The sequence below is a fragment of the Mus caroli genome, unplaced genomic scaffold (genome assembly GCF_978045245.1).
Source record: "Mus caroli unplaced genomic scaffold, Mus_caroli_1 scaffold_18, whole genome shotgun sequence".
Classification (NCBI taxonomy): Eukaryota; Metazoa; Chordata; class Mammalia; order Rodentia; family Muridae; genus Mus; species Mus caroli.
Window position 1 is genome coordinate 6,708,997 of NW_028227273.1, and position 144,179 is coordinate 6,853,175.

At 43.5% G+C, this 144,179-nt stretch overlaps 2 protein-coding genes and 2 pseudogenes across 3 annotated transcripts; 1 reads left to right on the forward strand and 3 right to left on the reverse strand.

Moving 5' to 3' along the window:
- The first annotated feature begins 4,653 nt into the window (after window positions 1–4,653).
- Fbxo11 (F-box protein 11) lies at window positions 4,654–86,007 on the forward strand. 2 transcript variants are annotated; one of them, XM_021150053.3, is made up of 23 exons: window positions 4,654–5,704; window positions 59,871–59,995; window positions 60,102–60,183; window positions 61,040–61,184; window positions 62,884–63,013; window positions 64,024–64,107; window positions 64,346–64,478; window positions 66,140–66,246; window positions 66,329–66,440; window positions 66,524–66,630; window positions 66,715–66,852; window positions 71,634–71,851; window positions 75,615–75,700; window positions 76,895–76,989; window positions 78,955–79,077; window positions 79,172–79,257; window positions 80,261–80,337; window positions 80,424–80,567; window positions 83,108–83,218; window positions 83,699–83,806; window positions 84,022–84,130; window positions 84,571–84,669; window positions 84,752–86,007. In XM_021150053.3, the coding sequence occupies exons 1-23, from the start codon at window positions 5,461–5,463 to the stop codon at window positions 84,879–84,881; spliced, it is 2,793 nt and encodes a 930-aa protein (XP_021005712.1). In that variant the 5' UTR covers window positions 4,654–5,460; the 3' UTR covers window positions 84,882–86,007. The 2 variants fall into 2 exon arrangements, with proteins under 2 accessions (XP_021005712.1, XP_021005714.1); XM_021150055.2 differs by lacking the exon at window positions 4,654–5,704 and adding an exon at window positions 5,845–6,089.
- Window positions 86,008–86,028: 21 nt separating this feature from the next.
- Msh6 (mutS homolog 6) lies at window positions 86,029–103,784 on the reverse strand. Its single transcript, XM_021150052.2, has 10 exons — window positions 103,434–103,784; window positions 96,164–96,363; window positions 93,235–93,407; window positions 89,914–92,452; window positions 88,453–88,721; window positions 87,674–87,791; window positions 87,421–87,510; window positions 86,575–86,729; window positions 86,290–86,489; window positions 86,029–86,197 (listed from the first exon to the last, which is right to left on the reverse strand). The coding sequence occupies exons 1-10, from the start codon at window positions 103,688–103,690 to the stop codon at window positions 86,116–86,118; spliced, it is 4,083 nt and encodes a 1,360-aa protein (XP_021005711.1). The 5' UTR covers window positions 103,691–103,784; the 3' UTR covers window positions 86,029–86,115.
- Window positions 103,785–118,753: 14,969 nt separating this feature from the next.
- On the reverse strand, window positions 118,754–119,258 carry LOC110312207 (large ribosomal subunit protein eL29 pseudogene; annotated as a pseudogene).
- An 18,782-nt stretch (window positions 119,259–138,040) lies between these two features.
- Window positions 138,041–138,358, reverse strand: LOC147000348 (large ribosomal subunit protein eL36 pseudogene; annotated as a pseudogene).
- Window positions 138,359–144,179: the final 5,821 nt, after the last annotated feature.

A 144,179-nucleotide genomic window follows, 5' to 3' on the forward strand; every position in this document is an offset into this window, starting at 1 on the left:
GGTCTAGTGAGGTCAAAGCGAGCCCCCCCCCCCGACCCCCACCCCAGGCCTACGTGGGGTATTCAGGAAGCTCAGAAGAGAGGGTGCACTTCCGAGAGAAGACAAAACACTGAGGAGGACCTGACCCGCGGTGACCCGAGTTCAGTTCAAAGACACTGTACTGTGTGGGAGGGGAGGAAGGTGACAAATACCTCAAAATGATTGACAATGAAAGGAAATTACACAGTCTCTCAAAAGGATAGAAACGAGGCGGGTGTGGTCGCACACTCCTTTAATCCGGGCACTTGGGAGGCAGAGGCAGGCGGATTTCTGAGTTCCAGGCCAGCCTGGTCTACAAAGTGAGTTCCAGGACAGGCGGATTTCTGAGTTCCAGGCCAGCCTGGTCTACAGAGTGAGTTCCAGGACAGGCGGATTTCTGAGTTCCAGGCCAGCCTGGTCTACAAAGTGAGTTCCAGGACAGCCAGGGCTACACAGAGAAACCCTGTCTCAGAAAAACCAATAATAATAATAATAATAATAATAATAATAAAAGATAGAAATGACTAGGGCTGGTGAGATGGCTCGGTGGGTGAGAGCACCCAACTGCTCTTCCGAAGGTCCGGAGTTCAAATCCCAGCAACCACATGGTGGCTCACAACCATCCGTAACGAGATCTGACTCCCTCTTCTGGAGTGTCTGAAGACAGCTAGCTACAGTGTACTTACATATAATAAATAAGTAAATAAATCTTTAAAAAAAAAAAAGATAGAAATGAGTAGTTTTACCTTTGCGGTTAGCACTCCTGAGCTATGGCCCTGAGAGGACCATACTAGAGAAGACCGCAAGGAAGGCATTTGTGGCTTAGGCTCCTTTAGTCCTGACATGTAAACCCTATTCCTCCGTCACCATGTTTATTAGAAAAGAGAGTTCCTCAGCTGCCTTTGCCTTTAATATCTGGGCGACAGAAGTCGATGGATGTTTGCGAGTTCAAAGGCAGCCTGGTCTATAGAGTGAAGTCTAAGTCATCCCAAGACCACACAGTAGACCCTGACTAGAAGGAAGGAGAGGTGTTTCGTTTTTTCTTTTCTTCTTTCTTTCTCTCTTTCTCTTTCTTCCTTCCTTCCTTTCTTTAGATTTATTTATTATATGCACTGTAGCTGTCATCTGACACTCCAGAAGAGGGCATCAGATCTCACTAAGGATGGTTGTGAGCCACCATGTGGTTGCTGGGATTTGAACTCAGGACCTTCGGAAGAGCAGTTAGTGCTCTTAACCACTGAGCCATCTCTCCAGCCCGGGTGTTTTGTTCCTTAAGACACTTTATTTTTATGGATTAGGAAAATGTTATAAAACAATAAATGCTATGTTATACATATGGCATGTTACCCTTATTGGTCAGATAATGTTATAGTTGGTTCAGAAATCTAGGCTACGCAAAAAGGCATTCTCTATAACTTACACAAACCCTTTACCCCTAAACATACTTTGAAATAAGCAAATTGTGAAACAAAATTTGAAAAACGGTAGTTATGTAGAAGACTGAGGCATGTGGTCCTGGGGCTAAAAACTATGGAAAATAGAGATGAATTTGGCCTCCAGAACCCACATAGCAGGAAACATCCCACTCTTCCTGGAAGCTGTCCTTTGACCTCCAGAGCCATGCCACTGCACACATGTGTCCACACAATACACAAGTACACACACACACACAAATAAAAATGTTATAAGAAAATTAGGGAAAAATAAGCTACTGTTTCTTCTTACATTTGAATTAATATGAATAAATCTTCAATTCTACCACACCAAAATTCAAACTCATGGCTACATCAAAAGAACCAATATGTATTGGTTGAGTAGAATTTTTTTTTCCTTTTTTCTTTTTTTTTTTTTTAAAGATTTATTTATTTTATTTATATGAGACACTGTTGCTGTCTTCAGACACACCAGAAGAAGGCATCAGGTTCAATTACAGATGGTTATAAGTCACCATGTGGTTGCTGGGAACTGAACTCAGGAAGAGTAGCAAGTGCTCTTTAACCACTAAGCCATCACTCCAGCCCGTTTCTTTGCTTTTCAAGATATAGTTTTTTTTTTTTTTTGTATAACCTTGGCTGTCCTAGAACTACCTCTGTATACCAGGCTGGCCTCGAACTCAGAGAGAACCATCCGCCTCTGCCTCCTATGTGCTGAGATTAAAGGCATACGCCACCATTACCCAGCTACAAATGTTTAATGCAATTAGAATTATGGACACAATTATAATATGCTATTTTTCCAGATTTTTAAAACTCTTCCCTTAATGTTTATTAAATCCAACCATAAATGTTCATTTTCACCCAGTTAACAACCATAATTTATTTATTTATTTTGGTTTTTTTTTAAAGATTTATTTATTTATTATATGTAAGTACACTGTAGCTGTCTTCAGACACTCCAGAAGAGGGCGCCAGATCTTGTTACAGATGGTTGTGAGCCACCATGTGGTTGCTGGGACTTGAACTCTGGACCTTCGGAAGAGCAGTCGGGTGCTCTTACCCACTGAGCCATCTCACCAGCCCTATTTTGGTTTTTTTGAGACAGGATTTCTCTGTATAGCCCTGGCTGTCCTGGAACTCACTCTGTACAGCAGGCTGGCCTCAAACTCAGAAATCCACCTGTTTAATGTAATTAGAATTATGGACACAATTATGCTATTTTAAGATTTTTAAAACTCTTCCCTCAATGTTTATTAAATCCAATCATAAATGTTCATTTTTACCCAGTTAACAACCATAACATTTTCAATACTGTTTATGTATTTAGTCAGAGATGGGATCTTGTTTCGCAGTTTGGGATAGCCTAGAACTTGCTATCCCTTCTGCTCCAGCCTTCAGAATTCTGTGAATATAGGCATGAGCTACTCATGCATGACTCAAACTGTTGGATTTTTTTAAATAAAATAATTTCTTAAGGTTTATATGTGAGTTCTGCCTGCATGCAAGTCTGTACACCAAGTGCATGCCTGGTGCTTGCAGAGGCCAGAAGAGGGTGACAGATGCCCCAGAATTGGAGTTGCATATAGTTGGAGCTACCATGTGGTTGCTGGGACTGAAGTGAGACCTTCAGTCTGGAAGAAAAGCCAGAGGTCCTTAAGGGATGAGCCATCTTACTAGCCCCTCAAGATATTTTTCAAATAGCTGTCTTCACATACAGGTTTTGAAAAGATTGTCAGTCTTTGAAAAATCACATGACCAAAAAAAGAAGTAAAAACCCCAGCAATTGTATATCATATGATAGGTTATTATTTAAATGGCAGGAGATGTCTGACATCTAGAAGGGTGATTTGCCAACAGTGGTGGCGCATGCCTTTAATCCCGTGGGAGGCAGAGGCAGGCGGATTTCTGAGTTAGAGGCCAGCCTGGTCTACAGAATGAGTTCCAGGACAGCCAGGGCTAAACAGAGAAATTCTGTCTCAAAAAACCAAGAGAGAAAAAAAAAAAAAGAAAAAAAAGAAAAGAAAAAAAATCTGGTGTTCACATAGCACAATACTGACTTACCTCTCCTGTGCGTCTCTTGGAATTCACTTTTCTCCCTCCCTTTCTGAAGCTTTGTAATGTTTTATCTATCTTAAGCCTAGAAAGCAATCAATGAAATTCAAGTAGAAAATCACTGACAGCTCCGAAATGAGGGAATCCATAGATAAACCACTAGCTATGCAATAAGGAATAGTGAGCGGAGTACATTTTCAGTCTTCATAACGGCGGCCAGGGGATAGAAACACATTTTCCTTGGGGAGAGATTGTGCTAAGGGGACCAGATACAGATACAAAAGATTATTCCTCTTGGGGGTTTATCTTTCTTGACCTCGTGGGACCTAAAACAAAACCAATATAGTCCATCACAACCTCCACCCGTTTTATTTTACTTCTTCCGGAACACCATGTAGACCACTTGCCCCCCCCCCCCAAACTAAAGCAAACTAACTTGGTTAAAGATCTAAAACATTCTGAAAGTTTGGGCGACAAAAGCTGGAGCCGACTCCAGACTCTCTTTTTAAGTTCTCAGCTGAGCCGAAACAAGATTTCTTAAGGTTTGCAAATAAATCCCTTCAGCTGGACTAAAAGCGCACAGAGCCTGGAGCGCTCCCTACAGCTGAGAGCTTGAACCTACCGAGCCCAGAAATCCGGAGTTACCCAAGACGGAGTCCCTCACTCCTTGTGGCGTTTAAGAGAACCAGGTGAAGGTTGGGGTGGAGGGAGGCTGAACCGGCCAAAGGCAGGATTAATCACTTCTCCCAATTGCATCAGCAGCCCCCGCCCTTCCTTCAGAGCACCTCCTCTCCTAGAACCTTCGCTACGTACTGCCGCTCCTTCGCCCACCCCCGGCTCCATTATATGCCCTGATACCTCCCCATTATCACCCGCCCTGCCACACTCCCCCCTTTCCTCTTCCTCCTCCTCCTCCGCCGGGGAAGGAGGAAACCCGAGAGAGGAAACAGGGTGTTGGAGGAAGGGGGCTCCGCGATAAGAGAGGAGGCTCCATTGGCTCCGACACCGTACGGACGCTTGCCATTGGTCAGGCCCCGCCGGAATCCACGCCCCTCTGTCCCCGCCCCCCCGCCCCTCCCCCGCCGGCCCGCGGCCCTCCCCCCGCGCCCCCCGGCCAGCCCCGCGGCGGGGAGGGACCGACAGGGCTTGAGCGGAGAGGCTCCGGCGGTGTCAATGGCTCCTCCTGCCACGGAGCAGCAGCAGCAGCGGCAGCGGCAGCAGCAGCAGCAGCAGCGGCAGCGGCGGCGGCGGCGCTGGGGCTGAGGAGGGAAGGTTCCTTTAAGGAGGAGGAACGACGACGCCTCTTTTGCCCCTATCTCCTCCCTTTTACACTCATTTCCCCTTCGCCGAGGGTGGGGGTGGGGGGGCGGAGGAGAGAGAAGAGGCCGAAGAAAGAGAAAATTCCTCGCAGGGCGCTCTTTCAGGGGGTGTGGGGGGAGGACGAGGAACGGAGGAGCCGGGCGCCCCCCGCGCGCTCCCGCCCCGCTCGGCTCGCCCTCTCCGAGATCGCCCGTCCGCCCACTCCCCCCGCCGCCGCCGCTGCCGGAGACGCCGCTCGGGAGTCGGCGGGCCCGGCTCGTCTGCTCGGCCGCCGCCGCCGCTGCCGCCGCCGCGCTTCGCCTCGGGCTCCCCAGGCGGACGGACGCCCTTTCTTTCTTTCTCTTGCCCGGCCCGTCTCTCTGTCTGCGTCCCTCGCGGCCGCCCCGCCCGGCGGCCTCGGCCTTGCCCGTGCGCCAGGCCCGGCCGGCGGGCCTCGCTCAAGCTCCGGTGGTGCCCCCAGCCTCCTCGCGGAGCCGGGGGAAGCTCACGCCCGGTGGCCCCCCGGTCCCCGCGTCCCCGGCCGCCCCGCTCCTTCCCGCTCCCCACCCCCTTCCTCCCCGGCCCCGGAGCTCGCGGTGCGTGTGCGCGTGAGTGTGTGTGTCCCTCCGCCAACGCCGCCACCTCAGCCCGGCAAATGAACTCCGTCCGAGCCGCCAACCGGAGACCCAGGCGAGTGTCGCGGCCGCGCCCGGTGCAACAGCAGCAGCAGCAGCCCCCGCAGCAGCCGCCGCCGCAGCCGCCTCAGCAACAGCCGCCGCCTCAGCCGCCCCAGCAGCCGCCGCAGCAGCAGCCCCCGCCGCCGCCGCAGCAGCAGCCCCCGCCGCCGCCCCCGCCGCCTCCGCCGCCGCCTCAGGATCGGAACAACGCCGGCGAGAGGGGTAAGGCCGCGCTCGGGGCCTGGCTGGGCGGGCGGGCGGGCGGGAGGCCGGGCGGGGGCGGCGGCGGCGGCGGCGGCGGCGCGCCCGGGGTGGGAGACGGAGGCCGAGCGGAGGCGGGTCCCACTGTGCCGCAGTGTTCGCCTGGGCCCGGCCCGGCCGGGCCTGGCCGGCAGGAAAAGCCGCGGCTGCGCGATCCGCCCGGGCTGCGGCTCAGGCCGCGCTTTGTTTGGTTTCGGGGCTGGCACCCTCCGTCCCCACCCCTCCTTGGGGCTTCCCGGCTGGCTCGCCCACCCCACGGGAGTCTGTTCGCGGCCGGGGGCGGGCAAGAGGGTGGGATTTCCCCCCTTTCTGCGCCTGGCTCGATCTGGGCTCCCCCTTTCTCGTGGTAGGTGGGGGGACGGCTGGCTGCGTAGGGCGGTGAGGCTGGCCGGGGAACTTGTTTTCCCCTTCTCTGTGGGCTCCCCCTTGCCCTGGAGGAGGGGGAGAGGAGCGCCGGAGTGGTCCGCCGCGCTGGCTAGGGAACTTGCGTGTGCCCCCTTCCAGGTCGCAGGGCAGGCAGGGGGAGCCTCGGCCCCTCTCTCGACCTCAACATCTTTGCTGCGCAGTTTGCCTTTAGTTACAGAACCCCGGGGAAGAACCCGTTAAATCAATACCTTTAAATAAATAAATATAGAAGCTATCGGCCATTTCCAGCCCCCTCCCTCGTGTGCAGTGCAGTTACCCTTCCGCTGTGTCGTCCCCCTTTCCTCTCCAACCCACTACGCCACGGTGCTCCCCTCGGTCTCCGGGTGGGTTTGAGCACCCTCGCCGTAGAACGGGCCCCTTGGGATCGTGTGTGTATCTGTATGTAGGCGAGCGCGCGCCCGCGCGCGTGTTGTGACCAAGGCCTAGTGAAATGTGTCATTTGGACCCAACTGTGCTGCGCTGTCTGGTAACCACCATTGTCTAAGGGCTGAGGCTCCCTGGGGTTGGATTCTTGCTTTAGCAAAAATAATGTTCCGTTTTGCTTGAATGATGTGGTTACGTGGAGAGGTTTGTGAGATGAGAGTGTTGCACCTTGATCTCCAAACATAACTAGTCTCTTTATTAATGAGCTGCTTGCAGCGGGGTGTAAGTCAGCACGGTATTTTGTGTATGGTTGTTTTAAAGAGGAGAATTGTTAGGAGACATTTTGCGTGTTTTGGTTGGCGGATTAAGGGTAATTTTTACATGCGTTGGTTGTCACACCTCCTTTGATTGAGACTCCGTTTAAATATAATTTTAAAAATTGTACATTCTTTAACTGCTTCATTGTATTTGATCAAAATATTTATCAGATGAAGGAAATTGCTAGAAAAACAGTTTAAAAGGTTTGCCTTAGTCACCGTTACAATAGTCTTTGAGAAAGCAGCTGGCTGTATGTTATTTGAGAGAAGATGTTTCAAACCGGCTAGGAGTCTTTTGCAATATGGTTGGTAAAACTGTTTTAATGATTCTTTGATACATTCACTAATTTTGGACAAATTAAAAAAAATTCTCATGATACCTTTCACTTACATGGACCGGAGTTGTCTGGTGTTCCGTTCAGATTACCAGGTCTTGTAGAGTTGACACGAGGGGAAAGAAACAACACTGAAATGTTACTGACGTGGTCTCAGAGTAAGCTTTGTAAAGATGCTCTAATCTACTAGAAGCACATCACCCAAGGTGTCAGCCAAACTCGATTCACTCCCATCGTGTATTTTTAAATGTTTAGTTTGCATTCCTGTTTCATCACTTGCTATAATTCCCACTCTACTTGAGATAGACCCTGGGCATTTTCTTCATTTATTCTAAATTATTAGTTACCAGAGTCTGTTTCTGCTTGCATCTTGGTCATTGATAGTCACATGCCAGAGTGTCAGTTTTCTTTTTATTGTTGTTCAAAAGCTGACAAAGATGTTCTTGAATTGTGGTTTCATTGCGTACTTAACCATTGGTAAGTAATGTGCACTCCAGGGTTGTTGCGCTATAGCAGCTAGTAGGAACTGTTCTGAAGATTCAGTGTTGGCACAGAGGGGATAAAAACTTGCTGATTAGCCTTCAGGGAGAATAGTGTGAGTCTTTCCAAGGGCAACTAAATGGTCTTAAAAATGAATAAACATTAAGATGAATTAAGATTAAAATAATGAAGGTTTTGCTAGGCTTGTGGAAAAATAACCTTCTTTAAAAGGTTAGCATTCTTATTATATTTTTAATGTATATTTCATATATTGATTGGAGCCACTTAGAAGTAGCTTTTCTCTCAAAAGTTTTAGAGGTATACAGAGTATTTTTAGTTTGAGAAAATTCTATTATTGATACTTGTTTATAGGTATACTGCAGTAACCTCACAAGGGGGCAGCAGGCTAGGTCAGTGGGTAAAAGCCCATGTCACCGAACCTAATGACCTGTCTCAGTGTTCTATCCCTGAGACCCATGTGATGGAAAGAGAGGACCAACCCCTTAGGTGATTTTCTGACCCTCTTATATATATACCACCATACACATACACACATCAAATAAATGAATAATAAAAATTTAAATGATTTTATAAGGGAATTAAGGAACTAAAACTAATGTGTTTGTAGTTATTTTTTCTTTAAGTCTTGATGAGTATGCAATTCCTATATTTGTCTTGGTTAGAGTTATATAATAGTGGTTTAGACAACTGTTCAGGTAGTATATCAAAGTGAGAATCACAATTTTTAGACAAATTAGTTCAATCTGTGTATAAAATTGACTTATATGAAGATGTACTTTAAGCTTTTTTTCAAACAAAAATTCTTACAGATTATTTTTTTAGTTGTCTCTTTATCCATATGTTAACTAGAATAAAAGAATGCTTGGCAATGGTATTGAATGTATATCTACAAGTAATGAATTTCTCTGTCTGTACACGTATATACGTTTTCTCTTCTAGGTAGTGACCAGGGTTTGAAGTGTAGTAGAAACTTGGGGATCTTAGCAGAATTGTATGCGACTTACCTAGATGGTTTCTATTAGGCTACACTGGGAGAGGGTGCCCAAGTGCTTCTGGGAAGTTATCATGCGATCTGAGATGGTTTAGAACTGCACACTAACACGGGACTTTTGGTTTAGTCTGAAAGTTTTAACTTTGAGATTTCACATTCTACTAAAACTAAAAGAAAAAAAAAATTGTGTTTTATGTTGTCACAATTGGATAATAGATTCCATGATTTAATGAAGTTAGAAAATATTTGGGGTTGGATTTTGTTTTGTTCATATATTATTTAGAGACAGGGTCTCATTTTGTAGCTCTGACTGGCATGGAACTTACTACGTAGACCAGGCTGGCCTCTTACTTACAGAGACCCACTTGCTGCTGCCTCTGGAGTGTTGGGATTAAAGACACGCACTGCCATGTCTGGTTCTCTCTCACACTCACACTCACACACACACACTCTCTCTCTCTTTCTCTCTCTCTCTCTATATATATACACACACACACACATATATATATATATATATATTATATATAAAATCTTATATTTTTAATTTATATTTTTATGGGAACTTTGTTTTAGTACATGGATATATCATGCCTAAAGTTCAGATCAGGATAAGTATCAAATAAGCAAGTCTCTCCTTGAATATTTATAATTTGTTTTTTATTACAAACATGCAGAATCCTTTATTCTAGCTTTTTGACGTATGTAATAATTATTGTTTTCTGGCGTCTATACCCTACTATAACAGAACACTAGTGTTTAGTTCTTTTCTTTAAACTGTAACAGCCTGCTGACCCACTTTCCTCATCCTTACTCCAACTTCCCTCAACATCTGGTATCACTAATTGTGTTCCTGGCATCAATGAGATTAACTTTTGAAGTTCCACATATCCGTCTGTCTTTCTGTGCTTGGCTTATTTCAGTTAACATCATAAAATTGACAGAATTCTTTTCTTTTTCTGCCTAAAAAATGTGTGTGTGTGTGTGTGTGTGTGTGTAGAGAGAGACACAGACAGACAGACAGACACTACCCTTTCCTTCAGCAATTGATAGGTTTTTGAGTTGTTTCCATTTCCTAAGTGTTAAGAACAGTAAACAAGGCAGTGTAGGTTTCACATACTGAATTCATTTCCTTTGGTTATACATGGATATTTGTTTTAAGTTCTAAAAGGATTTAGCTTTTGTAACCTGTCCCACAGAATTCAGTCTTTTTATTCTTAGAACTTAGGTTTTTACTTTTTTTCTAGAAATATAGGGGAAACAGATCTGCAGATATGCTATAGATATTCTAATCAGTAGGGTTTCTTTCTTTTTTTTAAAGATTGTTTTAATTACCCCCTTCTCTTTCTGTCTGTCTCTCTGTGTATGTGTGCGTGTGTGCGTGAGTTAGAGAGAGAGAGAGAGAGGATGTATATTATTTGTCTGTATATGGGTTATGAGCATGCATGAGTGCAGAAGAGGGTGTCAGATCCTTAGGAGTAGGTACAGGTAGTTAGGAGTCCCTTGACATGGGTGCTGGGAATAGAACTTGGGTCCTGAAGAGTAACAAGCACTCTTAAGGGCTGAGCCATCTCCCTTGGCCTTATTTTTTTAGAAACAAAATGCCACTGCATAGACCTGGCAGGTCTGGAACTCACAGATATCTGCTGCCCTGCTCCCAAGCACTGGGACCAAGTGTGAATACTGCCATCCCTGGTTTCTTAGTTACTTTTCTGTTGTGATAAGGCATGATGGCCAAGGCAACTTATAAAAGAAAGAGTTTATTTGGGGCTTACAGTTGCAGAGTGTTAGAGTCCATGACAGTCATGGTGGGCAACATTGCAGCTGGCAAGTATGATACTGGGACAGTAAGTAGCTGAGTGCTTACATCTTCAACAAACACAGGCGGAAAGGGCCAATTGGACATGGTGTGGGCTTTTCAAACCTCAAAGCTGGGGCCCATGACATATTTCCTCCAACAAGGCCCCACCTCCTAACCCCACAGTTTCACCAACAAAGAACAAGCATTCAAAATTGAGCCTATGGGAGAATTTCTAACTCAAACCAACATACCTGATTAACCAGTAATAATTTTATTTTATTGTATTTTACTGGATATGATTGACCTTTATATTCCCAGCTGTAGGGAGGCAGACATAGGATCATGATTTGTAGGCTAGCCTGGGCTACAAAGCAAGACCCCCCCCCCAAAAAAAAATAGTTAATACATATGCACAGTTCGAAACAAATTCCTTTTTTTATTAAATATTTTTATTTATTTGGGTGTTCATGTGTCTGTGGTGTCTGAGGCCAGAGAGGTGTCATGTCATCTGAAGTTAGAAAAACAGGCAGTTGTGAACTGCCTGATGCTGGGATTGATCTCAGGTCTTCTGCCAGAAGAACATGTGTTCTTGCCGTGCCACTGAGTCATCCACCCAGCTCTCAGTGTCTCTTTTTTGGATGTGCTATCACTAAAGTCTGCTTGGAATCCATCACTCTTCATAGCTTCTCCATCACGATGTTGTAATAAGAGAATTTGAGTTAGGTAAATAAAAACATAGAAGTTTTTGAAAGTAAGGAGAATTTCTTATATGTGAGAAAGGAACATGACTGTTCTAGGTGCTGAATATTGTTTGTTTGTTTGTTTGTTTTCTGAGGCATGGTTTCTAACTGTGTAGCCCTGGTCTGGAACTCTGCAGACCAAGCTGGCCTCAAACTCAGCCTACCTCCAGAGTGCTGGACTCAAACCACCACTCCTAGGTCCTGAACTTTAACTATGAAGTATTTAAATGTTCTAATGCCATATACTAATTAATAGAGGTTGCTATTTATGATCTGAAATGATTTCATAGTACAAAAATTTAGTCTTTATTCTCATATTTGTAGAATGAAAAGTCCATGTGACTGTAGGCTTAAGGCATTTTAAAAATTTAACTTGTTGGAATAATTTAGTACATACAGTATTACCTAACATGTCTCTAATAGTGCGACTCTGTTATGTAGTGTAAGTGCTGCTGGTAGTGCCTCAAGACTCATTGTGTGTGTTCCCTCCCCTCCCCTCCCCTCTCCTTCCTCTCTTCCTCTTTCCCTCCCTCTCTCCTTCTTTTCTTTCTTATGACACTCCTTGAAATTTTGGGAAAGCCAAGGGAAGGCAAGAACCACCATCAGATGTTCTCTTAATAATGAGAGTCTGTCTGCCTTCCATACCTTAGATTTGGCAGAGTTCAGGTCTCATCTTGGAGTGTCCTGTGGAGGGGGCTACCTCTAAGACCCCTGTACCAAAGTTTGAGTCCTGACAGTGCAGAATCTGCATGTAAATTGTATATATCCTGCCGTAGACAGTGGATGGTCTCTGGACTATTCATAACAATGCAAGTCTGTGAAGCTTGTAAACACCGTCTTATGGGCATAGTAAGGAAAGGGCTCATATGCATGAATCAGTCTGTCTGCCCTGTTTTTGAGATAGGGTCTCTATTATGTAGCTTTGGCTAACATGATACTTACTATGTAGGCTAGTCATTTGGGGACTTAATTTTTTTTTTCTTAATGCTGGAAATATCTTACTTAAGACCTTGCATGGTAGTGTATGCCTTTAATGTTCAGGAAGCAGAGGCAGGGTGATCTCGGGGTTCCAGGACAGCCAGGGTTATAATGAAACTGTGTCTTTAAAAATAAAAAAAGAAGGAAGGAAAATAACCAGCCACTGGGTTATTTCAGTGTAAGAGTCTTGACTTCCTGTTTCTCTGTTACTAATAAGGGACTCTTATTTTGTATAGATCCTGTTGTACCTATCTCTGAAGCATTCTGATTTTCACTTATTTTTTAACTTGAATATATTCTTCTAAATGATGCAGATTAGGATGTGCGGTTGGTGGCAGGTGGTCCTCCCCAAATTGCTTTTGTTGTCCACTGGAAACAAAATCATGAACACACAAATATAAGGATGTGGCAGATAGGTGGTTACTGTGAAGAACATAGCTGTTACAAGGCAAGTGGCACAGTATGATGGAGTACTAATAAAGTCTTAGAGTCTTTGAAGAGAGATGAGCACTTAGACTACAGAAGTGTAAGAATAGAAAGATGCAGACTGCCTAGCATCCAGTAATTGTTCAGTAATGACAGGTCTTGGAAATTAAAAAAAAAAAAAAGATAAAAAAAAAGAGAGGGGGTTCTGATCAATTGTGCCCAAAATTAAACCTATCAGTGTCCATGAGACCTTAAAGACTTTGGAAGATCCAAATGTTTTGATCTAGATTACTTGGTGTTAGCAGAACAACATTCCCTACCTGTATGTGTGTATGTGCATGCTTGGTGCCCATGAAGATCAAAAGAGGGCATTGGCTCTCCTGGAATTGAAGTTAAAAATAGCTGTGGATCATAATGTGGCTGTTGGGAATCGAACCTGGGTCCTATGCGAGAGCAAGAAGTGCTCTTACCCACTGAGCCATCTGTCCAGCCCCAGAAACGCTGATTTTTAATTGTAAATAAGTAATCTTAAATAGTGAATTGAATTAGTTTTTAGCTGGTATTATTGTTGTTATTATTCTATGTGTATCTGCATGTAGGTGTATGCACATGACTGCAAGTTCTCACTGAGCCCTAAGGTTCAGGCCCCTTTGAGGTGGATTTAACAGCCAGTTGTAAGCCTCCTGATGTGAGTGCTGGAAATAGAACTTGAGTTCTCAGAGAGAGCAGCTAGTGCTCCTAACCACGGAGTTGTCTCTCCAGGTCCTGGTTAGCTTTGTTTGTTTTGTTGTTTATTGTTTTTAGTAGGAAACAAGAAATAGGTATTGATCAACAAACATTACCTCCCTGCTGTGTACTAACCTATGGCAGCCACTTCCATAATGCTATCTATCATTTAATCATTCGCAAGCTGGAAAAGGACATTTTATTATTCGTTTTCAACAAGACACCGAAGGGTCATGATTTCTATGCATAAAAAGTAGCAAAAAGAGAATATCTAAATGGATTTATGTGACTGACTCCATATAAAGGGAGGGAGGTGCCAGAACCTGTTGGTTGGGTGTCTTCATCTTGTTCAGAGTTGAGATCAGCCTAGCCCATGCAGCAGATTTGACCTTTACCCAAGCTACTCTGCTTTTGGAGATGGGTACATTAGTTGGTACCATTAATGAGTCGTGTGGCTTCACATTTTCCAAATAACCTGACGTAGTTTCACCTCACTTGTGACTTTTTAGGAAGGCTCTACTCTGATTGACCACCACGGTGGTTTTGTTTTTTCCTAGGATGTTGATAACAGCACTGGCAGTTACCGTGCACAGAAGGGTAGATTTACTCTTAACAAGTAAAGGGTGGTACGCCATTTTAGTTCATGGTTGTAGGTGGGAAATAATATTTATTTAATTTCTTTCTTTTGTTTTATAACAATATTACAGTTTTTTCTTTTTGTATGTGTGTGAAGCTTTGCTGCATGCATGCATCCACACCTTGTGTGTGCTTATGGATGCTTTTGAGCTTGTCTCAAGCTCTTAACTGCTGAGCCATCATCTCACCAGCTCCAGAGTATAGATTCTTAAAAACAACATGTTCCTATATGTAATATGTTATATATTATGGATACAAGACATAAAATCAACTCTTAGGCATAAAAATAATTTTCACAGCTTCTGAAAACCAAGCAAGCATCTCCACCCAAGCAGAGCTGGCAAACCAGCAAAGACAAACACAATCCCATCAGACTGTTGTGTAAAATGCTAAACAAGTAACACCCAGGGGCAGAACACAATTGGTGGCCGGTTAATTCCAGATCAAAGAAAAAACGTTCAACATAGATTCTACCACACTCCAACTAGAGCATCTGGAAAACAGTGTTGGCTCCATCAGGAGAAAGTGAGACTAAGATTAACATTATTACTGAAAAAGAATTTAAAGCACACATTCTTAACTTCAGTTCTACTCCTCATATGTTTACACTTGGAAAAAACCAACTGTAATCTCGGCCAGAGAGGTGGCTCCATAGCTAAGATAGCGTGCTGCTCTAACAGAAGACCCGAGTTAGATTTCCACAAGCTCAAAAGGTGAAACTACGTCAGGTTATTTGGAAAATGTGAGTCCCAGCACTCGGGAGGCAGAGGCAGGCGGATTTCTGAGTTCGAGGCCAGCCTGGTCTACAAAGTGAGTTCCAGGACAGCCAGGGTTACACAGAGAAACCCTGTCTCGAAAAACCAGTAAGTTAATAAAAGGGTTTTATATTCTTCCTTTTCTCCAGTTACTTTCTTTTAAGAATTAATTTTTCTTTTATTATTATTATTTTATGTGTCTTGGTGTTTTGCCTGCATGTATGTTTCTATACTACATGCATGTGTGATGGCCTCAAAGACTGAAAGGACCTGAGTTCAGTTCCCAATGTGCACACACAGATACACAGAGACACATGCACATTGGCTCACAACTGTCTGGAACTCATGTTCCAGGGTATCCAGTACCTTCTTTCAGTCTGGAACTCACTTTGTAGACCAGGCTGGCCTCGAACTCAGAATCCACCTGCCTCTGCCTCCCGAGTGCTGGGATTAAAGGCGTGCGCCACCATGGCCTGGCTTTATTCACTTTTTTAAAGTTTATTTTTATTTTTTATGTGCGAGGGTTTACCTGCTTGTATGTGTGTGTACCATCTGCATACATGTTTCCCAAGGAGGCTGAAGAGGGTGTTGGATCACCTGAAACTGGAGTTGTGAGCTGTCATGTGGTACTGGGAAGTGAACCCTGATCCTTTAAAAGAACAACAAATGCTCAAAACAGCTGAGCCATCTCTCCGGCCCCTCACTTGCTATGTTTTGATGTGGGCAGAACTAGTATTTCAGTGTCACTAGTAATTTTTTTCTTCCCACATAACTGGTCACATACTTTTTTGAAAACAAGAGAGAGAGAAAACAAAACATAAGGTAGTCAGGTTAAGCCGAGTGTGGTGACACAGGAGCCCAGCGCTGGGACAGTTGGACCGTCTACAGAGTGACTTTTAGGACAGCCAGAGCTACACAGAGAAACCCTGCCTCGCAAACATGGGACAAAGGAGGAAGGATGAGGTCACTCTTCCTATGAATGAGTAGTGGAGTCTTCCGAGCTTGTGCCTTCCAGCTAAGAAAGTTCAGAGACTTTTTTGAATGAGGTGGAAGTAAAAGACTTCTTTTTTTTTTTTTTTTGAAATGTTTTAACAAAGTGATTTATAGTATAAGAAATTGTGTAAACATTTATTTTTCTTCTTTTTACAAGATTAGGTGTATGTTAACATAGCTACTAAATTACAATTCACAGTTGTGTGTGGATGACTGATAGTGCTCTGCAGGCATTTACATCTTTAAGAATATTGAGTACTGGGTACTTTAAACTTTAGGCCCAGGTTAAAGCAGAAAGTGGAATTTGGTGATTTGGGGGAGGGGAAAGCAGAAAGGTTTTTTGCAAGCAGCACATTTCACACACGGCTTTTCCTAATGTACTCCTGACTTCGATTTCCTCAGGGTTTCCCGCTCTGACTTTGGTTTGAGGATTAGGATGGAAGTAGATTTGGAATGGGTTGAAGTGTAGTGCATGAGTCCTTGGAATCAGTAAAGGAGATTTGGATCATAAAGTCTGTTTTACACACACAGTATGTGTATCAATGGATTTGCAATCAAAGTACGCATGGAACAGTGTAACCGACACATAGACCAAGACATATATTGTTGGCAACCTGGAGACCCTTGAGACCCTGTCACTGTTCTCAACTCTTCCCTTCAGTCCCTTGCATTAGTTGCACGTTTGTAACTTTATGTAAATAAAATCAGCCGTGTTCGTTCCTCTGTTCCTATCTACTTACCTTTAGTGTGTGTGGCCTTCCTTCATCCATGGTAGTGGCTTATAACATGAGCTTGTTCGTGCCTTTTTATTTTTTTTTTTTTATTTTTTTTTTTTGGTTTTTCGAGACAGGGTTTCTCTGTGTAGCCTTGGCTGTCCTGGAACTCACTTTGTAGACCAGGCTGGCCTCGAACTCAGAAATCCGCCTGCCTCTGCCTCCCGAGTGCTGGGATTAAAGGCGTGCGCCACCACGCCCGGCTTGTTCGTGCCTTTTTAAAAAAAGATTTATTGTATGTATGTATTTATTTAATGTGTACGCCATAGCTGTCTTCAGACACTCCAGAAGAGGGCATCAGATTTTTGTTACGAATGGTTGTGAGCCACCATGTGGTTGCTGGGATTTTAACTCAGGACCTTCAGAAGAGCAGTCGGCGCTCTTAACCGCTGAGCCATTTCACCAGCCCTTAAAGATTGATTTATTTTATGTATATGAGTACACTGTAGCTGTCCTCAGACACACCAGAAGAGGGCATCAGATCCCGTTACAGATGGTTGTGAGCCACCATGTGGTTGCTGGGAACTGAACTCAAGACCTTCGGAAGAGCAGTCAGAGCTCTTAACCGCTGAGCCATCTCTCCAGCCCTGATAGAAGTTCATTCTTATATAATATTACATTGTTTAAATATGCTATAACTTATCCGTAAGTTTTACAACTGAACCTCGAGACATACATAGAAATTGTTTTTCTGTTTAGATGTCATTGAGCACTATATGTGTGTAGTTTAGTACACACACGCCCAAGATCCTTTTGAGTTTTTTTTTTTTTGTTTTTCGAGACAGGGTTTCTCTGTATAGCCCTGGCTGTCCTGGAACTCACTTTGTAGACCAGGCTGGCCTCGAACTCAGAAATCCGCCTGCCTCTGCCTCCCGAGTGCTGGGATTAAAGGCGTGCGCCACCACGCCCGGCTCCTTTTGAGTTTTATATCAACATATATTACTGTATTTACCCAGAGAAATTCACAAGAAATGGAAGAAAGGACAGTTTCCGGTTTCTCATGATTATGTCATGATTACTTTGACATTTCAATTTGGGGCTAACAGTCCCCAAAAAGAGTGGAAGAAACTACTATGTCCTCTGTTTTCATTTTTACAGACAGTCATATTATTATGCCTGGGTTATGCCATAGACATTTTTATAAACATTTGTGCTTGTTTCCCACGGCCTGTTTCTCCCCCTCCTCCTCCTCCATTACCATCACCACCACCACCACCACCACCACCACCACCACCACCACCATCGAGGGTCAGGGATAACTATGAACCTGGTTTGACCATGACCTCTTGGGCTCAAGCAGCCCTACTTCAGTGGCTGGGATTTAACATGTGCACCACTGTCTGCTTTGTAAGTGTCTCCATGCATGAGGACTTTTGTGTGTGAGTGTGGGTGGGTGCATGCTATAGCATATGTGTGGAGGTCATGCATGCTATAGCACATGTGTGGAGGTCATGCATGCTATAGCACATGTGTGGAGGTCATGCATGCTATAGCACATGTGTGGAGGTCATGCATGCTATAGCACATGTGTGGAGGTCATGCATGCTATAGCACATGTGTGGAGGTCATGCATGCTATAGCACATGTGTGGAGGTCAGGAATATCCCTGGGTGTCAGTCCTCACCTCCCACCTTGTCTGAGGCAGTGTCTTTCGTCTTGTGGGTTCCCCCATTTGTCCGTACTAGGCAGCCTGCAAGCTTTGGGGGCTGACTTGTCCCCACCTCCATTTTCCTGCAGGAATGCTGGGATTACAGATGCTCTGGGTGTTTGTCCAGCTTTCACATGGATTCTGGGCATTGAAATTCAGTCCTTCACACTGGTGTAGCAAGTGCTTTTACCCACTAAGCTATCTTGTAGCCCATAAGAAGTAATATTATCACTACTTCAAAGTTTACCTATCAGTTCCTGAAATCTCATCTACTCAGGGGGCTGAGACAGGAGGATTATACAGTCAAGGTCAGCCTGGGAAATCTAGAGAGTTTCTGTCTAAAAATAAAAACTTTGAAAAGAGAATTGGAGATGTATCTCATTAGTCTTGAGTTCAATTTTACCCATGAAAGTACACTTAATGCCCCCCCTCCCTCATCAACTGCAGGTTAACTGAGTTCAAGGAGGACAGCTTTTGATATTTAGGAATTTTTAAATATTTCAGACTTGGACATGTGATTTTTGAGCATTCAAGAACTAATGCTACTGAAGTGGTCCTAAGTATTTTTCTTTCTACATTTAAGCTTCTGAGTGCCCCCCCCATAGATTTATTTATTTATTTTATGTATATGAGTACACTGTAGCTGTCCTCAGACACACCAGAAGATCCTATTACAGATGGTTGTGAGCCACCATGTGGTTGCTGGGAATTGAACTCAAGACGTCTGGAAGATCAGTTGGTGCTGCTCTTAACTGCTGAACCATCTCTCCAGCCCAGCTTCTAAGTCTGTTTAAGCTTATCCTTTTTAACGGCTTTAGATTATCTTGCACTGGACAGGTGCCACATGTAGAGAAGGATTATGAGTTCAAGATCAGCCTGAGCACAGAAGAATTGAGTTCCTGGCCAACATGGACTATAAAGTGAGACCATATCCTTTTTAAAAAATCAAACAAGGTACTCACTCCTAAGAGGCCCGGGTTGACCTGGAATTCCCTATGTAAATAACACTGATTGGCCTCACAGAGATCTGCCTGCTTTCCTAGTTAGTGCTGGGATTAAAGGTGTGCTTCGTCAACACCTAGCAAAAAAACAATTCTCCTATTCCCTGGCTTCCTGCTCATTCTTTCTCTCTCTCTCTTTCTTTTTGTTTTTTTTGTTTGTTTGTTTGTTTTGTTTTTGTTTTTTGTTTTTTCAAGACAGGGTTTCGCTGTAGCCTTGGCTGTCCTGGAACTCACTCTGTAGACCAGGCTGGCCTCGAACTCAGAGATCCACCTGCCTCTGCCTCCCGAGTGCTGGGATTAAAGGCGTGTGCCACCACACCCAGCTTTCCTGCTCATTCTTAATTGCTCATTATTGTCTCACAGTCGTCAGTGTATACTCATTATAAAAACGTGGGGCTGGAGTCATGGCTCAGCGATTAGGAACACTGTTTTTCCAGAGGTGCCCTGGATTTGATTCCCTGCACTCACACAGTGGCTCCCAACCTTGTGCAACTCCAATTCTAGGGGATCAGATACCTACTCTGGCCTCTGGGCACCGACAAGCACAATGTGAAAAGACTTACATGCAAGCCAAGGACCCATATATATGAAATATATAAATGTTTAATTTTTTTTTATAGAATTGTAAACATTGACAGAGAACATGAGGCATAGTTTGCTATTTGTTTTCTACTCTTTAACCATATCATTCCTGACATATAGAAAAAGTTGAAAGTTAGCGTCCTTGGTAAGTTCTCAAGTAAAAGCTTATGTTAAAGTAACTTCTAAGCTTGTGTCCCCTAGAATACAGATGTCCCCTGAGAATGACAGGCCAGGCTCTTTTAAGGAAGTCCTTGCTTGAAATGGATGATATGTAGCCTTAGATACTGAAGGAGGAGGAGGAGTTTGTTGTTATTTGGCAGGCTATGCTGAAGTTGTCTTTCCTGTCCACAAAAGCGGGTTAGAGAAGATTCCTTTCCTTATCATTGGTTTTGTTTGTTTGTTTGAGACAGAGTTTCTGTGTTTGTCCTAGAAATCTGTAGATGAGGCTGAACTTTAACTCAGAGATCGGCCTGCCTCTGCCTCACCAGTGCTGGGATCAAAGATGTTCACCACCACCTCCACCCACCACCACCACAGTGTAACCTGACAATTAAATTTCAGGTTTGGTTTTTTGTTTGTTTGTTTGTTTGTTTTTTGTACATTGTTTTTAAAAGTTACTGCCTTGAGGACACAACTACAGAGTTGGGGCCCTCGCTCGGTTCATTTTCATGGCGACATCCTTTTTTATTGCATCTTTTTTGCCCTTATCTAGGAACCAAAGGTAGGAAGATGGGTTTACATTAGATTGTATGTTGCAAGAGTCTAAATTCAATCTCTCAGCTGCAGAGATAGAGCAGCAGTAGAGGTGTCTCACAGATGAAGGAGCAGTTAATTTCCGGGTGCTTTATGGAGCTTTCTGATTTCAGGAGACCTGTACTCTACTCCTGAGTTATTGATTTGAAACCTTATCTGGAATCTCTGAGAGCTGACAAACTAAGCTGGGAAAAACTGGATGTTAGAAGCTTGAATGAAACTTCCTACATTAAAAGTCTGATTTTAGGTGACTAGAAAAATTGACATACCTATTATATGCATGTTTTAACAAAGAAACAAACTGGAAGCATGTCTTTCCGAGTTGGTAACTGTCTGAACGGTTTAGGTGTGAAACTAGGTAAGAAGTTAGGATGGTAGAGGTGAAATGATTTCTGTTATTCTTTTTATTTATTTTTCAAGTAGTGTGTACATCTGGCAGTGGTTTTGCCATCAGATATGATGGCAAGAACAGTGGACATGTATGTAGTGCTGCATCAGACTTAACAACTGTACACAGCACAAACACTGAAAGGGTAGCCTATGGAACGTGCGAACATGCCTGCTTATCATTTATCTGATAGGCAGTTAATGTCCAAAATATATATTCCTACAGCTTGATAGCAGAAAAACTAATAACACTATTAAAAGTGGGCAAAGACTTGAGAGATTTCTCCAGAGAAGACAAGTCAGCAAGCCAATGTGTGAAAAAAAAGATTTGGTGTCTCTTACCATCAGGGAAACTCAAGGGAAACTTAAGATGTTTTCTCACCTCCCCTATAGTATGTACTATTTAAAACAACAGCAACAAAATATGATGGGGCGGGAGCAGTGGTGCCATGGCTAAGAGAGCTTACTCTTGTGAAGGACCCAGCCCAACTTTCCTTCACTCACGTGGCAGCTGACAACCTACTCCAATCCCAGCTCATCTGATGCTCTTCTGGTCCTTGGGGACTCCTGCATGCATGTGTGCACATAAACTCATGCAAGCTTACCTTTAAAGAGACAGTAAGACAAGGCTAGGGATGTGGCTCAGTGTTAGAGCACTTGCTGGCCTGTGCAAGGTCCAGTGTTCAGTCCTTAGCCCCTTGCTTCCTAAAAGACAAGTATTGGAGGTTGGAGGTAATGGAGGATGGGAGCCTCTGTAACTGCTTTTCTTAGAATGCAAACAGTAGAAGTCCTATAGAAAACAGACTGGAGGTGTGGGAAGCCGCAAACGCCATTACAAGATGGCGCTGGCTACCACTGGCCACCACCCGTGATTGTGGGTAAACAACCAATGTGCTCTTGTGCAGTAGAGTTTTTTTTTTTTGCCGAGTCACTGCCTGGCCCGAGGCATATTAAATGAGGTAATGGTAGCATAACCAATCAAGTATGGTCACGTCACTCCTAGGCCTATATAAGCAGCTCCATTTCTGGAGCTGGGGTCTTTCTCGCCTACTCAGTCCATTCTCTCCCAATAAACGTGTTGCAGAAGGATCCTGTTGTGGCGTCTTACTTGCTGGCGAGTGGGCGTCCACATGGAGGTTTCTAAAAAGTAGACCAGTATATTACCCAGAAATTCTACTTCCAGTTATTGACCCAAAAGAGAGTTGAAATCAATACTTCCCCTCCTACTGGAAGTCAAACGTAGAGCCTCTTGCATAGCAGTTGACCCTCTCCAGCTGAGCTATATTCTTAAACACAGAAAGTTGTATGTTGAAAAGATGCTGTAACTATTATAGTAAGTAAGGCATAAAAATCATCCACCTTTATTGATAGGTGAATGGATAAACATGTGTACACACTTACACAAGAATGTTATTCAACCTTTAAAAAGGATATTACAGTATGCAATGACATTGATGTACTGTGAGAACATTATATTAAGTAAAATAATCCAGTCAATGAAAGATAAGTACTGTCTAATTTCATTTATATGAAGTATATAAAATATTTTCCCAGATTCAAAGAGTCTTGGCTGGACTTGCCAGAGAATGGAGGGTCTGTGGAGTTCGTATCAACAGATGTGAAGTTTCATGGAGATCGGTAAATCCTCAGCACAGGTCAAAACAACAAAGCTCACCTTAAGTGATTTTGACCAAATAAAAGGAACTAGTTAGAAAGTTGTGGTTTGGGCTGGAGAGATTGCTCAGTGGTTAAGAGCACTGACTTGCTCTTCCAAAGGTCCTGAGTTCAATTCCCAGCAACCACATGGTGGCTCATGGCCATCTGTAACAAGATCTAATGCCCTCTTCTCAGGTGTCTGAAGACAGCTACAGTGTACTCACATAAAAGAAATAAATCTTTAAAAAAGAAAGAAAGAAAGTAAGTAAGTTGTGGTTTAGTAGGTTTTGTTTTGTTTTGTTTTTGACATAGGCTCTCTCTATATAGCTGGGTTTGACCGTGAAACTCCCTTTGTAGACCAGGCTGGTCTAGAACTCAAAAAGACCCTTCTGCCTTTATGCCTTTTGAGCGCTGAGATTAAAGGTGTGTACCATTGCATTTGGTCAGTGCTTTTGATTATGAAATGAAGTCACACTCCCTTGTTAATGATGTAATCCTCAATGTAATCCTTTTTAAATTAGAAAAACGTTTAAAACTTTATTTTTCAGTATACTTAAATATTTATTAATTGTCAACAGTTTGGGTATAACCACAGTAACTTTACAGTGACAATTGGCTAAAGATATTGTGATTAGGAACTGAATAGAATTTCGAATTGAATAAATTCTGAACTAGTTCAGAATTTAAAAATTAAAACCTGGACCATTAAACAGGCAACTCTTTACAGAGTAAGCCAGAACGTAGCATAGAAATCTTCATGTATCAATTAGATTATGATAGTAAATAGGCAGACACTTAGTGTCTAAGTAAACAGAAGGGTTTGAAAGGAAAATTTGTTTTTGTTACAATAACTGGCTCTTCTTTTAAATACCAGTGATACAGATTGAAGGCTTTTTGGTGCTTTTCATAAAACTGGGGTTGGCCCTAGAGAAAATAATGACTACTGATTCATGAGGTGTTGAAAGAAATTGACAAGAGAAATTGTTCCATCATCAGTTTTAAAACAATTTGTATATATGGTGTGCATGTATATATGATCTGTGCATGAAGGCAGGAATGTGTGAGATGGTTAGAGAAAAACAATCGTGGATGTTGCTTTTTGCCACCTTCTACCTCATTTGAGTCAGGGTTTCTTGTTCATCTTTTGCAGGGTATTTGATCACACTGAACGCTGAGATTTTTTTTTTTTTTTTTTTGTTTTTTTGTTTTTTTTTTGTTTTTTCGAGACAGGGTTTCTCTGATAGCCCTGGCTGTCCTGGAACTCACTTTGTAGACCAGGCTGGCCTCGAACTCAGAAATCCGCCTGCCTCTGCCTCCCGAGTGCTGGGATTAAAGGCGTGCGCCACCACGCCCGGCTGAACGCTGAGATTATTATTTAACTGAAAAAAATCTGGTGTGGCTCAGCCCTTAGTACACACCTTTAATCCCTAACAATGAAGGTAAAGTTAGTTTGTAGAAGGAAGCACCCATGTTTGAAAGTGATGTCTAATTGAGTGTCAGGCAAAGTGACAAATCAGAGAACGATTTGACAGAATAGAATATGCCCTCTCATGAGGAGAGAAAATGGAAGCTACTTGAGTGGCAGTAAGAGAGAGGAGACAGTTTTACCAGACAGTTGTACAGAGACAGATTGAAGAGAGAACAAGTTAGACACAGGAGAAGACAGAACGAGCCAGAGAATGATGAGAAGGAGCCAGAAGATTAAAACATTTCAGGAGCGGCCCAAAGAAAAGCCAGATTGAATCACTCAGCTTGGAGAGAAGTTTGAGCCACAACAGCTGAGTTAAACCAGCCTGTCAGAGCTCAGGAAAAAGAAAGAAAGAAGAAAGGAAGGAAGGAAGGGAGAAAGGATGAGCTTATTTAGCAGCAAGTCTCAGAGGCTGAAAACATTCTGGGCCTAGATTAGATACAGAGACTGGAAGCCTCCAGGACTAGGCCTAGGTGTTTTCTGTGGGTTTTGGAAATAACAAAATGGAGGTCCTCATTCTTGCTGCATAGAAAGGACTTCTACCTATTGAGCTGCCTTCCCCCACCCTCTTACTCTTGGTTTGTGTTTGGGAGTAACTTTTCAAAATAGTTAGAGCCTTTGAAGTACACTTAGTCACTAGATTGTTAATTGATTTGTCTATTCAATTATCTGACCATCTTAGAGGATTCTTAAACCTAGACCAAGAGAAAACAAGCACTTACCTGTTTACGCCTATCAGACACCTATCAGAAGAAGAGAAAAATGTTTGTCTTGAAGGTTAATGAACTGGCATGTAGCTTAGTGATAGACTTCTTAGCCTGCTCAAGTACTAGCTTTGATAATTAATACCATTTAAAAACTTAAGTAACAGAACATGGTGGCTGTCACCAGACAGAGGCGGTTGGAGTCGGATCTCTTAAGTTCAAGGCCAGGCTGGTCTAACAAGTTCCAGGACAGCTAGAGATACACAGAGAAACCCTGTCTTTTTTTTTTTTTTTTTTTTTAAGTTATGTTTAAGGGTCTGGCAGACTGGGAGGTGAATGTGATTGGGACATGCATATGTGAAATTTCCAAATAATCAAAAAAAAATTAAGTTAAAAAACAATCACAAAACAAGCCTTAAGTAGTTGGACATGGTGGAGCACACATCCGGCCTCATCTCTGAGCTCCAGGCTAGCCAGGTCTATGCTAGGATACCCTGTCAGTAGTAAAGGCTACTGATTGGCTTAAGAATTGATGGGGCTCCCTCCCTCCCTCCCTCCCTCCCTTCCTTCTTTCTGTAGCAAAGGAGTAAGGAAAATAAATTTACATAACGTGTTTACGGACAGTTATGCTCTGTGTCTGATCAGTTGTAGGAACTTCGAAAAGTAGTCTTAGCTGTAAGCTTACAAAAATAACGCCAGCCTTTGCAGTAGATACTTAGATTGTATTCCTTTTATTTTTCTCTGGACCCAGCTTTGTTGTTACATTTACTGATTTACACTACTAAACATTTTTAGTAGGTTTATAGATAACAAATTTGAAAAAACAAATCAAAGTAGCTTGTTTTTTAATTCTTTATTTTTCGTGTATGACCATTAGTGTCTTGCTTGCGTGTATGTCTGCATGAGGGTGGAATGGGTATTATGGGCAGTTGTGAGTTGCCGTGTGGGCGCGAGGCATTGAACTGGGTTCTGTGGAAGAGTAGCCAGTGCTCTTAACCATTGACCCATCTATCCAGCCCGTTTGTTTTTGTTAAGACAGATATTCTTTGATGTATACAAGCAAAGAAAGTAGACTCTTAGAAAACCTATCTAGAGAGAACTAAGTATAACAGATATGGGCTATAGCAAGGCTCGAGCAAACACCAACAAGCAAGCACACACATGATGTCAGCTTGCAGAGTTATTTAAATAGCTTGGGCTAAGTTTTAGCTCTGTTACAGAGTATCTGCCTGCCTAGCACTTGACCAGCAGTTGCTATCCAGCATCACAGAAAGGAGGCATGGTGATACACACCTTAACACCAGGGAGGAAGAGCAGGAGGACCCAAAGCTGAAACCATCCTCGGCTACATACTGGGGTCAAGGAGACCTGTCTCAAAGAACGAGACTAATAAAAGTAAGTGATAACAATATAAAGGCAGTGCCAGGGGGTGCAGTGGGGCATGCTTCTGCTCCCAGCACTCAGGAGGCTTCATGGAGGAGTCTACTTTTTGATTTGAATGTGTATAATCACCCTTTTATTGCACACCATATACCAGAATTAGTTTGTGATTTAAGTTTTGTTTTCTAGTTAAAATACTCCAAATATTTGTCTATATCCATCATTCATGATTTTTTATAGTTGCTATGTAAACACACTTTATTTATTGGAGTATTTTTCTTTTGATTAATACTTATATTTTTAAGTTTTGTCTTTATTGAACTGTAGCAATTAACCTTATGCTGGTATCTTTGCATGTTTATATTACAATTTCAGGAAATAGATTCATAAATTCATGTCATTGGGTCAAAAGGATAATTCTTTTTTCTCTCCATTTATTAGGTTTTCTTGAGGTGTAGTTGATAAGCAAAAGTGTACATTTGATGACTATGTTTGAATGAGTTTGGAGGGATTTGCATTTTTAAAGTTTGGTAAAAATGCCAGATTTGTTTATTGTGCAATTTATAATACCCATTAATGGGAAGATGAAATGTTATTGAATGAATGAGTACATGAAATGTGTATGGAACAGCTGGGGTTGACGTGATTTACAGAGATGCTCAGAGAGAGTGGATAGGTTTGTTTGTTGTAGGTAGGTTTAGGTTGGCACTGGGCTTAGAGTGATCCTTGGTCTCTGCTTCCCAAATCCTGGGGTGATTGATAGGCCACCACTTCTGTCAAGTAACTTTTTGTTTAGTTTTGTTTTCCAAGGTAGTGTTTTTCTGTGTAGCCCCCGCTGTCCTGGAACTTACTCTGTATAGACCAGGGTGGCCTCGAGCTCACAGAAATCCTTTTGCCTCTGCATCCTGAGTGCTGAGATTAAAAGGTGTGTCCCACCACACTTGGCTTCCTATGCCACCTTAGTAGCTATATCACAGCCTCGGGTACTCACTACCACCGTTATTGGAAAGGCCAAATTATGGAGCCATAATGAGTGTTGACTTATCAGTAAATATTTTACAGTGTTTTATATAATAATACTGTTTTATTTACGGTCTTACATGATCTTAAATGCTAAAAATCCAGAATGCTCTGAACTCCAACCTTTTGATATAGCATATGTTGGTACTCATAATTTTCAACTTCTGGACATTTTGAATTGTGGGGTTTGGTTTAGCAATGTTGAGTAGGTAATCCAGGCAGATAGATGCCAGAAGTACCTGGTGATTGTAGTGGGGCAGGCTTGTAATCCCAGACCTTGGTACGTGAAGGCAGGAGAAGCTGGCATTCAGAACCATCCTAAAGGCCAGCCTCTACCTCTAGTGGATTTGATGCCAGCTATATTGAGACCATTGTCTCAAGAGAATTGAGACGGGAGGAGACATATGCCTATCCCCAGCATTCCAGACAAAGGTTTCCAAGCAGTAATGCTGCTTGACAGTTAAATTAGCTAAATATTTAACTGGAGCATATTTGTCTTATTTAAAAGTGTATGATATCAATCCATACACTTTTAGACTTGTAATACACAATAGAAACTGTAATTTATTTTAAGCGTGACAAGATTTTTTTGGAAGCATTTATTATGTTCCAGTTATTTAACTTGACACATGGGAAACAATGTTGACTATTTCTAATAATAGTTACAAATACAATTTAGAGCATAATAATAATCATTATTTGTTGGTCACTGTCCTAGGAAAACACTAAATGCCCTTTAGTCTTAATGCCCTTAGTAATATCCCTCATTAAACAGATAATTTATATAGTTTGCATACAACAGAACAGAAGTTTAGGAAATGTTAGTAGATTAGAAACCATTTCTTTTTGATTAAACAGCCTGGATGAAGTTTTAATTAACTATATTATACTATACTGGTAATGATTGTCTCTCATATAAAAGGTTTTACAATGTTTCTAAGAAGCACAGCCTTTTTTGTTAGTCACCAAGTGTGCTGCAGTTACCTGTCTTTTTCTGAAAGAGAAAATAAGTAATAAGTTACAGTCTTACTTTTTTTTTAAATTCAGGATGTTTAAAAGTTAAAAATAGCAATTTAAAAAATGTAAGAAGGCTATATTTCTTTTCATTTGGTGAAAGTAAATATCTAAAACATAGAACTATGTAAAAATTGTGTGTATTAGACATTATATTGTAATATGTACTTTTATATTGTTGTTTATCCACTAGAAATATACAAACATACATTTATTTGAAAATGCTTCTTAATGGATGCATAATACTTCACGTGTATATTGAAGTCTACTTAATCACTACTAGACATGTGAGTCACCATTACTTCTCATGTGTTTTAAAGTTGTGTCATAGAGAAAAACCAAAAGAATGGTGCTGAGAATTTCAGTATTGAGAGTCTCGTCTCTCCAAAAGCAGCATTGACAACCGAAACACTCACAGGCAGTAAACCGTCTTTTGGAACAAATAGCAGCTGCCTTTGCCTGTGTCTTTTTATTCCTCTATAAACTATAAAAAAGAAAGAAGAATAAGGGGGGGAAAAACCCTTAACCTTCATTTTCACTGAAATGAAAGACTATGGTTAGTTACAGCTGTCAGAAGCATCTGAGGAGCGCAGACAGCATGTGCTTACTGCGGGAGGGAGGGAGGGGCCCATGGTGAAGTCATCTGTAATGAGAGAGTCCATGGCACAAGTATCTAGTTTGATCTAAGAAGGAAGAGAAAGTAAAGCAGTGCAGAAGCATACACAGTCACGTGCTCAGAAACAGCTGGTCTCTGGCATTGGGAGGTCTTAGCCCTCTGACACCTGCCCTGCCCAATCACTTGGAACCAGTGTATTCTGTTTTGTTTTTGTTTGTTTGTTTGTTTGTTTGTTTTTTAAAAGCAGTCATGGTAGCAAAAACTTAACCAAAGTACAAAAGGACACATTAGAAAGGGCGGGGTGCGGGGGCCAAAATGCATGAGATTGAAGGTCTCACTTTACAGCCCAGGCTAGCCTAGAATTTGTGGTGGTCCTCATGCCTTGACCTCTCAATTAGATGTGTAAGCTGCCTACCATGTGTTGTTTCTCCTCCACTACCCCCCCCCCATTTGAGTTTTGAGACAGTCTCTTACTGTATACCTTAGATGTCTTAGAGCTCACTCAATATAAACCAGAATATCCTCAAACTTGAAGTGGTCCCTCTCTGTCTCTGTCTGACAAGAGCTAGGCTTAGAGGCATACACAGCTGTACCGGGAGTTGGAAAAAACTGTAAATGTTTCTGTAAAAGATGATCCAAAATTAGGAATAGAGGAACTCAGGAAAAATATGGTAAACTAACAGGAGATGGAATATGAATTGTGAAAATTTAGAAAAGAACTTGAAAAGGCAAAAAAATCTAGAAGTTCACATGAAATTAGAAGGAAGATAGATGTGAGAATAGGTAAGAACTGAGAAGCCAGGCTTGGTGACACATACCTGTAATTCTAGGATTTGGGAGGTGAAAGCCAGGAGGATTTTGAGTTCAGCACCATTCTTAGTTTCACAGTGAGTTTAAGTTCAGACCAGCTTGAGGTCTAAGAGACCATGTCTCAGAGGAGAGAGAGAGTTAATAGAAGGAAGAAGAGATGGATTCAGTGTATCTGTTTTCTCTATTAGGTTATAAAGAAGGAAGGTTGGAAGTTTGAGGCCAGTTTCAACTGTTACGTGAATTCCAGGACAGCACTGGCTGTGAGACAGAACAGTAGAGAAAAAAGATGTGGCAGTGGTAAAAGATGATCAGAAGCTCCGTTTGGAGCCGTGCTCCCTGCAATCCCAGCGCGTGAGATCTCAGCAGGATCTGAGGCCATCTTGGGGTGCATGCAACCTGTCTCAAAAAGCAAAACAAAACAGAAAATAAAAGTGATAGAAACTTCAGTAGATGAAGTACTTACAATTAGAATCTCTGTGGATAAAAGCAAGACAGAACAGCAAGATGACTGGTAAGAGAAGCTAACTGACTGAAATGTATACATTAAAGACTGTCTGTACAAAGAAAAAACTGACCATCTTATGACAGGTGAACAGCCACATCCCCATAGTCTGTCCATGTCATTTATATGGTATTGAAATCAGTCTACATAGTAGCACTACATTTATTACAGGAGTAGTGTAGGAGCTAAAGTTTTCTCATGTCCAGCCACACTGTTCTTGAAATCACACATGGAACTTGGAGAACACTGTTTGTATGAGGAAGTGCAAGACAAACCAATCAGCAGACATCTGTAGAGAAGCTTTGGTGGTGAATGTAGATACATCCTAAGGACTCAAAGAAATGCAGAGGCCATGATAGTAGAAAGTGGTACCCACAGCCCTGTGATTCTGAAGGTCCCTAATCTCGTCAGGACATGTTGATGGATGTAACTCAGTAACACAGAAATGGTAAGAATAGTAAAACACAGGCCTGTAGTCCAGTTCTGGAGTCTAGTGTAAGAGGGTCACAAGTTCAAGGCCTGCCTACACTACAGAGAAAGAATGCAGAATATTCTCATTGCCTCTTCAGAGTAACAAATAACCAAAAGGATAAAGACACAGTCAAGAAATAAATTTGGGTCAGTGGGTGAATAAACATATAAAAGAAACTTTAAAGATACCACAATTAAATGCTGTTAAACCGGTGGGTGGATGGGGAACATTCTACTTTTAACATTGTTGTTGTAAAATAATTGGCGAATAAAGAAATAGGTAAATTAATCAACCATGTGCCATATAAGGCACTGCACATGGCTAACGATTTCCATGATATGTGTGCAGAACTGGTTTTGCTTGGAAAAATAACCTCACAATATTTCTCTTAAGGTGAATCAAGGCCGGTATTTGTTCTGTTTTAGTTTTTCAGTGAGAGGACTGAATTTAGGCCTTCCAGCATACTAAGCAGTGTTCTACCAGTGTGCTACCCTCAGATTAGGCTCTTTTATTTTTCTTCTTTCTTAATGATGAGGCATGTTTGTTTGATCTTAAGATTGCTGTGTTTTGTGGATCTAGGTACCATTGCATGTAAATTTTCTTTCAGTAGATTTTAATGGGTTTTAGTTTTTGCAGTATTAAAGAAAACGTATGCCAGGCAGTGGTGTCGAACACCTTTAATCCCAGCACTAGGGAGGCAGAGGCAGGCGGATTTCCAAGAAATGTGTTATTAGTCAGTTTTGGTGCTTGAACAAATGAGAAAGCATGCTGTTTTATGGTTTTGGTTTTTGGTATGGCAAAGTAACATTGAAAATAGCAGTTCTCAGTGAGGAAATTTATAAATTAAATTTAAATACTAAACATGCGGGTTCCAAAGTGTATAAGAAAAAAGCGGTGTGTAAGTGGTAGGGCGGCGTTGGGCCTTTCAGCCCTTACGAAGCATGTGATGCACTGTAAGTGAGGCTTGAAAGGTTATGCTGAGGAAACAAGCCACTCACAAAGGGCAGGCACAGTTGAGCATCGTGGTATAAGAGAAGAAAGAGCTCACAGTGCTGTGAGTTCCAGGCCAGCCTGGTTTACAAAGCAAGGCACCAACTCCAAATTTAAAAACAAAAACAAAACCCCCAATTATTGGGCAGATGTTAATTTGTCAGTTGAAGGCTTGCCTAGTGTATGCAGTTGGTGTATGAATGCATAGATACTGAGCATCTCAATTACATGTGTAAAAAGCAGAATGGCTATTGTTGGCTTGTTCAGTATGTTTGGATTTGTAGCAGATATATATTTACATCCTAAAACTAGGATTAAAAAAAATGAATAAAACATAGGTAAAATGTATATCATAGTCTTTGTAGCACAGCACCTCTCCAGAAGTGGGTAATAATTCAAATAGGCAGTTGTAAGCCGGGCGTGGTGGCGCACGCCTTTAATCCCAGCACTCGGGAGGCAGAGGCAGGCGGATTTCTGAGTTCGAGGCCAGCCTGGTCTACAAAGTGAGTTCCAGGACAGCCAGGGCTATACAGAGAAACCCTGTCTCGAAAAACCAAAATAGGCAGTTGTTAGACTTAAACCACCTCGATGTAATTTTCTATGACAAGTTGCCAGTTTTATTCACAGAAGAGGAAATTAAAGTTACAGTGTTACAGTTTGCTTATTAGAAACATAAAGGCCGGATGCAGTGCTCTGCTGGTTGTGTTGGGAATTGGATGCACAATATGGTGTGAACATAAAGAGCATGTCACACACCACGAATAAAGCTTGAAGATGTTTCTAAGTGAAACAAGCCACCCATAAAAAGGCAAACCCTGCTGAGCTTCATGTTGTAGTGAGGCTGTATGTGATATATTCCTATGAGAGTATAACTTGTAGTGCCTGTGGACATCATTGAACAATAGTTTCTACTGGTAAGAATATATTCAATACTTGACCCAGCAGATAATCTTTCCTAAAACTTAACTTAAATACCTGCCGCATGACATATATAACCAGATTATTTGTAGTATGGCTTGTAGTAGTAAAAGGTTAGAAACACCCCCAAGTGCCCTGTCATTAGGGGATAATTCTAAGAAACTTTCTTGCTCAAAACTTGGAAGAACAAATCAAAAGTGTAAGCCGCCATTTTGGGTTTAAAAGAAGAACAAAGCACTTATGTGCTTAGTAATATGGCTTGTAATTGGCTACTGGAATATGGCTTGGAAATAAGATGTCGCTAAGGGTATTTTCCTGTATAGTAGAAACCCAAACTGTATTTATGGACATTTGGGAGGGCACAAAATTAGTATTTGCCACCCAAGAAACTAGAGTGTAGAGTCAAAGAAGAGTTTAAAAGAGGATACCCTTCGGGATGTGGCATTTATAAGTTACATGTCATGGTAGTTTTTTTAAAAAGTAGCTAAAGTCTTCTGGCTCTAAGTTGTGCTAACCTGCTGGTGATAAGGAGGAGTTACCTATAGTACTTAAAGACCTCACTTCTGGGATGGAAAGTGAGTTTAGAGGGGCAGCAATGAAAAGTTGTTACAGTAGGGTAGACACACCTTCCATCTCAGAAACTTTGTTGCAGTTAATTTACAAACCATTAAAAGTTAGCACAGGAAACACTAACCTTACCTTTATTGAATGTTACTGAAACCTTCTCTCTTGAATGAGAATCTAAGTCTTGTGTCCAAGTATTTTTAAAGATTCGTAGAGAAACAGTATCCAATGAGATGATGATTAAGAGGTTTTTTTTTATTCAGAGGAGATACCGTTCAGTGGTTAGGAACACTGCTGGTCTTGCAGAGAACCCGGGTTCTGTTTCCATAACTCACAACTGTCTCTGACTTCAGTTCCAAGGAATCTGATGCCCTTTTCTGCCCCCTCAGGTGCCAGGCCATGTACATGGTACACATATACATGTGCAGGCAAAATACTTGTATAAATATTTTTAAGTTTTCTCCCCAGAAGTAAAGTAAGTAAATTTGACCGAGTTTCAAATTGAAATTGCAGATCATGTAACAATTGCTTCTCGAATAGAATAAAATCCAAATTTTACTTCTAGAAGTTCAATAATGAAAATGAAAAGTAGAAAACAAAATAGGGTAGACACCATCCTTACTTTCAGAAGGTAATAAGGATGCTTTTTGAAATATAATGTAGTTATTTACGTCGACTTCTGTACCTCCTTAAACTTTTAGCAATCAAGATGAGGCTCAAAATAAGGATGCACACAAAACTAAAAATTAGTTACTTAAGGAAAGCTTGATGCAAGAAGCAGAGGATGGATTTCTGCAGAATAATAAACCAGATGAAAAGAAATAAGCCATATAGTGACTAGCACAAAATTGTTAAATATATTGATAGATCAAGTTGGTGTCTCTGTCCCCCCCCCACCCCATCACCCCTTATTTTAAAAATAGAACCAAAGTTTCAGACTGCAACAAATATGGAAGAGAGAGGAGTTTATTATGTCAAAAATGCTATTTTGTTTTGCTCTATTGCCCAGGCTAGTCTCAAACTTGTAATACTTGTGTCTCTGCATTCCTGAATGCTAGAGTTATAGGCATGAGCCACCATGTCCAGCTTAAGAATGCTATTTTCCTTGTTTACAAGTATATCAGCTACACTTGTAACTATGACATACTAACCATCTTTAAGCCCTCTTGAAGAAATATCCTGTGGCTCTACACCCAAGCTGCCTGAGTGAATTGTACCTTAGAGACAGAGCCACCAGGTCAAGGCCAACATAGGCAAAAAAAAAAAAAAAAAAAAAAAGGTGGGGGGGGGTGGTGTATGGGAAGGTGGAGAAGGCACCCTGGCTTGTCCCTTACTAATCACCTCACCTGGCTACATTTTCTTCTGTATAAATGGAATTATGACACCCTCTGTAAGTACTGGGCTATTGTTGCTACTTTTCTTAAATAATATCCTCAAAAAAGAATAGAAATCATGGACATTGATATTTTCTTGGTCAAAATAACTAGTTTAAAGGAATAAAGAAAGCTTAATCTTTTTTTTTTTTCTCAACTCTTCCCTCCAAACCCCTTCCCTTCTCCCTCTTGCTCCAGCCCCACTCACTCCGACCCATAGGTTTTTTTTTTGTTGTTGTTGTTGTTGTTTTGTTTTTTGTTTTTTATTTGTTTCTCATTACGGATGGTTGTGAGCCACCATGTGGTTGCTGGGATTTGAACTCGTGACCTCCAGAAGAGCAGTCAGTGTTCTTAACCACTGAGCCATCTCACTAGTTCAAGAAAGGTTAATCTTTTAAAAATGTTTTTACTTTATTATTTTCTGTGTATGAGAATTTTCTCTGCATGTGTCTGTACCACATGTACACCGCCTATTGAGGCCAGAAACAGGCATCAGGAAAAGGGAGTGGAGGGAGCTACAGTTGGTTGAGAGCCACCATATGGGTGCTGGGAAATGATCTGGGGTCTACTGCAAGAGCAGCCAGTGCTCTTGAAAGTTGTCTACCGCCCCGAAAGCTCAGCCTCTAACACACTATCTGAAGTTATGTGATTTTACTTTTTTTTTTATAAAGATTTATTTATTGTTATACACTGTACCTGTACACTGTAGCTGTCTTCAGACACACCAGAAGAGGGCATCAGATCTCATTACAGTTGGTTGTGAGCCACCATGTAGTTGCTGGGATTTGAACTCAGGACCTTTGTTTGAAAATTGATATGTATTTAATGTATTAGATGACAACATACATAACACATAGGAGTGCATGTTGATTCTTTGCGCATCCAGTACTTTTCTGACACACCCCAGGAATCCTGCACTTGGCTTTCCCACTCTCCCTAGGAACCCCAACATTCCTCTCCTGGGCTAGAAATGTTTTGTTTTGTTTTTTGAGACAGGGTTTCTCTGTAGTCTCACTGTTCTGGACCAGGCTGACCACAGACTCAGAGACCCACCTGTCTTTGCCCCGAGTGTTGGGACTAAAGGTCCATTCCTCTGTGCCTGCTTTGTGAGTCTTTGTGTTGTAATATATCCTATATGAGTTTTCTCAAGAGACCTCATCAGTGGGCAGGATTTTTCTGATGAATGAATATACTTTTTTTCTTTCTTTAAAGACAGAGTCTCATTGTCAACTCAGATCTGGAATTTAATTCTAGAATTAAAGGCTTGCACCACCACAGCCAGTCCATACGATATGTTTCTAAGAATAAAAATAATCTAGTTAGTCATTCAGAAATATTTGGGACATAAAAAATGAAAAAGCATAAATCACATCTTTTTATAAAAACATAGAAAAGGTGTTCTTTCACTTTTTATGTTTATGTGAAAAGCTTTACTTAGTACAAGAGACTTTCTGTGCTTAAATCCTTCCTACTAATTTTCTTACAGCCAAGCATGGTGACACATAGCTTATAATCTCAATCTCCAGAAGGACGAGGCAGCTAGACTGAGTTTGAGGCCAGTCTGGACTACAGAGCTGGGATCTTGTTTCAGAAAAGATAAAAAGGGGAAAAATTCAAGATTGTGTTATTGTCTATAGAATGATAGAAAGCTTTGCCCGAGGAGGTTCGTTTGCTCATAGGTAGGTAGGTAGGTAGGTATACCAGGAAGGGGAACAGTAGGAAGGTGACCAGTTGTACTAACAAGGTGGTAGAAGTATAGTCAGGCACAATAAGTGTACTAGCAATATGCAGAAGAATTCCAGAAAGGGTCCTAGATAACAAATACAAGTTGCAAGTTGTGGTTGGAAAATTGGCTCAGTGAGTAAGAGTACTGGCTGCTCTGCCAGAGGACCTGGGTTCCGTTCTCAGCACCACACAACTCCAGATCCAGGAGTGTATGTCTTTTGTTTCCTCCTGCTATATTACACTTACATGCACACACACATACACACATACACACACCTTACTATATTAAAACAATTTTCTACATGTCTGAACTCAAAAACAGAAAGGGAAAATATCACACACGCACACACACAAAATCTCTTTGGAAATCAGAAAGTACGGTGTAACAAATTTAGTGTGCCCAAAGTAAGCCTGTGTGGAACCCACAAGGAGCAATAAGTGTGTCAGAGAGTTCCAGAAGGATGGTCTAGAGAGACGAGTTCCTCTCCAGTGTGGGTGTAGAGCAGAAGTAGACCTGCAGTAGGATAGGTAAGACCTGGATAACCCAGCTAGACATCCAGCCCCTCCTGGGTCTGCAGGTAGCCACAGACCTGTTTAACTGGGGACAGATTACCAAAAGATACAGATCAGGGTCTTCAAACCTAACATGATGTTTTAAGTGAGAAGTCTGTGTATGGCAAGGTGAAAGCTCTACTACCTTAATCTTTGCCTGTTTAAAAACTAGTTTCTAGAAGTATCTTCCTAAGGGTGACATGCCTTCCCAGCATGGCATTAAAGGGGATAAGTGACCTATCTAGACACAGAGTGAGAACTGAGGGTGTGGCTCAGTGTTAGCATTTGCCATCATACCCACAGCCCTAGAGTCAGTGTGCTCCCAGGAGTAAAGCCTACAAGGAAAGTGGTAAACTTGCTAGTGGTTTATACTGAAACCTAATTATAGCCCTGTTTATTACTCTATGGTAGCAAGCTTTTTTTAATTTCTTTTTTTTTTTTTTTTTTTTTTTTTTTTTTTGGTTTTTTCGAGACAGGGTTTCTCTGTGTAGCCCTGGCTGTCCTGGCACTCACTTTGTAGACCAGGCTGGCCTCGAACTCAGAAATCCGCCTGCCTCTGCCTCCCAAGTGCTGGGATTAAAGGCGTGCGCCACCACGCCCGGCTACTTTTTTTAATTTCAAGACTTATAATTGTTTCAGAGTTATCAAGGTACCCCTAGTCACATTAAAGGGGGTTATAGCTATTAATACAGTAGCTGTGCCATAAAACAAGGGTAAGCAAGATGGCTCAGCTGCCAAGCCCCTAGGTCCCACATGGTAGGAGAGAAGGGATTCTTGCAGATTATCCACTGACTTCCTCACAAAAATGTATACACACAAATACAAAACTAGAGAAAAATGTAAAAATAAAAATAGTCCTTTAGAAACTCTAGCACTAAACTCACATGTCAATATGGCACACTTTTTTGTGAAAAGTAATGCCTTGAATCTGAAATTTCTCCTACAGGCTTGTGTGTGTGTTAGATGTTCAGTTCTCAGCCTGTGGTACTATTTTGGAAAGGTGTGGAGCCTTTTGGAAGTGGAACTGGGCTGTTTGAAGGTATAGCCTAGCTAGCCCTAGTTTTGGTCTAGCTTTTTTTTTTTTTTTTTTTTGCTTTTCGAGACAGGGTTTCTCTGTGTAGCCCTGGCTGTCCTGGAGCTCACTTTGTAGATCAGGCTGGCCTCGAACTCAGAAATCCGCCTGCCTCTGCCTCCCAAGTGCTGGGATTAAAGGCGTGCGCCACCACGCCCGGCGGTCTAGCTTTTATCTAAGACACAGCAAGCATCTGCCACAGAGATGTTTCAGCATAGTTTCCCTGCCATTATGGATTATAACCTCTGAACTCAAAAGCTAAAACAAATCTTTTTCCCCATAAGGGTTTTTTTTGGTTGTTGTTGTTGTTTTTAATTTTGGTTTGGTCATGGTAATGAGAAAGATAAGTAATAGGCTAACTTCTCCATTAACACATTCATAGGAACATTGTTTTATAATCTTGTGAATCCCTGTCCAACCTAACAAATATCTATCTGCTTCTGTACTTTTGTTTATTTTATTATCAAGGATGTATGTATTTATACATGTATTTATTACTAAGTTACTGTCTTGTGTAGTTATGTGGTCTATGGCATTGAAAATCTGTGTGTGGTCTAGCAGGCTTGAGACCCAGAAAAGTTGATGGTACAGATAAAGTTTGGAGGCTGTAGATCTTTTGGTTCCATTCAAATCTTTAGCTACTTTGATGAGATCCATTCAGCACTGTGGAGAGCTATTTATTTACTCAATAGTTGGCTGGTTTAAATTTTCATCTTATCCCAAGACACTCTCCAAATTGATACATAAAATTAACAACTCTACCCCTTCCAACTTGGTACCCAAATTTATTTTCTTAAGTCATATATATAGTCTCTGGCTGTCTTCCAGTTCACAGAAATCCACCTGCCTCTGCTTCCTGAGTGCTGGGATTAAAGGCATACACCACCATACTTGGCATAATCTCATTAGAGATAATTTTTGTAAATAAATCTTTTTCTTTAAGAGTTAAGACGTGCAGGTGGTGTGGTGCACATCTTTAATCCCAGCACTAGGGAGCAGAAGCATTTGGCTCTCTGGGTTCCTGGACAGCCAGAACTACATAGGAGAGAGACCCTGTCTTTAAAGCCACTTAAAGCAGTGGCTTCAATCCCAGCACTCGGGAGGCAGAGGCAGGCAGATCTGAGTTCGAGGCCAGCCTGGTTTAAGGAGTGAGTTCCAGGACAGCCAGAGCTGTGAGAAACCCTGTCTCGAAAACAAAACAAACAAACAAGAAAAGAAGAAGAAGAAGAAAAGATAGCAGGGAATGAGGTATAGCTCAGTGATAGTGCGGTCATCTTGCATGTCCTGACTGCAGTCTACTTACACCATCGCCAAAGGACCACAAACGAAGAAACATTTCCTTGTTTCTGTACTACTTAGATGATTATAGCTGCTGTTCATAACAGTTTCCTTTTGCTGCCTATTCTGTATTCTTTTGCCATTAGCAAGTACCTCAGCTAGTTGCAATTCTTTCTGATTTATGAAGGTCATGATAACTGAGTTGTAATTTTCTGTTGACTTTCATTACATAAGCAGTGATGCTATGATATGACCTGGAGAATCTCCTGTATTTCAGACATGCTTTTTCTTTTCCCTTGCAGAGTTACTAGTGACAGACCAGTGTCCTCTTAGTGATCCAGATAAAATACTAGCCTAATAACTCCTACTGCTTTTTGACTCAGATACTGAGTGTTGAAGGCCACAGGCCGGTGTTAGGCTGCATCTCAGAGGGTCTACAGGCAAGTGTTAGGCTGCATCTCAGAGGGTCCACAGGCCGGTGTTAGGCGGCATCTCAGAGGGTGGAGTCACTTCCTTTCCTGATGGAAGCATCCGTCCTTCCTTGGAGCTGAGATCCTGGTCAGAAGAGTGTGTGCTCAACATGACACAGCATTGGGTTTGTGGGCCACTAAAAGCAAAGAGCATTCTCGTTCATATCTGAGTCTTAGGCCTGTGGCCCCGGCTCCTGAAGAAACAGTACATACATTAAATACTAATTCAGAGAATACATCGTTGCTTGTGCATCCTTTCCCCGTCCCTACAAAGTATTGACAATCTTCAAAGACTGTTATTCTTTTTCTTCTTAGAGTTATATGTTTTATTGTATGTGCATTGCTGTTTTGCCTGAATGTATGTCTGAAAAGGTGTCAGATCCTCTAGAACTGGAGTTACAAACATTTGTGAGCTGCCATGTGGGTGCTGGGACTTGAACTCAAGTCCTGTGGAAGAGCAACCAGTGCTTTTAACCTGAACTATTTCCCCAGCCCTGAAAGACTATTATTTTATGAAGCCGAGCTGTTTTCGGAAGATGGTATTCAGTGAAGTTGACGAGCATTTGCTAGGCTGTGTCTATGGCGATAAGATGTTGCTCCTCCATTATCAAAGTGTTCCGTCCTGGGAACAGTGCTATGTCTCCACTGCTGACATTCACAGCGCCCATAGCGAAGCTAGCATTCCTTCTCCCCTCCAAGCCCTTTATGCTTGCTACTTGCTTTTGGGTACTTTATTCATGAGTCTATTGATCACTTCCAGGGAAGGCCATTTTAGTATTTACTAAAATCCTTCTCTGTTGATGCCACCTTTGGTGGGCATTTATTTACATGTTAACACAAACATCTTGGAGCTTGCTCATTCAGGTTTAATCATATACCCCTTCTCCAGATTTCTTCATCCCCATTGAGTTGCGGATCAAAGCCACAGTTTTTGGATTGGTATATAGCTGTATGACTGGCTGTGTTCCTTATCACTGCCCTTCAGTGGTGCCTAGAATGGAGTTGCAATACTAATCTATCCTTTGGAAGTGGTTCCTATATATTATACAGAAACAGCCTGTAAAGTGGGCCTAGTTTACCGCTGTCAACTGAAGAGAATTCCCCATTGAGTCACATGGGCAGGTGGGGATGGGGGAGATGGCAGGAGTGAGGATTGTCAGGAGACACTTCATCTAAGTTGCTTGTGCCTTAGGGCTGCCTTGGCACATGTGGCAGTATCATTGTTGTTGTTGCCCTTTCACCTACCACTGTCATTGTCCCACATAAGTATATCTGACCAAAGAGCTATAAGTAAATATGTGTTTGTCATTTCCAGTATAGTGGTTAAGAATTCCGTAGGAGGCTTTCAGAGGTCTCTTCTTGTTTTGTCCCTTCAGCTAGTAATCAGCAGTGTTAATGGCATGTGCTTGTCCATATGTGTGTGCATCATCCACAGAGGCCAGAGGAATCCCCTGGAAGTGCAGTTACAGATGGGTGTCTTAGTCAGGGTTTCGTTTCCTGCACAAACATCAGGACCAAGAAGCAAGTTGGGGAGGAAAGGGTTTATTCAGCTTCATCACTGAAGGAAGTCAGGACTGGAACTCAGGCAGGTCAGAAAGCAGGAGCTGATGCAGAAGCCATGGAGGGATGTTCTTTACTGGCTTGCTTCCTGTGGCTTGCTCAGCCTGCTCTCTTATAGAATCCAAGACTGCCAGCCCAGAGATGGCACCACCCACAAGGGGCCTTTTCCCCCTCGATCACTAATTGAGAAAATACCTTACAGTTGGATTTCATGGAGGCATTTCCCCAACTGAAGCTCCTTTCTCTGTGATAACTCCAGCTGTGTCAAGTTGACACAAAACCAGCCAGTACAATGGGTGTGGGCTGCCTTGGGCGCTGGGAGCTAAACTTGGGTTCTTGCAAGAGTAGCAAGTTTTTTTTACCACTGACCCATCTTTCCAGGTCATGTTTATAGCTTTTAAAATGATCATTTTCATTTGTTTACCAGTTAATATTTTTAAACCTTTGCCTCTTTTCTCTTTTATATTTAATCTTCAAGGTAATAAGTGGTTATTTTTCTGCAATCTTACAGTTGTGAGAGGGAGGCTCAGGGAGGTTACAGATTAGTCCCACTTACATTTCTTAAGTAAAGTGTGAACACTTTGTGTTGGTTGGAATAGCCATGCTGTTTTCACCAGTCAGTGTCTTAAGTTTGTTGAAGATTTTATATGCACATAGTGAACTCTGACTCTGTGTAACTATTAGTTAGAATTAATTTGGGGCTGAAGTGGCTCATCGGTTTACTGCTCTTGCAGAGGACGTGAGTTTGACTCCCAGGACCCACATAAGGTGACTCAAGTAGGTGCCTTTATCTTCAGCCCCCAGAGATATGATTTTTGAACTCTGCAAAAACTGTACACTTACATGCACATAGACTCTCACACACATAGACATGTTTATATAATTTAAAACTACCTTTAAAATGGTAATGACCCCCCCCCCAACAAGTTTTGAAAATATTTAGGGACTTGAAAGAGTAGTTTGTGAGTCCCAGTGTGCACTTAGAAAGCCTGTCATGACACCTGGAGGGACAGAGATGGGGAATCCCTGGGTCTGTTGGTGACCTCTAGATTCAGTGAGAGTCCGAGCTACAGAGAAGCTCAGCAGTTAGGAGTACTTGCTGCTCTTTCAGAAGTCTGAAGTTTGGGTCTCTGCAGACAGCTCACAGCTCTCTGTAGCTCCAGCTCCAGGGAATCCAGTGTCCTCTCTGCTCGCCTCCACAGGCACCTCCCACATATGCGCCCACCCGCAAGCACATGCACATGAAAAAGACTCCAAAAATAAGATGGAGAACCATAGAGCAGGACACCCAGCCTCGACCCTCTGGACTCTGTGTACACATGCAGGCATCGTCACCTACACAGAAGGCAGGGAGAGCTGAGAGATGAGGCTACTGTCCACTCCACTCTCTTAAATAGCAAATTATCTATACATGCTTCAGCTCTCCATCTAGCAAGAAATGGTAGGAAGGGCATTTTTTTTTTTTTTTTTGTCTTAAGAATGTGTCGGGCTGGTGAGATGGCTCAGTGGGTAAGAGCACCCTACTGCTCTTCCAAAGGTCCGGAGGAGTTCAAATCCCAGCAACCACATGGTGGCTCACAACCATCCGTAACAAGATCTGACGCCCTCTTCTGGTGTGTCTGAAGACAGCTACAGTGTACTTACATATAATAAATAAATCTTAAAAAAAAAAAAAAAAAAAGAATGTGTCCTAGAGGGCACAGCACCGAGTCTATTCAGTAGCGTGTAGGTCTTCTAGATGCTCATCGCCTCCATCACCTGTGGTTGGTCACAGATGGAACCACAGCAGCTGCTGCTACACACATGCGTGCTTTGTTTTCAGATTTCTTACTGATAGTGTGGCGGTTCATGTGTACAGCGAAGGCTATACTCCTGTGCTCAGTTACAGTGTAGGAGATCGAGATGAAACCGTAAAGTACACGGGTGTTTTTATTTACTTAGACATCTCAGCATATGTTACTTAACGAAAACACTTTAAAAGGCCAGGCGTGGTGGCGTACGCCTTTAATCCCAACACTTGGGAGGCAGAGGCAGGCAGATTTCTAAGTTTGAGGTCAGCCTGGTCTACAGAGTGAGTTCCAGGACAATCAGGGCTACACAGAGAAACCCTGTCTTGGAAAAACAACAAAAACACTTTGCAGAAACAGGCAGAAAGTGTGTTCTGGTTTCTCCATTCTTTTGTGTTAAAATCCCTAATGTATATATCTGCCATTGACCCACTGAATAAACTAGTTATTTACCTAACTTTTATGGGTTTATACTCAATCTTGACAGAAGCCACTATTGTTTATAAACAACACGTTAATTTTTTGTGCATTGATTTTGTTTTTGAAAAAGGGTCTCACTATCATGGCCTGGTGGATAATAGGTTGGCCTCAAACTCATAGTGATTTGCCTGCCTGCCTGCCTGCCTGGGCCTCAAGTGCTGGGATTATAAGCATTTGCCACCATACCTAGCATACAGCTAACTTATTTAATGAATAGAAATACTTTTTGATTCTATTTACTATAATTAACTTGGTATTACAAACTGAATATCAGTGAAGTTTTATTCACATGCTTTGTAAACATGATCAAATTGATAACTTTTTAACTGAGGTAAGCTTAAGATTCCAGCAAATAGACCATTTTTGTTAATTAATTGTTTAATAATAGCAAACAAAAACATAAATCTTGTTTTAGATTTACCTTTGTGTGGAGGATGCTGTATTTTCCTCTTTTTTTAGATTTATTTATTATTATACATAAGTATACTGTAGCTGTCTTCAGACATCAGAAGAGAGAATCAGATTTCATTATGGATGGTTGTGAGCCATGTGGTTGCTGGGATTTGAACTCAGGACCTTTGGAAGAGCAGTCAGTGCTCTTACCTGCTGAGCCATCTCGCCAGCCCAGATGCTGTATTTCTTAAAAAATTAATCTATACTTTTGAACAATTTTGTACTATAACCCCAGTTAGGTTTTTTTTGTTGTTGTTTTTTCCAAGACAGGGTTTCTCTGTGTAGCCCTGGCTGTCCTGGAGCTCACTTTGTAGATCAGGCTGGCCTCGAACTCAGAAATCCGCCTGCCTCTGCCTCCCAAGTGCTGGGATTAAAGGCATGCACCACCATTCCCGGCAGTCCTGGGCTCTATAAGAAAGCAAGCTGAGCAAGCCAGGGTAAGCAAACCAGTAAAGAACATCCCTCCATGGCCTCTGCATCAGCTCCTGCTCCCTGACCTGCTTGAGTTCCAGTCCTGACTTCCTTTGGTGATCAACAGCAATGTGGAAGTGTAAGCTGAATAAACCCTTTCTTCCCCAGCTTGCTTCTTGGTCATGATGTTTGTGCAAGAATAGAAACCCTAACTAAGACAGTTCCTATATTAGAAGCCACTTATAAATCATTTTTAGGACATCCTACTAAATTGATGCCTTCATTATCGGAATATATAGAGTGCACTGAAGGTTTCTATAACTGAGTTGTTTCAGACCCACTAAATGAGCTACTTAACTAAAAATTAAAATATATTTTTATTTGCTGTGTTATCTGCCAACCCTAAATTAGAACATCTTCTATAAAACCAGTGACTGATTATTTCAGGACATTCCCCCCCATCCCACCCCCAAAAAGGAGGCTTAAATAGTTTTTTGTTTGTTGGTTGGTTGGTTGGTTTTTTGGTTTCTTAGAGACAGGGTTTCTCTATATTTTTTTTTTGGTTTTTCAAGACAGGGTTTCTCTGTGTAGCCCTGGCTGTCCTGGAACTCACTCTGTAGACCAGGCTCGCCTTGAACTCAGAAATTCTCCTGCCTCTGCCTCCCAGGTGCTGGGATTAAAGGCATGCACCACCACTGCCCGTAGAATTCTTATTTAATAATTAGGTTATTGAGGAAAGTTTTTATTTTGTTTTGTTTTTATGATGAGGCTTTCCCTGTGTTGTAGCCCAGGCTAGCCTTGAAACCTTGGTTGTCTTCTGCCTCAGCCTCTGACTAGGGATGTTCTTGGGGTTACAGGCGTGCCTCTGCTTGCCTGGCCATTGCTCTATAGTTTGACAGTTTAGATTTTATTTCCTACATTGACACAGACTCTAATGCAGGAAAACATCTTCTATTCGAAACTAACGTTAGTGTTAAGTCTTCTGAACAAGGTTGTCCTCGCCGCATGCCTGGGGCTGTGGTGGTCACTGTGAAGGGAGGATCCAAAGACAGAAGTAGACATTGTGCATGTTTCAAGGCTTGAATTTGAGTTGCTATTCTCTGCCCTGTGGGGAGGTTTGATTCTCACTCATCCTCTCAGCTCTCCACATCTCTCCACGTTGCCTAATTTCATTAATACCACCAGTCTGTGTTATTACTCCTGGTTTTCTGTCTTAAGCAGTGGAGCTTTTTCAAAATTCAAAGTACTTTCGGGTGTAAATTAAATCTGATCCAGCATTTAAACATAAAAAACCTTATCAAGTTAGTGTTCTTTCTGATTCTCCACAGCTGCAGTGTGTCAGCATGGCAGTCTGGTTTTCCTCCCTACAGTACGGCACAGGACAGTGCTCACCTGGGTCTGATCTGCCATCTCACACCCTCCATGTTCTCCCCTCCATAAAATGAAATGCTGCCTGAGATTGGCTCGGGCTTACCTGTTCGGCCATGGTAGTCAGTGTGTGAGATCAGTTGCAGCGGCTGATCAGAGGTTTTGTGGTCTGCAGGCCACTCAGTATGCAGCTGAGCTTGAGACCATAAGTCTCAGGCTTAAAAATGGGGTGGGGAGCCCCTCATTTTTCCAGTGGAGCAAAGTAACTGTGTGATTATGGTTTGCCATATCTTTTTTTTTTTTTGGTTTTTTGAGACAGGGTTTCTCTGTGTGGCCCTGGCTGTCCTGGCACTCACTTTGTAGACCAGGCTGGCCTCGAACTCAGAAATCCGCCTGCCTCTGCCTCCCAAGTGCTGGGATTAAAGGCGTGCGCCACCATGCCCGGCTTGTCATATCTTTTTATCTTTTTCTGAAGTGTTTGTGGTGCTGTGGTACCATGAAGGCCAGAGAACAACTTTCTGAAGCTGGCTCTCTCCTGCCACCTTTATTGGATTCCAGGGAGCAAGAGATCTCTAGGCTTGTGCTGTGTTTTATCCACTGACGTTGTCTTGCTGACCCCAAGGCTAAATTTTTGATTAATGTTGGTCGGATTCCAGGGTAAAATTTTTAATTAAGATAGGAATTAAAATCTTATATTCATAATTGACATTTACATTTGCTAGCCATCAGTGTAAAATAGTCAATTTTTTTTTTTGTTTTTGTTTTTGTTTTCGAGACAGGGTTTCTCTGTGTAGTCGTGGCTGTCCTGGAACTCACTTTGTAGCCTGAACTCAGAAATCCACCTGCCTCTGCCTCCCAAGTGCTGGGATTAAAGGCGTGCGCCACCACACCCGGCTGAAATAGTCAATTTTTAATATCCTGGTTATATGACTTCTGGCAAGAGCTAACCAATTGGAACAGTGGTAGAAGTTTTTAAATGTGTATGTGTATGTGTGTGTGGAGGGGGCTAGTGTGTGGGTTTGTGTGCATGTGTGCATAAAATCGGGATCAAACTGAGGAGATGTAAGTTTGCCAGCCTTGCCCAGCAAGTGCCTTTAGCACTAAGCCTATTGCCTACCCAGGGAATATTGTAAATATTGTAATTATTTGGAATTAAGTGCTCAGAAATCCGGTAACACCAAGAGACAGAAACAATATTGGCTTCTGTGCAACCTAACATAGTTTAAAGCCCTATATACTTTATTGTTGGGGGGGAGGGGGGCGACAACACAAAGTCTTCCATTAAGTGTCTGTTTACTTTAAAAATAGATATAGATGTTTTGTTTTGTCGATTTATTAAAAAAAGGGATTCTGTACTGTTGGTGGACAGATAGAAAAATTGACAGACAGCAAGAAAAAGAGAATCCCAGCACTCAAGAGTCAGGCAGACTGTCTCATGTGGCCCTCTCTTAAGATAACGGCCACATAAAAGTTAATATCTTATTATTCTGACTTATAGTCTTCCATTTTACTATGATGGGTCCCACCTTCAGTTTCAATTAATTGTATTCATTTATAGTAACCCAAAAGAAGTATTTTAAGTGACATTTTGGCGCCATCTGCTGTTCTGTAATGTGATGTTCCATTTACATTCATAAAACTTGTAAGAAGGAGATTAAAATACGTTTATTTCATATTTTTGCCCATATAAGCACAAAATTGAATTTCTCTGCCTTGATCTCTGCATCTGGCAGAGACTATAGACTTGCATACAAATACTTTTGTACTCCTGCTTTTGCTGGCTTTGAATATTCGCCCAGTGCCTGTAAGTTTCTAAAGACTTCGCTTTTGGAGTCTCCATGAAAACGGCTCCTGAGGGAAAGACCCACTCGTCTCACACCTCCAGTCATGTTTTATGCCTATTCTTGACTTTGAACACCTATTTTTTCATCTTACATAGGTTTGTTTCTTACCTATATAGTTTCACTGCTGTCCATTCAAATGAACACTCACCCCATAACTCTAAACTGCATGTGTTTCTTAACACCTATCCCTCAGCCCCAAAACAGGGTTGTTGTTTTGTTGTTGTTTGTTTAATTTTTAAAATTGATTTAATTATGATTATTTTTATGTGTGTGTTGTGTAAATGTATGTATGTGCACCATGTGCTTGGTTAATGCCCAAAGAGAACAGAGAAGTGCACTGGGACTTGCGTTACAGATGGTTGTCAACCACCTTGTAGCTTCTGAGAATTGAACCCGCGTAGTCTGGGGGGCCAACGAGTGTTCTTAACTTAGCTGAGTCATCTCTCCAGAGCTTGCTTTGTTTTAAAGTAAATTATTTACTTACTTTATGTTTATGCCTACACTGTCGCTGTCTTCAGACCCACAAAGAGGGCATCAGATCCCATTGCAGATGGTTGTGAGCCACCACGTGGTTGCTGGGAATTGAACTCAGGACCTCTCAAGAGCAGTCATTGCTCTTAACCACTGAGCCATCTCTCCAGCCGCTCTCCAGAGCTTTGAAACAGGGTTTTCATTTACCTCAGGCTACGGCTCAACTCCAACTCTGTAGCTTATACTAGCTTTAACTTCTAATCACCCTTGCATCTCTTTGTGATATACACATGTACATATACATATGCCTATGTATAGCTTCTTTTTATATAAATCATTTCCACTACAAATACAGCATTGAATTTTATAGTCATAGTCTTTAAGGTTTTTTTTTTTTTTTTTGGTCTTTTCGAGACAGGGTTTCTCTGTGTAGCCCTGGCTGTCCTGGAACTCACTTTGTAGACCAGGCTGGCCTCGAACTCAGAAATCCGCCTGCCTCTGCCTCCCAAGTGCTGGGATTAAAGGTGTGCACCACCACCGCCCGGCACATGGTAGGTTTTGAGTAAAGCAGATGAATCTGGCCACTCAGAGCTTTTCCAGTCAAGTCTGTGTTACTGTTAGATACTGTCTTCTGAGTTCTACCTTGCTGAGTAACTTAATTTTAATTTCCTTAAACCTTTTTGGGTGATAGCTGTAGACACTTTCTTTAGCATAATGATGACATTATGTTTCTTGCTTTTCACTGAAACACTGACCTGGATTAAGTTCTGCATTTGCAGTATCAAGGTTAAGGATGTCCATATTGGTGACGTGTGCAAACTGTACAGGTTGTTCAGTGATTTGGGTGCGCATTGAGCGTATTAGTTGAAAATATACCAGTGTTCACCATAAGAATGTGAATGTGTGTAACAACTCTGTAATGACAGAAGCTCAGAATCCTTCTTAGAAGGGGGAACAAAATACCCGTGGAAGGAGTAAAGTTCAGAGCAAAGACTGAAAGAACGGCCATCCAGACTGCCCCACTTGGGGATCCATCCCATAAACAACCACCAAACCCAGACAATATGGCAGATGCCAACAAGAGCCTGCGGACAGGAGCCTGAGATAGCTGTCTCCTGAGGACCTTTGTCAGTGCCTGGCAAATACAGAAGTGGATGCTCACAATCATCCATTGGATGGAACACAGGGTCCCCTCAATGAAGGAGCTAGAGAAAGGACCCAGGGAGCTGAAGGGGTCTGAAGCCCCATAGGAGGAACATCAATATGAACTAAATAGTACCTCCAGAGCTGTTTGGAACTAAACCACCAGTCAAAGAAAACATATGGTGGGGCTTGTGGCTCTAGCTGTATATGTAGTCGGTCATCAATGGGAGGAGAGGCCCTAGGTCCTGTGAAGGTACTATATAGGGGAATGCCAGGACTGGGAATGGGAGTGGGTGAGTTGGGGCGCAGGGGGAGGGGATAGGGGATTTCTGGAGGGAAAACTAGGAAGGGGGATAACTTGAAATGTAAATAAAGAAAATATCTAATAAAAATAATTAAAGAATAACTCTGTAATGCTTACTGTGTACCAGAAGTGTATTTCCTTCTCTAGTACAAAGTTTTCCTCTGCTCTGGGCCTCTCAAGAGATTCTTCTTAGTTATTTCGATGGACTGTTTGTTGTTGACTTTATTTTAATGCGTATGGGTGTTTTGCCTGCATGTCTATCTTTGCACTACTGGCTTGCCTGGTAACATCAGAGGCCAGTACAAGATCCTCTGGGACCAGAGTTATGTCATTTATGAGCCACTATGTGGGTGCTGGAAGTCAAACCCAGGTCCTGGAAGAACAGCCTGTGTGTTTGACCTATGAGCCCTTTTCAGGTCCAGTGGATTGTTCTTAGATACTGTGTGCTGCTTTTATCCTTCTATTACTCTTAGGAAAAATTGTCTGAGTCTTCTTCAAAGATAGAGTGGCTACTCTTTTTCTTGGGGCTTCTTTCTTCCTTCCTTCTTTAAGCCGACTGCATTAGTTGATCGATTCCATCTTCATCTTACTTCTGTATTTATTAGTTAGTTTGGCTGAGTCTGTACGTCTATACGTCTGCAGTGTTTTTTATTCTACCTTCCTTGTGTTTGATAGTTCAGTGGAGAGCCTTACTTCCTCTGTGACCAGTAGTGAGAGCCGTTGTTTTGACATCCACAGTGACAGTTGTTCTATGTTGTATTTGTACTTTTATAGTTTTTTTTTTTTTTTTTAAATCACACTAACTGGCTCCATTGCTGACCTTTTTACAGCTTTAATAAGTGCCTTACATTATTGGCCATTTCACAGCCTTACAAGGAGACTACCTGTAGCTACAGGATACAGTGTTTGTTTTACCCGCAGTCAGTCAGCCCTTGTCATTTATGAATTTAATTCTGTAATTTTTGCTCTTTGAGACCTATCATGAAATTTTTGCCCCATAGGATTTTCTAGATATTAGATGGGGTAATATTAAAGTTTTTTTTTTTTTTTTTGGTTTTTCGAGACAGGGTTTCTCTGTGTAGCCCTGGCTGTCCTGGCACTCACTTTGTAGACCAGGCTGGCCTCGAACTCAGAAATCCGCCTGCCTCTGCCTCCCGAGTGCTGGGATTAAAGGCGTGCGCCACCGTGCCCGGCTTAAAGAATTTTTTTTACCTGGGATTTGTAATAAATTTTGTATTTATTTTCTTAGTTTTCAGTGTCCCACCTCAGTTATGTAAATAGCTAGTATTGAGATGTTGTTTTTACCAGGCACTATTATCAGCTAGATAATAATTACTAAGATATCTAACCATGACATATTTCAAACATTTTTTAAAGTTTTATTTGTGTACAGATTTCTGCTTGCATGTATGCCTTCATACTAGAAGAAGGCACTGAATCTCATTATAGATGGTTATGAGCCACCATGTGGGTGCTGGGAATTGAAGTCAGGACCTCTGGAAGAGTAGCCAGCACTCTTAACTTCTGAGCCATCTCTCCAGCCCTGACACATTTCCATTTTAAAAATGGTGTGTGTGTGTATGTGTGTAAGAGGTCAGGACATCTTTCCATAGTTGTTCTACCATGGGCTCTGGGCATTAAAAGTTCAGATTGTCATCCTGTAAGCACTGTCACCTACTGAGCCAACTTGTGGCCTGCTTAGTTATTTCCATTTTGTAGACAAAGGGAAAAATGGAGTTCAAGTTTAAGAATGAGAAACTGAGCCGAGCATGGTGGCGCATGCCTTTAATCCCAGCACTCGGGAGGCAGAGGTAGGCAGATTTCTGAGTTCTAGGCCAGCCTGGTCTACAGAGTGAGTTCTAGGACAACCAGAGCTGTATGGAGAAACCCTGTCTCGAAAAACCAACAACAACAACAAAAACCACACACACATACACACACACACACACAACAAAATAAAGGATTGAGAAACTGAGGTCAGGAGATGCCTCAGTTAGTTGGTAAAATACTTTACTGTGTAAGCATGAAGACCTAATTCAGATCTTCAGTAACCATAGAATACAGGCCCAGCAGCATGGGTCTGTAATTCCAGTATTGGAGAGGCAGAGACAGAGACCCCAGGAGCTTACTGGCCAGCGAGTGAGCTCCAAAGTCAGAGAGACACTGTCAAAATACTTTAAACAATTTGAAAAAGAGTATAAAGGCCATTACCGTATATCTTCCATATGGGTGCACACACACAAACACACAAATTTCTGAACAGAGCAGGACTAATACCAGATTCTAAACAAAGGCCAGTCTTTCTAGAACTTGTATCTTTCCATTGTACTGAAGAGTCTCCAGTTAATACTGATTTTCTTTTGTGCCCCATTGCATTGTAGTTTTTCTACAAGCCTCTAAAATACTACTGGCAGTAAGTGTAGTTCATAATACTTCATACAGTTTGTATTTAGATAGTGCTTTAGTTAGCAATTTAACGAATAAAACCGTAGCTGGTCATTAACTGCTTATCCTTCTGCCGTAGCCATTGAAGATTTGTACAGTCATGACTGCCTTGTTAGGTGATACTGGTATTTTGGGGTTTTGGTTTTGGTTTGGTTTGGTTTGGCTCTTTAGAAACATTACTAGAATTGTACTGTGGTTATAGTTAACTATAGACAACTATGCAGAGCTGGTACCATCTAAGACAACTACTTATCGGAAGAAAGAGAGCAGACGGGACGCAGAGGCATTGGCAGTTACCTTTTCTCATGTATGTAGTTTAGGTGATGCTCCTGCGTGTATTTCTGTACATCAGTTGTGTGTCTGGTCCTGAGGAGGCCAGAGGGAGGAATTGGGGTTAGATGCGTGTGAGTTGCTGTGTGGGTGCTGGGAATTGGATTTGGGTTCGCTGCATGAACAAGTACTCTTAACTGCTGAGCCGTCTCCAGCCTCAGTTGAATACTCAATGGTTGTAAGAATAAAATGGGAGCCAGCGGATGGCTCAGCAGTCATTGCTGCTTGTGCAGAGGATCTGAGTTCTGTTCCTCACATCCACGTCCCCCACCCCCACCCCCGTAACCACCTGCACCTCCAGCCTTAGGGCATCCACCACCTTTTCTGACCCACGCCAAACACACACCCTTACCTATGCTGAATAATCATTCATATATATATATATATATATATATATATATATACACACACACACACACTCACACACACTACATCACTGCAGGGCACTATGTAGCACTGTACTTACTGAATGGTGAGGTTTTGAAATTTTGTAACATAAATATAACCAGAATGGTCTGACTGCACATTGTATGGCAGGGCAAGCCTGCTTTTCAAAAGCAGATGTACAATACTTACCTTTGGATTCTCTATCTTAAATGCCTCTGCTTTAGGTTAAAAAAATAAAGTTTAAAATAAATGTCTTTATTTCAGTTTATTTGGCTGTGTTAGAAACAGTTGTCAAGTGCAGGTTCTTTGCACTGTGGCTCTTGGAGCTGTGTCTAAACACACGGTTGTTACCGGCACAGATATGACTATTTCCAGTCTGATTTATGTCTCAGGTAAGGAATTTGGAATATAGATAGATGGTCTTTATGTGTGTGGAGGGGATAACTACTGTAAATTTCCATAAACTATATTCTGTAAACCCTTGATATGGCAAGAGAGAGGAGAGGGAGAGGGGGAGAGAGAGAGATACACACACACACACACACTCAAAGATATTTTAGCCTTATGCTAAATAGATACCAGATTATTGTTACTTGTGTCCTAGTACATTTTCATTGCTACTTAATTATAAAGTCTTTTAATATTTACTTTTAAATTTAGAAACCTGTTTCTTTTCTTTAGGCCCTCCTTATCCCAGTGGTCCCAATTTATTATGAAAATTGTAGTGTGTGTGTGTGTGTGTGTGTGTGTGTGTGTGTGTGTGTGTAGGTTACATAGCAAAGCCCTAATTGGCTTAGTCAGTTAGTATTTGGAAGCTACCATGGACCATTGTCTTTATTTATATAATAAATCATATTTTTATTGCATCTTGAATGCCAGATCTGTCTTGGGAAATACTTCTATAATTTCAGGGGGAACAAAAAACAATGTTAAAAAATTAAGAATTTGAAGGTAGGAAAAGTTAGATCAGCTCTTTTTTTTTTTTTTTTTCTTTTCTTTTTTTTTGGTTCTTCAAGACAGGGTTTCTCTGTGTAGCCCTGGCTGGCCTCGAACTCAGAAATCCGCCTGCCTCTGCCTCCCAAGTGCTGGGATTAAAGGTGTGTGCCACCACCGCCCGGCTAGGTCAGTTCCTTTTATTTCTTTTTAGTTTATATCATTTTATTTCTTCAGTAAACATCATAGTTCTCATTAGTTATGGAAATTAAGCAAGTCTTTCTAGAGAGGAATCAACATTTGCTGAGTCTTTAATAGGCACTGAGCTGAAACAGTGAAACAAAGCTCTTGCCTTCAGGGGTTATAATTCTGTTAAAGCGTGACACAGCAAAAGTAAAAACAGTTAAGGCAATTGTCTTAGTCACTGTTCTATTCTGTGAAGAAAGCCAAGACCAAGACAGCTCTCAGGGAAAAAAAAAAGTAATTATGGTGGCTGGCTATGGTTTCAGGCTTAACCCAGTGTAGTGGTGGAGAGCATGGTGGCAGCAAGTGTTGTGCTGGAGAAACACCTGAGAGCTACATCCTGATCTACAGAGAGAGTCACTGGGCGTGGCCTCTGCTTTTGAATCCTCAAAGCCCACCCCCAGTGACAGACTTCTTCCAACAAGGCCTCACCTCCTGATCCTAATTCTATCAGTTTCTCTTCCTGAGCACTCAAATACCTGTGAGCCTATGGTGGGCATCTTACTCCCACCAGCACAGCAGCAGCTCTGCCACAGTAAGAAAGATATGCTCCCTCGTTTGCTTCTTGTTAGTCTTCAATGCTTCCTGTGCTGACAGTGAGGGTGAACTCTGGGTCAATGGGTGGCTGTCTGCCTCATTAACAGGTAAGGTGCAGGAAGGGGAGGTTTGAATAACACATCTAATACTATATGTTGGAGTGTTAAGAAAATTACTGTAAGCACAGCTAATCTAAAACAGTCCAATGTGTGCACACGCTGCTAACATACTATAATGAAACAGCAGAATTGTAGCTAAACCCTAAGGAATAAAGAAGTAAGTCAGGGGTGCTAGAAATCAGAGAAACAAAATCAGTGAGTAGACAGTGCTGCATGGTTGCACAAGGGCTTTTTTGGCCCTGGTTATATGTGATATGAGTCTCAGGCTGGGCCTTAGCACACACAAGGGGACAAGAAGTGTGGCAATGAGGCTTGAAGAGATGGCTCAGTGGTTACATACTTGTTTCTCTTGGAGAGGACCTGGGTTCAATTCCAAGCTCACAGCCTTCTCTGCACAGCTCCAAAGCCCACTTCTGACCCCCATGTGTGTCTGCATATGGTGCACATACATTTATACAGGAAAAACATTCATACACATAGAGTTATTTTTAGAAAAGTGTGACATTGGGACTTTTTAAGAACAACTTAGATAAAAATTAAAACATCCCTAATTATACATAGTGACTAGAAAAAGAACCCATGAGTCAAATATTCATGAAAAACACTTCACTGATAGAAAGAAATCTCTACAGTAATAGGATGGGTGAGGCAGCCCGTGGGTAAAGGACTTGATGCACAAACCTGATTTGAGTTCAGTCCTGGGAACTCAGGGCAGAAGAGAGAACTCTGAAAAGTTGGCCTGCGAATCCATACACAATAAGAAACAAAATTAAATTAAAAATACTTTAAGAGATTAAAGAAGGAATAAAACATGACGAAGTGTTAACAGGTGAGTGTAAAAGCTAGGCCAGATCAACTTCCAAAATAAAGGGTGGTAACACATCCTCAACCACAGGAGGCACGGGGGGGGGGGGGGGGCATCACTAGTTTGAGGCCAGCTTGGTCTATATCACTGTTCCAAGGATATTATATATATAATCAATCACACAGCCCTGTCTCAGAAGGGAGTGATGGTGCTGCTGCTTAAGATGACATTAGAATGCTTGTCTATATTTTTATGAAAAGAACTAAGAAACCTATTACATAATGATAAACTGAATAATTCACCAGGAATTAATAACCTTGATCTGTATCTATTTAAAATTTCACAGTATATAAAATAAAGGTTTGCTGGGCGGTGGTGGCGCACCCCTTTAATCCCAGCACTGGGGAGGCAGAGGCAGGTGCATCTCTGAGTTCAAGGCCTTACTGGGCTACAGAGTGAGTTCCAGGACAGCCAGGGCTACACAGAGAAGCCCTGCCTTGAAAAAAAAAACAAAATAAGTAAGTAAGTAAGTAAATAAATAAATAAATAAATAAATACATACAGGTTTATAGGCTAAATAAATGACCTAGAGACACAGTGGGAAAGTTTTAGTGTATTTCTTTCAGAAGCCAATAGATAACCACACTACCTCCATTCACAAGAAAAGACAGACTATTTCAACTACACTTTGAAAAGCTTGCTTTTTAGAGATTTTTAAATTGGACTCTGAAGTGTAGACGGAGGTATACCTCAGTTGGCAGATATACAGCCTGGTTTTATGTCAACTTGATATAAGCTAGAGTCATCGGAGAAGAAGAAGCCTCAGTTGAGGAAATGCCTCCATAAGATTGGGCTGTAGGATGTTTTCTTAATTACTGATTGATGAGGAAGGGCCCAGCCCATTGTGGGTGGTGCCATCCCTGGGCTGGTGGTCCTGGGTTCTATAAGAAAGCAAGCTGAGCAAACCAGGGGAAGCAAGCCAGTAAGCAGCACTCTCTATGGCCTCTGCATCAGCTCCTGCCTCCAGGTTCCTGTCCTGACTTACTTCAATGACAGACTATGATGTGGAAGTGCAAGCCAAGTAAACCCTTTCCTCTCCAACTTGCTGTTTGGTCATGGTGCTTCAATGTACAATAGAAACCCTAACTAAGACAGTGCATAGACTTCTTGCCTAATGCACGACGCCTTGTTGCAGAGACAAAAGACCTATCATGCTCATTCTAGACAGAAACATTTGTAAAAATTAACCATGTATTAAAGCACAAGTGGGATGACTCCACAAATAACCTGTTACATGGGCTGACTAGTTTCTAACTACAGTGCAAAACAGTTTTCAAGGGTTTACTTGAAAATGATATAAAAAGAAAGGTTTTTATGATGCATCCCAGAATAGCCTCAAACTCTTGGTCCTCCAGCTGTAGCATAGCTTCTTGCATGCTAGGGTTAATAAGCATGTGCCCGGACACCTTGCTAAGAACAGTGTTTAAGTGAAATAACAGCTAAACTTTCAGCTAATTATGCTGTTGTGCCTCAGGCTTCTATTCTTTCTTGAGGAAATATAAAGTCTTGTGGTTTTTCTTTTAGTTATACTGGGGATGATTGCTATTCAGTGGCTAAGTCTATTCATTAAGCAATTGCAAAGGCGTGATTCGGCAGTTTTATTCTTTTCCTCTGGAGTGTTTGTCTGTAGGGAGCTGCTTTCTGTCCACTGTTAGATGATGGTTCCGTTGAAGTCGGGAAGAACATTTTTTTCCTTATTTTATGAATTTGAGTACTTTGCCTGAATGTATGTCTGTCTGTATAACACATGCTTGCCTGGTACCTGGAGAGGTCAGAAGATGTTAGGTCACTTGGAGCTGGAGTTGTGAGCCATCATGTGGACGCTAGGAATTGACCCTGGTCCTCTGGAAGAGCAGGGTCTGAGCCATCTCTCCAGTGATCCCATCTTTTTGTTAGCCAATAAGACTGTAATGGTTGATATAAGCTTGGCCCAGGGAAAGGCACTATTAGGAGGTTGGAGTAGGTGTGTCACAGTGGCTGTGGGTCTTCAGACCCTAGTCCTAGCTGCCTGGAAGTTGTGTTCTCCTGTTTGCCTTTGGAACAAGATGTAGAACTCTCAGCTTCTCCTGCACCATTCCTGCCTGGGCACTGCCATTCTCCCACCTTGATGATAATGGACTGAACCACTGAACCTGTAAGCCAGTCCCAGTTAAATGTTGTCTCTATAAGACTTGCCTTGGTCATGGTATCTGTTCACAGCAGTAAAACCCTAACTAGGACAAAGAGCCTCTTCAAATCGACTCCCTAAACTATGGGAAGTGTGTGTGTGTCCCCTAAACAAGTTCCATATATAGATACGTGTGTAGGGTTTTTATCTGTTTGATTGATTGTTTTGTCCGTTTTGCAGTTTGAGCCTTATACATAATAGGCACTCTTACTAAGCTAGAATTCTCAGCCCTGATTTGTTTACTAACCTGTGTATTAGAAGTAGTTCTTCATCACACTATACAGAATTGCTTTATACTTTGTAACAGCCACACAATAGTTCCTTTGTGTAGCTGGTTGACCGTTATTTTGGTGGTGGTTCTGTAGTTGTAGAGCTACTGCAGTGAATGTCTTGGTATGCACTACTGATTTTCCACATGTGTGAGCATGGGTGCAGGGTCAGTTGTCAGAAATGGAACAGCTGAGTGACAACTTGCCACACAGCCTTCCAAAGAGCAATGAACTGTCTGTCTCTCTTTTTCTTTTTCCTCTCCCTTTGTTTCTTTGTTTTTGTGGTTTTTTTCCCCTCTGGTTTTTCGAGACAGGGTTTTTCTGGGTAGCCCTAGCTGTCCTGGAACTTGCTGTGTAGACCAGGGTGGCCTGCACTCACAGTGATCCGCTGACTCTGCCTCCCAAGTGTTGGGATCAAAGGCGTGCGCCACCACTACCTGGCATTTTTTTCTCCTATTTGTGATGGCACTAGTGTGTAAAGAATCCTTTGGATCTTGGATAATGTGGTAGATAAAAATGATCACACTGTAGTTTTTATTTGCATTTCCTTAGTTTGGAACTGTCTTTCCACTTCTTATGTACCAGTACAATTAGCCCATTGATCATATATTGATTTGTGGATACATTGCCCCTTTGTAATGTATTGCAGTCATTTTTTTTTCCCTAGCCATCTTTTTCTTTTGTCTGGTAGTGTTTATGTTTCCAGAATTTATACTATCAAGATTTTCAAGATTTTTTAAATCCAAGCTACAGAGGCCCGCAGCTCTTTAAGGGCTGAGTTGTCTTTTTATTCCCTAGTGTGTGAGTGTGTGTAACCTACAAACAGAAGTATCCCCTAAAGAGTCATGAGGTTAACACTGACACATCCTGCCTTCTACTCTAGGTTTCCAGATTTCACGGACCGGGGTGGAAGTGTTCTTTTTACAAGAGCCACCACAAGTTGCATTTAGCCTCACCCTAGCTCTTCAAACCCTGTAGCAGAGTGTGCTCTGACAGCTTTGCTTGATCTTCATAATTGATTCATGGTGTCAATCTTTGTTAGGAATTTCGTAGAAATTCTGTGCTGTCAGGTGGTACCGTTTCAGTTTGTCTATTAGAGCTTCTAACATGATTGGCATTAATTCTGTTTCTCTTCCTAACCTGTGGGCAGGTGACTCTGCGCCTTACTTGCCATCCTTGTCAGTGGACTCACACTGGATTCACTGGCTTATGGGTTAAACCTTCATTTGGGATATTATTTGATGCTCTAGCATGACTTTGCCTTTTTAAGCTGACTTCCACATTTTATTTATTTATTTAGAGCGTTTTCTTTCTGCCACAAGATATTCTAGGCTTATTTTGTACTTTCTTGCCCTACCGCCCTGAGATCTACCATTATCCCAACAAGTATGAAACTTTCCTTTTATAGAAAATTATTCAGACGCCGTGCTCCTTGTTTTGGGCAGCTTTGTGTGCTTAGCTGTGGAGAGAGCATCGCTGCCATGCGCAGATTTACATCTGCAGCTCTCCGTCTGCCTGGGAATCAGTGACTTCACACGTTCTACCTTCAATTCCAGGCTCCACAGCACAAGGTTTACTGCTGCTTTCTGGGTTTTTGCTTGTTTGATTTTGGTTTTTGTTTTTATATGTATATGTGTATATTTATAGCTGTTTTCTTGAGCAGAAATCAGGCTTCTATTATCCTGTGTGTTTACTTGGCCTCATATTTTTTGTTTTGTTTTTGTTTTTGTTTTTTTCCCCGAGACAGGGTTTCCCTGTGTAGCCCTGGCTGTCCTGGAACTCACTCTGTAGACCAGGCTGGCCTCCAACTCAGAAATCCACCTGCCTCTGCCTCCCGAGTGCTGGGATTAAAGGCGTGTCACCACTGCCCGGCCCTTGACCTTGATCTCATTTCACTCTGTGAGGTGTCTGCTATCACCTCACCTCGGTGAGGCTGTCTTCCTGCTCTGCCTGAGGCCACTCCCTTTCCCTCCCTGTTCGTGCTCTTAGTTTGTAGCTTTCCTTAGCTGGCGTCTAGGACACAGAAGGTGGCCCCTCCACTGGCTTTGCAGTGGCCCAGCTTGCCTGTCTGCTCACTTCACTCTGCTCTGTCCTGCTCTTCTTCGTATCGAGACATCTCTTCACCCCTCCCCCCCCTTTTTTTCTTAAAGTTTTTCCAAGTTCTATAAGATGTGGAATATCTACCAGATAATCATCCAGTTGGCTGGAATTCCATACAAAATTCTGTTCTTCCCTTCTCTTGCCAAATTTGAAATTTTAGTAAAAGGATGTATCCCATTTTTCTTTTCTGTTTTACAGATGATGTTCCTGCAGATATGGTTGCAGAAGAATCAGGTCCTGGTGCACAAAATAGTCCATACCAACTTCGCAGAAAAACTCTTTTGCCAAAAAGAACAGCGTGTCCTACAAAGAGCAGTATGGAGGTTAGTTCATTGTAATTGTTTTTGTAATGAAAAAATGGGTCACAGTTTTTGAGAATTATGTACAGTAGAAATACTTCATTGATAAGTTTTCTTCTTGGTTTTGAAGGGTGCCTCTACTTCAACTACAGAAAACTTTGGTCATCGAGCAAAGCGTGCAAGAGTGTCTGGGAAGTCACAAGATCTTTCAGGTATTTTGAATGGGAAGTGAAGTTTTAAAAGTTTATATTTGAGCCTAGGTGTAGTGACACATGATTTTAATCCTAGCATTTAGGAGTCAGAGGCAGGGGATCTCTGAATTCAAGACCATACTGGAGAGTTTAGAGAGTCCAGAGAGTTTCAGGACAGTTAGGGCCATAGAGAGAGTCTATCGATGACGGTGATGATGATGGTGGTGGTGGTGGTGGTGATGATATGGTAAGTGAAACTGAAAACTAAATATTATCTGAAGATATTGAGTAGTTACTGTTTTAAAATACTTAGAGCTCTAATCTTTCCCTCTTTAACTTATTTTAAAATTTATTTTTATTTTTAATTATGTGTGCTTCTGTGGCTAAATAAGCTGGAAGGAGGGCATTAGGTTTCCTGGAGCTGGATCTACAGGCTGTTGTGAGCTTCAGGTTATAGGTGCTGAGAACCAAAAGGGTCCTCTGCACGACCCGTACAAATTTAAATGATGAGCTGTCTTTCTAGCCCGTCTTATTTTTATATAAAAGCTTTTGGGTTTTGTTTTTTGTTTTTTAATAGCCACACTAAATGGTATAGCCATAACCACTTGGGAGGCTAACGGGCTGGAAAAGGAAGTTAGAGTGAGTTCAAGACCAGCCTAGGAAGCTTTTCAAGACTGCCTTAAACACCAAACAGACAAACAAACTAGATAACACATTGTGTGTGTGTGTGTGTGTGTGTGTGTGTGTGTGTGTGTGTGTAAGATAAAGGGAAAATATATCAGTAAAGGCACAAGCTGTTTGTTAGATAAAATAATTTCTTTAGTGAGGAAGTCATTCCTGTTAAATGACTCATATTCTGTCTGTTAATCTCTTTTAGCAGCACCTGCTGAACAGTATCTTCAGGAGAAGCTACCAGATGAAGTAGTTTTAAAAATATTTTCTTATTTGCTGGAACAAGACCTTTGTAGAGCTGCTTGCGTGTGTAAACGCTTCAGTGAGCTTGCTAATGATCCAATTTTGTGGTGAGTGATAGCTCCTGTTGCCTTGAAAGACAGTGTGTGACACCAAAGCTGCAGGGAAGGGAGGTGGAAGGGTGGGCTTCTCGTTACAACTGAGTCATTAAAAGAAAATGACAATGGTTATCATAAATGTGGAGAACTTGTTAATCCAAGAAGTACTATAAACAAGAAGTTATCCCTATCATTTACATTTCATAACAACCGAGCAATTTGTGAGGGAATCTTTTATTTATGGAGTCAAGTAGCATATTGAAGACAGAATCTTCTATAGCACACACAGGCTGGCCTCAAAGTGACTATGTAGCTGAGGCTGCCCTTAAACTACCGATCCTCCTGTTTTCAGCCAACACTCCCAACTCATTTTGTTTTTACATTTGTTTGTTTGTTTTTATGAAGCAGAGTTGGGGTTTAACAAAGATATTTCAGTATAGACTGTGTCTGTGTGAAGAAAGAGATGCTCAGAAGAAAGTAGGACATGCCAGGAGCATGGGTGTGGCCTTACCAAAGAAAAGTCAGGTGAAGTAAGATATACCCAAGTGCTAATACAGGCTTCTCCAAGGAGTGCTGCCTCATTTTTTAAAAGCAGAGTTAGTTGGGTGTGGTAGCACACACCTTTAATCCATCCCCAGCAGAGGCTTGCAGAGTTCAAGGCCAGCGTGGCCTACAAAGAGAGTTGCAGGCAAGACTAGGCTACATAGTGAGACTACACACCGTGTATGGCGGGACTGTGCTTTCTGGGCTGGAGAGACTCACTCTTAGGCTCACCCCTACAACCAGTTGTAGGGGTCCAGTATCTTTTCAAGTCTCTGCAGGCACAGCACATATGTGGTGCATACATATATGCAGGCAAAACACACATACATTTTTTTGATTTATTAATTTATTAATATGTAAGTACACTGTAGCTGACTTCAGACACTCCAGAAAAGGGCATCGCGTCATATCTCGTTACGGATGATTGTGAGCCACCATGTGGTTGCTGGGATTTGAACTCATGACCTTTGGAAGAGCAGTCAGTGCTCTTACCTGCTGAGCCATCTCACCAGCCCCATATTTTTTTAACTTTTAAATTTTGTTTGTTTGTTTAAAGCAGGGTTTTCCTGTGTGTAGCCCGGGCTGTCCTGAAACTTCACTCTGTAGACCTAGCTGGCCTTGCGTCTGGATCTGCCTGCCTCTGCCTTCCGAGTGCTGAGATTAAAGACATGCCACTACTGCTGCCCATCTTTTTAAAATTAGTAATTTAAAACAATATTTCTTCAGCTGGGAATAGTACCACACACCTTTACTCCCGGTGCTTGGGAGGCGCAGGCAGACAGGGGTGGATCTTTGTTATCTCAAAGCTAACTTGGTCTACAGAATGACTTCCAGGATAGCCAAGACTACATAGTGAGCGCCTGTCTGCAAGGGGAAAAAGGAAGGTATGTTGTCTGCCTACTGGAACATGTCTGTGGTCTCAGCTACTCAGAAGGGTGAGGCAGGAGGCTCTCTTGGGTCTAGGAGTTTAGAGCCAGCCTGGACGACAGAGACGACCCTACACCACAGCACCATCTCAGAAGCCAGTGCATTAATTACTTTCTATATTATGGTATTTAATTTGGCTATCCTTATTGAAATTTTGGTCATTCATCTAACTTATATTTAATATTTTATTAATCTAGAGGATATTTTATAAGGATATCTTTAATTCCCTTTTTCCCCTCAGGAAACGATTATATATGGAAGTATTTGAATATACCCGGCCGATGATGCATCCTGAACCTGGTAAATTCTACCAGATTAATCCAGAAGAATATGAACATCCAAATCCATGGAAAGAAAGTTTTCAACAGTTGGTATGAAATATAGAAAATACAGACTTATTTGTAGATGCATTTCTTTACAAGAATAAAGTCATCCAGAAAGAGATGGCTCAGTGGTTAAGAGCATGCGCTGTTCTTCTAAGGGACCTGAGTTTAGATCCCAGCACCCACACGGCAGCTCTAGACCAGGGCATCCAGTGTCCTCCCTCTTCTGTCCAGCTGCACTCACATGCACATCCCACACACAACTGTACATAATATAAAGCTTTTAATAAGTGTATCCAAGACTAGAGAGAGTATTAACTGCAGGCACAATGCCACACACCTGCAGTCCAGCACGCAGGACATAGGCAGGAAGGTCCCAAGCTGAAGACCAGCCTCGGTCACGTTGTCAAACTGTCTTAAAGGAAAGAAAGATGTCGGAAGCCTCAGTAACACAAGTGTTAGGATTCCAGTGGATCTGTTTAAATTTGTACATAAATTAGTAGGTGTTAGTAACTTAAAAGTTCCACGTATAGCTTCCTTCTTTTTTAAAAAACAAGGTCTCACTGTGTAGTTCTGGCTAGCCTACAGCTCAAAGTCCCACCTGTCTCTCCCTCCACTTGTGCTGGGATTGTAGACATACACCACTCCCTTCCTAGTTGAACTTTCTTCTAGTTCATCAGTTTGAGTTCTCAGCTGGGGTTGGTTTTGCTTCTCAAATGTCAGAGCATTTGACAGTCTGGAGATAATTTTCTGTTTGTCAACAGAAGAGGGCACTTCCCTTTAGTGTTAAGCACAGTATTAAGAGGCCACAGATACCACTGAACCCCTCCACTTCTTGGGGCAGCTCCCATGTCAAAGAATTATGTAGCCTAAACTAATAGTAGTGGTAGAATTGAAGTCTGCCCCTGTCTTACTGTATAGTAATGAATCGATTTCTTCCTTGTACTGTATGACTGGAAATTAGTCGGGATAGTTGTGAATTGTTTTATATTTAATAAATGTTATACTTTTGGACATTGATTTAAATACAATGTTTTGTCTTGTTTCTGACATCTTAGTATAAAGGTGCTCATGTAAAGCCAGGATTTGCGGAACATTTCTATAGTAATCCTGCAAGATACAAAGGAAGAGAAAACATGTTGGTATGTTTGGTTTTATTTTGTAATTGGCATATTGGGTTTTGTTGCACTGTTTTCAAATAGAACGTGTCTTTGACCTCTCCTTCCTTGTTTCCCTTGTCATTGCTATGTGACATTTGTTCTGTACTTCTGTGAACACGTCTAGCCTTGTCATCTGTATTTTTATGAAATTACATAGTAATTTTGTTCTGTGTCATAGTAACTCTTCCACACTTACATTTTTATTTTTATTTTTTTCTAGTATTATGATACTATTGAAGATGCCCTTGGAGGAGTACAAGAAGCACATTTTGATGGACTTATCTTTGTTCATTCTGGAATTTATACTGATGAATGGATATATATTGAATCTCCAATCACTATGATTGGTGCAGGTATTTTGAAACTCATTATTGTTAGAATTTTAGCACTTTTCATATTAGTTCCTTTACATATTGGGTCTTTTTTTAGTGTTAGTGTCTTAAAATCTGGTTGGAGTTGCTAATACCTTAATAGGAAAGCATAGCAGCAAAGATTCTTTGACTACTTCACGTAAGCGAAGTGAAAGCAGAAAAGGTTAGAGCTATAGGTGCATGTGGTTTTCATGTCACTGGTTTCTCCAGCTGCCTTCAGTTACTCATTTCAAGAGAAGGATAGGCATGTTATTTTTGTTTTGAAAACAAGCATGCTGGGCTCTTTGGTTTTGTTTTTTGTGTTGTTGGAGCTCAAACCTAGGACCTTGTATGTACTTACTGTACGAGCGTTCCACCATGGAAGGATCTCCCTACCACTGATGCTTATGTTTCCAGTGCTGTGATGTATTGCTTTTGCTTTTTAGATTTGTTTATTTTATTTCACGTGTTCCTGTATATTTGTATATATGTGCACCATGTGCTTGCCTAGTGCCTGCACAGGTCAGAAGAGGGAGTAAGATCCTCTGGAACTGGAGTTAGAAATGGTTGTGAGCCTCTATGTGAGTGCTGGGACCTGGCCCCAGGTCCTCTATAAGAGCTCTTCATCATCGAGCCAGCTCTTTATCTTTAGCCTCTATTGCTGTGGGGTTTTTTTTGTTTGTTTGTTTGGTTGGGGTTTTTTTTGGATTTTTTCAAGACAGGGTTTCTCTGTGTAGCCCTGGGTGTCCTGGAACTCACTCTGTAGACCAGGCTGGCCTCGAACTCAGAAATCCGCCTGCCTCTGCCTCCCAAGTGCTGGGATTAAAGGCGTGTGCCACAACACCCGGCAATTGCTGTGTTTTTAAAGAAAGAAATGATAACTTCTAAGTGCTTTTTTACAAAGTCAAGTCTCTAACACTAAATACAATGAGATATTTATTAAACATTGATAGTTATCTTAAGAGTTGACGCAGTCTTTGGTTTCTTTTTGAGAATACATTAAATCGACCACTTTAAAGGCAGCTAGCAGTGTTATCCACTGAAGAGCTCTGCATTACTGCTGCTTTGCTGCCCTTCCCACCTCTGTCATAAAGAGGAGAGGGCTTGAGAGTGCTCTGTTAGTCCGGCATGTCTAAGACTTGTTCAAGCCCAAGGCCCATCATTCCCTAAAAACAAGAGAAAAGTTTGCTGCTTTTAGTTTTAAACTCACAACTTTAAAAATGAATGTCATATTGAAAATTAATATAAAGATATCACTCCCCGTGGGCTGATGTCTTTTGTTGTTTTTTTGTTTTTTATGTATATGAGTGGTCTGTTTGCATGTACATCCATGTGCCAGCAGAGGGCATCAGATCCCATCACAGATGGCTGTGAGCCACTGTGTGGTTGCTTGGAATTGAACTCAGGTCCTCTGGAAGAGCAGGAAGCACTCTTATGTCCTGAGCTGCCTCCAGCCCAGTATTCACTACTGCTTTAAACATGGCGATGTGGGCCTGTCACCCCAGCACTGGGGGAGAGGAATTGGGAGGATCCCAAGTTTGATGCCATCCTGAGCCCTGCCTTTTGCAGGGTAGGGAGGAGGGTGGGATGGTGGAAATTTTCTCTTTACAAATTCCTCACTGACTGAATAGATGAAGGTGATTTGTTTAAACCTTCTTCCACAGCACCCGGGAAGGTTGCAGACAAGGTCATCATTGAGAACACTAGAGACTCGACCTTCGTGTTCATGGAAGGCTCTGAAGACGCGTATGTTGGATACATGACGATAAGAGTGAGAACATTTTCATTTTGAAATACTTTTTGAATTGGGTAATTTAGTAGTTGTTATTTCAAATAAAATTTCTACTTTTCAGTTCAACCCTGATGACAAATCTGCTCAGCATCACAACGCACACCACTGCTTAGAGATCACAGTCAACTGCAGCCCTATTATTGACCACTGTATAATCCGCAGCACATGCACAGGTCGGTGCTTCCTCTGTGTCTGTGTAGCGTGGACCCACGGCATTATTCCTTAGTAAGCTCTGTAATGAATATTTCTCTTACAGTTGGTTCTGCAGTGTGTGTCAGTGGCCAGGGGGCGTGTCCCACTATCAAGCATTGTAACATCAGTGACTGTGAAAACGTCGGACTTTATATAACAGATCATGCACAGGTACTTAATTTGGACTTTTGTTTTAACTATTTTTTTCATTAATATATTTGAAACTGCAATAATGTTTATTTCTCATTTTTGTAGGGAATATATGAAGATAATGAAATTTCTAATAATGCGTTAGCTGGGATTTGGGTTAAAAATCATGGAAATCCAATTATTAGACGGAATCACATTCATCATGGACGTGATGTTGGTGTGTTCACATTTGATCATGGCATGGTAAGATTTATTCTGATAAAACCTTACTCTGCCAATTAACATTTCGTACTTCAGTGTTATTTTGTATCAGATTATCTGAATTGAAGAGTTACTACTATATTTTTAAGTCATACAATATTCATTCTATGAATTCACATGCCCAAAGCATCATATCCAGTATAATCATCGAGTTGATAATGATCTTTGAAGCCTCACCCAATCGTTCTCATGGCTGAATGTCAGTAGAAATATCATGGAGTCCAGTGGGGAAAGAGTCTGTGTCTGTGTGTCTATTTCTAGTTCCATATCTGATACAATAAGAATTTCTAAAAAGGCCGTGTTATGGTGGCGCACGCCTTTAATCCCAGCACTCGGGAGGCAGAGGCAGGTGGATTTCTGAGTTCGAGGCCAGGCTGGTCTACAGAGTGAGTTCCAGGACAGCCAGGGCTACACAGAGAACCCCTCCCCCCCCAAAAAAGAATTTCCAAACATGAGCCCCCACTCCCCCCCCCAAAAAAGAAAAGAAACAAACATTTTTACTTGGAACTACAGTGAGTCTAATACAGCTTCTCTATAGTGTTTACACTTTGCACTACAGTGAGTCTAATACAGCTTCTCTGTAGTGTTTACACTTTGCACTACAGTGAGTCTAATACAGCTTCTCTGTAGTGTTTACACTTTGCACTACAGTGAGTCTAATACAGCTTCTCTGTAGTGTTTACACTTTGCACTACAGTGAGTCTAATACAGCTTCTCTGTAGTGTTTACACTTTGCACTACAGTGAGTCTAATACAGCTTCTCTGTAGTGTTTACACTTTGCACTACAGTGAGTCTAATACAGCTTCTCTGTAGTGTTTACACTTTGCACTACAGTGAGTCTAATACAGCTTCTCTGTAGTGTTTACACTTTGCACTACAGTGAGTCTAATACAGCTTCTCTGTAGTGTTTACACTTTGAACTACAGTGAGTCTAATACAGCTTCTCTGTAGTGTTTACACTTTGCACTACAGTGAGTCTAATACAGCTTCTCTGTAGTGTTTACACTTTGAACTACAGTGAGTCTAATACAGCTTCTCTGTAGTGTTTACACTTTGCACTACAGTGAGTCTAATACAGCTTCTCTGTAGTGTTTACACTTTGAACTACAGTGAGTCTAATACAGCTTCTCTGTAGTGTTTACACTTTGCACTACAGTGAGTCTAATACAGCTTCTCTGTAGTGTTTACACTTTGCACTACAGTGAGTCTAATACAGCTTCTCTGTAGTGTTTACACTTTGAACTACAGTGAGTCTAATACAGCTTCTCTGTAGTGTTTACACTTTGCACTACAGTGAGTCTAATACAGCTTCTCTGTAGTGTTTACACTTTGCACTACAGTGAGTCTAATACAGCTTCTCTGTAGTGTTTACACTTTGAACTACAGTGAGTCTAATACAGCTTCTCTGTAGTGTTTACACTTTGCACTACAGTGAGTCTAATACAGCTTCTCTGTAGTGTTTACACTTTGAACTACAGTGAGTCTAATACAGCTTCTCTGTAGTGTTTACACTTTGCAAATAATGGTCTCACTTGTTAGGGGGGTTGTTTGTTGTTTTGTTTTGTCTTGTTTTGTTTTCTCTTGTTTTGTCTTGTCTTGTTTTGTTTTGTTTTGGTAGGGAGCAGTGTTGAGAAGTCAAGCCTCATATCTGGAGAACAGTAGGCAAGTGTTCTATCCAGCCTCTCATTGTTAATTTGGTTTCTGTTTTATTTTTCCTTAAAAAAAAAAGTATATGGCCATATACCAATACCCTATAACCCCAGCCTTGCTCACTAGAGTCGGGAAATCCAGAATCAAGGCCAACCTTGGATAAATTAAAACAGTGCTTGGGGAAAAACAACAAAACTACCAAGCCATCCTTTTTAACAGGCAGAAATGATTGAGCATCTAAATTTGACTGTTTATTTTACATAATTTTCTAGACTTGACTTTAGAGTTCTCCAAGGTCATTATCCAAAATAGTGTTAATAGTGATAAATAGAATGGCACACACCTGAAGTCCCAACGCAGTGGAGGCGAGAGTATCACCACAGGTTTGAGACTAAGTCTGCGCCATATATACATACATACATAGCAAGTTCCAGGCAGGTCAGGCCTGCACAAAAGACTCGGCTTTGATACTGTGTAGATGTTCTTTTTTGATTTAGTGTCTTGGTAATTTTCTGTTCCTCACACAGCATTTGAAAACATTCTGACACACACACACACACACATACACACACACACACACACACGCACCCGAGACATGGGAAAAAGCAGTGACACACAGACCTGCCGGGGCCCTGGCTGATGTGCTGTATGAGCACAGTGGGCCAGCCCATGGCAAAGCACAGGCCAGATCCCAGGCTTAGTATAGGTCAGAAGCCGAGTTTCTCTATTAGCTCAGCCAGTGTCAGCCCCGGAACCTGAGAAACCAGTCCACCTAGCGATTCGTCTGTGTGGACGAGCAGAAGGAAGGGTCAGTCAGTGCTGACCCCTGCCATGTCAGCACGCAGGAAGAAGAAGCCTTCCAGACTACAAACTCAAGACCAGCCTCCATGGCTGAGGGAGAGCTGGGGACATATTTATTGAATAATAGAGCTCTTTTGCTGATAGATGAGAGAGGGAGTCTGGATAAGTATTAGAAGCGTATTGAAATAAGATTGTTAAGAAGTTGTTCTTGGGGTTGTTTTGTTAAGACTGCTCTTCCAGAGGTCTTGAATTCAATTCCCAGCAACCACATGGTAGCTCACAACCATCTGATATAGGATCCCATCCCTGTTCTGGTGTGTCTGAAGACAGCTACAGTGTGCTCACATGTATAAGACAAAATCGTCTCCAGCATCCTCCCAGCTTGTCCTGGGCTGGCCTTCACTTCTGGAAGGCATGTCCTTCACTCAGGATTACCTATCTTGTTTGTTTGTTTGTTTGTTTGTTTTTAACTTCAATAGAAGATCCTCTACTTGGCTTAGTAGCATTTGTTATTTGAGAACTCTACTCTGAGGACATTCTGTGGTAACATTAATTTAGTGTTCTCTTTATTCAGATTATACAAGACAGGCGGATTTCTGAGTTCAAGGCCAGCCTGGTCTACAAAGTGAGTTCCAGGACAGCCAGGGCTTTACAGAGAAACCCTGTCCTGAAAAACAAAACAAACAAACAAACAAACAAAAGCCAAAACAAAAAACAAACAGAGTATACAATATTTGGCAGATGTTTTATAAATTTAGTTTATAATTTGGGTTATGGACACTGATTTAATGAAAATAGCCATTTTCTTTTTTCTTCCTCCAATTTATTTAATTTTATTTATTTACTTAAAGTCGAGGTTCTACTATGGAGCATAGGCTGGCTTTGAACTTAAGATCCCTCCCTGTCTCTGAGGTCTGGAATATAAACATACACCACCATATTTGGGCTCTTTTTTTAATTTGGAGAGGTTTGTTTCATGGTGAGTCTCTTGCACTTCCTACGTTGTGGTAATTAATAAAGATGGCTCCATAAAATTATAAGAGCTTTTATAGTTTTATATTATAAAGCAATATACAATGAATATAAATTCACATTACAGTTTGGGCTTTACTGAACCATTTTACATTTATATTGGAGTAATATCTTAAAATAGATGTAGTTCTTTATGCTATATTTTAAAGCAAAATGTGGCTAGTTTCTTGGGTTTAGGATGAATGAACCTTGATTTCTTTCTTTCTTTCTTTCTTTCTTTCTTTCTTTCTTTCTTTCTTTCTTTCTTTCTTTCTGCCCTTCTTTCTGCCTTTCTTTCTGCCTTTCTTTCTTTCTGCCTTTCTTGCTTGCTTGCTTGCTTGCTTGCCTTGAACTCTCCAGCCTCCTGCCTTTGCCTCTCCTTCCAGGTGCTAGTTATCATCATAGGCCACCATACTTGGCGGTTGTTTGTAGGGTCAATGTCTTATTCATTAATGCTGGTTTTGGAACTAAGCCTCTGTGGTCCGAGCCAGCTGGAACAGCTGGGGTGATGCAGTCCTCCTCCATCAGCCTGCAGAGCATCTAGACCTGTGTGCTGTCAATTTGTAGGTCATCTTCTACAAGTTGATTTATTGGAACTATTTTTATTTTTCTGTTTTTTCTCTTGAGGATCAAACAGAGTAGGCATTTTATTTTTCCCACCCTCCAACCTATCTGTTGGTCGTGTAAGTGTTTTGTTTGTTTGTTTGTATACATGTATGTACCAGATGCATGCTTGGTGCCCACAGAGGCCAGAACACATTATTGGCTCTCCTGGAACTTGAGTTAAAGACATGATTGTGAGCTACTGAGTAGGCGCTGGGAGCCAAGCCTGTTCTCTGCAAGAACAGCAAGCGCTGTTAGCTATTAAGCCATCTCTTCAGCCACAGTTTATTGGTATTTATAAAGATAATCAACATGTATTTTTTTTTAATGACTTCAGCCCTTTGGTAAAGGATAATACATTTTACGTACATAATTATATTTATTGAATACAACTTTACATGTTTTTCTTTCCTACCTTTGAATGCATTTATAGGAACTAGAAAATTTGCTGGGCAATGGTGGCACATGCCTTTAATCCCAGCAGAGGCAAGCTGATCTCTGAGGTCCAGGCCAGCCTGGTCTGCAGAGTAAGACCTAGAACAACCTACACAGAGAAACCCGGTCTCGAGAGAGAGAGAGAGAGAGAGAGAGAGATTTGTATTGTTTCTGTATTATCATTTGAACTTTAATGTCAGTTTTTCATTTTTTGTTTCTGTTTAGAAAGTAGCCTTTACAGACAGGTCTTAACTTTTTTCAGGGCTACTTTGAAAGTTGCAACATACACAGAAACAGGATAGCAGGCTTTGAGGTAAAAGCCTATGCCAATCCCACAGTGGTTCGATGTGAGATTCACCACGGGCAGACTGGAGGAATATACGTCCACGAGAAAGGAAGAGGACAGTTCATAGAGAACAAAATCTATGCAAACAACTTCGCAGGCGTGTGGATTACCTCAAATAGTGACCCGACAATAAGGTAATTGCATAATTATAGGGACAGGGTGGTGTTGGTTTCGGTTTTTCACTTCCAAGAAAGGTAAAGATACTGAACATTAGCTCTTAAAGTGTTTCTCTGTGTGAGGCTGGAGAAATGGCAGGTGAGACCACTAGCTGCTCTTTCAGAGGACCCAGATTTGAGTCCCAGCACCCATGTGGCAGCTCACACTGTCTATAACTCTACCACCAGGGGATTCAACACCTCACACAGACATAAAAGCAGGCAAAACACATATAAAGTTTTAAAAAATAATAATAATAAAGCAATTGCACAACACACACACACACAGATGCTAACCATCTGACTGCAGTACACACACACATAGATGCTAACCATCTGACTGCAGTACACACACACACATAGATGCTAACCATCTGACTGCAGTACACACACACACACAGATGCTAACCATCTGACTGCAGTACACACACACATAGATGCTAACCATCTGACTGCAGTACACACACACACATAGATGCTAACCATCTGACTGCAGTACACACACACACACAGATGCTAACCATCTGACTGCAGTACACACACACACACACAGGTGCTAACCATCTGACTGCAGTACACACACACATAGATGCTAACCATCTGACTGCAGTACACACACACACACAGATGCTAACCATCTGACTGCAGTACACACACACATAGATGCTAACCATCTGACTGCAGTACACACACACACATAGATGCTAACCATCTGACTGCAGTACACACACACACACAGATGCTAACCATCTGACTGCAGTACACACACACACACATAGATGCTAACCATCTGACTGCAGTACACACACACATAGATGCTAACCATCTGACTGCAGTACACACACACACACAGATGCTAACCATCTGACTGCAGTACACACAGATGCTAACCATCTGACTGTGTACACACAGATGCTAACCATCTGACTGCAGTACACACACACATAGATGCTAACCATCTGACTGCAGTACACACACACACATAGATGCTAACCATCTGACTGCAGTACACACACACACATAGATGCTAACCATCTGACTGCAGTACACACACACACATAGATGCTAACCATCTGACTGCAGTACACACACACACACAGATGCTAACCATCTGACTGCAGTACACACACACACACACAGATGCTAACCATCTGACTGCAGTACACACACACACATAGATGCTAACCATCTGACTGCAGTACACACACACATAGATGCTAACCATCTGACTGCAGTACACACACACACATAGATGCTAACCATCTGACTGCAGTACACACACACACACAGATGCTAACCATCTGACTGCAGTACACACACACACACAGGTGCTAACCATCTGACTGCAGTACACACACACACACAGATGCTAACCATCTGACTGCAGTACACACACACATAGATGCTAACCATCTGACTGCAGTACACACACAGACACACATAGATGCTAACCATCTGACTGCAGTACACACACACATAGATGCTAACCATCTGACTGCAGTACACACACACACACAGATGCTAACCATCTGACTGCAGTACACACACACACATAGATGCTAACCATCTGACTGCAGTACACACACACACACAGATGCTAACCATCTGACTGCAGTACACACACACACACAGATGCTAACCATCTGACTGTGTACACACAGATGCTAACCATCTGACTGCAGTACACACACACATAGATGCTAACCATCTGACTGCAGTACACACACACACATAGATGCTAACCATCTGACTGCAGTACACACACACACATAGATGCTAACCATCTGACTGCAGTACACACACACACATAGATGCTAACCATCTGACTGCAGTACACACACACACACAGATGCTAACCATCTGACTGCAGTACACACACACATAGATGCTAACCATCTGACTGCAGTACACACACACACATAGATGCTAACCATCTGACTGCAGTACACACACACATAGATGCTAACCATCTGACTGCAGTACACACACACACATAGATGCTAACCATCTGACTGCAGTACACACACACACACAGATGCTAACCATCTGACTGCAGTACACACACACACACAGGTGCTAACCATCTGACTGCAGTACACACACACACACAGATGCTAACCATCTGACTGCAGTACACACACACATAGATGCTAACCATCTGACTGCAGTACACACACAGACACACATAGATGCTAACCATCTGACTGCAGTACACACACACATAGATGCTAACCATCTGACTGCAGTACACACACACACACAGATGCTAACCATCTGACTGCAGTACACACACACACATAGATGCTAACCATCTGACTGCAGTACACACACACACACAGATGCTAACCATCTGACTGCAGTACACACACACACACAGATGCTAACCATCTGACTGCAGTACACACACACACACATAGATGCTAACCATCTGACTGCAGTACACACACACATAGATGCTAACCATCTGACTGCAGTACACACACACACATAGATGCTAACCATCTGACTGCAGTACACACACACACATAGATGCTAACCATCTGACTGCAGTACACACACACACATAGATGCTAACCATCTGACTGCAGTAAAATGGGTTGTTCTGAATGCATCTACATGAGTATAATTATTTACATTTTTACGTTCTATTCTTTTATGAGCAGTTGAAAATGCTGTGTTGCTCATTGTTTTGTTTTAATGAGGTACCTGGTTGGCCTTGAACTCAGAGTTCCACCCACCTGTGCATCCTGAGTGCTGGGACTAAAGGCAGACAGTACCATGCTCAGCTGGTTTAGTTTTAACTGTTATTAGCTTTATGAAAATGTATTTCAAACTTTCATTATATATTCCTAAGCCAACTAAAGAACTTGTTTTAAGTGTTTGAAGGTTAATGTTTGGAATACTCTTTTGGAGCTGGGCGTGATAGCAGATACCTGCATTCCTGTCACTTGGGACTCAGAAGGTGGAGGAACCCCACAAGTCTGAGGCCAGCCAGCCTGCTCTGTATAGTGAGCCTCTTACACTAAAACCAAATCAAAATAGCAAAAAGAGCCGGGCACGGTGGCGCACGCACGCCTTTACTCCCAGCACTCGGGAGGCAGAGGCAGGCGGATTTCTGAGTTGGAGGCCAGCCTGGTCTACAAAGTGAGTTCCAGGACAGCCAGAGCTACCCAGAGAAACCCTGTCTCGAAAAAAAAAAAAAAAATGAAAAATGAAAAAAAAAGAAGAAAAAAAACAGCAAAAAGAATATGATCTAGGATCTGAAGACGTAGCTCAGAGCTTGCCCAGTAATAGCCAAGTCTCTGTATTAGTTCAGTATTGCAAAAGTAGACATAAGTAAATGCTTTTTCATTTTAGATAACAGGTGCTTTTTTTTTTTTTTTTTTTTTTTTTCTATTTTCAAAGCCCTTAGTACTAGAAGGAACTAAAAGAGAATTTAGAAATATCTAATCAGGCAACCATATTTTGCAAATTAAGAAACTTTTAGCCAGGCGTGGTGGCGCACGCCTTTAATCCCAGCACTCGGGAGGCAGAGGCAGGTGGATTTCTGAGTTCGAGGCCAGCCTAGTCTACAAAGTTGAGTTCCAGGACAGCCAGAGCTACACAGAGAACCCCCCCCCCCCAAAAAAAAAAAAAGAAGGAAACTTTTAAGCCCAAAGGTAAATGATTTTCACATTACCACAGATTGTAAAATAAGCTTTATTAAGTATATGATTTTCTTAAAAATCATTTCACATTATAGGGGGAATTCTATATTTAATGGAAATCAAGGAGGAGTTTACATCTTTGGTGACGGACGAGGCCTTATAGAAGGAAATGACATTTATGGTAAGCATATGATTTTGTTGTGTAAAACTTACACATTAGCCTGGTTTTTTCCCTGTGTGTGCGTGTGCGCGCACGCGAGTGCACGTGCCTGCATATAAATGAAACACATAGATTACTGAATGAGGAGACAAGTGGGGCAGGCTCAGTGCTTGGCCTCTGCTTTGCTCACAGCTGCCTGTCCATGATGTCCCCTCCCCCGCCTGTTGATGAACTGAGGCCCGGCTGATTCTTGGAGACCGTGAACAGTTCTGTAGAACACTGGGGGTGAAATCACTACCTCTTGGGTCATATGTCACATAGACGTGGCATGTTTGCTGAGGTGCCTCTGTTTGTTCACACACTGTCACTTTGTGGCCTACACACAGCCCTGGGAGAGTGCAGATCTGTGGCTCTTGCTTTTGGGGGGACAGAGGGAGCATAAGAGTAAGACTGGCCTGATTTCTTGATGTTAACAGTAGACCGTTTTGAAATTATCTAAGTGAGAGAAGTGATCTAGTTCTTTTAAAGTCTCAATAAAGGAGTAGAAGATGGCTTAGCAGTTGAGAGACCCAGGTTCAAGTCCCAGCACCCACAATCATCTGTAACTCCTGTTCCAGAGTATCCATGAGTTCCTGATCCACAGATATTCATGAGAACATAATACACAAAACAGTTATCAAACTTCAGAATACAAAGTGTCAAAGGTTACTCTCTGATACTTAAGCACTTACTCAATGCTGTGTACACAAGGTACCATCCCAAATACCTCAGGAAATGTAAATGACACCCTAAACCTAACGACTGTGTTTGATTTTCTTGCATTCACTAAATATTTAATAATGTTGAAATTTAATCTACTTTGAGCTCAGAAGATATGCTTTAATTCAGCAAACTGATGTGCCAGACACATGGTATTCACTCAATTCTATGAGATAGACACTAATATCTCTAATTGTTAATCAGAAAACAAGCATGAAGTGGCTAAAACACTGCCTCTAAGTCATTAGGAACTTAGAATATTTGACAGCCTGGCTTTATCTCTACTATTAATCTGCCCACAACATTTCTGCATTTCCTTATACTCTAGTCCTCTTAGCTTTGTCTCATAATGCTCACTAAATTCTAGCACATGAATTGCTACTATTGCCTGATGTAAAAATTACTCCACACTACTAGGCTCTAAACACTGACTTTGTAAACGATATTTTTAAACAGGTAATGCATTAGCAGGAATTCAGATCAGGACAAACAGTTGTCCTATTGTTCGACATAACAAAATTCATGATGGACAGCATGGTGGGATTTATGTGGTAAGTTAATGAATGTAGTTACTTAAGCTCGTGCATGAAAATCAAGGCCCAAAGCTGGGGATGTGCCTGATCCCTAGGGAGTGCTTACCTGGAGCAGGTCCAGTTCCACCACCTCTGAAACCAGGCCTGGTGGTCTACGCCTATCATCCCAGGATTGGGAAGAGGCAGGAGGGTCAGAAGTTCCAAGTGTCCTTGTAGGCTGTACAAGCAGGTTCAAGGTTACCCAGAACAACATGAGATCCTTCAAGAAATGGGAGGGAAGGAAAAACTATAAAAGGTGAATTATTGAGAAACGTATCTGCATGATCTTGGAGACATCTTTCTAAGTATCTCTGTTTCTCTTAATTCTCATGTTCAAGCCTTACAGTAAATTAAAGTATCTGTTAGACTCCTGACTCTTGTTTCATTAGAAAAAAGGTAGGGTAGTAGATAGGAAGACCCATAATCCCAGCATGGCCTGGGGCTCTGTGGTGGCTTCATGGGTACTGTGCTTGCCATACAGGCATGATAACTCGAGAACCCACTTAAAAAAAAAGAGAGAGAGAGAGAGAGAGAGAAGAAGTGGCTGTGGATGTACTAGGAAGGTCCCTGCAGGGAGCAGGGGATAAATTACCACAGTGAGAGAAACAGACTTGAGTACAGCCTGGCTAAATAGTGAGCTTGACTTGAGAAAACAGAAAAACACATGACAGGGTTATATTATAAACTTCTGGATTGTGAATTTGTATCTTTAGTATGTAGACTAAATACTAGTCTTAGTCTTCCTTTGAATACATAAATGATTTCTAGTTCTGATATGTACGTAGCTGGGTACTTTGAGGCATAAGTGATAGAACCTCTTTAAATGTGTGTGTTTGTGAGTAGGGGAATGCACATCACTTCTCAGCGGGGAGGCCAGAAAACTTGAGGGAATCAGTTCTTTCCTTCTACCATGTGGGTCTCAGGTATCACAGTCAAGTCCTGAAGCTCAGAACCAAGCCTGTACCCTTAAAGGCATACTTACAGGACGTGGCATCTGCTTTGTAGTCGCACTGGAAATTTGTCAGTGTGACTACTTTGTGAATCTGAAATTCTATAAAAGCAGTTTATAAACTATAACCACCACTGCCACCCCCAAAAGAGAGAACCGTAAAATGAAACAGCAGCCTTGATCTTAAATTTTTTTTCTAAAGGTGGTAAAAAATTCTGATAACGTCGAGACCTTATTATTTTGGAGTAAGTTTCACAGCCAAAGTTGTAATACCTTTGCTAAATGAAACATTTTTGATATGTTTATACATTTAAGTGTTCATTAGCTTTAAAAAAATGCTTCTCCTCTTGGTGTGATGTGTTTAAAGTACAAAACTATACAATGGGTATTTTTAAAACTTTGGAACACTAAACTCAAGTAGAAGCTAACTTTAAAAAAATGTTATGACAGTGTATTACCCCAAGTTAGGAAGAGGCAGGAAGATCAGAAGTTGGAGACCAGCTTATCTAAAAAAAAATGAAAGATCTAAGGAAACTGAATATCAGCGTTGGCCTGGGTGTGTCAGCGCACACCTCTGGTCCAGCACTCAAAGACAGGCAGGCAGATCTCTGAGATCAGCCTGCTGTACTTAACTTGTTCTAACCTGCCCAGACTACACTGCGAGGCCCTGTCTTAATGGCAGAAGGACGTTTGGGGCCCAGTGAAATAGTGCAGCCAGTAAAGGCGCTTGCTGCACCAGCCTGGCAACCTTAGTAAAGAGCAGAGAAGGTCTGCACAGTGTTATATGCTTAATAGTTGAGCATATTCCTAATTCACAAGTCCTAGGTTCAGTTACCAATACTAGAAAAGAAGAAAGCTGTTGTCATTTCCTTACCTAGCTAAGGAAAAAAACCTAAACAGTACAACTGTTGGCAGAACTGTTTGAGCAAGGAATACACTTAAAAGACTGTTTGCTGTGACAACATGTACAGTAACCAGTTTAACTTGTATTACAGCATGAAAAGGGACAAGGAGTAATAGAAGAGAATGAAGTTTACAGCAACACTCTGGCTGGCGTCTGGGTGACAACTGGCAGCACACCAGTACTAAGAAGAAACCGGATACACAGTGGCAAGCAGGCAAGAGTGCTTACTTGCTCTTCTTTGGATCAGTAATGCTTTATTTTAAAAAAAGTATGACATGAAAGAGTTGTTCTCTTTCCCTCACATTTAGGTTGGTGTTTATTTCTATGACAATGGGCATGGTGTTCTAGAAGATAATGACATCTACAATCACATGTACTCAGGGGTTCAGATAAGGTAAACACTTTCTTACCTGGCTTTCTTTTGGGAAGGGACTGGCAGGAATATGTAGACTATAAAAATTGTGTGTTTAATGGGCAGTCATCCTGTTGTGTGTATTCCTTTCTCGTTGCACGTGTAGCTTTTCTTATTTAAGAGTTAACGATATATGCCAGAACTCATTTCACTCTTGTGCAGTCCAGCGTGGTTCAGCTGCTACCTACCCTTGCCCTATCCCTGGCATGGCATTGGCATTCCATAAAATGGAAACTTCTGTTTTTATGCTATATAACTTTTTAAGTTACTATGTAGACCAGGCTGGCTGGGGACTCAGATCTGACTTAGACTTTGCTTCCACAGTTCTAATGCTCCGACTCAGCATGTGCACCAGCCGTGTCTAGCATGAAGGGCCGTGTCTGTCCACTCTTTAGTAGTTCATGGAATTCTAAGTTTGGGGGCAGAGGGGTGTTTGACTTTTGTTCTTTGAGCCAGGATCTCTATTTAGAGTATGTTGGTTTCAAATCCAGAGATCTGCATCCCGGATTTTGGAATTAAAGGCGGCGTATACCTTTAAGGCACTCATCACACCAGGTCCAGGAATCCTAAGAGTCTTAATGATTATAAATTCAACATTTAACTTCCTATATGAGAAGAGATGGAAAGTTGTTTACCTTAGTTATGGAGGCTCAATAGCCGTAATCTATAGTAAAATGTGGTTCTATGGGAAAAACAGGATTAATCAAACTTTTAAGTACTCGCTAATTTATAAAGACTTTTTATCTTGTGTATGCATGTGGGCAGGTATGTGTACAAAGGTACAGATGTCAAGTTCACAGAACAGCTTTCAACTCAATTCTCCTTCCACCATGTGAGTGGGTTCAGGTCATCAGCCATGTTGTCAAGTGCTGAGACATCTCACTGGCCTATATAGTTCTTGCCACGATGAGTGTGGCTTGTTGTTGTAAAAGATGATCTACAAACGGAAATGACTGAAATGGTATTTTTTTTTCCTCACCCATAGAACTGGAAGCAACCCCAAAATTAGACGCAACAAAATTTGGGGAGGACAAAATGGTGGAATTCTAGTTTATAATTCTGGTATGTTAAACCCATCATTTTTTTCTACATTAATAAACTTTAGGAATATGCCTTCTAAATAATGTACCTAAATTTTACATTTATAGGTCTAGGCTGTATAGAAGACAATGAAATATTTGACAATGCGATGGCTGGAGTCTGGATTAAAACAGATAGTAATCCTACGCTAAGAAGAAATAAAATCCATGATGGGAGAGATGGCGGCATCTGTATATTTAATGGGGGTCGAGGTATTGTTAATTTTGCATTAGTGAAAAACCCAGTTTTGTGTTGTTCTGTATCTTTAATGTTCAGTGAGATCACCAGCTAAAACTTAGACATGAATGAAGCTTTCTCCGTGTCGCATCCTTGGGCGGTTTAGGAAATCAGTACCTAGAATTAGACCAATGAATGTTTATAGTGTTTCCACCTTAACTCTGCCAATTGTCAGTAAAGCATTTTGAAGGTAGAGCTGTAACTCTGGTCCTTTTACTAATTAACATTAAAGTCGACTTACAGAAGATGTGACAAATTCATGAGTGTGAAGACACATGCAACTCTGTAGCAGATGCGTGTGTTGATTCTGTGACGGTTAGAGAACTTGATCCCGGTCCATAAAGCCAACTCAGTCTCTTTCATGGATTGGGAGACAGTGCTTAGACCACAGCACCGCTGCTCCAGTGCCAGCAGCCTAGAGACTCTATATTATCACACATCAATATTTGAAGTAATTTACTGCAGCAGAACAGTGGTGATCCCATCAATGATAGAAACTCAAGGAGGTTAGATTTTTAATAACCCAATAGCTAAGTAACATAGCTCATAGTCTTTACAAAACATAGTGAGGATAACTCAACTGTAGTGGCTCACACCTAATGTCAGTACCTCCAAGTTTGAAGTTGGAGAAGTGGCACAGGTCTAAGCCAATCTGGGCTCAGTGTGAGACTGCCCTCCCCCATACCCACAAGACTAAGTACAGAGGGCTTAGTTCTCATTGCAGGGTGTTGGAGTGTCTACAATAAAATAACTTGAGCTATGTCCCTAGATAGTCAACTGGTAGAGGGCTTTCCAAGTATAATTATTTGCCTATTATTTATTTTTTTAATACCTGATGGAACATCTCTGTACCAAACACTATGGTAGAGGTAACTAAACACATAAAATTCATAAAATCTACGGATAAATGGAGTGGCACATTGTTAACATTAGAATGAATGCATAAGAAGTTAACAAAGCTCAAGTTGGTAAGGTTTTCTATGTGCAGTCAGGGGTTTTAACTGTCTTCATCACATTAGAGATAGATCAGTGTGTAGAGGTGCTTGTGCGTAGTCCCCATATCCCACAAAGTAGCCAGAGACCTCTCCACACATGCACATCTGAATTCATGTACATATTCAATAAATGAGAAAGACAAGCAAGCAAGCTGGTTAGAAGCAGGGACTTGGTATAAGGTAGGCAAGAAGTTATTTATAAAGTTATAAGGAAATGGTTGAATGCCTAAGAGTGTAGGGGTGGGGCAGGAGAATCTGTTCATGCAGAGGACCTGAGTTCAAGTCATAGCATCTACATGGTAGCTTACAGTCTTAGCTAACTCCAGTCCCAGGGGATTTTAATGCCCTCTTGGACTCTTTGGCTTGCCCGTGGTGCACAAACATGCATGGAAAGGAAATAGACGGCGAATGTGTTGTGGCTGGTGCTGTTGTCTATTGGTTCTTACCATGCAAGGGGGAGGATAAGAGAACATTGCAGTGAGCAATGCCCAGAAATACCTGAGGTCAGATGTTTACTGAAATAAAATGTCTACACCCATATAGAATGTTTACTGTATTAAAAACAGGCAATGGTGGTTTTATTCATTATTGTTGTTGTTATTAAAGTCTGTGTAACACTTTACATGCCTGATACCTACAGAGGCCAGAGGAGAGCTTTGATCCCCTAAAACTGGTGTTAAACATGGTTGTAAGCTACCATGTAGTGCTGGGAATCAAATCCCTGGAAAAAAGCAGCCAGTGCTGTAACCACTGAGCCATGTCTTCAGCACTAAAAACAGGTTGTCTATAAAGTAGAAAATACTTTTTTTTTTTTTTTTTTGGTTTTTCGAGACAGGGTTCCTCTGTGTAGCCCTGGCTGTCCTGGAACTCACTTTGTAGACCAGGATGGCCTCGAACTCAGAAATCCGCCTGCCTCTGCCTCCCAAGTGCTGGGATTAAAGGCGTGCGCCACCACACCTGGCTAGAAAATACTCTTAAGACTTCATATGCAAATTGATGTTTAAAACCCTCAAAAACTGAATATAAGAGTATCGGGTGGGGGCTGGTGAGATGGCTCAGTGGGTAAGAGCACCCGACTGCTCTTCCGAAGGTCCAGAGTTCAAATCCCAGCAACCACATGGTGGCTCACAACCATCCGTAACAAGATCTGGCGCCCTCTTCTGGAGTGTCTGAAGACAGCTACAGTGTACTTACATATAATAAATAAATAAATCTTAAAAAAAAAAAAAGACATAACTTTAAAAAAAAAAAAAAAGAAGAAAAAAAAAAGAGTATCGGGTGAAGAGACAGGAATAAGGAAAATGGTCATAATTCTGCAAATTACTAAAACCTTTTGAACTAAAGAATGGCTAAATTATGTTGCAGTGAGAAAGGAAGCCAAGTTAAGAGGGGTTAGCAGAGCTTGCTGCATGCACTAGGCATGGCAAAGCATCCTACAACCAAGGGATGGCCACCCTAGGCCCGAAAACCTGGTTCAGCCATATCTGAGATCGATTAAAGCGTGTCTGTTTTAATTGTAGGTCTCCTTGAAGAAAATGATATTTTCAGGAACGCTCAAGCAGGTGTCCTCATCAGCACTAACAGTCATCCAGTCTTAAGAAAAAACAGAATATTTGATGGATTTGCTGCAGGTTTGTATTTTCTCTATCTGTGGCTTGTTTTACAACCTGTAATTATAAAGGCTCTTGAAGAGAAGATGTATGTTACTTGTTACTAGGAGAGAACCTATTTGAAGTCTATTCTATGCCAACTTTTTAAAGTACTCTTTTATGTTTGAACATGAACTCTACAGTAAGTTTGTGGTTGGATGGAAAGAGAGATAAATGAGTCCTCTGACCACTTCTAGATATTAAAAGGGAAAAAGAATTGGTGACTTTCATTACTTCAAGTAACCATTTAGAATTGTACTATTTCAGCATATAGTGTCTGTCCCCTTTATTCTTAGCTTTATCCCTCATTCCAATCTCCTTCCGTCTGTTGCACTTCCTTAGTTTACTTGTACTGTCTGACTGTGTAGTTGTCAGCAGTTTGTCCTTTAGCACCAGTTTACCCTTTCCCAGCTTGGAGCCTCAAAGTGACGCGCATCTGCTTGTTTGTGAATCTCACCTTAGGTATTGAAATTACAAACCATGCAACCGCGACACTCGAAGGCAATCAGATCTTTAACAACCGATTTGGAGGCTTGTTTTTAGCATCTGGTGTTAATGTGACAATGAAAGGTATGTTGTTCTTTTAAGTTCTTTAATGACCACAAAGCACTGTTGATTCCTTCTGTCACTCTACAACTTAGAAGCAGCTTTAAACAACCAGTGTGGAGTCAGGCTTAATCTTATTCTAGGAATTGGAATGTTGTATACAAGGAAAATCTATTTCTATTCTTATATATATAAAATTGTATCCTTGGCTAGCTATTGAAAACGTTTTGTTTTTACAGATAACAAAATAATGAACAATCAAGATGCCATAGAAAAGGCTGTTAGTAGAGGACAATGTCTATATAAAATATCAAGTTATACCAGCTACCCCATGCATGACTTCTACAGGTACATTTCTAAGTTACTAAGTTGAATACGGAGAAGTGCAAGTTAGTGATTCCTTTAATGCCTAACATCTTTGGTTCTATTGTCTGCACTGAGCTCTAGAATCAAAGACTATATACCGGGGATGGAGGGGATGTAAACTGATTGCTTACAAGTTTATATATGTGTGTGTGTGTGTGTGTTTTCCAAGCCCTTTAGAAAGGGTAGGAACTATTTAGGTCTCCCTGGGTAGTCCTGTAACTTGCTATAACAACCAGGCTGGCCTTGAACTCAAGTGCAGGACTAAAGGCATGGCTGCCTGTATTTACAACCCAGTTTTCCTGAGCAGATACAATATATTTCCGTTTCACAGCCACAAAAAAATAATAATAATAATAAAGAATAATAAAATGCAGTGTTGTGAATTCCTGACAAGTTCAATAATACAAGATTTTGCTTTTTAGATGTCATACTTGTAACACCACAGATCGAAATGCCATATGTGTGAACTGCATTAAGAAGTGCCATCAGGGACATGATGTAGAGTTCATTAGACATGATAGGTATGTAGCAGTCTGCATGTTGCTATGGTACCCAGTTACTTCCCTTCACTTTGCTAATTCTTGGACTTTGATTTTGCTTTAGGTTCTTCTGTGACTGTGGTGCTGGAACACTGTCTAATCCTTGTACGTTAGCTGGTGAGCCTACACACGATACAGATACACTATATGACTCTGCTCCACCTATAGAATCTAATACGTTGCAGCACAACTGAATTCCTTCCCTAAAGAAAAAAGTCCTGCCATTCTAACATAACTTAAAACATCTTTTGGAAGATAAAATACTTGCCCATGCTACAGAAAGAGACTGTACTGAAAAAATGGACACACAAGGTCAGTTGACACTAGGAAGCTCAAGCTACCAAAAAGGAAGTGGCAATAGATTGACTCAGGATGTCAGAGCTCGGTATTTTAGCATTACTGCGTAAAGACTTTTGAAGGGACAGAAGTGAAGAAATAAGCTGCAACTTTGTACAGATACCAACTTCTGAAAAAGCTGGTGTTTTTACAACGAGCATTGAATGCAGTCTGATTTGCAGTAGTCATCTTCCACAGACAAGCAGCTTTGTTGCTGCCTTTATGGACATGGGTACCAATTGCTTTTTGTAATATGGTAAAAATGTGAGCTAGCACTTCTGCATTGATTTTTTTGTTTAACATGTATTCAGATTGAGAATATGATTTTAATGCTTTAATCTCATGTAGTTCGTTTTTAATTTCAAGCAAATCTTATTGTACTTGAATGTGCCCTGTTTTGTTAGCACACCTAGACTTGCTGTAACTGTACTCATGTCCCAGTATGTACCTTCTTTCTATGAAAGAGAAAACACTAACCTTAAGTTATATCCAGCAATGTTTCTGGTATCCTTTAAGAAAAGTTAAGACTATTATCTCCTTCCCTTTCCTGTGCAGCATTCAAAAATCACCCCTAGAAAAAGTGAGTGTTTTAATGAGACTTCCTAGGAAGGGATGCACTGTAAAACAAAAGTATTCTTGTATCTCAGTTTTGTGAAAGGTAAAAACTACTATGTTTTAAAGTACACTTTAGAAAGTCTCTTCAAAACAGTCCTGTATTTGAACTCTGTTCATAGTTTTTATTTGAACAGTTAAGACAAAACAGCTGGAAATTACAGCAATTTCCTGCATTAAGCTGAGACCAGTATATATACAGCTCTATACAGTTTCATAGCGCCCCCCCCCCATTTATGTGTATTGGTGACAGTGGGTATAAACAGCCTGAAAGTGTATGCATGTACCATAACATCTAGACTTAATATATTGTGGAGTATTCAATAACCATTATGTAGAAGGTAGATAAGAATTAAAAGGGTTTAATTTCCTAGAAAGAAAATGGAAAAATGGTCATTTTTTAAAAATAAAGTTTATTAGATCATAATGTTGTCTGAATTTACCACCTTTTTCAAAAGTCAACTCAGCTTCCAATGTGGTCTACAATCCGTTAATCAAGGCCAGCAACCTATGGATAGCTTCACCGTTTATAGTCGGCTTTTCAGTAGCCAGACAAACTTCCCTTTAAAAAAAAAAAAAGGAAAAAAAAATATTTCATTTTGTCTCTGTACCAAGTCTTTACAATCAGCTATAGGAAGATTATGATATAATTACCGAAACAGTTGTAATGACTGATTCATCCTCTCAAATTCTCTTGCTTTTTTGTGTCCCTTCTGAATAACCTCCTCCGGAAGATTCGCAAGCCGTGCTGCATTAAAGCCGTAGCTCTTAGGACAAGCTCCCTTGATGAATTTATAGAGGAAAGTAATAGTCTCCTGGCTGGGGTCCTCACATTCATTTTCTACCATGCATGCCTTCAAGAAAGAAGAGTTCATTTTATCACAGTTCTACTGTTTACTTTATGCCAATAGAAAAAAATGTCTGGTTGATTCCACATACCATATGTCCTAGGCGTACACACACACTTTTAGAGTAATCTTCTACTAATGAATGATAGTGTGTAGAAAACAGTGTTCGACACTTTATGGTTTCAGCAAGTTCTTTAACAACAGCATTGGCTATCGCTGTCCCATCAAAAGTTGCGGTGCCTCTTCCTGTGGAAGTGGAATTACTGTACATTACCTTGTGACAATAATAAACACCTACAATTCAGGTACAGAGAGAATGCAGAATGGGAAGAGGGAACAGCTATCTTCCAGTCACTCAGAGGCATCATGCTGCAACAGGGCCCCAGTGCATGGGGAAAGAGCTATCTCTGTTTCAAGGCCAACCTTGTCTACTTCGTGAGACCCTGTCAGAAGTGAGCAATAAGCAGGGAGCAGGAGCGGTGGCCTGGATACGACATACAATGCATGAGCTGTCTGCTGACCCCCATATGCCTCCACACCAGAAATGTGTAAATACTCAGCAGTTAAAAAGCAATGAATCCAGCCAGGCACTGCCTGAGGCAGAGAAAGGTGGATCTCGGAGTTCATAGCAGCCCACTCTACATTAAAGTGAGCTCTAGAGCTCACAACCAAAAGGGAGGAAAAAAAAAAAAAAAAAGGAAAAGGCAGGACATCCAAGTGTCTCCTCCGCGCCCCCCCCCCCCCCCCCGGCACTGCATGTGCATGGTACAGAGATGCATGCATGCTCTTGACTGGAGACTGCATCTCAGCAGTATAGCTCTTGCCTACCAGACAAGACAGGAAATCCCAGGGCAGCCAGAGAGGGGGAAACAGTCTTAGTAGCTATTGGGGACATGGGTTTTCCACCCTAATGGCATTCAAACAAAATCTGTCTTACCTAATTCATCCACAAGTACCAAAGAATGTGCTGTTGCATGCCTAAGTATGCTAGCAGTTTCGCTCAACTCAACAAAAAATGTACTTTCCCCTAAAAAAAAAGAAACAACTGAGTTAAGAGCAGGTTATATCTTGTTTGAATATGACGAGCAAGAATTGTACCTTGTGATTTTTTAAATAACATCCAGTTTAAAACAAAAGGCAGGTTATCCTTGCCAACGGAATTGTAATTGTGCGGAGGGAAAGCCACTCACCTGCCATGATTCTGTCTGAGGCACCAAGCCTAGTGAACACTCTGTCAACTGGTGTGAGCCTGCACTTCTCAGCAGGTACGTAACAACCCAGCTGGGCCATTACAGCCAACAGACCAGCCTGGGAAGATGGGAGGAAAGGAATTGGTATTTAAAAACCTATCTGTACACAATACCCATTTGATTCAAGAACCTTTAAGTAGGAATCTGGTATTCCATACCTAGCTAACAAAGACGTCTGGGCTCTAACGACTACGAACACCTGGATCCAGCAAGTTTATCTCAGACAATAACCTCCTATGCTTGTTTTAAAGTTGAAAGATAACGTACAATACAGCCAATTTTGTTAGCAAATTATTACAAAGATATGACTAGTTTCCTCTAAAGTGACCACATCAGGGAGCCCAAACAAGTCTAAATATGTTCACGTTTATAATTTAAAAAAAAAATGTCCTGGGCTCCCCTAGGATCAAGATGAGTCAGTACCATTATTTTCATTATATCACCTCTGTAATTTTATTCACCGTGAATGTACTTTTCAAGTTCATGAGAATCCCAGGGTCCCGCACATGATAATCATGTGTTTTCTACCATTGAGCAGTTTTCTTTAACATTAGCTAAGAGCCAAGGCTGACGAAACAGCTTTATACGAGGAGGTTCCCTTTATGTGACTTTGCTCTCTGGAAAATGGATTAGATTATATAGTAGACTGGATTATATATAGCATTTGCCCTTCATCTTACAATTGCTTTCTACTTAATAGAACATGAAGAACAAATTACCTGTCTTATGAGTGTAGATTTGCCCCCCATATTTGGTCCAGTCACAAGCACACAATAGGCTTTGCCACGTTCTTCTGCTTCTTCCTCGCAGCCTATTAGAATGTCGTTAGGAATAAAATCGTCTCCAAAAAACGTCTTTGTAATGCAGGGATGTCGTGACCCTTTAAACTCTAAGAAGGGATGTGTGTCTTCTCCGGGTAACAGAACTTCTGGGCGACACATAGGACCATCTCCTCCTTGACTGTAGTTAGCCAGGCACAGTAAGACATCTGTCAGGAGGATACGAGTAAGACTTCATCATTTTGTTAATTTCTTGCTGGGTAAACTTATACCCACTAGATAGTACCTGTGCTGCTTCTATTATGTCTTTTTAAAAATTGACCAGCAAGATGATTCAGCAGATCAAAGCCCAGTGACCACCCAAGTTCAATCCCCCGGTGCGTGCCCAAACTCCCAACACACAAATAAGTAAAGTATTGTACTTCTCAGTAAAAGCAACATTTTCTGTTTTGGCCACGGCAGGCATCTGTGTGAGCTCCAGGCCAGCTTAGGCCAGAATAAAAGTTTTCCATTTCTTCACTGTAATCTTTCAAAGCAGTTCTCACAGGGTGGGAGGTGGAAATGAGGGAGGAGGACACAGGGTGTGCTGGACTTTACAGCTAGTGCTGGGGGGCGGACATTAAAAGGAGCTAGGGAGCCCGTGCTGAGGGAGGATTCTACCTCTGCAGTGCATCTGCTCACTGCTTAGATGAGAGATGCTGTTACAGAGCTCCGTGTGATAGTGCAGCCTGTGCTTACAGCACTGCATTTACACCCAACACTGCTCAATCCCCCACACCAACAAAGCTGATGCCCAGAGAGCTCCAGATGATAACCAAAGGGCTCACAAAAAGCCTGGATTCAGCTCTAGTCTTATTTCCATGCAAATTTGACTAAATACAAAAGGAAGAACCACAAAGAATAAAGCCAAATTTACTCTTCCTTCCCTCTGCTTTTTTAAAACAAAGAAAAACCTTTCAATTATAAAAGCATTTGGGGCTCAAGATTTTGGCTTGGTGGCCAAAATGTTTAAACAGCCTTGCATGCACAAAGGTCTAGATCTGATGCCCAGCATGACAAAATAAAATTGTAAAAGCTGGGAAATAGTGGCCCAGACCTCTAATCCTAGCACTTGGGGATCTGAGGCAGGAGGATTGCCAGGAGTTCAACATCAGCTTGGGCTACAGATCCTTAAACAAATCAGGAAATTACCTAGTCCCAGTAAATGTTTTTAAAAAGAAACTTGAAAATAAATCTTCCCTCAATGATAAAATTCGAAACTATTCCAAGACTAGGAAAAATTGTCATAAGGCTATTAATAGTGAAATCTAAGTTGTAGTTATTTAACCATCCATGCACACACCCATATAGTTAGGTTTAGAGATGGATAGCTGGGACACAGAGGGTTAACTAAAGCCTTACCCAACACTGCAATGCACTCTACAGCAGCCTGCCAGTCCTTGTAGTTTTTATCGAAGTTATAGAACAGGCGCCGCATGCAGTCCTTTAAAGATGTGTCCCTGCGCTCTTCAGCATTTATAAGATTAGCTAATTTCTTCTCAATTGTTTTGGTCCAGTATCGTTTACAGCCTTTTTTAGTAGATTTCAACTCATATTCTTCAGGTAGATTACGGGTAGCAAAATTCTCTGGAATCTCTAACTGGTAACGGTTCCTACCGATTCCCCAGTAGACTATGCTCTTACAGCCGATCCGACTACGCTGTTTGTCTAAGTACTCCAGGAGGCTCTGTTCATTCTCTCTTATATCAGCAAGTGCTTGGTCATAATCGGAGTCAAACCCTGCTTTTGGAGTAATGAGCCCTGTCTTTCGAGCTTTCTCATGGTCAAAGGCTGTGTCCCATCGGTTCAGTTCTGCAGTCAGATCAGGAAAGCGGCCTTTAGGACTTTTTGTCTGTAGAGTAACAACCTGCTTGAGGGTTTTAGACGTAAAACCACCCGCAACCTCCTCCAGAAGCCCCGAGACTTTACACATTACTTTGAATCCTTCTAGAGCAGAGAGAAAATCAATGATCTTCTTTTTGCTGTATGTCGTTTCCTCGTACATTATAGCCCTGCTGTCTGGATGGTTCTGGCTCTTTAGGGGAGACCCAACATTGTGAATCTTACTCAGCAGCCGCTCAAGATCTGGCAGCTTCTTTAAGAGGTCTGCAACTTCAGTGACCTTGTCAGGCACGGCCATCAGATCTTCCACAGCATCTAAACGGTCACTGATGGCAGAAGGGCTGCAGAGGGGGGCACAAAGCCACTGTTTTAAGAGCCGCTTGCCAAAGGGGGTATGGCAAGTATCCAGTCTCTCTAGCAGGGTCCCTTCAGTAGAGCCATTTGTCCCATTCAGGAAAATCTCCAGGTTGTTTAACGTCACTGCGTCTAGCACCATTCGCTGACTGGCTTTAGTAAAGACAGCACCAGGTTTTACTGTGCTGACTGTGTCAGAATCCAAAGGGAAATACTCTTCAAAATTAGCCATTGACAGAAGCTCCTGATCAATCAGGCATTTTTTGAGGTAGAAAACAATACCGCCTAGAGCAGAGAGCGCCAATTCACTCTCCTCGCCTGGGGTCAACCCTACAGAATCTGACTCCGAGGTCATTCCTTTAAGGACCAGAGGCAGCACTGTACTACTGCCTCCATCTCCAGTGAAGTACCCTCCTTCAAGGAGTGTTCGCAAAGTCTTAGTGGCATCCCAAAATTGGGAACCTGGTATGAGACCTTCCTGAAGACAAGATGACAGTGAACTCTTTAGGACAGTTTTGGTCTCTGTTGAGAGATTTCCTTTCTCAAACAAAATTTGTACTGGAGGATGGTGTGCCACTAGAGTCCTAAATCTGGAACAGTGGCGGTCATCCGAAAACTGGCCTATGAAAAACTTGCCCAGTGACGTGTCCACAAAGCAAACACCATACACACGAGTGTGACCAGAAGTCTCTTCCTCCTTCTCCTTGAGGCTAAGAAGATACCTACTGTAGTTCTCAGAGGGATCGCCATCCAGCACACTGTAGGTCTGCGTGCCCTTAGTAATGATCCTGCAAATCTCCCGTCTCACCACTCTATCAAACTTGGACACGTGAGCCATCTTCCGGCATCGTGCCTCCATCATTTCTGGAGTCTCGGTCTGTTCCACCCGTGCTACCTTATAGCCCTTCTGCACCAAGGAATCCGAGAATCGGCCAAATGCAATCTCTGGAAAACCAGAATGGGCCCAGTTGCCCTTCATGAATATCAGCCCCAGCTCACTGACTCCAATAACAGCATCCATGTGATACAATTCATAAAACTTCCCCACCTTATAAAAGATGACAAGATCAAAGTTCTGAGACTTGAACTGCCACCACTTCCTCATCCCTGGAGTACAAGAATTGAGGAAGTCTTCAGGCACATACAGTGTGGTGGGATTAAATTCAGGGTGATCGGGGCGTCTCCTGTGCTCATCTCTTCTTTTTTCTGGCTTAAGCCATTCTAAAGTTTCGTGATACCAAATAGTGGGTCCACTACTGTCGTTACCTCCTCCACTGACGTGGGTCTGGGATTCAGAATTTTGAGGGGCAGAAAAAGCACTCAAGGTACTCTTGGTTTCTGACAGAATGCGAGTTGCTCGTTTGGCTGAGCCTGTTTCCTTCTTCAGACTTTTCCTTCTAAGTCCACCCTGAGCAACCATGGCTCTCTTCCGCTTTGGAGCGCCTTTGCCGAAGGTGCCCAGGTCCTCACTATCGCTGTCCCCAACTCCACTGCTTGCGTCATCACTGCTTCCTTCCTGCCTAGTGTCTGGCTTGAATTCTACATCAGAGCCACCAACGTCACTCTCCGAGTCTGAGATGACCCGTCGCTTCTTGACTTGCCGGCTGCTTCGCCTAGGCCCCTGAACACTGGGCTGTGCTTCTTCTTCTTCACTCCCGTTGTAATTATCCTCTTCACTCTTATCAGATAAATAAGCCTCACGCACCTGCCAGACAAAGAAAGGGGTTTGTAAATATAAAACGGGCCCTTAGTTCAATCTCTGGTGCCACCAATCAATCAATCAAATTTGGTAACTACATCTATGGAACCCAGATGTTGTGACTCATGCCTATAACCCCAGCACTTGAAAACCTGAGGCAAAGACCACTGTAGTATTTAGGCCAGCATGGTGCAGAGACGAAGCTCAGTTGATCCTAGGTTTGATCCTCAGCAGTTCGTAAACCAGGCATGTTGCCGGGCAGCCCTCGGGAGGCAGAGGCAGGCGGATTTCTGAGTTCGAGGACAGCCTGGTCTACAAAGTGAGTTCCAGGACAGCCAGGGCTATACAGAAAAACCCCCAGGTATGTTGCCGTGCACCTCTAACTCCAGCACTCACTCGGGAAGCAGGAGAATTGCTAGTTATTTCCCACTGTTGAATTCAAAGCCAGCTTTTTCCTAAGGGATGGGTGGGCCAAGTGGAAGAACATTTGCCTAACACATTTGAGACCATAAATTCAATCCCTGGACTGGGAGACCATTTGAAAAGCAGAAAGCAAGAAGATTCTGAGCTTGAGGCCAGCTTCAAGTACAAAACAGAGAGAGAGAGAGACACAGAGACAGACAGACAGACTGTTGAAATTCTAAATAAGCTAAATCCAGGGAGGGCAGATGTCTGCATGTACAAATGAAATGGTGCATTCACATACAATTACTATATTTTTTATTATTTCTCACTTCATCACATACACATCATACCCCCTTCCCCCCTAAGAGAATGGAGTGACTGACCTCTGTCTCCTCCTCCTCCTCCTCCGGCTCTGAAGGCTCATCACACACTGCCAGCTGCAGCCTCTCAGCCGTGTCTTTACTTAAGGCCTCGTCTGCACGTTGCATTGCTCTGAGTATCTCAGACTTTGAACTGTAGAAATGACCTCCCTTTTGGGCTTCCTTTGCCTTTGAACCTAGAAATATACTTATAAATAAGAACCAGGTGGCTGAAGAGTTGGCCAATTTATAACACAAACAGGAAGTTACAATCAGTTATACTTTTTAATGCCCCATTTTTCATATGCATAGATCAAAAGCTGATGGGGGAAAGGTAGCAATGGCATTGGAATCCCCAGTTTTACTTGTTTGAATCAACTGTGTAGTCATCCAAGGCTGCTTACTTGAGTCTTTCTTCTAATGTCAGAACCCTGGGTCAAGGTATGAAAAACCTCAGAGCAGACACAAGTGTAGTTTGTTTAGGAACTCTTTCTAAAATTGTCCCAACTGAATAACCAGGCTAGGGCTGTCACTCAGTTTTTTCCTCCTAATAACACCAAAATGCAACATTTCAAAGACCCCTGCTTTAAAATAAAACTCGTTTTCATTTAAGAATTATCTTGTGTGGATGTAATGTAGTAACTGGGGCTGGCCCCACCACTTGCTTTTCACCATTACTGTAAGCAAGAACACTTCTTTCTAGTCAACAAAAGCAGAGCATCACAAACTTAATGTTAGTTTCTTGGGGCTGGAGAGATGGCTCAGCAGTTAAAAGCATTAACTGCTTTTCCAGAGGTCCTGAGTTCAATTCTCAGCAACTTCATGGTGGCTCACAACCATCCGTAATGAGTTGGGTTTTTTTAAAAAGATTTTTATTATTATTATCATCATCATCATCTAAGTACACTGTAGCTGCCTTCAGACGCACCAGAAGAGGCCATCAGATCTCACTACAGATGGCTGTGAGCCACCATGTGGTTTCTGGGATTTGAACTCAGGACTTTCGGAAAAGCAGTCAGTGCTCTAAACCACTGAGCCATCTCTCCAGCCCCCATAATGAGTTGTGATGCCCTCTGCTGGAAAGCAGGTGTACATGCAGATAGTGCACTCATACATTAAATAAATAATTAAACTAACAGGACTACCTAAATTTCAGTGAAACTAACTACTTTTATGGACTAAGACAAACTGAAGGTACAAATTCTCATCTCTCTGAAGCACTATCAATTGGCAGACAGCTCTGAACCTTTCCCAAAGTCCCTACCCTAGCTTTATTGCACAGCACAGCACACCACACTCACACTCCCCAGAAACACTTGGCCCCGTAACTACAAGACAGAATTTGAACAAAAGCAGCCTTTGCCTCCATCCATTTTTCTCAGCTAATGCATTAAAACATGCATTGTTTCAACTTTCACCAGAGCTACATGAACACGCTGACTCAAAAACAAGACAGCAAAACCTGTTGTCTTGTAAATATAAAACGGGCCCTGCCCTTAGTTCAATCTGTAGTGCTACCAGCTAAGTAAGCAAGTAAACCAAATAAATAAACAACAAAGCAAAATTTGGTAACTACATCCGTGGAACCCAGATGTTGTGACGCAGGCCGATTCCCCCAGCACTGAGAAGCTGAGGCATAAAGACCACTGTAGTATTAAGGCCAGCATGGGACAGAGATGAAGCCAGCCTAGGCCACAAAGTGAATTCAAGGTAGCCTATACAATTTAGTCTCAAAAAGTAAAAAGAGGGCCCACCCTTTAATCTCAGCACTGGATCCGTAAGCAGAGGCAAGTGACTCTTTTGTGAGTTTGAAACTAGCCTAGTCAACATAACAATATCCAAGACGGGCTGGCCAGGGCTAACCATGGGGAGTGTGTCCTGTCCTGTCCTCTCTCCCCAACTCCCCCACCCCCACACTCTGCACTGAAAGGGAAAAAACAAGGTCTTGCGCATGTGTACATCTAGGCAAGGGCTCTACCACCCAACTATTCCCTAAGCCCAACAAAGGGGAACTTTAAAGAACAGAGGATAGAATTTTAAAGACCAAGGCACAACATTTCACAATAATACATACACAATAATACAAACATTTTCCTGATCTATTATTTTGCCCAGGCAGTTTTAAAATGTTAAAATTAATCCCAAAGAACTCATTTATCGTCTGATGCCATACAAGGCCACTTTCTGTATGAGTAGCAGTGTCATCCACCAAGGGTAAACCGCCGCTAAGTGAAGAGTAGAAACAGCATCACGATGCTCTCCAGTGAATGTGCCCTTTGCAGGACAAGCACACTCACTAAGAGGTAGGTTCTTAAGGAGAGCTCTGGGAAACTGACCTGACCCTGGTACGTTCCATACCACGGAGTTCAACAGCCTGGGCTGTCTGGGAATAAAGGGCGTGGCCTTGCTTACACCTGCAATTGCAGTGTGCACACACTGCAGTAACAGGGGAGACAAGGGGTGCCCCCGGCTAACAGGAGGCTAAATATGCAGCACTGCCGGTGGCCGTGCAAATAAAGCTGGGCTTATAGAAAGCATTAAAGCACGAGTGTTCTGATGTGAAACACAACTCAAATATATTCATAGGTTACAATTCTGGAGGCTATGAGATATGTATCTGTTATAGAGAATGTCACTAATTCATGCTACTTATCCTGCTTACATTACCTACATATATACTTCAAAATAGAGCTATTAACTCTACACTTCTCATGTCTCACTGTCATAGCACAGTTACCTAACTCCCAATCAAGAGACCACTTTTTCTTAAAGGGCTTTAACTGCTGTAAGTCAAAGGACAAAAATAAAATTTCCACAAAGTAGCTAAAACCAGCTGTATCTTGCCTCTTTAGCATGTGAGAACTTTTACAACTGCTATTCCTGCAATTTGCTAAGGAAACACACACACACCCCACAATATCATGAATCACCCCCATCCCCATTTATCTCTTACCTGTATATGGCTTTAACATCCTTTTGCTAACCCAGCCCCTTGTTGGGCTGTCGTCAAAGAACTGTACGTGAACACGGACAGATTTCCCTTTCTTCCGGATGAACGTTCCATCAAAGGGATGATTATAAACTAGGCAAGGCCACCAGGGGTAACCTTCCATCTTAGCCCAAACCAAGTCGCCTGGTGAAAAGTCACAAGAACTGTTGCAAAAGAAAAATCAAAAGACAAAAACATATATATATAAGCCACTTAGTATTTGGCTACCTTACCTCAATGGTAATTACCCACAAATAAACAGTTTTAACAAAGTCATTAAGACTCCTTTGGAGGCCTCTGGCAAGTCAGGAGAAGGTTCAAGGAACTTTTCTAGTAATACAAGGAAGCTAAGCCAATGCTTATTTAACAAAGAAGCCAATAATAAACTGGTACTCAATGAACATCTGCTTCTTGGTCTGAAAATGATGACAAAATTCAGACTGTATCGTGTCAGTCGCAAAAGACTTACAGGATGAGTCATATGCTTAGTCAGGGTTTCTATTCCTGAACAAACAAACACCATGACCAAGAAGCAAGTTGGGGAGGAAAGGGTTTATTCGGCTTACACTTCCATACTGCTGTTCATCACCAAAGGAAGTCAGGACTGGAACTCAAGCAGGTCAGAAAGCAGGGGCTGATGCAGAGGCCATGGAGGGATGTTCTTTACTGGCTTGCCTCCCCTGGCTTGCTCAGCCTGTTCTGTTATAGAACCAAGACTACCAGCCCAGAGATGGCACCACCCACAAGGGACCTTCCCCCTTGATCACTAATTGAGAAAATGCCTTACAGCTGGATCTCATGGAGGCATTTCCTCAACTAAAGCTCCTTTCTCTGTGATAACTCCAGCTGTGTCAAGTTGACACAAAACCAGCCAGTACAGTCATACCTATACTGTAATTCAGCACATTATCAGAGTCCACAAGACCTGAAGTCATGATTATTAGCTTGCTAATTATATTATCTAATTTATTCAATTTAGCCTGGAATTGCTCCAGCTGAGCTACTAAGTATTCTCAACATCCAAAGGTGTCTCGCCTCACCAAACTAGTTTTGTTAGCAAGTGCCTAACACTTGAGGACGCATGCCTATGAAAATTTTTTTCAAAGGCTCATTCGTCCCAAAACTTGATTCAGTTCTTGTGGGTTGTCTCTGAGGAAAGGAAGAGCCAGAGAAAGGAAACAGAACTCAGAACCAACAAGAACCCTGTCCATAATACAAAGACCACTAACAACTACTGCCGCCCACGTGTATTAAATCGCAATGTTCTCTGGGCGCACTCAGAAGTTTTTCTCAGCACCTAGCAACAATATTTCCCCAGCGCTCAAATGGGGAAACGCTGTATAGACAACTGTGATATGAGCACCTCTAGAAGGGCCAGCTCCCAACCTCAGGCCCTATAGTGACAAGTACAACAGTTTATGACCATCCCCTCAGGCTCACTTCATGGTCACCATTAAGACGCTGCACCTGCACAATTCAGACAGTTGTTTCCTGACCTGGCCTGGTCCAGCAAGTTTTTCTTTACTGACACATTCCTGAGGACAAACCAGGGGATGGAAAAAGTAAAGATAATCGAGCCGGGGTCAGCAGGTCTTTCTGTGCTATGCCTAAGCCAAGCACGCTTATTGTACAGCATCTAACAGTCAGCCTGGAAGGGGAAAACTGGACAAAGTCAGCAGGAACCTAACCAGGCAAAGTTGTACAAAGGGAGTCCCAGGGTACTCTGGGACTGAGTACCGTAGCCCTTAGCCACTGGCCTCCGGGAGGAGGTCGGGTGTTTCCAGGATCCTGAAACTTCCCCAAAGCCCGGTCCCTAGGCTATTACTGGCCTTGCCAAACACCAGTTTTTAGATGAGAAGCCTAGTAAGTCCCTTCTCCATACATTAGGGCCTCAGGGAAAAACCTAGTCCTTAACACTGATAGGGTCAAGGGTCAACTACAGGGTCAACTAGAGACTGACCTTCAATCTTACCAGACCTTCCTCTCACCTAAGAGATTTATCCACTGGGAAGACAAGTTCTCTACATCCCCTTTTGTTTTGTTTTGTTTTGTTTGAGGGTTTTTGTTTTTTTCTTAGAGACAGTTTCTCTGTGTGGTCCTGGCTATCCTGGAACTCACAAGGATGGCATCAAACAAGAGATGCCTGCCTCAGCCTTCCAGTGCTAGGATTAAAGGCAAGTGCCACCAACAAAGTTTTCTAAATCTTTAAGAGGGAAGAGAACACAAACTTTCTAAGCATCCCTTTATTTATGCAGTTAAATGTCAATAGATTTCCCCACATGGAGGAATTTTCAGGGTTTAACCTCTGTCTGTATCAGCCAAAACAGACTTTTCTGCTGCATGGAAAATGGGGTCACGGCTGGCTGGTGTTGTCAAAGAGTGGTACAATAAAGCAGACATTTGATACATGCAAGTATCAGGCTCCTTTCTACTTCTTCCTCAGTGTGTGCTCGTGTGTGGGTACAGAAGTACTATGGCAGGCATGCGTGTGCATGTGCGGGTACAAAAGTGCTATGGCAGGCATGTGGAGACAGAGGCTTCACACTCAGGTTAGCAGGCTTGGCAGCAGTCACTCTACCTAATAAGCCATCTTGCCAGTCTCAGATTTTTCTCACAATGCTAAAAGCTTAGCTTTGTGTGTGTGCAGGTGTGCAAATTATATATACACAAGGATATGGGGACCAGAGGTCAACCTCAGGTGTCATTCCTCGGTTACTAGCCACCTTTTTTGTCTTGAGACATAATCTCTCACTGGCCTAGAACTTGCCAAATAGGGATCTGCCTCCCCAGTGCCACCGATATCTGCCACTATGTCCAGCTTATTTTCTAGGTGGCTTCCTTCTGTGCATTTAACTAAAATCCTCATCCTTGTAATCCATCCAATCTCCCCAGCTTCGATTCCAGCACTTAGAAGACACAGGCAGGGCTGGAGAGACAGCTCAGCAGTTAAGACTGCTCTTCCAGAGGTCTAGAGTTCAATTCCCAGTAACCACATGGTGGCTCAAAACCATCGGTAATGGACCTGGATGCCCTCTTCTGGTGGTGTGTCTGAATAGAGCAATGGTGTACTCGGATACATAAAATAGATTTAAAAAAAAAAAAAAAAAAGACAGGGATAGATTTCTGTGAGTTCACAGCCAGCCTGAGATACATATAGCCTAGGTTTAAGAAAGAAAGAAACCGGGCGTGGCTGAGCACGCCTTTAATCCCAAAACCCTGTCTAAAAAAAATACCAGTCAAGATATGGCCTAGGAGATATCGCAAAGGATGGCCTGAGTTTTATCCCCAGGACGGTTGGTGGAAGAACCAACTCTTAAGTTGTCCTCTGATTTCCACAACCTACTCTAGCATGCATACACACATATACACAGTAACAGGTAATTTTTAAAAATATAGAAATAATGGGGCTGGAGAGATGCTCAGCAGTTAAGAGCACTGGCATTCTTCCATAGGAACCAGGTTCAATTCCCTGCACCCACCTGGTAGCTCACAATCTGTACCTACAGAGGCTGAGGTCCTCCTCTGGCCTCTCTCAGGCAGCGTGTATGCACATGGGCACACATACATACACAGAGGCAAAATACACCTCTGTGTTTACCTGTGTCTGAATTGTGTACTTTATAACCAAAGGGAAGGCAAGAAAATAGTGACCCAAAATCATTTTCTCTGCCCCAGTAGCATACGCCAGCTCTTCCTGATGCCCAAGCTGAAACTCCAGAGTATTGGACTCCAGAAAGAACTCTTTACATTTTAAGTAAGTTGCGGCACACCCTTAATCCCAGCAGAGGCAGGTGGATGTCTGAGTTCAAGGTCAGCCTGGTCTACAGATGTGAGTTCCAGGACAGCCAGGGCTGTATGGAGAAACCCTGTCTCAAACAAAACAAAACAAAAATCCAGAAGCAGGGGTTGAAGGTTGTCCTCTATTACACAGCAAGTTTTGAGGCCAGCTTAAGATATAGGAGTCTATCTCAAAATATTAATTAGGGGGCTAGAGATGAGGCTCAAAAGATGAAGAGCACTGGCTATTCGACCAAAAGACCCAGGTTCAAATCTCAGCAAGCACACAGGAGCTCACGACCCTTTCTACCCTTCACAGGTACTAGGCACACCTGTGGTATGGACATACATGAAGGCACAACATGCATAAACACAAAATAACTTTACTTTTTGTTTTTTTGTTTTTGTTTTTGTGAGACAGGGTTTCTCTGTATAGCCCTGGCTGTCCTGGAACTCACTCTGTAGACCAGGCTGGCCTCGAACTCAGAAATCCACCTGCCTCGGCCTCCCAAGTGCTGGGATTAAAGACATGCGCCACCACTCCCAGCTAAAACTTTACTTTATTGATAGTCTCAAAATGTAGTACTGGCTAGCCTGGAACTCTCCAAATAAACTAGCCTTCGCCTTATTGAGATCAAGCTACCCAAAGGCAGAGGTTAAAGGGTTGAGTCACCCTATAATAAGTAAGTAAAATAGTTACCAACAACCATGTTATTTAAGCCAATTAAGAGCATAAGAGTCCTTTACTAATGCTTAAACCAAGAGAAGACTAAGGGGGCTGGAGAGATGGCTCAACCTTTAAGAGCACCAACTGCTCTTCCAGGTCCTGAGTTCAATCCTCAGCAACCACATGGTGGCTCACAACCACCTGTCATGGGATCTGATGCCCTCTTCTGGTGTGTCTGAAGTCTTAGACAGTGTACTCACATAAATAAATCTTAAAATAAAAAAAAGTAGACAAGGCCTCCAAAATGCCTTTTAGTACTGAAGCTCAGGGACACAGTATTTTTTTAGAAGGACGAAACCACAATTAAATCAGTGTTGAGGAAGGTGGGGCCAGGGCCGTTTTGGAGAAGCGTTATACCATTTGTCTTCTGCAAAGCTTAGCAGTGTTTTCCAGACACAACACTACAGGTAATTTTTTATTTACCCTTCTTGGCTATTTTATATTTTAGCTTGTGCAAATATTACTTTGGCTACTACATCTGGACAGTGGTGAGGGTAACGGTCCCAAAAGTGTTGCCAAGGCCACTCCGATACTGGTGAATGAGGATAAAGTATCTAGGTGGACACAAAAATGGAGTCAAGGCAAGATGAAGTGCCTTAGGCACTTCAAAAGCATTATTTCGGAGACTCTGTTACACTTAGTGGGACCAACTACTAGTTGTAAAACTAACTCTTTAACAAACATTTTAACTGACTCTGAAAAAAGAAGCTAGACATACAGGCACAGGCCTGTAATCCCAGCACTTTGGAGGAAAAAACAGAAAAATTAGGAGTTCAACTCATTTTCATTTATGTATGAAGTTTAAAGAATGGTACATGGCTGTATTCCAGCATTCCAGGGTGGTGGTGGGAACATGTCTCAGAAACACTGGGGACAGGGTTGTTAAATTCAAGGCCAACATGGTTTACAAAGCAAGACATGGCAAATTCAAACTAGTTATGGATACCATGTTAATAAATTCTACAGACAAAACTCTAATGTGTGTGTGTGTGAGAAAGAAAGAGAGAGAGAGAGAGTGTGTGTGAGAGAGAGAGAGAGTGTGAGTGAGTTGGAGGACGGGTTCTAATCTAACTGAAACTAAAAAGACCAGAGAGAGAGAGAGAGAGAGAGAGTGAGTGTGAGTGAGTTGGAGGACGGGTTCTAACTGAAACTAAAGAGACCAGACCAGAGCCTGTAATCCCAGGAAATAGGTCCAAAGACATTTATTTGGATTTAGTGGTATGGATGGAATCTACTTGCACTCTTGAACTGGCTTTGGGTCAGGTTTTTTTTTGTTTTTGTTTTTCGAGACAGGGTTTCTCTGTATAGCCCTGGCTGTCCTGGAACTCACTCTGTAGACCAGGCTGGCCTTGAACTGCCTGCCTGTCTGGGATTAAAGGCGTGCGTGTGCCAACCACGGCGCCCGGCTCTTTGGGTCAGTTTTTAATCAGGATACATTAAAATACATCAAGTACCTTAGAGTAAAGTAAGTGCACACCTTTATTTTGGATACCGCCAAACCAATTCACATCCAAGTAACTATGCATTTCTCACCAGAGGCTACCTTTATTTCCCCCACAAGCAGAGCCTACTGATAATTCTCTAGCAGGCCTGAACACACTAAGCACTCTCGGTTATAACCTCCAACCCTAGACTACTCCACTGGCCTTTTCCGGTATTTAAATACACAATTGCGGGCTAGACACAAAAGCTTGCAAAGTCCTATGCTCCAGGCCCAGTACCACAAAAACACGAACCACACTCCCCCCACCCCCGACCAAGACCACAATTAGTTACTTTTTGAAAATTCCAACGTTTCCTGTAGGACACCTGGAACACAGCCAATCAGAAATCGCTGTGAAGAACCATTAGCTAGCGATTTGATCTGATTACTTTTGAGTCTTAATTAACCGGCCCACCATTACATTATATGTTTAGACAAAAAAAAAAAACAAAAAACAAAAACAAAAAACGGGGGGGGGGGGGCTTTTTAAAAAAGTCTCAGCTGCGAGTGGTGGCGCATGCACGCCTTTAATCCCAGCACTCGGGAGGCAGAGGCGGGCGAATTTCTGAGTTCGAGGCCAGCCTGGTCTACAAAGTGAGTGCCAGGACAGCCAGGGCTACACAGAGAAACTCTGTCTCGAAAAACCAAAAAATAATTTAAAAATAAATAAATGTCTCTAGTCGCTCCTACAAACGACGGCCAAATTTACAAAGTTCCGAGTACAACTCCAGGCAAGCTTCCCCCAGTAAACCTTGCCCAGGGCTTGCCCAATACTCCGAAGACCCAATAACTGCGAAAAATCTTCAGCACTCTTCCCTCCTGTGAAACGGTGGGTTAAATAAAACCTCTGTCGTCCCAAGCCGGAGCGCCGCTTTCACTATCTACAAACTTCCACCTGCAACCCCCGAGTTTTCCTTCCGCCGTAGGCTCGCCACCCGGAGGAGCTCCCGGCGGGATCCGATCCGCCCCGCCCCCTCAGGCCGCGGACCGCAGCGGGACACCGTTCCCGCTCCGGCCACTTCGGGGGAGGGTGTCTCCGTCTCGGTCCCCGAGCCTCCCCACCCCCACGGTGGGAGCGCGCTCGCTTGCTCGGTTGCTTGCTCGCAGCGTCCCCCGAGAGTCCCTGGCACCAGCCCCGCTTCTCTCGGGCGGGCAGGCCGCCCCTCCTCCCGCCGCCTGGCACTGAGCAGCCTCCCCCTCCTTCCGGGAGCCCCGCACGCCGCCGCAGCCCCGACCGAGCCGGCTACCTGGGAGGCACGGCCTGCGCGGAGGAGGAGGCCCTCCGCAGCCCTCCGTTGAGATCCTTTGCCTCCGGCGACGGGGCGGATACCGCCGCGGACCGGGACCCCGGTTCAGCCTCGCTCCAGGCCGCATCCCCGCCGCGGGAAGCGGAGGCTCCAGAGGCAGCGGCACCTTGGCGTGAGGCCTCGGCCGCGGCCTTCTTGGTGTCGCCGAGTGCCGGGGACTTGGGGAAGAAGCTGTACAGGGTGCTTTGTCGGGACATGATGAAGGCTGACGGGCAGACCCGGCCACGGCTCCGAGCGCCTACAAGGATCGCAACCACCGCGCGGCCGCCGCTGGCGGGAAAGTCGGGAGGAGGCGCGTCCTACCCGAGCACCCGTAGCCCAGCGGCCAATCCGCAGGCGTCTCGACCTGCGCGGTGGGCGGGGCCCCGCCTCCGACGTGCCCTGGCGTCAGTGGGCGGGGCGGGGAGGACCCCCGCCCCCAAGCTCGGGTTGGCGGGCCTTGAGACTGAGCCTTTGCAAAGCATTGGAGCTCGCGGTGGCTACCCGGGCAAGTCTGCACGAAGAAGGCGGAAGTGGCTTGCGCGGTTGCTGGAACTGCGGGGTGCACCCTGCGAGAAGCCCGGTCGAGCTTGCTGCGGAAACACCTGGCCCTGCGGGCGGTCCTGCGGTTGGACTGAAAGGAGCTGAGAAATTGATTGTTGCTGTCTGCCACGTACGGTGCGCACCGTTCGCAGAGCAGTGTACAGAGCGGCACTTGTGAATGCCAAGTGCAAGAACAGCTATCCACAAAAGAAGCTATCCACAAAACTTTCCTTGGCCCGTCACTGCCTCAACTAGTTTACGCCTTACTATATGAGATGGGCAATTAAGGTCCAGTTTTTGTTTTTTTTTTAAAGATTTATTTATTTATTATATGTAAGTACACTGTAGCTGTCCTCAGATACTCCAGAAGAGGGAGTCAGATCTTGTTACGGATGGTTGTGAGCCACCATGTGGTTGCTAGGATTTGAACTCCGGACCTTTGGAAGAGCAGTCAGGTGCTCTTACCCACTGAGCCATCTCACCAGCCCTAAGGTCCAGTCTTATCTGAGCCCTTTGGCATAGGTGTGCAGAATTTTTTATATTTTAGAAACTGAGATTGCTATGGTAATGTTGAGCGTCAAAGCTTGGGCCCTAGCAACCCTAACGAGCTAAACTCTCCCACTCATCGAATAATAGAGAAAATAGCAAAAAACAGAGAAAGATTTATTCAAAGGGCCACATTAGGAAGATAAAGTTCAGACCCCCCTGAAAGTTCATCTTTGGGGTACTGACGTGAAGTTTTGGTTTAAACCGGGCAACGGGAACCGGAATGGTCTTGTAAGGCGTAGTCTGGCCCACCATAATCTCTGCTCCAGACTGTCCTACAAGGGGATTCTACGTGCTTCAGATATTTGAGAAACCTCTTTCCAGAAACCAAGTTCTTCCTCTACACTAACTCGAAGCTTTGTCTTACCCCTTCCCACCAAAAACTTCCTGGAGAAATTCCAATTCTTTGGAGTCCATTATTTCAATTGCCTGATAGCCAAAGGGAGCCAAGTGTCTCTCCTCCGAAAGTCTTCCTGCCAGGTTGATTACAAGGCTTTTTAGAAAATTAGAGCTCCTATTCAAATTCAAGAAATTGGAGCTGAACGTGCAGGTGTGTGCCTTTAACCCCATTGTTCCAGGCAGAAGCAGGTGGATCCCTGAGGTCAAGGACAACCCTGGCTACAGTTACAAGACAGCCAGGGTTTTGTTACACAGAGAAACCCTGTCTCAAAACAAAAACAACAAAAAAAAAAAAAAACAAACCCCTAAATCAAGAAGAAGGAGAGAGAGAAATTGGGAGACTTAATTCAGCTCTAAGTAAGAATGAAATTAGCTCTGGCTAGCAATACCTTCACTTTGGTAAAAGAGTAAAACGATTTGCTTTGTCGGACAAAACCAGCTCAGCCTAGGGACCTGAATTCTATCACGAGAATCACACTGTGAAGGATTGCTGCAAATTATCCTCTGACCTCTATACTCGGGCTCCATAGGCTTGGGGTGGGCGCGCGCACACGCACGCACGCGCACACGTGTAATACGTGTGCGCACACACACACCAGACTAAAAACAAAAGAAACTTGGTATGGTAGACCCCACCCTTGATCTCAGCACTTAGGAGACAGGGGATCCCTGTGAAGTTTGAGGCTGTAAGAGATGTCCCACTTTGTAGGCAGAAAGATTCCTTTAGAATCAAACTGCTAAGGCCAGTCTCTTGGGACAGAGATAGGAGCAGACTGTTGGGAAAACAAGCAGACTTTGTGGGGGGGTGGGGGTGGGGGGAATCTGAGCTGATAAGGTTATTCTGTTATTCAGATAGGTTCAAGCAGGTGGCATTGCCTGAGGTAGTTGACCTTCCGGGAGGGAACGTTCAGGGAGGTTCTTGGTGAAGAGAAACTACCTTAAAAGATTTGCTCTGCTAATAAACAGAAACCTTTCGGCGCGTTCATCCAATAAGTCCTTCTGTTTCTCCAAAGGCCTTCCGTTTAGAACAGTGTCACCAGCACTGTCTGTGGGAGTGGTGCTTTGGACCTGGCAGAGGCCAGCCCTGTCTACACAATGAGTTCAGGCCAGCCAGGGTTATGCGGTAAGGCTCTATGGCAAAACAAATAAGTAATTAAATTAATTTTTTAAAAAGAGTAAGTGGCCAGGCGGTGGTGGCGCATGCCTTTAATCCCAGCACTTTGGAGACAGAGGCGGGCGGATTTCTGAGTTCGAGGCCAGCCTGGTCTACAGAGTGAGTTCCAGGACAGCCAGGGCTACACAGAGAAACCCTGTCTCAAAAACAAAAACGACCCCCCCCCCAAAAAAAAAAAAATAGTAAGTGATTTTCTGTGTTTGGGCAGACCTGGTTTTCCTTTGCGTCTTTGCAGTAGATGAGCGACTGTTGTCCTCTGATATATCCTTACATTAGGCTTTTACACATGTTCTCAGTTTACCTTATTATTTATTCTTTTTGAATCAGGTTCTTGCTGTTTAACTTAGGCTGACCTCAGAGTTCAGATCATCCTGCCTCAGTTTCCCTAGAGCTAGAGGCCTGTCACAACAGCTGTCTTGAAATGTTCTTACTTTAAAACCAGGCTCTAGGGCTGGAAAGGTAGCAGCTTGGCGATGAAAAGTTCTTGCTGCTCTTGCACAGCAGCTCTTTCCCGTTCACAGCCATCCTACAGAGACAGTGTGAGTCCTAGCCAACTGACTTCCCAGTGCTATGACAACTCACCTGGGAGGTGAGTTTACATCTAAGAGGTGGCACATCCTGTCTTTGTCCCCTTCCCTGCCTCATGCCTGAGAACCGGCCTGGTTGCTGCTCTTGCTGTAAAATCGCTCATCCTCGGAGAGCTAACTATAAGATGCTCCATTCTCTGCCAGGGAGGCTGGTTCTCTTCAGAGATCCTGTCATGCAGATTGTCTCTGGTCCAGAGCCTGGGCTCTCCTCCAAGCCCCCACCATGCTATCGTCCCTCATTCTGTCTGTCCGTGAAATTACTCTTTGAATAACCTCCTCATTCCCGAGTAATCGGCCTTTACTTTACTCTGAAATAAACTCAACCAAACCCAAAGACAGTCTGTTAATTCAAAAGATGGGAGGAGAAAGACTACTGACCCAAATCATCATGGCCATTTTCTTTTTAATCCATGTATACACGCTGCTTCCCCCTAAAGTGGGGCTCCAGAGGTCAGCATTGAAGGTGAGGAAGGCAAGACTTTTATAGCTCAGGGGTAGGGGATTTCCAAATGGGGGAGACATGGTTGCCAGGTGGGCATAGCAAGGTAGCCATGGGTGGTCATATAACTTTTGAAACAAAGGTAGGGTTATAAGATGATTCTAAATCACTTTTTAAGACAGAGACATGATTATCATTCCTGGAACAGGCAGTATAGAACATTTTTAGTTAAGGTACAGGTGGCACACAGTCCAATCATTGAGAAATAGAGGTCTAATCATAAACAGGAATTAACCTCATTTGTCTTTATTATAACATATGTAGCTTTTAAGCCTAATATAGAGCAGGCTGGTTCCTCAAGATTATCCTCCATTCTCTAAATACACACATACACACACACACACATACAGACATATACACATACATATACACACATACACATATGCATACAGAAACACACACACAGAGATACACACCGTATACACATACATACACACACACACACACACACACACACATATACTGTTTGTATCCATATATATTTTATACACATTGTTGGGTCTGGAGATCACCACACACACTACTCAGACACTGATGTCAGTCAAACAGGGATGGCTTATTGAATGCCACACCCAAGACTGATCAATCAGGGACATAGTCCAGACTCAGGAACTGTGCCTCCTAGCTAGAATCCTATAGAAATTTTAAGCCTAAAATCCACAAACATCCATGTCAAGTTATTCCACTAATCAGGCTTTAGGGGTGGGGGATTTCCTTAGGGACATGTCTTTACTGTGCATTTATCCTGCTCTCATTGGCAGCTGTGTCAAGGGACTTGTCTTGCCTCACATCCATGTCCTAACTTGCCAACCAGGATATCAGTTACCCACATACATGTCTCTTTCTGCCAAGTAGAATGCCAGTTTCCAGGGAGGTCTTGGAAACATAAACTTTACTTGACCCCTACTCAATATGGAAGTCTTATTCTAAAAAGTTTATTTATTTATTATATGTAAGTACACTGTAGCTGTTTTCAGACACACCAGAAGACGGCATTAGATTTCGTTACAAATGGTTGTGAGCCACCATGTGGTGGCTGGGACTTGAACTCAGGACCTTTGGAAGAGCAGTCAGTGCTCTTAACCACTGAGCCTTCTCACCAGCTCCTGGAAATCTTATTCTAAATGGGTTCTTATATTGGTGCAGGTGTCTCTCTTACGCTGGGGCCCATCCCAGAGGCAGCTTAGAAAGGCAAAGACCAGAAAAGTTCATACGCAGGTGCAGGAAGTGCTGTCTGGCAGTTGGTTTGGGTCCAAGCTTATTGTGGCTAACTGTACAAAGCAGCTCTAACTGACATCTATTGTGACTGGTTTCCAAAAACTACCAAAGGCCAAAACATCCTAGTAGCAGCAGTAACAGCATATGAGAAAGTTTCCTTATGACATTAGTAACAGCATGAAATAGCGGGCTAGACAGGTAGCAGTTACCTGGGCCTTAACAGTGGATAATCCAAAATTGGCTTCTCACCTCCTTTCATTCCATCCTTTCAGCCCCATAACACTAGATGAAAGAGAGAAAAGGATAGAGAGGAAAGGAGATCCCAGAATAACCCTAATTTTGATTCAGGGTTGGAATATATATCATTAGATTACTTCCTGATGATTAAGGGTGTTTGAGTTCCTTGGACCAACAAACCAACAACCCACCTATCAGGACTTTATATACTCTCTGGGAAATTTCCCAGAATTCCAAATGCCACACAATCGCAGAAATTATCAACAGCTGGCAAAACCAAGCCTCTGCTAGAGCGCGAGGCAAATCATAGTCAGCTGCTGTATAGCAGCCCAATATCCCACCCCTGGGATTAAAACAAAAACATTTTTATAATAGTTCTATATTTTTTTTAAGGAACCAAAATTCCAGAATTCCACAACTGCAGAAGTCAACTGTGATAAGGTCTGGGAGTCTGTTACTTGAGTTTGAGGCCCAATATTACATAGTGAGTCACAGACTAGCCTGGACTTAGGAGAGTGAGATAGACCCTGTTTTAAAAGACACACATTAGCAGTAAGAGAAGGAAGAGGAAGAGGAGCAGGAGGAGGAGGAGGAGGAGGAGGAGGAGAGGGAATCAGAAGACAGAAAGATGTCCAATGCACATAGATTAGCAGGATTAATAAAGTCAAAACGGCCATCCTACCAAAAGCAATCTGCAATCAGTGCAATCCCCCTCAAAAGCTCAACACAATTCTTCACGGATCCTGAAAGAACAATTGTAGAGGGATTTGAATCCAGCAACACGGCTGCTCTGACAAGGGATCGCATCCAAGGACCGAAGTATGTGTCATCCAGCTGGAATACAGACGGGCCACACACTAATCCCTCTGGCTGGAATGCAGCCGAGACCCTAATATACACCTTTAATCCCAAGCAATGCAGGTAAGATTAGTCTGTAGCCGGAAGCAGCCATGCTTCTTTCTGCTCCACCTTCCCTTTCATCTGCCCAATCATCAGCTCTCCTTTATTTTACAAATGAAGGTGGGAAGCAGGTTTATAGGAAATCACCTGAGTGCTGACTCATTCCTTGTTCACAACCCCTCACAGGAGAAAGGAATTGACATGAAATATAATTAGCCCCAGGGCTATCCACAATACTTTCCCCTTTCTGTCCAGTTAAAAGACTATTTTATCTCGGATACAACATATCTCAGAACATAACTATTACGAGTTTGTAATTTATAAAGTACAAGAGACCTAACACCCAGTCCATCATCCTTGTTAATTAAACAGAACCTCTGTCATCCTTACTTAAAAGACTTGTAATTCTACATCTGGCTATGTCTTGGCTTTAGATTGGATGCCATCTGAAAACCATCCTCTGAAAGCTGTTCCTCTCAAAGTAAAAAGCCTGGGATGCTAGGAGACTATGTAGTTTTTCAACCCCATCAGAAATCCAAGAACAATTGATATTAACTGAAAATATATAGGAAGCCTAACACAGCTTCCAAAACACAGCCAATTTATAGAGACCTCTGAGCACTTGGACAGCCCCTTACTTCAACACATTGGAGCATCGGTCTTCAGCCTACTGGCCAGGGTCATCTGACAGATGTAGAGAAACAGGAATATTAAGGACTAGCCTACTCTGTTTCGGCAGAATCAAGCCATCCTAACCTATAATTGTATCCTTCTTTGGACAGTATTATATCTGTAGATGAAATGAGGCAATTCTGCCTAGTGGCTAGTATAGTACACACACATACACACACACACCCTACACACACTTTTGTCCAAATTAGGCAATAAGATGTTTAGAAAGACAGACTCCAGAATTATAAGTATTGGTACATACCTCTAATCCCGCACTCCCAGTCACAGGCAGATAGATCTCTGTGAGTCCAAGGCCAGCCTGGTCTACATAGCAAGTTCCAGGCCAGCCAGGATACACAGGAAGACCTTATCTGTAGACCGAGGGTGTGGGAGATGAGGAGAAAGAAAAGTAGGATTGAGATTTGGCTCAGTTGATAGAATGTTGTCTATCTTAAATGCACAAAACCCTTTGATTCACAGAACAGTAAAATGGTACAGTGGTGGACTCATTAGAAGTCAGAACTTAAGGAGTGGGAGTTCAAGGCCATTGTCTGCCACATATCCAGTTTGATGCCAACCTGGACTTATAAGACCTTTCCTCAAAATAAATAATTAAATGAATGAATGGATGGATAAATAAATAACATAAAATCAGTAAAGTGCGGGTGTGGCGTTGAACACTTTTAATCCCAGCACTTGAGGAGCAGAGGCATGTGGGTCCCTGTACGTTGAAGCAAGCCTGGTCTACACAGAGAGTTCTAGGCTAGGCAAAGATACTCTAAGCTAGGCAGGGATACACAGTGAGGTCTTGTATCAAAGATAAACAAACAAGTAAGTAAAAATTAAATATTAAATGAACATATAAACTTATTTTTTTTCTTCAAGAATTTTCTTTTTAAGAGAAGTAGTGAGGTGGCTTGCATACAGCATTGCTAAGCCTTGCAGGTGAAATATGGAACCATATTGGCCCAGGATTAACAGAGGAAGAGTCCAGGAGAGCTTCAACCCCAGATACCTCAGATGAGGAGGGCAGGCATTGGCTTCCTTCCCTCTCCCAGCCTGACCAGAAAGTCAGCTGCCTCACCATCAGCCACAGCAAGAATTCTCTACCCTGGCAGGCATCAGGACTCGGTCCTTATTTGACCTTATAAGGTTTTTTTACACCACCATCCCCTGCAACAACCCCCAGCCTCTGAGTGTGCAGATGAATTGTACATGGCCACACAAACCTGGCCCCAGAGACCCTGCTCACCTCTCCAGGGGCATAAATAACTCCTGTCCCCCCAATAAGCTTAAGCAGTTCTACGAAACTGTTCTCAAGTGTGTGTAGTCTTTGCTGGAGCAACTCATTGCTGACCAAGGCCCTGTGTTTCACCCAGTTAAGCTTCCGTTGTCCCTGCAGCCAGGCTGGCTATGCCCAGGGGAAGAAGTGATAATTCCTAGAAGCCGTAAAGAAGGATGAAATGAAAGAAATGACCATAACATTTAACAAACGTCAGCTTAAGTGTAATTCATAAACTGTTTTATCTTATTCTAGATTGCCACGGACCACCCCAGTCAGGTATGGGGATCCCTGGAATGAGGGTCCTTGAAGATAGCTGGGTAAGGATTTGGCGGTAACAAACAGAAACAAACGCAGAGGCAGTTTGAATCTGAGTGTATTCTGCAGCTTTCAAGCAAGGGATTTTATACATTAAAAAAAAAAAAAAACAAACATCACATCTCTTAGAAACTATATCCAGTGAAACAATCACAAATACCAACAAAAATCATTTGGCACAGTAAAGCACAAAAATCATCCAAGCATTACAACTCTGAACCTATGAGTCACAAACTGAACAGGTAACATCATTATAAACCATCAAAATATAACAATTCTAAAAGGATGTATTCAGTGGGGGCTGTCGTCCAAGGCTAGTGGCATATTTCCAGAAGCAGGTTAATAAATCTTTAACGGTGGTCAGTGCTCTTTACCGCTGAACTAACTCTCCAGCCCCATGGTCAGTTATTAACATCTAGTGCCTGATTTTTTTTATAATCTTCAATGTATAAATTTAAACTATTTTAATTCTTTCTAATTAAGGCTTACCATATACCAAAATCCACCTCCGATGACACACGTGTAGCCATATGAAATTTTATTGTTGGGAAAGTTTTTTATCATAATAGTTTTGTAAATGATTTAGAAAGTAAAGCGTAGGTTTCCCCGGGGTCAAGGTCATGTTAGTGACACCATCTCTAGGGATGGTTTCTTACCCATTATTCTCGCTTAAGATCTTGGCCTAGGCTACCAGGAACTTGTACATAAGAAAAGGACTAAGAGAAAATGAAACAGATCGATTGCCATGAGTACTAAGGCTCAATAGTTTTTCTCCGGCGAAGAGTTCCACAACCGGTTCCACGAGGCCTCCCCCTTTTGAGGTCAATCGCCTCAGTCTGTGGAACGTGTCACACAGATCCTACTGGAGGTGGTGTGGCACCCCAACACCCAGCTCCTGTTATATAAACCAACTTAATAAACCCCTATAATACATATGAATCCTATTGTTTCTGCTCCTCTAGATAACCCTGGCTGATAGACTGGCAGCGTGCCCTTGTGCAGATGACTGAACCCTTCTGTGCCTGAAGGAGGCATCTCCAGGAGGTAGGGTACAGTTCAGTAGAAGAGCATATGCTTGGCATGTATGAGGCCTGGGTTCCCAGCATACCCCTCCCCACTAAACACTGCCATGGGACAGATAATAGGACTCATCCCAAAGGGTTGTTGGGAGAACTCAGTGAATGGCTCTCCACCACGTGCTCAGAACTACCTAGCACGGAGTAAGTATCATTTGATAGTTATTTGAGAAAGGAAAAGGCACTTAGCTAAGGTCTCTCAGATAACTGGTAGTGTTCAGAAACGAAATAAACAGCACGGTCCTCGTCCAGGCTTGTATTGGAGCTAAGTAAAAATAATCTGATGGTTTGCTTTAGGAAGTAGCTACTCCTACAATGTACACCACAAACCATGTAATTTGGCTCTGGAGGCTAGCAGCTAGCCAGCAAAGGCTGGGGGAGCGGGTCACTGGAGAATAGGATTTTCAGAGCACAGTGGGCAGCAGGTGTGTGAACCCCAGTCACCAGCTGGTGGCGCTGTTTTGAGAGGTTGTAGAAACTATGGAAGGTGGAGCTCAGGCCTCAGAAGAGTGACTAGGGGTAGGTCTTCCAGTCTATGTCCTGGCCTCACTTCCTGTCTCCTTTCTGCTTTCTGATCCACCTAAATATGAGCAAGTCGCTGCCTAATACCCCTTCCACTAAGGAGCCATCTACTGTCATGTCTTATTTTTTTAGTTTGGTTTTCTGTTCCTGTGATAAAACATTGACCAAAGGCAACTTGTAGGAGAAGAGGGATTATCTGACTTACAAGTTATATAGTTCATCGCTGAGGGAAACCAAGTCAGGAACTGAAGTGGAGCCCACCAAGGAATCCTGTTTTCTCTCTTGTTTCCTCTTGCCTGCTCACCTTCCTCCCACATATCACTCAGGACCATATGCCTAGGAGTGGTGCTGCCCACAGTGGACTAGGCCCTCCTCCATCAATTAGCAACCAAAGAAATGCCCTACAGATGTGCCTACAGGCCACTCTGATGGAAGCAATTCTTCAACTGAGACTCCCTCTTCCTAGGTACAGACAGCTAAGTTTGCATCAACTTGACAGCAGCTAACCACACACATGCCCACAACGATGGACCATATTCTCTCAATACCATGACTTCCAGCCAACCTCTCCTCTCAATGGTGGCTTCTTGTCAGGTATTTGATACCAGAGAATGAGGTCATTCAGTAACTACCTGACCGTGTGGTTTGGTTGTTTTGTTTTGTTTTGTTTTGTTTTGTTTTTGAGACAGGGTCTCTCTATATGGTTCGGGCTGTCCCGTAACTTACTATGTAGAACAACCTGGCCTTGACCTCACACCCCCAAATTAACTATGTACTGTCTGCAATTCCCCAAAACATCACCTACCTACTGTCTACAATTCTCCCATATCACCTACCTACATTCTACAACCCCCAAAGCCTGCCTACTGACTACAAGCCCACATGTCACCTTGACACCTGCCTCTGTCTCCTGAGTACTGGAATTAAAGTCCTGTGCCACCAACTGTGACTAACCATGTGGTTTATTAACTTCTGCAAATGGTTTGCAGGCGGCGTTTGAAGAAGTTTGGATCTGTAAACTAGAGTGTCCCTGAGATGCTGTATGAAGAGCTGGGATTATAGACAGTAGGTAGGTGATGTGTGTGGGGGTGTTGTAGACAGTATGTAGGTGATGTAAGGGTAAGTGAGTAGGTAGATGATGTGTGTTGAAGTTGTAGACAGAGGTAGGTGATGTGTGTTGAATTTGTAGACAGTAGGTAAGTGATGTGGGGGTTGTAGGCAGTAGGGGAGGTGATAAAGGGGGTTGTAGACAGTAGGTAGGTGAGGTGGGGGTTGTACAAAGTAGGTAGGTGATGAAGGGGGTTGTAGATAGTATATAGATTATGTGTGTTTGGGGTTGTAGACAGTAGGTAGGTGATGTAGTAGGGTTGTAGGCAGTAAGTGGTAGATGTGGAAGGGGTTCAGACAGTAGTTAGGTAATGTGAGGGGTTGTAGACAGTAGGTAGGTGATATGGGGGCTGTAGACAGTAGATTGGTGATGTGTGTGTGAGTGTTGTAGACAGTAGGTAGGTGATGTGGGGGATTGTAGCAAGTAGGTAGGTGATGTGTGTTGAAGTTATAGGCAGTAGGTAGGTGATGTGTGTGGGATTTGTGGACAATAGGTAGGTGATGTGGGGGGTTGTAGACAGTATGTAGGTGATGTGGTAGGGTTGTAGATGATAGGTGAGGTGGGGGGTTTAGACAGTAGGTAGGTTATGTGTGGGAGACTTATAGACAGTAGGTAGGTGAGGTGGGGTGTTGTAGTCAGTAGTTAGGTGATGTGGGGTGTTGTAGGCAGTAGGTAGGTGATGTGGAGAATTTGGAGACAGTAGGAAGGTGATGTAAGGGGATTGTTTAGTAGGTAGGTCATGTGGCAACTTGTACATTTGGCAGGTGACATGTGGGCTTGTAGTCAGTAGGCAGGCTTTGGGGGTTGTAGAATGTAGGTAGGTGATATGGGAGAATTGTAGACAGTAGGTAGGTGATGTTTTGGGGAATTGTAGACAGTACATAGTTAATTTGGGGGTTGTATACAGTATGTAGGTGATGTTGGAGGGGCTGTAAACAGTAGGTAGGTGATGTGGGGGGTTGTAGACAGTAGGTAGATGATGTGATAGGGTTGTAGACAGTATGTAGGTGATGTGAGGGAGTATAAACAGTAGATAGGTGTTGCGGGGATTGTAGCCAGTAGGTAGGTGATGGGGAGGGGTTATAGAGAGTAGGTAGATGATGATTTGGCTTGTAGACAGTAGGTAACTGATATAGGCTTTTTAGACAGGAGGTAGGTAATGTGTGTGGATGGTTAGAGACAATAGGTAGGTGATATGTGTTTGTGGTTGTAGTCAGCAGGTAGGGGATGTGTGTGGGTTGTACACTGTAGGTGGGTGATGCGGGGGGTTGTAGAGAGTAGATAGGTGATATGGGGGTAGTAGACAGTAGGTAGGTGATGTGGGAGATGTGGTATAGGGATGGAAGCTGATATGTGGGGGGGGCTGTAGAAAGTGGGTATGTGATGTGGGGGGTGTAGACATTAGGTAGATGATGTGTGAGGGGTATTTGTAGACAGTAGGTAGGTGATGTGGGTGGGTTGTAGATTGTAGGTAGGTGAAGGGGGTTGGAGAAAGTAGGTAGGTCATGGGGGGTTGGAGACAATAGGTAGGTGATGTAGGGGGGTTGTATAGTAGGTAGGTGATGTGGCAACTTGTACATTTGGTAGGTGATGTGTGGGGTTGTAGGCAGCAGGTAGGTTTTGGTGGTTGTAGAATATAGGTAGGTGATGTGGTGGGGGTGTTGTAGACAGTAGTTACATGATGTTTGTGGGAATTGTAGACAATATGTAGGTGATTTGTGGGTTGTAGACAGTAGGTAGGTGATGTGGGAGGTGCTTTAGACATTAGGTAGGTGATGTAGATCTTTTAGCCAGTAGGTAGGTGATGTTTGTGGAAGTTGTAGATAGTCGGTATGTGATGTGTGGGGTTTTAGAGAGTAGATAGGTGATGTGGGCATGTTGTAGACTGTATGTAGATGATGTCGGTGTGTTTTATTTAGATAGTAGGTATGTGATGTGTGTGGGTTGTAGGCCGTAAGTAGGTATGTGATATGGGCTTGTAGACAGTAGGAAGGTAATGTGTTTGGGTTGTAGACAGTAGGTAAGTGATGTGGGGTGTTGTAGATAGTAGGTAGGTGATGTGGGAGGCTGTATGGATTAGGTATGTGACGTGTGTGGGACTTGTAGAGAGTAGGTAGATGATGTGGGGCTGTTGTAGACAGTAAGTGATGTGGGGTTTTGCAGACAGCAGGTAGGTGATGTGGGGGTTGTAGACAGTAGGTAGGTGTTGTTTTGTGTCTTAGACAGTAGGTAGGTGATACCTGGGTAATTTCTTTGTACCTTGGTTATTTCCCTTGTGTACAGCCCATTCGAAGTGCATCCTGGGGCTGTAGCCACGATGTACCTTTTTGTCTTGCTGCTGTGTATGTGAAGCAGACAAACATTGTGATAATTTGATAACTTAGAACTCCATTTCATCAGCAAAGCAGCAGCACCTCGACCTCTGTTTTAGAGTGGTTATGGCTGTGAGAAAAGACCATGACCAAACTAACTTGGGGAGGAAAGGATTTATTTGGCTTAGTCTTCCACATCGCTGTTCATCATCAAAGATCAGGATGGGAACACAAGCAAGGCAGGATCCTGCAGGCAGGAGCAGATGCTGAGGCCAAAAGGAGTGCTGCTTACTGGATTACACCTCATTGTTTGTTTAGGGTGTTTTCTTCTAAAAGTCAGGACCACAAGCCCAAGAGTGACCCACTCACAGTGGGCTGGGTCCTCCCACATTGATCACTAATTAAGAAAACGCCCTCCAGGCTTGTTTAAAGCCCCATCTTATGGAGGCATCTTCTCAGATGAGGCTTCTCCTTCTCAGATGACGCTAACTTGTGTCACGGTGATATAACGCCCAGTCCAGATCCCCCACTTGCCTCACAGCCTGAAGTGTAAAAACAAGACTTCTGGTCAAAAACCAGCTACATTAGGAGAGCTGGTCTCTGCAGACAGTGTGGCCACTGTCTTGAAGGGGAAAAGACAGACCCTTCATCCAGTCCCACAACACAAAGGGAATTTCTCTCTGTATAGGTTTGAGGGTGAAGCAGCACATCCCATATCGTGTAACCTAGCCTATGTGCTAGTAGTCTCAGAGAAAGGCACTATGTAAGAGTAACGTTGGAGCTGGAGGGGTTGTGCAGTGGTTAAGAGCACTGGCTTTTCTCTACGAGAATACTTAGTTCAATTCCCAGCACCTACTCGGTGGCAACTCAGAATCATCTATCTACCCAGGGGCTCCAATGGCTCCTTCTGTTTTTTTAAAGACTAAAGTTACAGGGCTCAACAGTCACCAGCAGTTGCTGCTCTTTGGGCAGCTCTCATTGTGATAATTTGATAACCACCAGTAATTGCAGTTGCCAAAGATCCAATGCCCTCCTATTCTGACATATCATGGTATTTATACATACACAGTACACATAGACACCTACACAAATAAAAATACATCTTCAAATAGAGTAAACTTATAATTCAAGTTTGTCTTGGGCTTGCAGCTCCAAGAGGGAAACTTGGCCCCTTTGCCAAGTTGGGTTGCCAGGTTTCTGTGAGAGCCATCAGTGTGGAGGGTCTTGACTTCTAGGGGGGAGAAAGCAGCTAGTGGGTCTGTAAGGATGGTGGGGAGAGCTCTGTAAAGTCACCCAAGTGACTTTATAAGTGACTGGCCTCTGTAGTTCTGAAGAGGCAGGTAAGTCTCCTCAGGCCTGCGGTGGGAGATAAGACATGTTTCTTTACCTCTCTTTGTGATTTGTCTCCTCAACGGCCTCCCAAGGCAGACTCAGGTGGGCGTGCTTGTCACTGTTGGGGTTCAAAATGAAGTATCCTAAGATATAGCACTTGTGGGCATTTCTGAGTACAATCGCCTAACTCTTAAGAGTAGGAATGCATCCTGAGAATGTACTGTCAGGCCGTCTGATCTGAATGCATCTCATATCCCAGGCGTCCTGCCCCATGCCTAAAGAGAAAGGCTGTCATATATAGACGCAGAATAACAGGCATGCCAGATCCTTCAGTCTACAGCGGAGCATGGAGGGACATACTTGTAGTCACAGCACTGGGGGTGGGGTGGGGCAGAGGATCAGTCAAGATCATCCTCAGCAAAGGTTTTGTTTTGTTTTGTTTGTTTGTTGTTGTTTTTAAACAGATTTTGCCTGAGTTTATTTGTGAGAACAGCATAGGACACTGGTCATCTGCAAATAGTGTGTGGGAAGGTGTGTCACAGCAGTTCATCTGTCTTCACACTGGCAGGAGCCTTTTCTCTGGGGCCTTCACAGGGGCCTGGGCACCTTTGGGAGCCTGAGCACCTTTGGGAGCCTGGGCTGGAGCTGAAGCCAGGGCCTTAGCTGGAGCTTTGGCCTCTGCCTTGGTTTGAACCTTGGGCTTTGGTTGGCAGCGCTTACGACCCTTGGCCATGTAGCTTCGAATCTGCTTCCCAAGCTTAGGGTGAGCCATGAAAGCCAGCAGCTTGAGTTTGGGGCCCTTTGGCATCTTGGGCTTGATGTCCTGAGCCCTCACAAGGGCCTTGATGGCCTCTGCATGCGCGCTCACTACCTTTGCATCATTGGCCTGCATCTTCTTCAGGCCTTTCTTGTTGTGCTTCTTGGCAATGCGCATGTTCCACAGGAACTTGGGGTCAACCCCCTTAAGAGATTCGTATCTTTGCGACCGGGGTTTCTTGATGCCATTTCTGTGCCCATTGTGGGACTGGTTGTGTGTGGTGTGGTTCTTGGACTTGGCCATGTCTGCAAGGTAACCCACGGATCCTGCAGCGCCTGGGACCGGAAGACCTTAGCAAAGTTTTAAGTTGGAGGTTTCCATGGTTACACAGAGACCCCCATAGTCTCAAGAAACAAGCAGGCAGTTCCAAACCAAAACCAAGCTGACCAACCAACCAACCCACTCTTTCCCAGGCTTTCACTGTTGTTGTTGTTTGTTTTTCATACTGTTTGGAACATTCACTTTTTAAAAAATTAGATTCTTTCTTCCTTCCTTTCTTTCTTTTTGTTTGTTTGTTTGTTTGTTTGTTTGTTTGTTTGTTTCGAGACAGGGTTTCTCTGTGTAGCCCTGGCGGTCCTGGAGCTCACTCTGTAGACCAGGCTGGCCTCGAACTCAAAAATCCGCCTGCCTCTGCCTCCGGAATGCTGGGATTAAAGGCGTGCGTGCGCCACCACGCCCGGTTTATTTACATTTCACATATCATCCCCTTTCCTGGTTTCCCCTCCAAAAACTCCCTATCCCTTACCAACCCACGCACTCCCGCTTCCTGGCCTTGGCATTCCCCTACACTGAGGCATCGAGCCTTCACAGGACCAAGGGCCAGGCTTGCTTCCTTACTGCTCCTGAATTACCTAAGGCTACTGATAGGAGTTTACGAAGCTTGCCTCTTGTTGTCTAGCCAAAACATTGGAAAATCACCATGTGGCTCTAAACCCGCCTCATTTACTGGCTTCTTCCTTCCTCACAGCCACCTGCTCTTGGTCTGCAAGAGCCCTGCCAGGTCAAGCAGGCTGCAGCTGCAAGGCTCCCTGCAGCCACCAGGGGTCAGCCTTCGCCAGGCCGTGAACCCAGAGACTCAGTTCCGTCTAAAGCTCCACTTGGCTCTTTCAGTTTGGGCTCCTGGGACCCCATCCTACTGAAGTAGCCAGCACCCCCATATCTTCCTGGTCCCAGAGAGAAATGTGAGGTCAAACTCGGGGTATAAAAGTAAGGCTGTCATATAAACCTCAGGGACACAGTTATATCTGAATTCTCTATCTCCCCTCACTTCTGTTATACACACATACATACAAAATAAAATAAAAAATATATATTTGTTTAGGTTATTTGTTTTTGTTAGTTTTGTTTTGTTTTTAAGACAGGTTCTCACTATGTAGCCTTGGCTGACCTGGAACCCATTCTATAGGCCAGGCTGACTTTAAAGTCACAGAGGTCTGTCTGCCTCTGCCTCCCAAGGGCTGGGGTTAAAGGTGTATACAACCATGCCTAGCTACAATAAACTAAAAACAAATAACAATGTTTATAACCTACAATTTCAAACTTCTGGCCTCCAAACCCTCAAGTTGCGGCCTTCATTCTGAGTAAATCTTATCAAGTCCACACTGAGATAACCATCATAGGTCATGCTTTTCTCTCTGGCCTCCAGCTGCTCATGAGGCCTAGGCGGGTCTGACGGGCCAAGCCAGTGGGAACAAGCTGAATGCTGTGTTCAGTATTGCTTTGTGTCAGCTTTGAAACAGCCCCCGTGAAGCCGCTTTTGTTAAAAAGTCCTGACTTCTTGTGTGAGCCCACAGGTGACTGACGGCAGGACGCCATCTCTCCATGTGTCTCCATGTGTCCCCTTTACTTTGGCAGAAGACACTGAAGTAGCTCTGAAACCTGCAGTCGTCCTGGCTCCCAGGAGAAGCAGAAGCTCAGTGCGCTGCAGACCCCTCCTCCTGAGGACTCGGGAGTAGCCATCACCTGAAAACTGGCCTGTCCCCTCAGATAAGACCTTCTGACCGCTTTTGCAGAACTCAGACTGAAAGAGTGGCAGGCAGGGGAACACCTTGATCAGGACTCCTGACCTTGGTAGATCCATCTTTTGTGAGTTTGAAGCCAGACTGATCTAGATAGCAGATTCTAGGCCAGCAAGGTCTGCGCACTGCTGCACCTTGACCCTTGCCAGAATCCATCCTCTGCTTAAACCTAAATGATTTGCTGATAGGGGCATTTACCATCAGCCAGATGACCCACATGGTGGAAGGAGGTGACCCCTCCAAGTTGTCCTCTGACATACCTTCATACACATTTTGTGTGTGTGTGTGTGTGTGTGAGTGTGTGTGAGTGTGTGTGTGAGTGTGTGTGAGTGTGTGTGTGTGAGTGTGTGTGAGTGTGCATGTGTGTGTGAGTGTGTGTGTGTATGTGTGTGTGTGTGTGTTTTGTTATATGGATGTGTGGGTCACTGTTATTTTTCTTGGGCTGTTTCTTTGTCTCCTAATGTGGCCACATTGAAAAAAAAATCTCGCATGGTGGTACACTCTTGATCCTACCACTTGGGAGGTATAGGCAGGTTGATATTTTGTAACTTTGAAGACAGCGTGATCTAGATAGTGAATTCTAGGCCAACCAGAGCTACATAGTAAGACTCTGCAGAGAGAGAGAGAGAGAGAGAGAGAGAGAGAGAGAGAGAGAGAGAGAGAGAGAGAAAATGAAAGGATAACAAAGACGATAAACCTCGAAAAACCAGAAAAACCAAAAAAAAACAAAAAACAAAAACAAAGACGATAAACCTCTTTTGTCTGTTTTCTCTACCATGTTCCTTTAATTGATATGATGGGTGGAGGATCCATCCTAGCCTTCTGGGGCTGCCAGAGCCCGGGCTCCTGAAACTCCAATTGCAAACGGTAAAAAATGTACTACTCATCAGTAAGTTTTCGCTAGATTTACAGAACCTAATATATATCTAATGGTCTTCAATAAGACCAGAAAATGGGCTGAGCACGTTGGAGTGTTGTTCTTTAATTAGAAGTAGAATAATGTTTAACTCGAAGGGAAATCAATGATGTGTGTGTTTAAAGGATTAGAGTAGCTTGGGCAACAAAGGTCAGCTGTCCTCTCAGGACATTCTGGTGGAAAAGAAAAGATGTCTACTGTGGAGGGTGTAGACCCCACACAGCAACTCTCCTTTCTGGCTGCTTCCAGGTTCCCCCTTTCTCTCCCAATAAAAGCTCGCTCTGTCTCTGGGTCCCCCAACATAGTTTTGTAAGTGATAGCACTGTGTGGTAGTTTGAATAAGAATGGCCCTCGTAGGTTCATGTGTTGATCAATCCAGTCGGTAACACTTAGTCACCTGGGAGGGTTACTATTTGAAAGGATTAGAAGGGTTAGTGGGCGTGGCCTTGTTGGAGGAAGTATGTCACTGGAGTTGGTTTTTTTGTTTTGTTTTGTTTTGTTTTGTTTTGTTTTGTTTTTTGAGGTTTCAAAAACCCAAGCCAGCCCTGGTCTCTCTCTCTCTCTGACTTCATATCAGGATGTGGCTCAGTATACTGCTCCCACACCTGCCTGCGTCATGCCACAGTGATAATGGACTGAACCTCTGAAACTGTAAGCCGGCTCTAATTAAATGTTGTCCTTATAAGAATTGCTGTGGCTGGGGCTGGAGAGATGGCTCAGCGGTTAAGAGCACTGACTGCTCTTCTGGAGGTCCTGAGTTCAAACCCCAGCACCCACATGGTGGCTCACAACCATCTGTAATGAAATCGGATGCCCTCTTCTGGTGTGTCTGAAAATAGCTACAGTGTACTTACACATAATAAATAAATAAATCTAAAAAAAAAAAAAAAGGCCGGGCGTGGTGGCGCACACCTTTATTCCCAGCACTTGGGAGGCAGAGGCAAGTGAATTTCTGAGTTTGAGGCCAGCCTGGTCTACAGAGTGAGTTCCAGGACAGCCAGGGCTACACAGAGAAACCCTGTCTCGAAAAACAAACAAACAAACAAAAAAAAAGAATTACTGTGGTCATGGTGTCTCTTCACAGCAGTAGAACACCTACGAAGAGACTCCATCTTTGGTTTGTTGATTTTCAAATAAATCTGTCTCCTTGCTCTAAAGACTTATCCCTTTTCACTGACAAGCAGACCAACGCAGCCAGGAACAGAGAGACTTGTGTCATTTCCAGGTCTCAGCAACTGCTAGCTCAGATCAGGCAAGTTTAATAAACTAGAGACACTTCGTTATGGCTCTGGGAAAGTAGAGCTTATGATTATCTCCAGGAGTGTACAGCTCAATTCTGGGTCCTTGAGAGCAGACAACAAAGCATCAAAAAGTAGCTGTTGAGATGCAGATCTGGCATTCCAATACTAAGAAGGTGGAGGCAGGGGAATTGCTGGTCAGCTTAGGATACATGAAACCCCGTGAAAAACAAACAAACAAACAAACAAACAAACAAACCTCTTTTTCTCTACTTGAAAATCTCATAGCTTCTATTGTTCTTCCTATTAATGACCTGTTTAGACTAAAGGTGGACTGACCCCAAGTACGTTTCCACCTAACCGATGGAAAAAGTGAAAAAGGAAACACCCAAAGATAGCATGGCGTCCAGCTGCCAGCAGAATCTACAGTAGGGGGCATTACTGCTATTGAGTTTTTGTGTGATGAAATTCTGCTCCATGAATATTTTCTGTGCAGGAGTCATCTCAGCTAAGGTGGTGAGAACCAGTAGAGAACCTGAAAATTTAAAAGCACTTACAGGGTGGAGGCAGGGCAGGAGCGCAAAATCAGGAGTTCAAGACCAAAGCCAGGCCTGATCTACTGGAGATGGCAACAGAAAGCAAAGCAAGCGAATAGAGTAGTCAAGATCAGCAGCAGGAACAGGAAACGTGAGCAGGAGCTGGCCCCTCTCCAGAACACCCCACCTAGCTACCCACTCCTGTGATTTTTCTTACAGGACTTACTTACACCTATAAGAACCCTAACAAGAATCTAAGGAAAACCCACTGTCCTAAAGGAGGTTTTCTAGAGCCTTTGGCAAAGGCAGCAGCAAACGAAAAGACAAAATTAGCGGCCAAAAATGACAATCCTCCTCTTCCACCCTCTAACAAGCAGACAAGGACTGCTCGGAGCCCACTGACTCTGACCTGTATAAATGTCTCATACAAACGGTTGGAGCCCGCCTCCCAAAGCCTCACCTGGTGCATCACCCCAAATGGCTGACCTAGAGGACAGACAAAGGGGGTTTTAACCACCTGTGGTGGTTTGAATAGGAATGGCTCCATACATACACTCATGTATTTAAATGCTTGGCCCATAGGAAGTGGCACTGTTAGTGTCATGCCCAAGTCACTGGGACACCCAAGACCACTGAGGAGCCAATTCTGATGTAAACACATAACTGTCTCTATTATGAACTCAAGAGCAAGGTCTCTCACTGTCTCCATAGCAGTGGGACATGAGTGAGTCTATGAGTGCAAGGTCATTATTGTGGTTACAGCAAGCTTGGAGAATTTCCATAGGGGTCAGCAAGTTAGTATTTTAAAAACTGCATTTCTGGTGTCATCTCCAGGAACCGAACATGGGGACAAAACCACCTGATGAACAGGATGGCTAAGCTATCTATTCTCTGCAGAAGGCCTTAGTCTATCTCTGTGTACCCTGATCCTGCTATTATAGCCTGAATGGCTGTTGCTAAGGGGAAGGGGGTGTCATAAGATGCCTGCTCTGGTGGACTTTGTGATTTTCCTTCCTGGAACTGGAGTTTAGCCCCTAATTTTGCACAAAATGGAGTTTCTTTGAAAACGGGGTTGGTTGGGCTTTAAATTGGGGAATGTGGCCTCATTAGACTTGTTGGAGGAAGCGGGTCACAGTCACTTTCTCTTGCCTGTGAAAAAATATAACATAAAAGCAAAATTCTAGGCCTTTAGGCCCAGGCTTGGGAATGTGACCTCTGTGACTTAATGCTGCAAGGTATGCTAATCATAAAACAGATAGCGACATTCCTCCACCCACCCGCTTCCTGGGTTCAAAGAGTGTTCATTCAAAGAAAGTCACCCTGACCCACCCTGACCATTGCTGGAACCCGCTATGCAAATGTGCTATTGCTAGGGGCTCTTAGAAACTGTCTTGAGAAATAACCCGCACAATTACCAGGTATTCCTTATGACTCTTGTGACTTTGCACTTCCTGTGACTCTTAACTGGTATTTTTGGTATTTTCCAACAACGCCCTCCCCACCTCCTTGAGTTGGGATTTCTTCCTTTAAATACCCCCTTACCCAGCTACTTGGGGCGTCACGGTCCTCTACCCCTGAGTGGTGTATGACTGTGGGCCCGAGAGTGCTCTTGAATAAAAGTCCTCTTGCAGTTTGCAGCAAGACCGTTTCTCGTGAGTGATTTGAGGTGTCACCTCTCCTGAGTCAGAACGTGTGGGAGTCCTCACATTGTGGGTCCTTCACCTGCAGATCCAGATGTAGAACTCTCAGTTCCTCCTCCAGCACCATGTCTGCCTGCACAGTGCCACGCTTCTGGCCATGACGATAATGGACTGAACTTCTGAACCTGTAAGCCAGCACTAATCAAATGTTGTCCTTTATAAGAGTTGCCATGGTCATGGTATCTCTTCACAGAAATGGAAACCCTAAGACACCACCTAACAAGATAGCAAGCTGCCCTCCTCTTAGCTATTCAAATTCTACCCCACTCAAATGTCCCATGACAAAGCCATGTAGCTTTTCTTAACTGCCACAAAAGGAGCCCCCCTCCTTCTCAGCAGAGTGACTCTCCGTGAGAACTGGTCTACTATATTTATGTCTGTTTAATAGCAGACTGCTTATTGAAACCTTTATCTCAATTTGGTCTGGTAAGTATTTCTACCGCCTCACTGTGACTTACTGCTGGCACAATGGTGACATCCCAGCCAGTAGTAGTCTGGTCAGAGCAACAGAGATGAGTATAGTACACCAGAAGAGCAGGAGGCTAAACCTGTCAGCCAGGCATCTGCTACCGCTGACTCCCGCTGGCCACTGCTGGAGAGATACACATTCATGCTAAGCAGCAGCTGAGCTTTTCAGCAGCTCATTCATTCTTCCTCTAATTCAGCGCTCAAGTATTACCTGGGTGCACCTCAATCACATTCGGGAGATTGTAGCACAGCCCTGAAGAGATTACAGAGATTTCTCCAGAGGATTTCTTGACTTAATGATAACTCGGGAGGGAATGAAGACGGACACAGTATGTGAAGGAGAAAAGGAGGACTGCCTTCCACTAGAGGCAGCTGTGGGCTGCTGTGGAGACACAGCTGGAGGGAAATCAGCTCCAGGAGGATGGGGGAGGCTCTGTGGGTTCACACACAGCCTACATTTCATCCCAATCCCCTGGGCTCACTTCTTTCCACCTTCAGCACACTCTAAACGCAGGCTCACGTTGCTGGCAGTACACTTCTTTCCGAGTCAGACCAGGAAATGGAAGAAATGTGGAGCCCAGTGATGCTTTTTGTCCTCTGTTCTTACGCTGGAAAGACTTGCCTACATCTTTTCGGTCCAGTAGGCACCAGAGCTCAGATGCTGTCTGAGCTTAGTCACTTGTCTTACTGTGCCAACATGCCCGATGAAAGCAACTTAGAGAAGAAAGGGTTTCGTTTGCTCAGTTTGAAGTACGGTCAGTAGAGGGTGACACCAAAGCTTGGGGGCAGCTACAATCAGGGAGAAGAGAAAAATGAAAGCTTGTGCTCTGCTGGCTTTCCTTCTGTTCAGTTTAGGACTTAGCCCAGGGGATGGTGCCACCCACAATGGGCAGGTCTTCCCACCTCTTTAACTCAATCTACAGGACCCTCACAGACAAACCCAGAGGCTTGCTTCTAGGTGATTCTAGATCCTGAGTAGTGGGGTTACAGACGTGAGCCACCACACTTAACCTCTCTCCAACTACATTTTAGAAACAGATTGGTTTGGGTTTTTTAGAGTCTCACATGGACCAGGCTGGCCTCAGATTCAAAGATCCACCTGTCTCTGCTCCCAGAGTGCTGGGACTAAAGACATGTGCTCCTAATGCCCAGTTTCCAACACATCTTTTAATATGCTATTATCTTCCAAAAGTGTCTTCCTGTTTTATAAGAGAATAGAAACGGGTTAAATGAGAACTATTTCCCCTGTGGAAATAAAACTACTCATTCATAACAAAGTTGGTTTTTTGTCTTCTAAGCATTGAGAGAAGCCCTGCCGAGACCAACTCAGGGCTATCTCAGCAGCTTTTGCTGTTCTGGTTGTTCATTCAGTTTTGGGTTAATGAGGCAATATATTTGACAGACATTGTTCTGCCAATAATTATGTGAGCAGTTTAATGTTTGTTTGCATTTTATTTCCTTAATAAAATAGAACTGAGCACACTGCCCTCTTTGGTTAGTCTGGAGTGCGGGGTGGGGGATTTTATGTCGGTCAAAAATATGTCACTGGGATTCTCAGATTATCATTCACACATATTTACAGCACAGATTTCTACAGAGGCTTGAGAGCTGAAAGACACAGCAGCTTCCTTATGGGCAGACTGGATTTCTATAGTGACGTTGCTTCCTCCTCTCTGTGTAAAGGCATTGAACCTCCAAGCTCACAGAACAATACGCCAAGGATCTACTAAGCATTTGGTCTTGAACTAGGTCATTTTGAAAAAAAAAATTATTAAAATATTTAGGAAAAAAGTATGTAGCGTTGAATTCAACCCTGCCACTCAGGTAGGTGAGTCTGAGTCTCCCTGCCAAGGACCTGATAGATCGGGGACGCTGGAGCTTTTCCTTAGATAATCCCTGGTGCCGCGGGGCGAACCATTTCCACACCCAGTACAAAAGGAGAGTTCGGCCTTGCTTGTCTGTTTCGGAGGTCACAGATGTTCCTGGTGTCACAGGACACAGCAATCAGAGCTCAACCTGATCCTTTATCACCAGTCAAACCCCATAACTCACAAAGTACATGGCTTATGAAGTGTGGTTATGGAGAGGAGCAGCCACTTATGAGAGTAGCCAACTATTTTTTTTTTTTTTTTTTTTTTTTTTTTTTTGGTTTTTCGAGACAGGGTTTCTCTGTGTAGCCTTGGCTGTCCTGGAACTCACTTTGTAGACCAGGCTGGCCTCGAACTCAGAAATCCGCCTGCCTCTGCCTCCCAAGTGCTGGGATTAAAGGCGTGCGCCACCACGCCCGGCTGAGAGTAGCCAACTATTGATCGTCCAGGACGGTCATGGCAATTTGATAAGTTGGCTGGTATGGCCTCAAAGCCTCAAAGCCTCAAAGCCTCTAGAAGGTTCAGTGGGAACATCAGTAGAGTCCTGCACTGGTTTTAACAGGATTTCAGAGAGGAGAAAGACTGAGATAAAGATAATACAACTAACATTTATCACTGACTTATTATGTGCCAGAATTGTTTCTGTCTTTTGTGGTGCTATGAACTAAACCCAGTGTCTGCTGCTGCCTACTAGGCAAGTGCTTTATCACCAAGCTACATTAATGGCTCCTGTTCTGTCCTTAATGTGTTAGTGGGGTACACACAAAATCCTATAAAAATAGACACTGCATGGCTACCATTTTATAGAACAGAGAGTTGAGCTTTAGGGCTGTCAAATAACTTCTCTGAGTTATAGAAAGTACCAGAACTAGGATTTGGGCAGACAGGTAGACAGATAGGGACAGAGGCCTTATCTAGATAACAAACACGGCAAACTTCCAAGATGGCTGACCAGAGATTAAAGCCTGGCAGCTTAAAACCAAAGGCCTTTTTGGCTTTTGTTCTCTCTGGTAGGGCCCCTTGGTGATTGAACTAGAGGGCACACATATGTCAAAGCAGACCTGTCAGTCACCCTGTCTCTGTTTAAATGGATTGTTAGGTCTCCAACCGGGAATAGGGGATGAGGTGCCTATTTAACGTATCAAAATGGATGGACCTGGCTACCAGGTTCTCCCAGCATCCCTCAGTCTCTACCTGTCACAGAGTACGGCCTGATTATATAGGGAAGGGCCATCCAGTCCAACCCTTGAGCTGGAGTTTAGGGTAGGGGGAGCTGGGTATGCCAGGGTTTGAGACTTAATACTGACTTACACTAAATTTGGGAGGAAGGCCCTTAAATACTCTTAAAACCCCAGCTCTCCAGGAGAAGTGGGACTGAAGTCTCCTCCCTGCTTGGTAGAGGGCCCTTGCCTGGGTGTGTCCTGCTGTAAATATTGCTTTATCCCCACTAAAGCTTTTCTTTATGGACTGATTATGGCTGCTGTGTTTGAGATTTTCTCAGTTGATGCCTGTTGTGGCTTGAGAGTTTTCCTGCCTTTTAATTATGTTTTTTTTTTTTTTTTTTTTTTTTTTAATTTACTTTACATCCCACTTACTGCCACCCCCTTCCGGACACACACACACACAATTCTTCCCTCTCTCCCTCCCCCTTCTCCTCTGAGCAGGTAGCCCCACCCACTTTGACTCAGGCACTTCAAGTCTCTTTGAGGCTTGGTGCTTCCCCTTCCTCTGAGGCCAGACAAAACAACCCAGCTGTATCCCATGTACAGGCAACAGCTTTTGGGATGGCCTCCACTCCAGTTGTTTGGAACCCACATGAAGACCAAGCTGCACATCAGCTACATATGTGAGGGGAGGCCTAGGTCCTGCCTATGTATGCTCTTTGGTGGTTCAGACTCTGAGAGCACCAAGGGTCCAGGTAAGTAACTCTGTTGGTCTTCCCGTGGAGTTCCCATCCCCTTTGGGGCTCCCAATCCTTCCTCCTATTCTTCCATAGGAGTCCCCACGCTCCATCCAATGTTTGGCTGTGGGTCTCTGCATCCATCTGAGTCAGCTGCTGGGTGAGCCTCTCAGAGAACAGCCATGCTAGACTCTAGTCTGCAAACATAACAGAGTATCATTAATAGTGTTAGGGATTGGTGCTTGCCCATGGGATGGGTCTCAAGTTGGGCAGGTCATTGGTTGGCCATTCCCTCAGTCTCTGCTCCATCCCTTCTACCTACATTTCTTATAGACAGGATAAATTTTGGGTTGAAAGTTTTGTGGATGGGTTGATGTCCCTATCTCTCTCTGTCTTTTAATTCTTTAGCCATTAAAAGGGTCTCTGAGGAAGAGACCCTTAGATAGCAACACTTCCGTATCACTGTGGCAGCATTGCCATTTCTTTTCTTGGATAGAGTTTCACTGTGTAGATTAGGATAGCCTTGAACATGTGATCCTTCTTCTACATCAACTTCCACAGTATTAGGATTACAGGAGTAACCAGCTAAGCCTACCTTTGTGGTATACCATGGACAGTGGTCTGGATTTCAACGGATAGCTGCTACAAGCATGGAGTCTCTTTGAGAAGAGCAGAGTCTGCGCTGAGACAAGCCTCTAATCTCTGCACTTGGAAGGAGGATTTGGGAGTTTAAGGTTATCTTTGGTAGCAGAGTGAGTTCAAGGCCAGCTTGGGCTGCAGGAGATTCAGCTTCAAAACCCCAAAATGCAAAACAACCTGATTCTAAAATGCACATGGAGACCTAAGTGGGTCCCACCTGGAATCCCATCCATCTGGGTGACACACGGTGATTGTGCAGAGTTAGAGGCTGACCTGAGCTATGCAGTTGCTCCAAGCATCCTGACCTACAATAGGATATAAAAATATCTATCCAAGGACATATAATATTCTATGCCTTAGGGTATAACAAATCCTGTGTTCTTTTTCTTATAAAAATATAGTAAAATAAACATAGAAAGTCAAAAAAAATTAGAAACAAAATACGTTTGAAAAAGAAGAGTGTCAGACAATTCATATGACCCAACTTCCATTCTGTGAAGTCACAAGAGTCAAGACAACGTGGTTCTGAGGAAAAGTCATCCAGATCTTCTGGTCTCTGGTGCAGAGGAAGGCTCTAGTACTGCCTCTCCCGCCAACTCTTGCTTGCTCTATTCTTACTCAGGAGTACCACTTCCCCATGACTCAGCGCAAAGCCTGGCATGCGTGTAGATCCCAGGCTTGCGATTGGTGCTCAGACCTGGCTTGTCATTGGTGGAACTAGAAGTGCGCCTGCAGCTCTGTGATTGGTGAAACTGCGATCCTTGTACAAGCACACCACTCTCCTCCCTGGCTGTGCAAAAAGGCTGTTTGCACTCTATAACAGCGAGAAAAGCAGCTCTTCTATACGTTGTCTCCTGGTGTTACGGCTCTAGGCCTCATAAAGAAAAGCATATTCTTTGAGTAGTCCGTGATCCTCGTTCTGGGCCGTAGAGCCGTCCGAGCTGATTGCATGGAGAACCGACAAAAGCCCAGGAGAGATGGCTTAGAGCACTCGCTGCTCTTCTAGACCCGAGTTTGGTTTCTTGTGCCCCCCCCCCCAACATTGAGCAGGCTGGCTCAGACCTTGTTTGCCACAGTTACTAGCTCACCTAGGGTGGAGTCTTCCGACCTAGATAAAGTCTTTTGTCTGCCATGTGCACAGCTTCCTGTGAGAAGCTACCTGCTGAGCCGCTGAGCTTGTTTTCCTGACAGATCCCGACAAAGTGATCTTGGCATAGTGGAGGATGGGTCCCCCCTCCCCCTTAAAAACAATTAAAGTTGATCCTTGATCAGAGAACTTTGTCTTGGCTCCTTATTTCTCTCGCTGTCCTTCCCATCCAACTCCAGTTTTCATTTCAGGAACCCAGGAACCCACGGCCTCTGGCGGCTATAGTTTCCCACACCTATAGCTCACCACTGCCTGTAACTCAAGCTCCCAGAGGTCTGATACCCTCTTCTGGCCTCAGAAAGAGAACTTACACACACACACACACACACACACACACACACACACACACACACACATCCATGATTCGCCAAAGAATGATATCTTGGACTCAAATAGTATGTAAACACAAAGTATGTTTTATTCTGCAGAGGTCCAACATGCTGGGGTCTCCCCATTATCAAGATAGACCCAGAAGTGAGCTCACAGGCCTGATTTAAAGCACATTAGGGAATTTGGGTTAGGGAACCTCTATGTTAATCTGTTAGGTCCATCTCTACAGACATTCCATTCCTCAGGTGTGTAGAGACTGGAAACTGGCTGAGAAAGTCTGGAAACTGCTGCTAACCCATTGTCCTTGCCTCAGGCCAGGTGGTGGGGCAGCTTCGGAGGCCTGGACTTGCCTGTAACTGTCCAGTTCTTGGAAGCAGATTTAGGCCTAGCCTCCTGAACTGCCAATTTGAAGCCTGTCATGGAACCAGCCTAGCCTTCTTACACTTTAAAAATCAAGGAATAAGCACCATTTTTAAAAACAAGGTCCAGGGCTTCTAGCCCTGGTGTCAGCAATGAGGAGGAAGCTGAAGGTCTCTAGGGTCTGAGTACTCAGGTACCCAAGCCCAGATTGCTAACACCAAAAGGTGGCGAAGGCTATCAGACAGCCACCAAGAGATGGGCACTCTGACACTCAAATCTCGGAGCTGTTGACACTAGGACACAGCTGAAGAATTCAAGGCATATTCTGTATGCCTACAGGGACAATAAAGGCCAGTGGCTAGAAGAATGAAGGGAGGGGAGTGTGAAGGACGTGACTGTTCCCAGGGATGGTGGAGAAGAATGCTTACTGCAGATAAAAGGAATAGCCAGAGGCAGGGACATTGGGAGAGTCCAGAGTGAACAGGATCTGAGCTGGGTCATGTGAGGAGAGGGGGTATGGGGGAGGTGAGAGGAGCCTAGACCAAGAAGGACAACCTGGGCCAAGAGACTGGCATAGCCAAAATGGTTGTGTTATATAGGGACTGGAGTAGCTGGAGAGAGGGAAGGCCAGCCCCTGGGGTGGAGAAGCCACACCCTGTAACAGGTAGAGACTAAGGGGACTACGGGGTACAGGGAGAACCTGGTGGCCAGTGTATGCTTTGATATGTTAATGTCCCAGGCAAGAGACCTAACAAGAGCCAAGTGTCCCAGCATAGCTAATGGCCACATAGTACTCTAAGCAATAAACTCCAGCTTGTCAGCTTAGAGCAATGAGCCTCCAGCTTTAAAGTGGAGATGGAAGACTCTAATGCTCGAAGCTCAGAATTATAAGCCTCTCATGCTCAGAAGCCTAGCCTGTGATCCTCTGGACCTTAGCAGGGTCAATGATGAGTTCCGCCTCTCTGCATACACAATTTCCAACCAAAGGAAGCAAGAAAACCCGGCCCAGTCACTCGCCACAGTGAGACTGTTTTACATCTTGCTGTGTTAGAGCTGTTGTTAATATTCACAGGACTGATGGTTGTGCCGGTGTATGCCTGTAACCTTAGCTCTTGGGAGGCTTGGGAGGGAGGACGGAGAGTCACTGGCTAACTGATGCTATAGAACAAGACCCTATATCACAGACAACCCTTTGCAATGCTGTACAATTAAAAAGAATGAACAACAGTGTATGTAAATTGTGCCTTTTTTGTGTCGATGGCCGAGATACTGTGTTAGAGGTATTTGACTCCAGCCAATGGGACTTTATAGGGTTGTACACTGAAAAGTGACAAGGGGTCTTGTCCCTGAGCTGATTACAGGTGGTGCACCCCGGTAATCCAGTATTTGGGAACCTGAGGCAAAAGGATTGTCATAAGAGGCTAGCCTGGGCTATGTATGTAGTGAATTTCAGGCCAATATGGGTTACAAAGTGAGGCTTTGTCTCAGAAGCAGGTCAGTACTATAGCTATAGGAAGAAGTTATGGGGTTCAAAATGCAGAGGAGAAAGGAGGGATGAAGAGAGGTGGACTGGGCTAGGATAGAAAGAAGATAAACCGGAGGGACAGAAACAGGATTTTTTTTCCTGGTTTGGGAGCCAGGGGTTACATTCTGGGGATTGTTATGGAAAGATGGATTTGGGGGTTGTGGGCTTTGGACAGGGCGTTGTTCCCAGGCAGAGCCACTGGAGGTTGGGAGCTTTAAAGTATCTCTCAGGCCCAGGTCCCACTTCTCTGCAGGTCCGGCTTTGTCAAGGTCAACAAACAGGTCAGAGACATCTTGCTTTGCAGTTATTTTTCCATTAACTTAAAAAATCACGGCTGTCTTGAAAACCACTGAGTCAGCGTGTAAACATTAGCACCAATTTCCACGGTGCCCACGGCAGGGACAGGAAGACTTCCCCAAAGTCAGGGAACCAATGGAACTCTGTGTCAAAGTCAGGATACCTGAGTATCTTTAAGAGTCTTTTGGTAGATGGCTCTGAATAAGATCTCTCTCAGCTTAAAGATAGGATGGGAGCTGAATTCCAAGGCATTTAGGAAGTAGACACTTGAGGCACAGGAGGTCAGAGTTAGGCTTGACTATGAAAGGACGTTGCAGCTGCTTTGGGATACAAGAGACCCAGTCTAAAAACAAGAAGCAAAACGCAAAGCAAACAAACAGAGCAGAACAGGAAATGGACCTGTTATAGTAACCGGTAACCAGGAACTGGCCCAGGACATAGAACTGCTCATTGCGATTCAGACTTAAGGAAATCAGGCTGTATGTCTGTCAAATCCCAAAAACTGAACAGTGGCTCCTGGTGCAACTGTGCAACTGTCCCACAGCAATCGAGACTTGTGGCAGCTTCCATGGTTTTTAAAAGTGTGCAGGTGTGTGTGTGTGTGTGTGTGTGTGTGTGTGCATGTGTGTGTCTGTAGGTATCAACGAAGGCCAGAAACATCGTGTGCCCTCTGCAGGTTGTGAGCTGCCTGCTGTGAGTGCTGGGCACTGTCGCTCTAGCCTTGGCTACCTACCTCTATCTGAATTCTGTCTTAGAAATATTTACCTAGTTTAAGATCATGAAGATGTTCTCCTAGAAAATAGAAGGCTCTAGTTTTCTGTTTAGGCTCATGGACTATCTCAGTTGACTTGTGTGTGTGGCAGTGACTCAGGCTCCACCCCCCACCCCCCATCCCCTGCTTATCCTGTAGAACTTGCTGGAAAGTTTCCTTTCCCTCTTGGGTGCATTCACTCTTTTGTGAGGAGTCAGTCAGTCAGTGGGTCAGTCATTCTCCATCTTGCAGCCCCAACCCACTCTGGTCTTTATGATTTCCATTTCCCTGCTGAGATTTCTCATTTGCTTGATCATTGTGTTTGTATCTGCTTTTATGCCCTGACCTGATTATGTCAGCCATTTTAAAGTCTACTGTGTCGGTTATTGATTTGTTGTGTCTTCATGCTAAATCAACATTCTGTGCTCATCCCTGAGATACTGGCCTAGATCCTCTAAGCAATTTCCTCTGCAGTGACTGTAGTGTGAACTCTGGGTAGCAGAGGGGTCTGGGGACACTTTGTAGGAACATGGCGTTTTTTGTTGGACCTGGTGCTTCCTCTCTGCCTGTCTGATTGCTGACTCCCAACACTATGTCCAAACTTCCTTGGCAAGGCGTGAGGCCAGTTTCAGCCCAGTGACTGTATCACCCTCTTGATAGGAATGGCCTCTTATCTTGGGCTTCAGGATACTATTTAAGCATGTGGGCTCCTGGTGATACTTTTTGTTTGTTTGTTTGTTTGTTTGTTGGTTTTTTTTTTTTTTTAAATCTTTTTTTTTTTAAGATTTATTTATTATATGTAAGTACACTGTAGCTGTCTTCAAACACTCCAGAAGAGGGCGCCAGATCTCGTTACGGATGGTTGTGAGCCACCATGTGGTTGCTGGGATTTGAACTCTGGACCTTCGGAAGAGCAGTCGGGTGCTCTTACCCACTGAGCCATCTCACCAGCCCTGTTTGTTGGTTTTTTGAGACAGGGTTTCTCTGTGTAGCCCTGGCTGTCCTGGAACTCACTTTGTAGACCAGGCTGGCCTCGAACTCAGAAATCCGCCTGCCTCTGCCTGGGATTAAAGGTGTGTGCCACCACGCCCCGCTGATCCATTATATTTTAAGACAATGTTTACAGGGAAGTGAATCAATAGGATGTTCCAGTGGGAGGCAAACATTCCATCTTGACAGGAAGCTCTTTGGTAGCTGGACTTTTGGCTGCTTTTTGGGTTCCTTTTTTTTCTTCCACTCTTCTCTGCCTCTCTTTGTCCATCCTTTCAGCCTTCTAGCACTAGGTAGGAGAGGAAAAGGACGGAGGGGAAGGGGGTGAAGATATCATTAGACGACTTCCTTCTGATTAGGGTTGTCAAGTTCCTTGATCTTCACCATTAGGATATGGAATTTCTTCTTTTTGTCTCTTCATACATGACTACTTGACAAACCACAACCAACAGCATCCAACCAGACAATCAGACAACCAGACAACCACCAGACAGCTGAACAGCCACTAACTATCGGGGTTCTGGCATTTTATGCATCCTCTGAAAAGTTCCCAGAATTCCAAAGGTCACACTTTCATAAAAGCTATCTGCAGCTGGAAAAATCACATCCCCGCTAGAGCATGAGGCGAATCATAGTCAGCTGTCGTAGACAATCTGAAGCAGCCTCATATTCCATACCCAGAATTAAAGTGAAAACACATTCTTAATAGTATTTCTGTGTTTTTAAAGAAACCAAAAACTCTTACTATACTCCTTAAGCTCAGCAAGCAAGTAAACAACTGGAAAAAGCTCCAGGAAGTGCCTAAAACTGACCAGATTCACTAGGCCCCTCCCTCTCCAAGTGCATATAAGCAGTAAAGACTGTTGAAAGACATTTAAGCTAGAAGAGGCTCAGACAAGCCAAGCATTCTAGAAGAAGCAGAGAGCAGCTGACTGGTCTGGGCTGTCTCCACCGCCCCAAGCTGCCCATAGGAAGTACAGGATGCTCCAGATTTACAGCTGGCATATATGAGGTGGGTTTTGACTGTATACCTACGAACTGAGTCGTTCCTGCTCTTGCAAGCAACCCCTTGCCATGTTCCTGTAAGTGAAGGGCACAGGAGGCCTGCCTCTGAGCTTTCTCTCAGAAGTTCCTCTTCCCCCCACCCCCAATCTCCTGCAGCAAGCTCAAGGCTTCCTCCCCCTGCCTGTCTGCTCCAAGAGGACCCAGTCTGGCCTCAGAATATTGCTGTCCTCGCTTCCATAAAGACACCCCTTAAGGAAACCCCTCCCCACAAGGAGCCACAAATGCCTGCTTTAGAATAGACACATGGTAGCTTCCCTTGCCTCAAGAGTAGCTGAGGCTGGCACTCTCACTGATAACAGGCTAAGCACTTCCCAGGTTCAGCAGGTTCTGTCTTTGGGGAAAAAAGTGAAAGAAAACATCCTTGAGAAGATAATCAAGGGTCGCGGGCAGGAATGACTGGCGGTAAAATACACTAATTCATGCTGACACCATAAAGTTACTCCCTAGGTCAGGAAAAGTTCCGCCCCTCCTCCCAGTCGCGCAATTCCACCTTGCCGCCTGAACAAACAATGATACCTTGTTTGAAAAATGACCTGCTTTGTCACTCCCCGGCACCCTAAAATCCAAAGAATTTCAAACTGTGCTATATATAAGCACTAAGCCTTTTAGGCTCGTGGTTGCACTTCTGTCCTGTGCAGGGGGAAGGTTTGCAATCCGAGTCTGACTCGTAATAACAATAACAATAACAATAATAATAATTAATAATAAAACGATAAGGACTCTTATGCATGATTGCATCCGGCCCTGCAGTTCTTGAGCTCTCCTGAGGTTCCCGAGGAATTGGGGCATAATATAAGTAATTGCAATAAAACCCCTTGGTTCACCAAGTCAGACTTTGGTGGTGGATTTTGGTGGCAACAACTTTGATCTGTTGCCAGTTTTCTCACCTCAGGCAAACATACATGTTTCCATGCCTCCCCAATGACAGTGTCACAGATAGGTTACAGACCAGATAAGAGAACAGGTGTTTAACAGTGCAGCTATCCTGAGCCTGCCGGCCTTTCTTTCTCTTTCTTTCTTTCTTTCTTTCTTTTTTTTTTTTTTTTTTTTTTCGAGACAGGGTTTCTCTGTATAGCCCTGGCTGTCCTGGAACTCACTTTGTAGACCAGGCTGGCCTCGATCTCAGAAATCCGCCTGCCTCTGCCTCCCGAGTGCTGGGATTAAAGGCGTGCGCCACCACGCCCGGCTCTTTCTTTCTTTCTTTCTTTCTTTCTTTCTTTCTTTCTTTCTTTCTTTCTTTCTTTCTTTCGAAACGATCTTTTATTGGGGGAGGGTTTATCAATCCTTCCTGGCCGCCACCTTCCTCATGGCTGCCAGCACATTGCACATCTCCTCCCACTTTCTCTTGGCGCAGATGTGCATGCCCGCTGTCTTCTTGATGAACTTGAGTGCGCGCTTGTCCTTGGACACTTTGAGCAACTCCATGGCTCACGGCTCATAGGGCTCAAAACCCCACACCTCCCGGATCATGTCCCGCACAAACTTGGTGTTCTTGGTGAGGCGTCCGTGGCGCCGGCTGTGTCTCGGTTTGCTGACGTTTTTTGTCACCTAGTGTCTCTTGCTGAGGTCCACGGCCATGGGGTAGCACAGGGCCATGGCTGCTGCTCTAAGATTGTGGTTGGGATGGGAAGCCTGAGTTTTTTTGTTTTGTTTTGTTTTTTGTTTTTTGGGTTTTTTTTTTTTTTTTTCGAGACAGGGTTTCTCTCTTAAGCCCTGGCTGTCCTGGAACTCACTTTGTAGACCAGGCTGGCCTCAAACTCAGAAATCTGCCTGCCTCTGCCTCCCAAGTGCTGGGATTAAAGGCGTGCTCCACCACCACCCAGCTGAGCTATTCTTAATATTAGTCATGACCCTTATTCAGGGGGAAGAATCCTTAATTCCACACATGGCTTTCATGGTTCCTAAGTGAGTTCTTGGGGTCTTCCCCCCCACCTCCAAGCTAGTCCATATTCAACATGTTTGGTTGAAATCTATGCACTACACTCTCTGGTGCCTCTTTTCAGCCTCTGGCCCACACAAAAACTCTGCACTGGGTTTCATAGAGCCTCATCAAGAGACTGTTTAAGCTCAGCCCAACCTCCAGCCAAGGACAGAAAGGTTCCCTGTGACCTCCTGGACATCTCCCCTCTGCATAACTTCTCTTTCGTGTCCTGCCTCACAGGCACTGCCTTCTAAGTGAGCTCTCCTTTCTCCTCCCACTTAGCCTGGCAAGCCTCCATTGTGTTTGAAGTCCTCTCCTTGCCTATGGTTCTGAGCATATCCTTAGAGCTGACATCACGTGTTCGTTTACCCTCTAGGATCATAGTTCAGTCCTTCCTGTTGTCTTATGCATTTGGTCTAGGTTAATGGTTATCAGGATGAGAAACCTAGCCTGGTGCCAATCACTCCAATCATGGCTGGTCTAAATTAATGTTTGAAGAGACCGTAGATGTTAAACATCACCAAAATGAGTCAGATTAAAAGGACATCAGAATTTAGAAATCATGTCAAATCAAAAACTTGAGTGAGGGCTTGGGAGATGGCTCAGTGGTTAAGACCACTGGATGCTTTCCCAGAGAACCCAGGTTCAATTCATAGCCCCCAGATGGTAGCTCACACCTGTCTACAACTCTAGCCCCATGGGATCCAGTGCCCTCTTCTGGTGTGCAGACAAAACACTTATACTCATAATTTTTTTTTAAAGTTTAGTTCAGGCAACTGGAGAGATGGCTGAGTGTGAGAGCACCTGTGGCTTAGTGTGAGAGCACCTGTGGCTGAGTGTGAGAGCTCCTGTGGCTGAGTGTGAGAGCACCTGTGGCTGAGTGTGAGAGCACCTGTGGCTGAGTGTGAGAGCTCCTGTGGCTGAGTGTGAGAGCACCTGTGACTGAGTGTGAGAGCACCTGTGGCTGAGTGTGAGAGCACCTGTGACTGAGTGTGAGAGCACCTGTGGCTGAGTGTGAGAGCACCTGTGGCTGAGTGTGAGAGCTCCTGTGGCTGAGTGTGAGAGCACCTGTGGCTGAGTGTGAGAGCACCTGTGACTGAGTGTGAGAGCACCTGCAGCTGAGTGTGAGAGCACCTGTGGTTGAGTGTGAGAGCTCCTGTGGCTGAGTGGGAGAGCACCTGTGGTTGAGTGCCTGTGGCTGAGTGGAAGAGCACCTGTGACTGAGTGTGAGAGCACCTGTGGCTGAGTGTGAGAACACCTGTGGTTGAGTGTGAGAGCTCCTGTGGCTGAGTGTGAGAGCACCTGTGGCTGAGTGTGAGAACACCTGTGGTTGAGTGTGAGAGCTCCTGTGGCTGAGTGTGAGAGCACCTGTGGTTGAGTGCCTGTGGCTGAGTGGAAGAGCACCTGTGACTAAGTGTGAGAGCACCTGTGACTGAGTGTGAGAGAACCTGTGGCTGAGTGTGAGAGTACCTGTGGCTGAGTGTGAGAGCACCTGCGGCTGAGTGTGAGAGCACCTGCGGCTGAGTGGGAGAGCACCTGTGGCTGAGTGTGAGAGTACCTGTGGCTGAGTGTGAGAGCACCTGTGGCTGAGTGTGAGAGTACCTGCGGCTGAGTGTGAGAGTACCTGCGGCTGAGTGTGAGAGCACCTGTGGCTGAGTGTGAGAGTACCTGTGGCTGAGTGTGAGAATACCTGTGGCTGAGTGTGAGAGCACCTGTGGCTGAGTGTGAGAGTACCTGCGGCTGAGTGTGAGAGCACCTGCGGCTGAGTGTGAGAGCACCTGCGGCTGAGTGTGAGAGCACCTGCGGCTGAGTGTGAGAGCACCTGCGGCTGAGTGTGAGAGCACCTGCGGCTGAGTGGGAGAGCACCTGCGGCTGAGTGTGAGAGCACCTGCGGCTGAGTGGGAGAGCACCTGCGGCTGAGTGTGAGAGCACCTGTGGCTGAGTGTGAGAGCACCTGTGGCTGAGTGTGAGAGCACCTGCGGCTGAGTGTGAGAGTACCTGCGGCTGAGTGTGAGAGCACCTGTGGCTGAGTGTGAGAGTACCTGTGGCTGAGTGTGAGAGCACCTGCGGCTGAGTGTGAGAGCACCTGCGGCTGAGTGTGAGAACACCTGTGGCTGAGTGTGAGAGCACCTGTGGCTGAGTGTGAGAGCACCTGTGGCTGAGTGTGAGAGCACCTGTGGCTGAGTGCCTGTGGCTTAGTGTGAGAGCACCTGTGGCTGAGTGTGAGAGCACCTGTGGCTGAGTGGGAGAGCACCTGTGGCTGAGTGTGAGAGCACCTGTGGCTGAGTGCCTGTGGCTGAGTGTGAGAGCTCCTGTGGCTGAGTGTGAGAGCACCTGTGGCTGAGTGGGAGAGCACCTGTGGCTGAGTGTGAGAGCACCTGTGGCTGAGTGTGAGAGCACCTGTGGCTGAGTGTGAGAGCACCTGTGGCTGAGTGTGAGAGCACCTGTGGCTGAGTGTGAGAGCACCTGTGGCTGAGTGGGAGAGCACCTGTGGCTGAGTGTGAGAGCACCTGTGGCTGAGTGTGAGAGCACCTGTGGCTGAGTGTGAGAGCACCTGTGGCTGAGTGTGAGAGCACCTGTGGCTGAGTGTGAGAGCACCTGTGGCTGAGTGTGAGAGCACCTGTGGTTGAGTGTGAGAGCACCTGTGACTGAGTGCCTGTGGCTGAGTGTGAGAGCACCTGTCCAGTATGCCAAGGCACTGGGCTCAGTCCTCAACACCATAAAAACAAATAAAGATGAAAGTCCAAGCCCTACTATTTGTCTCCAAAGGTTATTCTAAGGCCACAGTGGAAAGCTCTGGTCTTAGATGCTTTCTTTTGATCTTATTCTCATCCAACACCTTGAGCTCTTACAAATGCAGGGCTTCCCAGCTCAGTGTGCCCCTGGGGCTTTTGATGGTTCCCTTGTTTGGTAGGGCTGGCTACCTATTTCATCCTTTTTCCTCCGCCTCTCTAATCCTCACAGCCTGCCCAACCATTTAAACAACAGAAAAGGAAACTGACAAAGAAAGCTTCCACACCATAAACTCTAGTCCAACAGCTTTCCTTGTTTGTTGTTACTTGTTTGAGACAAGGTCATAGATGGCCATCTAAACCAGGCTGGCCTTGAACTCATAGAGATGCCCCTGCCTCAAGGGCTGGAACTAAAACTTGGCTTTGAACTTGAGTTTTATTGATTGATTGATTGATTGATTGTAGGTAAGCATGACCTTATTATCCTTATGCTCTCCTGCCTCCACCCCCAAGGCAGAGGCTTTTGAGGTGTACCACCCCAGTCATCTAACCCTTGATGCTTTCTCCTATTCTTGACCTTACCTTCCCCTGGGTCACCTGACAGGTTAGACCCCTCTGGAGGCACTTCACCTCCCACTTTTGCATTTTTAGATTCTCCAGGTTCTCGTGGATGCCAGACCTCATTAAGAGCCCTCAAAAAAGAGTTGTAAGTCCTTCCTGTTACCCTGAGCCAGGCCACCCTTTAGCCCCCTCAGAAGGAGCCACTTCCCAGAGGCTTCTGGGCCTCTTTCCCTCCTGAGAGCTGTGTCCTATTCTCCAGCACAGCTTCCCAAGCAGAGGAGGTGACATTTTTTTTGATCCTGGGTTCTGGCACAGTTGCTGCCTAGAGAGGCATTTTGCAGAAGCTTTCTAGGGCTTTCTCAGCATGAATATTTGATGTTTCTGCAGTGAGTGCGACTGCTGATCGAGAACTGAGTCATCTCTGCTACCTTGCTGCACACTGGCAAGGAGCTGGGGTGTTGAGGGATGGCAGAGGATTGGACTCTGTCTGCCTCCGACCATACCGAACTATGCCCCTCCTCTAAGCAGCCCACCTTTCCTCTCCAGTGCCAGGGTCTGTCTGTTGCCAGGCCAATGACATTCCTGCATGCTGGCATGCTTTGGGGCACTCCATAATGCATCTTACAGATCTGCTGTGTCACTTGAGTCCCCGCACATCCCTGAAGACTAGGGCTTGATCCCTGATATCACCTTACTGGTCTCCATTTAGGAAATTAATTTCTTTTATTAAGATCCAGGGATAAAGGCACTATCTGAGGTCACACCCTGACTAGCAGATGGAAACATTCGATTAGGGCCCTGACCTCCAGTGGGGACTTTGACCACTCTGCTAACTTCACCAAAAGCTTTAAGATCTGCCCACTACTACATGTACCACCCGTGAGAGGTCCAAAAATCTTGAGAATAAAAAAATTTAATTCCCTGGGAGGCAAACTGGGTTCCTCAGAGGGAGCCACTGGCAGCGAGTGAGTCTTTAGTCAATGACGACCCTGACTTAGGGAGGGTAAGGCTGAAATGGAGTCACTTTCTGAGACATCTAACTGAAGGAGATAATGAGGGCACAGTTGAGCTGGTCTCTGAAATTCTTCAAGGCCTCACCAAAAATAATGGGACTAATGTAGCAACCAATCAAAATTGTACTAATGTCACTGCTTTCCCCCTTATCAATCATATTAGAGGTTACCTAACCCTTCTAGAAAATTCCCTTAGCCCTGCATCAAAGGGGCCTGTGAGCCTCTTGGGTCGTCACCATTTTGAAGAATGGTTGACCCTTGCATGTTGGTAATTTCTGCAGAATAAACACCCTTTGTCTTTGTATAGTATTTGAGTCTGGGGTCTTCCTTCAGTGGTTCTTGGACCCCAGGACCCCGGGACCCCAAATCCCAAGCCAGGATGAAAAGAATGATTAAGATTTTGTAACATTTCCTGTATATGAGATCCTATATAGGACACTACATAAATTCACATATTTTATAATGCAACAGACCTGTGAAACATATTCCTTATTTTACAGATGAGCAATCTAAGGCCCAGAGAAGCCAGGCAGTCTGCTGAAAGTCACATAGTAAGTTACAGAGCTGAGCTTCAAGCCTAGGCTGTATTGCCAAACATGGTGGTACACACTTGTAACCCCAGCACTTGAGAAGTAGAGGCAGAAGGGTCAGAAATGTAAGGTCATCGTTAGTAATATACAACATGGGTTTGAAGCCAGCAGGGCTATATAAGAGCTCATCTCTAAATGGAACCAAACCAGGCCAGACCAAACCAACCAACCAAACTAGACCAGATCAGACCAACCAAACCAGACCAGACCAGACCAACCAACCAAACCAGACCAGACCAGACCAGACCAAATCAACAAAACCAACCACCCAAACAAGCCTAGGTTCTCTGCTTCCATAGTCAGTATTAGTACTGCATACACCATTCTGTCACTCAAAATAACAAGGTAAGCAACTGGTGTTAGGACTTACAGGTGGTAGTTCATTCTAGTTCAGGACTGTACCATGCAGGGATTGTACTGACTGACCCCATTTCCCAGATGAGGACATTGGACTTTCAGCAGGAAGAGTGAGCCAGTGACAGTCTCTCAGCACCTGAGTAGAGTCAGGCCAAGGCCTGGCTCTCTCCACCAGAAGTCAATCAGAATTGGCTTCCTGTTGCTTGTGGACATTCTCAGCATGTAAGAGCCCACAAATGAGTC

Bases quoted from the DNA above. Each gene is read 5' to 3' on its own strand.
- Fbxo11 (XM_021150053.3), top strand. From the start codon at position 5,461: ATGAACTCCGTCCGAGCCGCCAACCGGAGACCCAGGCGAGTGTCGCGG. The intron at 5,705-59,870 runs GTAAGGCCGCGC...TCTGTTTTACAG, and splicing joins GAACAACGCCGGCGAGAGGG to ATGATGTTCCTGCAGATATG. The intron at 80,568-83,107 runs GTATTGTTAATT...TTTTAATTGTAG, and splicing joins TATATTTAATGGGGGTCGAG to GTCTCCTTGAAGAAAATGAT.
- Msh6 (XM_021150052.2), bottom strand. From the start codon at position 103,690: ATGTCCCGACAAAGCACCCTGTACAGCTTCTTCCCCAAGTCCCCGGCA. The intron at 86,490-86,574 runs GTATGTGGAATC...TCTTTCTTGAAG, and splicing joins GTGTACGCCTAGGACATATG to GCATGCATGGTAGAAAATGA. The intron at 86,198-86,289 runs GTAATTATATCA...TTTTTTTTAAAG, and splicing joins CAGTCATTACAACTGTTTCG to GGAAGTTTGTCTGGCTACTG.